The 144,179-nt window shown below is 44.3% G+C and overlaps 1 gene segment (V, D, J or C); it reads right to left on the bottom strand.

The window, feature by feature from the left end:
• Positions 1 to 49,924: 49,924 nt before the first annotated feature.
• Positions 49,925 to 125,968, bottom strand: LOC132808806 (Ig heavy chain C region-like). The segment is given in 8 exon segments: positions 49,925 to 49,969; positions 57,077 to 57,235; positions 77,144 to 77,302; positions 104,386 to 104,513; positions 107,343 to 107,672; positions 108,128 to 108,436; positions 110,407 to 110,718; positions 125,914 to 125,968. Coding segments are annotated over 8 exon segments (1,497 nt in total).
• Positions 125,969 to 144,179: the final 18,211 nt, after the last annotated feature.

Below are 144,179 nucleotides of genomic sequence, written 5' to 3'. Positions count from 1 at the left end.
GGGAGCTGCACTGATGTAGGCAAGTGGAGAATGTTCCAACACAATCCTGATGTGTACCTTATAGAGAGCAAACAGACATTGGGGAATCAGGGGTTTGGGGAAACTGAGATCATTCTCCTTGGAGCAGGGGAAATTGAGGAGAGCTGTGACAGAGCGGTTTACAAATGTTACACGTTATAATAATAAACCTTACACCCATCAGCTCATTATACAAGGGTTACAGGACACATTGAAGGTTTGGGGAGATCTATTGAGACAATGGGCTGATTCAAAGGAGAACTTTGATGCAGCAAATGGGATTGAGCTGGAATACAATACTCAGACACAATGTGAATATCCAGGTCCTGATGAGTTGAGTAATTCTGTCAGAGTTTGGCGTTACAATTACTGAGATTACCATTTGAATGTCCACCTGTAGTATCCTGTAATACAAGTTTATAAAATCCGTCACTGTCACTTCAGGTTAGAAACTCACACCATCCCCTCCTCCTGGCCCAGGATGATTGGACACATTCCCCCTTGTGGAGGGCAGTATCAATTCAGGGGGAAATCTATGTGGGTTTCTATGAGTTTCCACCTTGGGACTTCATGTGACTGAACAGGGCAGATCTTTGACTCATGGGACAGAATGTTCCAAGAGTCAGTGAGATATGGAGAGCAGGATTTGCTTTCCTTTCCTACCGTGCTACCGCTGTGCCTCATCAATAAGACATGGGGGGGTGAAAGGCTCACGCAGCTTGATGGGTAAGATGTCTCCACTCTGACCAATGGGCAGCAAGCACCCGGCCCATATCCCTCCAAACCCTTCCTATTCATTTATCCATCCAAATGCCTCTTAAATGTTGCAATTGTACCAGCCTCCACGACATCCCCTGGCAGCTCATTCCATACACGTACCACCCACTGCGTGAAAAAACTGCCGCTTAGGTCTCTTTTATATCTTTCCCCTCTCACCCTAAACCTATGTCCTCTAGTTCTGGACTCCCTGACCCCAGGGAAAAAAAAATGCCTATTTATCCTATCCATGCCCCTCATAATTTTGTAAACCTCTATAAGGTCACCCCTCAGCCTCTGACACTCCAGGGAAAACAGCCCTAGCCTGTTCAGCCTCTCCCTATAGCTCAGATCCTCCAACCCTGGCAACATCCTTGTAAATCTATTCTGAACCTTACAAGTTTCACAACATCTTTCCGATAGGAAGGACACCAGAAATGCATGCAATATTCCAACAGTGGTCTAATCAATGTCCTGTACAGCCGCAATATGACCTCCCAACTCCTGTACTCAATACTCTGACCAATAAAGGAAAATATACCAAACGCCTTCTTCACTATCCTATCTACCTGCGACTCCACTTTCAAGGAGCTATGAACCTGCACTCCAAGGTCTCTTTGTTCAGCAACACTCCCTAGGACCTTACCATTAAGTGTATAAGTCCTGCTAAGATTTGCTTTCCCAAAATGCAGCACCTCACATTTATCTGAATTAAACTCCATCTGCCACTTCTCAGCCTATTGGCCCATCTGGTCCAGATCCTGTTGTAATCTGAGGTGCCCTCTTCGCTGTCCAGGATACCTCCAATTTTGGTGTCATCTGCAAACTTACTGACTATACCTCTTATGCTCGCATCCAAATCATTTATGTAAATGACAAAAAGTAGAGGGCCCAGCACTGATTCTTGTGGCACTCCACTGGTCACAGGCCTCCAGTCTGAAAAACAACCCTCCACCACTGCCATCTGTCTTCTACCTTTGAGCTAGTTCTGTATCCAAATGGGTAGTTCTCCCTGTATTCCATGAGATCTAACCTTGCTAATCAGTCTCCCATGGGGAACCTTGTCGAACACCTTACTGAAGTCCATATAGATCACATCTACTGCTCTGCCCTCATCAATCTTCTTTGTTACTTCATCAAAAAACTCAATCAAGTTTGTGAGACATGATTTCCCACACACAAAACCATGTTGACTATCCCGAATCAAGCCTTGCCTTTCCAAATATATGTATATCCTGTCCCTCAGAATTCCCCCCAACAAATTGCCCACCACCGAGGTCAGGCTCACTGGTCTATCGTACCCTGGCTTGTCCTCACCACCCTTCTTAAACAGTGGCACCACGTTTGCTAACCTCCAGTCTTCTGGCACTTCACCTGTGACTATCGATGATACAAATATCTCAGCAAGAGGCCCAGCAATCACTTCTGTAGCTTCCCACAGAGTTCTCGGGTACACCCGATCAGGTCCTGGGGATTTATCCACCTTTAACCATTTCCAGACAACCAGTACTTCCTCCTCTGTAATCTGGACATTTTGCAGGATGTCACCATCTATTTCCCTACAGTCTATATCTTCCATATCCTTTTCCACAGTAAATACTGATGCAAAATATTCATGTAGTATCTCCCCCATTTTCTGTGGCTCCACACAAAGGCTGCCTTGCTGATCTTTGAGGGGCCCTATTCTCTCCCTAGTTACCATTTTGTCCTTAATATATTTGTAAAAATCCTTTGGATTCTCCTTAATTCTATTTGCCAAAGCTATCTCATGTCCCCGTTTTGCCCTCCTGATTTCCCTCTTAAGGATACTCCTACTTTCTTTATACTCTAAGGATTCACTCGATCTATCCTGTCTGTACCTGACATATGCTTCCTTCTTTTGCTTCACCAAACCCTCAATTTCTTTCGTCATTCAGCATTCCCGATACCTACCAGCCTTCCCTTTCACCATGACAGGAATATACTTTCTCTGGATCCTTGCTATCTCATTTCTGAAGGATGGTCACTAAGACTGTTTCTTTACCTCTGTTGAAATCGGCATAATGAAGAAGCAAAGGGTGGGCTGAAAATGGCAATGATCGGCTTTCGTAGGTTGGTGTTTATTAGAGTTTGAATCGACAGTATAAATGTTTGAGCACTTATTCAAGCTGCTGGAGGAAGTGATGGGGGCTGGTACAATTCCGACATTTAAAAGGCATCAGGAAGAGTATGTGAATAGGAAGGGTTTAGAGGGATATCAGCCATGTGCTAGCAAATGGAATGAAATGAGATGAGAATTTCTGGTTGGTATGGACGAGTTGGACTGTTTCCAAGCTGTGCATCTCTGTGACTCTGTGCCTCTGAATAGTCTATTGCAGAGAGTTTCAGACAGGGCCTGGTTTCTGTGTCTCTCTCATGCTTCCTCAGAATCTGCAAACCCGATGTCTCCAAATTTCCACAAGACTCTAAGAAATAGGAAAAAGAGGGTCAGTACTGAGGGAGTGCTGCACTGTCGGAGGATCAACAATGAGGGAGTGCTGCACTGTCAGAGGATCAACAATGAGGGAGTGCTGCACTGTCAGAGGGTCAGTACTGAGGGAGTGCTGCACTGTCAGAGGGTCAGTATTGAGGGAATGCTACACTGTCAGAGGGTCAGTACTGAGGGAGTGCTGCACTGTCAGAGGGTCAGTATTGAGGGAATGCTACACTGTCAGAGGGTCAGTACTGAGGGAGCATTGCACTGTCAGAGGGTCAGTACTGAGGGAGTGCTGCACTGTCAGAGGGTCAGTACTAAGGGATCACCGCACTGTCGGACTGTCAGTACTGAGGGAGTGCTGCATTACCAGAGGGCCATCTCTGACGAGAACTACACTGTCAAAGGGTCAGTACTAAGGGAACACCACACTGTCTGAGGTTCAGTCCAGAGGGAATGCCACACTGTCAGAGGCTCTGTACTCAGAGAACACTGCACCATCAGAGGGTCAGTACTGAGTAAGCACTACATTGTCAGAGGGTCAGCACTGGGGGAGCGAGCACTATCAAAAGGTCAGAATTGAGGGAGCGCTATACAGTGAGAGTGTCAGTTCTGCGTGAGTGCTACTTCAGAGGGTCAGTACAAAGACAGTGCTGCACTGTCAGAGGGTCAGTACTGAGGGAGTGCTGCACTGTCAGAGGGTCAGTACCGAGAGAGAGCTGCACTGTCAGAGGGTCAGTACTGAGGGAGTGCTGCACTGTCAGAGGGTCAGTACTGAGCAAGTGCTGCACTGTCAGAGGATCAGTACTGAGGGAGTGCAGCATTGTCTGAGGGTCAGGATGGAGAAAGCACTGCAATGTCAGAGGGTCTGTACTGAGGGAATATCGCACTGTCAGAGGGTCAGTACTGATGGAGTGTCACACTGTCAGAAGGTCAGTGCTGAGGGAGTGTTGCATTCTCAGAGGGTCAGTATTGAGGGAGTGCCGCATGTCCGAGAGTCGGTACAGAGGGAGTGCTGCACTGTCAGAGGATAAGTTTGCAGACTTGAGGGGCAACATGGCATCTTGCACACTGTAAGGATTCTATTCTGTAATTCTATGCCTCACAGCACTCTGAGAAATGGAGAAAAGTCTCTTCATCTCTGTAACCAATCAAAGTTGCCTTATGTCTGATACAACAAAGTGCCCTCTCGCTCTAGTCTCAATTTTAGTGTTTCTTGCAAAGAATCACCCATGAAGGAAACGTTGCTGCAGTTGTTCCCAGTTTTACTGAGATCACAGCTGGAGGACTGTATGAGGCTTTATTTTATCTCCTTCCCTCAGAAAGAATTTAATTATATGAGAAGGTGTATGGACACAGCTCACTCAGTTGATTCCTGGGATGACGAGTTCATCCCATCTGGAAATGTTGTGCAGTTTGGATGTATAACCTTTGAAGTTCACCAGAAATAGACATGATCATATTGAGGCATAACTGACCCTGAGAGGACTTGACAGGGTGGATGCTGAGAGGATGGCTCCCCACGTGCGGGTGTGGAGAACTGAAGCATTTTTGAAAATGTGGCCTCTTCCATTCCAGACTGAGATGAGGATGTATCTGATATTGTGTTGCCCAGAGAGCAGGGAAGGCTGAATTTGATAGATATTTGATCAACTAGAAAGCCAGTACTTATGTGGGTCAGGTTTGAGGGGGTTGAATGGTCTACTTCTGTTCTTATTTGTTGTGCATCATGTCACAAATAGGAGGCGATTTGGTGCAAGGACAATCACTTTAAATGTAAGGGTGCTTCCATTTTAGATTGAGATGAGGATGCTCCTTTGTCCTGAGGGATGTGCTAACTGTGGCATTCTCATCTGCAGGGAGCAGTGAAGATATTCAAGGCCTATTCAGTAGCTCCTTGATGGTCAAGGAAGCCCATGTTTATTGGGAACAGAGATGGACAGGGAGTTCAGCCACAGTCAGATCAGCTCTGATCTGTCTGAATGGTGTAGCAGGGACCGAATGGCCAACTGGTGCTCCTACATCCCATGTAATGTCACACAACACGTCTCTCACTGAATTCCTCAAGACTGTTACTGAAGCACAGGAATACACCATTCAGCCCCTCTAAAGAGTTGCATAGGAACTTGCATTCAGCACTTAGAGCGTACTGCACAGTGTATCAAGGAGGTGATGCAACTCTTTTAAACAGCTATAGAGGAAACAGAGAAGAAAGAATAAAGAACAGTACAGCACAGTAACAGGCCCTTCGGCCCACCAAGACTGTGCTCACGCTTGATGCCTTTCCAAATGAAAAACCTTTTATCTTTTCATGGTCCATATCCCTTGATTCCCTACCTGTTCAAGAAATTGCTATTGTATCCACATCCACCATTACGTTTCGGAAGCACATTCCAGGCACTTATCACCATCTGTGTAAAAAAGCTGTCTCACATCTCCTTTAAACTTTCCCTTCTTCCCTTAAAACTACGGCCCCTTGTAATTGAGATTAGTATCCTGGGAAAAAGGCTCAGACTATCCATTTTGTCCATGCCTCTTATGATTTTTTTCAGCTTCTTTCAAGTCGCCCCTCATCCATCAACGTTCAAGTGAAAACACAATAAGTTTGTCCAATCTCTCCTCATTGCTAATACCTTCGAAACCAGGCAGCATCTTGGGAAACCAAAGCCTCCACATCTTTCTGGTAGTGTGGTGATCAGAAATATACACAAAATTCCACATGTGACCTCACTGAAGTTCTAGAAATGACTTACCAATTTCTATCCTCCACGCCCTGGCCAAAGAATGCAAGCATGCCATTTGCCTTCTTGACAATCTTAACCATTTACATTGCTACTTTCAGGGAACTGTCGAACTGTAGCCTGGATCTCTCTGTTTGTAGATGCAACTAAGATTGAGCTGTGTAGGATTATCAGGAGCATGGACAGGATGGGTAGGACTAGATTGTTCACACTAATTGAAGGACCAAAAACAAGGCATACATTTCTAAAGTGAAAAGTAGGAGGCTTTGAAGGTTTCTGAGAGAGAAAATAAAATCACCTCGAAGGTGGTAGGATTCTGGGATGCACTGACTGGGATGGTAGTTGAGAGTTGGGACCTCACAACCTGCAAAAAGTAAACATCTGAAGTGTCATAAAATAGAAGGATACGTGCCTCATGTTGGAAAGTGAGACTTGTGTAGGTAGTTGAGTATTTGTGGCAGGATAGACTCGATCAGCCTCTTTGTATTGTTGATTCCATGATTCTAAGCCCTGAATTGAATGGTATGTTTGGTGATTCTATGGACAATGAAGAGGCAGAGAAGTTGTAAGTGTCTGGAATCATAAGATCAGATTCAGAAAGGATGGGAGCTATCCTTCCATAAAATGGCATGAATGACCCAGCATTTCTGCAACAATACGTTGTTGCTATTACTGAGTGTAGATTCGAATTCATTGAATTCAAAAATCACCAGCTGTTCTGGAGGGGATTTGAACCCACAGTAATAGCCTGGAGCTCTGATGGCAAATGCAGTGATATTATCTAAATCCCACTGGCTCCAAAAGTCAGCACCTCTGAGGGGGACACTTTATGTTTTTGGTCAAATTATTTGTGGCTGGAAGAGAATAGGAACAGTTGAATCTGGATGTAACAAAAGGGCAGATGATGGTTTATTCAGCAGCTAGACTGAGACAAAAGGAGAGACTTGAGATATTGTGGAGTTGGTAGTGAACAGGATTGGTGCTGGAGAGAATATGGAAATAGATATCAGCTTAGAGCAAAAGTGCTTGTTGGTGTTGTGAACAGTTTGATTCCGCTTCAGATATTGGCATTAAAATTGTTTGATGAAAAATGTGTTGCTGGAAAAGCGCAGCAGGTCAGGCAGCATCAAAGGAGCAGGAGAATCAACGTTTCGGGCATAAGCCCTTGTTTGGTAAGGAATGCAGTTTGTGGACAGAAATCATGGCAATGGCTTCCTTTTTTTCAGAATTTAATTAATGAGGACAGTAATTTAGTTCAACAAGGTTTATTGAATTCATAGTCAGCTAGAAAGGCTTACCAGGAATAATAGTGAGTATAGGATAGAAACCAGCTTGAATCAGCCAAAGTACACTCAAGATCCACTCAATCTTGAGAAAGATTGTAAAGACCCAAATATAAACTCCTGGTCATGATTGGAACTTTCCAGTCTATTGTTCTCATATTCTGGTCCATTATTGGAACATTCCAGTGCATCGTTCTCAGACTCTGATCTCTTCCCTTCCTCCCTCCCTCTTGAGCTGTTGATCCTGGTAAGTGCTGAAAGTGAAGTTCCTACTGATACTGTGTGAGAACATTGTCAGAGCCCCTTATTAATAGGAAGTAAACCTTTTAGTGAAACAATTTGATGCACGGAGACTGACATTAACTACAATCACTGAACGAACAGGTTCAGTTAACCCCATTCAATCCAATTTGTTTTATGCCATGTTAAATTATAGCATTTGTTCAATCTAGATGGGATGTCTGAGTGTTTCTAAGGGATGGACACAGCAGCAAAATGTTGTGGAATAGAATAGACATGGAAGGGTGGTCAGAGGACTGAAGAGTTTTTAATTACCATCTCTTTTCATAACAGAAGAGACAAACCCTGAAATAAAGAACAGCCAATACAATATAATCTAAATATTAGGGATACTTCCATAGTCTACATTTGGGTAGAGTAACTTGTTCCTCAAAAACATTGGATTTACAAGAAGCAACTAGAATAGAGATGCAAATGGAAAACACGTGTCTGGACAAGAAAGTTCCATTTATTAAGCTAGTATCAGAGCAGGTCAATGAACATGGTGTTGTAGATTTTCTCAACAGGACCAAAATACAATCAAGGGTCATTTAATAGACAGTATCTGAAAGCTGAGTTGGAAGAAGGGGAGAGTAAATATCCCACAACAATGGCTGACAAAGATAATTCCACGTGATATCCGATTTAAAGAAAAACCATGTTAAAATTATTACCTCACTGACTAAACTGCTCCACTTCCCCAAATGTCTATCCTCTTTAAGATGGTCCTCCAAATCTACTTGTTTAACATTCATAACCTGACAATTCCTTCCAAGTCTGAGTATCAACTATGTTTTATTTGCTATCATAAGATTGTTGGTGTGTATCTTGCTGTTTAGAGCCACTGCGATCCTGCGGCACTGAGAGATTGTGGTGTTGTGGATGAGATTAGTTACTCCAGACAATAGTGCTGTGTCAGGATAATTTGTTTCAGCAGCATGATGTCAAATGGTCAGGGTGTCTGCGACTTATTCTTAATGTTTATGTTAGTGCAATAATGAGGCATAAATACAGAGCTAGCTAAAGTGAATTCACAGATGTATTAGCGTACACTTAGAGATTATTTCGGAATACAGAACATAGATAAGACACACGGAAAGTCAATGAGCTATACAGCATGAAACAGACCCTTCAGTCCAACTCCTCCATGCTAACAAGGGATCCGAAACTGATATAGTCCCATTTGCTGGCATTAGGCTAATTTCTCTCTCAACTCTTCCTATTCATGTACTGATCCAGATGCCTGTTAAATGTTGTAACTGTCCCAGTCTCTCCCACCTCCCCTGCCAATTCATTCCATACACGCACCACCATCTGCATGAAAAAAGTTGCCCTTCAGGTTTTTTTTCAACTTTTTCTCTCTCAACTTAAACCTATTCCATCTATTTTTGGACTTCTCTCCCCTGGAGAAATGACCTTGGCTATTCACCCTATACATGCCCCTCATGATTTTATAAACCTCTATAAAGTCACCCCTCAGACTCCAATGCTCTGGGGAAGAATCCCCAGATTATTCAGCCTCTCCTTATAACTCAAACCCTTCAATCTTAGAAACATGTTTGTAAATACTTTCTGAACCTTTTCAAATTTGACAATATTGTTCCTATTGCAGGAAGACCAGGATTGAACACAGTATTACAAAAGTGGCCAAACCAATGTCCTGTACAGCTGCAATATGATGTCCTAACTTCTATATTCAATGCACTGATCAATAAAGGTAAACATACCAAAAGCCTTCTTCACCAGCCTGTCTACCCGCACCTCCACATACAAGGAGCTATGCACCGTACCCCTCGGACACTTTGTTTGGCAATACTTCCAATGCCCTCCCATTAAGTGTATAAGGCCCACCCTGGTTTGCCTTACCAATGTGTAAGGAATATTTCAAGGGATAGACTCACCATTCACGGGTTAATTTGAAATGTAAAGAAAAGAAAACATAATTGTGAATAGACAGACGTCAGGTCAGAGATTGAACAGCATATCAAAAAATGAAGGAAGTACAATAAAAAATGAGAGTATGATAGAAAGTTCCACCAAACTGTAAAAGTTGTCAGTATAGTCATAAATAAATAATGAAAAAAGACAAGGATGGACTGAAGGATGAACAAATGCTCGAAAAGAAGGAAGTAGGTGCAGCTCTTGTAACAAAAGAGTGGATTGCCATTAGCCCTAATCACATTGAATGGTAGAGCTGGCTCAAGGGGTTTGATGGCTTATTCCTGCTTTTATCATCTCTGTTTCTATGTAACAGCGATCTTACAACTTTACTGTCGATGAGAGGTGAGTGAGGATCCCAGTCTTTGTGTGTGTGTTTGTGTGTTGGACAGAGCAAGGGAGAGAAAGAAAGGGAGAGATAGACAGTGAGAGAGAGACAGACCCAGAGAGAGAGAGCGAGAAAGGCTGTGAGTCTATGAGTGTAAGTGTGTGTGAGGGTGCAAGCGGCTGTTTGTGTGTTTCTCTCTGCAAGTAATAGAGAGAGAGGGCCACCTGACAGTGTGATTGAAGAGTGAGCTTGTGAGAGTGTATGAGTGTGAAAGTACTTGTGTAAGTAAGGTGAGAGTGAGGGTTTTGAAGATGTTTGTCAACAGAGTGTGAGCATATGTGTAATCCTTGGAGACCAGTAAGTGATTGGGAGTGAACATGTGTATGTGAGAGTATGAGGGTCTCTCGCATTGTCACACTGAAATACACACAGAATCAAAAACACAGTTCTGATCAACACACACATATGCCCGTACACATGGGTATACACACACACATATGTACATATTTGTATAAGGCATGCTGGCTTTCACAGAGAAAGGATTTGAATATAGGAGGAGGGTAGTCTTGCTACAGTAACACAGGGCCTTGGTGAGGCCACACATTAAGTATTGTATGTAGCTTTGTTCTCCTAGTCTGAGGAAGGACTGTCTTGCTATTGAAAGAGTCCAGTGAAGGTTCACCAGACTGATTGCCGGAATGGTAGAACTGACAGATAAAATATGATTGGATTGACTGGGCTTGTACTCACTGGAATGTAGAAGAATGAGGAGGGATCTCATTAAAAAAAAACATGAAATCCTGATGGGACTGAATCGGCTAGGGCAGGAAGTATTTTCCCGAGGTTGGGAAGTCCAAAACCATGGGTCATAGTCTAAGATACTCACCCCTGGTCAATCGATGTGACAGAGGATAAAGGTCGACTGAGCCAGGTTTAAATACCCGCAGGTCTGTCAACCAAAGTCTATCTCCCCTAAATCCCAGTTGATCCATGATTTGGAGATGCTGGTATTGGACTGGGGTGTACAAAGTTAAAAATCACACAACACCAGGTTATAGTCCAACAGGTTTGATTGGACGCACTAGCTCTTGGAGTGCTGCTCCTTCATCAGGCAGTTGTGGAGTACAGTTGATCCAGTCAGCTCCCATCTCTCTCTACCTGGAACACATTTCCCCCAGCTATGGAACGTACCAACAATCATCCTTGTGGATTAGAGAAGGGTGTTGGAGAAAACAACAAGTCAATGGTTTAACCCAGGTCAGTCCCTGTCCCTCACCCACCCCCACAGGTCTCTTGATGTGGAATACACACAGACACAAAGCTGCAGTTTCACATCTAGAACAGCCAGAGCACATGGTTACAACATAAATCAGAATTTTGCACATGTTAGTGCAAGTTTGTTCCACAAATGATCACTGTCTGTGTGGAGTTTGCACATTCTCCCCATGCCCACGTGGGTTTCCTCACACAGTCCAAAGATATGAACCACAGTTCCTCATGGAACACTGGTTAGCAAGGTTAGGTTGCATAGAATACAGGGAGAACTAGCCATTTGGATACAGCATGGTTCAAAGGCAGAAGACAGAGGGTGGTGGTAGGAGGGTTGCTTTTCAGACTGGAGGCCTGTAACCAGTGGTGTGCCACAAGAATCTGTGCCGGGTCCATTAGTTTTCATCATTTATATTAATGATTTGAATGGGAACATGTGAAGTTTAGTTAGTAAGTTTGCAGATGACACCAAAATTTGAGGTGTAGTGGATATCGAAGAAGGTTATTTCAGATTACAATGGCATCTTGACCAGATGGGCCAATGGGCTGGGAATGGCAGATGAAGCTTAATGTAGATAAATGTGAGGTGCTGCATTTTGGAAAAGCAAATCAGAGCAGGACTTGTCCACTTAATAATAAGGTCTGAGGGAGTGTTGCTGAAAAAGAGACCTTGGAGTGCAGGTTCATAGTTCCTTCAAATTAGAGTCACAGGTACATAGGATAGTGAAGAAAGTGTTTGGTATGCTTTCCTTATTGATCAGAGCATTGACTACAGGAGTTGGGAGGTGATGTTGCAGCTGTACAGGACATTGGTTAGATCATTTTTGGAATATTGCATGCAGTTCTGGTCTTCCTATCAGAAGGATGTTGTGAAACTTGAAATAGTTCAGAAACAATTTACAACGATATTGCTAGCGTTGGAGGATTTGAGCTATAGGGAGAGGCTGAATAGGCTGGGGCTGTTTTCCCTGGAGTGTTGGTAGCTGAGGGATGACTTTATAAAGGTTTATAAAATCATGAGGGGCATGGATAGGATAAATTCCCTGGCATGGGGGAATCCGGAACTAGAGGGCACAGGTTTAGAGTGAGAGGGGAAAAATATAAAAGGGGCCTAAGGGGCAATGTTTTCATGCAGAAATGCATGTATGGAATGAGCTGCTAGGGGAAGTTGGAGGCTGGTACGATTACAGCATTTAAGAGGCATCTGGATGGGTATATGAATTGGAAGGATTTAGCAGGGTATGGGCCAAGTACTGGAAAATGGAACTAGGTTAGGTTAGGATATTTAGTCAGCATGGATGAGTTGGACCAAAGGATCTGTTTCCATGCTGTACATCTCTATGACCTTCATCAAATTGTCTCATCACTTCCTCAAAGAATTCAATAAGGCTTGTGAGACATGACCTGTCCCTCACAAAGCCACGCTGACAATATTTAATCAAACTATGTTTTTCCAAATAGTCATAAATCATTTCTCTCAGAATCCTTTCCAGTACCTTGCTTACTACAGTCATAAAACTGACTGACCTGTAATTCCCATAGATTTCCCTATTCCCTTTCTTGAAAAGAGGATCAACATTCACCTCTCTCCAATCAGCTGGTACTACTCCCATGGAGAGTGTGGGTGCAAAGATCATCACCAGACATGCAGCAATCTCATTCCTCACTTCCTGTAGTAACCTTGGATATGTCTGGTTCAGCCCTGGACTATCTTGTCGCTTCCCTGAGGTTTCAGCAATTCACTTTCTTAATGTCAATCTGTTTAACCCTATTAACCTGAATCATGGTGTTCTCAGTATCAACAAGGTCCCTCTCTCTCATGAATACTGAAGTAAAAAACTCATTTAGGACCTCCCCTACCTCTTCAGAATCCAGGCTCTTCTTCTCTTGTCATCCAATGCTCCTTCGCCTTCCCATTCCTTGCCTGTCTCAGTGGGACAAAGCTATCCAACATTTCTGTTGTGCATTTCCTGTGGATCAAGTGCTTCATTAGATTAGGTTAGATTAGATTCTGTACAGTGTGGAAACAAGCCCTTCGGCCCAACATGTCCACAACGACCCTCCGAAGAATAACCCACCCAGACCCATTTCCGTCTGACTAATGCACCCAACACTATGGGCAATTTAGTATAGCCAATTCACCTGACCTGTACACCTTTGGACTGTGGGAGGAAACCAGAGCACCCAGAGGAAACCCAAGCAGACACGGGGACAATGTGCAAACTCTACACAGAAAGTTGCCTGAGGCTGGAATCGAACATGGGACCCTGGTGCTGTGAGGCAGCAATGCTAACCTCTGAGCAACTGTGCCGTCCAATTGTTCCCAATGTATACTCCATGATTCCTGCCTAATTGCAGTATAATTTCTCCTCCACCAATTAAATGCATTCCCATTCTATCTATTTCTATCCCTCTCCATGGCTGTGGTAAAGGTGAGGCAGTTGTGGTCACCGTCACCGAAATGCTCTCCCATCAAGAGATCTAACACCTGGCCTGGCTTGTTGCCCACTACCAAACCCAATATGGCCTCCTGCTAGTTGGACTAGGGGAATCCTTCCTGGACACACCTCACAAAATTGACTCCATCCAGACCATCTACAGTAAGATGGTTCCAAACAATATTGGGGAAATTGAAGCCATCCATAACTACAACTGGAGGGCCGGGAGGGGGCACCTGGTACTGACCTCTTTCCTGTTACTGACTGCCACCCATACTGCCTCAGTAGACAAACGCTCCTCAACAACCTTCTTTCCTGCCGCTGTGATGCACTATCTAATTTACAATGCAATTCCCCCTCATCTATTATCCTCCTCCTTGTTCCTTTTAAATGATCTAATCCCTGGAACAGCCAGCAACCATTCCTGCCCCTGTGAAATCTATGTCTCCATTATGGCCACATCAGTTCATCACTCTTATTCCTGACACTCCTTGCATTGAAATGATACAATGTAACCCATCCGATTGCTCTTTCAACTGTGTATCCTTCCTGAGAGACTCTCTGCATTCTATTTCTACCTGTTCAACACCTACCCTCTCCTCTGATCTGTAGCTCTGTTCCCATCCCACTGCCAAACTAGTTTAAACCCTCCTGAAGTACTCTAGCAAATCTCCCATAGTAATTGACAGTAACAAGCCATCCAAATGAGTTTCCTCCCAAAGTCCAAAGATGTGCAGGTTAGGGTGGATTGGCCATGCTAAATTGCCCATATTGCCCAGGGATATGCAGGCTGGTGGGTTAGCCTTGGGAAATTCAGCGTTACAGATTGGGGTCAGCTGTGGGTGGTGGGGGGGCTTTGGTTTGGATGGGAATCTCTTTGGAGGGTCATTGTGGACTCAAAGCGCCGAATGCCCTGCTCTGTAGGACTTCTATGATTCATTTCTATAATATCACTTATCAGATGTACGATGGTAGGTTTGACCAATGTACACAATGGCTTTCACACAAACAGCTGGCTATTCTGGGATCAAGCATAACCAGTTTTTACAATTCGGTTTATAGTCCATTCACATACGCTTCGTTCTGTTCAAAAGGGGAGGATTTCAAGGGGAAGTGGAGACTGTAGCAGCCTACTGGCTGGTAAAACGTACATCGATGGCAAACGTACCCAAAGAGGAAGGGATTCTGCGTATATTGGTCAAGTAAAACTTCCAAGTCACAAAACCCACTCTCCAGACACAGTGCAAACACAGCAGCCAAGTGGTAATGCCATCAGCATAATGTAAAAGGTAACAGTTATCCTGGAGATGGTGATATCTTCCCCAACAACACATCAACCAACAGAGAAGGGCCCAGACAGGAAGGCACCCCTGCCCTGCTACACAAAGAAACTAACAGTACCAAGCCATCCAAATGGTTGGCAATGCTTCAAACTATTAACTGACCCTCCTGATTGGCCAGAATGATAGAACATTTTGGAAAAATATCCAAAACCAGGGTTCACCTGCAGACTCGTTTCTTGAATCTTCTGGAGGCCTTCTGAGGAGACCAGCATGGCAACAGAGAGAGAGAGAGAGAGAGAGAGAGACTGTGTAAATCTACAAGAAATTCAGGAAGTATTGAAAGCTTAAGGGGCCAAATAAGATCAGAGACAGTATGTCTATAATTAAAGTGTATTGTAACATGTTTGCTCAGGAAAGGACTGTTTATATTGGTATCGACTTGAGTTCAGACTGATTTGGCCGTTTTCAGTATTGTGAGGTACCTGGTTACATTCATTCAGAACATTCTGGCTGGAGCTGTGAACTTGTTTTAAGGAGGAACTAGACAACACCTTCATTTCTGAAATGATCTCATCAACTTCCTCTGAACTGTCTCTAAAGTAATTATCTCCCTTCTCAAGTAAGGGATTGCAATACTCCAGCTGAGGTTGCACAATGCCTTCTACACTTCTCAACTTTTATATTTTAATTTTTTCATAATACATGTCAAAATTCAATTTGCCTTCCTTGTCAGCCATTGTAGATGCAATGCTAAAGTAAGGTCAGTGATGTATCTGGATGGACAATGACAATACTAGTGATGTCAGTCATGTTTCCATTGATGGAAATCCATCTTGTTCATGAAGTCCCCTTCCCTCAGGAAAGGCAGGATGTTCTCCTCACTTGGTCCTTCATGTGACTCCGGATCCTGACCAAATTGGGGTGGGGAATAATGCTGACCTCAGCAGCAATGCACACATTCAGTGTGTGAGAAGCATCACATTTCAATCAGTGCATCAAATGCTCTTGTTTAAAGAGGGCAGCTCCCACCCTAGAGAACAGAAAGACAGCTCTGAGACATATTTTCACACATGGAATAAACTGTCTCGATGCAGCATTGGTTGAAATCATTTGTGAATTCAGGACGGGGCTCATGGTATTTGGGTGGACAGCATCATCGCTGGCAAACTTCAGCTTCTGTTTATTGTTATTTCATTATGACATACTGAACAGCAAAGCTCCTTCATCATTGGGATTAAACTTGCTGTCAGTTGTTATAAATTAGTTGTTCATTTACAGGAGATGAAAACAGCAACAAAGCTAAACAATGCTGTAATCTTGATCTCCCCACAATATAAGGAAATGTTTCTGGGAATGCTTCAGCTCAGAGTTTCAAACAAGGAGCTTGTCAGCTGCCTGAAAGGACAGATCACCTCACATGGAAAAATGCATCGTCCAATTCAGCTACACCATCCTTGACATCCCTGGTGTGGCATAATGACATTTGAACTTAGTTTAATCTGCTGCTGATCTGCTCTCTCGTTTTATCTTTTGAACAATAATGTCTCCAGCTCACTGACTGGTCAGCCTTATCCAGACATCAGAACAGTGATACCGATCCGTTGAGCAGCATTCTTGGTGCAATTCTCCACGACAGAGATTCCCAACATTCACCCAATAACATTATATGTTTGTGTGTGTGCGTGAAAGAGACAGTATATGAATATGTGCATATGAGAGTGTGCATGAGAGAGATTCTGTTTGTGTATGTGCCTGTTTGGTAGAGTGTGTGTGTGTGTAAGTGTGATAGAGTATAAGCCTGTCAGAGGGGGTGTGCATGGGTGTGAGTGTGGGGGATATATGTGTGTGTGTATGAGAGAGAATGTGTGTATGAGAGGGTCCGCATGAGTAGGTGAATATGTAAGCTGCATGTGTATATCTCTCATACACACAGAATACACCCTTCACACTCACACCTATACGTGCACCCTCTCCCAGGCTCTCCTCCATCACACTCACACACACACTCTACCAATCATGCACACACGCGAACATACTCTCTCTCGTGCTCAATCATACTATCTCTCTCTCTCTGTAAAAACACACACATATAAATCTATGGGGTGTATTTGCATTTGCAGAATTGTGTTTGCAGATACATTCTGCTTTGAAAATAGAAGGGTTACTTCCTGATGAAGGTCTTATGCCCGAAATGTTGATTCTCTTGCTCCTTGGATGCTGCCTGACCTGCTGTGCTTTTCCAGCACCACACTCTCGACTCTGATCTCCATGTCCTCATTTTCTTCTTGGAAATAGAAGCAGTCTGACTCAAGATTGGGATACAAACAGACTCGAACCTCACAGCTTTACATTGCCACTTTTGACCTGACAAAGACCTTTGACACTCTCAACCAGGGAAGTGTTATGGAGTGTCCATCTCCACTTTGGCCACACCATGAAGTTTTCCACCGTCCTTCGCCTGCTCCACTATGACAAGGAATTCATGGTAATAACAAATTGTTTCACTACCGACCAATTCCCCGTTTGGGACAGTGTCAAGCAGGGCTGTGTCATTGCCCCAATACTGATCTATCTCGCTGCAATGCTTCACTTCACCATTGGAGTGGGGCTAACCTACAGAACCAGCAGGAAACTATTTAACCTCCACTGTCTTCAAACCAAAACCAAAGTCACCCCAACCAGTGTAATCGAGCTGCAGGACATTCATGATGTTTGCATATGTGCAATCTGAGGATTTCTGCAGACCATTGTCAGCACCTTTACAGTGACTATGACAGCATGGGTCACACTCTGAACATCCTCAAGTTGAAGGTCCTCCACCAACCTGGCCTGGTATTGCAGAGTAAGCCCCAATTGTCAAAAGTAAATGTTGGTCTAGCCAATGGTGCCCATGAATGAATGTTAAAAAATATAAAAAGGAACCTGGGAATCACTGGCTCAAGACCATCCAAAGTGGAGGAGGAGCATCGGGAAGGCACCGAGCACCTCGGGGTAAAAGCAGAAGCCAGGTGCAAACAATGTAAAGACCAGGCTGTTGCACCAGCACCTCTCCCACCCCCTTCCCTTATTCACCTTTTGCCCCAAGTGTGGTAGAGTCTGTGAAACCACATCGGTTTGTACAGTGACCTACAGACTCACCCTGAGAGTGGAAGAGAGTCATCCTAATCTTCAACCGTCAATGAAATGATGAGATATGAAGATTGTATTCTCTCACAATTATCAGTGCTTTTGTTACAAATTTCAATAATTCCCAGTTTAATACAGTGTCTAACAATGTAATGTTGTTAGGGGGCCTTAACACTGCCCTTCCACTTCTGTTGTCTGACACTTATTACTCAGAATTAGCATTCAGACATATTCATAATCGGAGGCTAAATATTGTCTTGGTAATCCCATTGGTATCACTAACTAGTGTGGGTTTAATTGCTGCCTCTGTCTGCATCTCTCTTTCCCTCTTGCAGCTACTCCAGATCATGAGCCAAGACTATTCTCCACTTCAGAGAGATAAGGCAGCACAGGTCAGGGATGGAGACTGCGATTTTCAAGATGCCTGTGGCACTCAGTACCATTCTACATGTGTAGTCCTCAATGCATCAGTCTAATTCCTGGATCTGTCTATTTCTCTGTCACCTGTAGGTACTCAGGATGTTCCTGACTCAGCAGAATTCCCAACTCCTGTGTTGCCCATCACTTCACTGAAGACAATCAATCAGCCAGAAGACAGAGAGTGACATCTGGAGCCTTCAATAAATACTGAAGTGAGGTAAGATCACTCAGTGAATGGAGCAGGGGGTGGGGGGAGTTAGTAGACTTCTAAATGCAGACCCAGAAGACAACACATAGATATCGTGCTGGACAAGGAACAGAACAGAAGGATCCGAAGGCTTCATTCCCACCATCATGTTAAGGTCCTGCTTTCACCTGTGCTGTACTGGTCCTCAGTGAGATAGCATGGGTAATCATGTCTGTGTATTCATCTTTAATCCCTATATCCGTCCCTATCTGTGTAATCCTCTCCAGCCCCTACAACCCTCCTTATCTGTGAAAAATTGTTCAGTCTCTTGAGCCATCCCTGTAAGTGTAATCTCTTCCAGACCAGAAAACCTTCCCGATTTGGGCTTGTTGGGCCGAAGGGCCTGTTTCCACGCAGTAGGGACTCTAATTCTTTTTTTGTTACTACGTCAAGCTCCTCCTCTTCTCATCATCTTTGTCACTTTGCCCTATCACTACAAAAAGCTGCCTACCTTAGTGACCTCCTCAGCCTATTAGAAGCCTCCTTGTCCAGAGCTCCTCTCCCGATCACATATTTTAGTCTCTACAATCCCACGAAGTCTATAAGCTCCTTCTATCTCTAAAACACACAATCTCTGTAAACTCTGCCAGCCCCTAATACTCTCCCAATGCATGTCATCTCCTTCAGTCACTACCAGCCTTTATATCTTCAACCTCCTCCAAACATGACAATACTTTTTATTTCCATAACCTACTTGAGCTCCTATCATCGTCCCTATGACTGTCACAATGTCCCATCCTACGTACTTCCGTTTCTCTGTAAAATCCTCCCATTCTTAAAGCTTTCAGTATCTCCGCAGCTCCTTTGTGAACACAAATAAGAAGTATTCATTTCAGACCGCACCTTCTTCTTCTGGCTCCATGTACAGATTGCCCCATTCTTCCTCTGGGAATCCTCTTGTTCTATCTATACTTATAAAATATGATGTGGCTTTTCCTTAAAGTATTTGTCAAAGACATTTTGTGACTGTTGTTTGTCCTTAGTTTATAAGAACCCCCTTGCACTATTTATACTTTTGAAGCATTTCACCTGATTATATTGCACTGTAGTTTCATTATCAAACTTATGATATTGCTTGATCAGAATTCACTGGATTTGCTGCCTTTGTCATTCACTTCTCACAGAACACATTGGCCCTGAATTCTCACTGTATCACTTCAAAACACTCCCACATTTTGAATATAGACTCAACTGCAAGTAGTTTCTCTCCCAGTCCATTTGCCAGATCCTGCCTAATAATAGTGATAATGTCGAGTGACAGTGGCAATCTAATAATAAGTGGTTTTTGCCAAATTTAGACACTTAACTTCTGCAATATCCTTATTCCTTTCCATAATGCCTTTGAAACTTTGAGTGATAATCACTATCCCCCAAAAAAACTGCAGGAAGCCTTATATCTGTCATATTGTCTAGCAGCTACAGCCCACCCTGTTTGTCACATCCTCCAGCCCTGACCATCTTCCCCAACTGTGCACCTTCCTCCAACCTCTACAGCAAATGATATCACTGTAACCTTCTCCAGTCCCGACAGCACCTCACTCCTTCTAACCTTCTACCATCCCTACACACCTCTCCATCCATGTGTGTGACGTTCTGAAGTGACTTGATCCCTCTCTGTCTGTAACCTCATCCACTTTCTGTGATCCTCTCTATCTCTGTGACTTACGCCATCATGACAACACTCGCTATCTCTAGCCTCCTCCAGTCACTACTAGCCTTTGTAACTCTGTAAACTGCTGTAGCCATCCATGTTAAAACCATCCATGTATCTGTGACATTATCTTGATTGCTGTAACCACTTGCAGTCCCTACAAGTGTAATCTATGCCAGTCTGAATAATCCTTGGTAATTCTAATAACCTCATCCAGTACCTGCAACTCTCAGTATTATGAACTTCATCCATTCTCAATAACTGTCCCTACCTCTGTAATCATCCCAAACCTCCACAGCCCTCTTATTTGCTGTAATCTTCTCCAATCCCCCTAAAGTACACTATTTATGTGACCTTCTGCTGTTCCTTTTCCACACCCTGACTGTACCTACCTCCTGTTCCTCTAATCCCTGTTGAACATTGTGACCTCATTCAATCTCAGCAATGTTCTGTATAATCAGGTCTTCCGACAGTCCCGTCAACCATCCCTGTCTCTTGAACATTACTTAGTCCCCTCAACTTTCCTTTTCTCTGTAAACTCCTATAGCTGCTAAACCTATGGGGGCTCAGTGGTTAGCACTGCTACTTCACAGTGCTAGGGACCTGGGTTCAATTCCACCCTTGGGCAACTGTCTGTGTGGAGTTTCCACATTCTCCCCATGTCTGTGCGGGTTCCTCCCACATTCCAAAGGTGTTCAGGTTAAGTGGATTGGCTGTGCTAATTTGCCTGGAGTGTTCAGGGGTGTGTAGGTTAGGTGCAGTAGTCATGGGCAAATGTAGAGTGATAGGATAGGGAATGGATCTAAGAGGGTTACTCTATGGAGGGTTGGTGCAGATTTGTTGGGCCAAATGGCCTGTTTCTACACTGTAGGGATTCTATGAAAACACTCATTGCCTAAAGTTAAAAATCACACATTACCAGGTTATAGTCCAACAGGTTTAATTGGAAGCCCACTAGCTTTCGGAGCGACACTCCTTCATCAGGTGAATATAGACTCAACTGCAAGTAGTTTCTCTCCCAGTCCGTTTGCCAAAAGTGTCGCTCAGAAACCTAGTGTGCTAGGTGTTGTGTGATTTTTATCTTTGTACATCCCAGTCCAACACCGGCATCTCCAAATCATGACTCATTGCCTACGTAGCCTTCTCTTGTCCTTACATATGACTGTGACCTCTTCCTGCCTTTAGCATTTTCCCTACAACTGTAACTTTGGAGTTAATGAATGAATGAATTAACTTTATTGTCACATACTCAAATTAGTATAGTTAATACATTGGGGCAGCACCATGGCTCAGTGGTTAGCACTGCTGCCTCACAAAGCCAGAGACCCGGGTTCAATTCCTACCTCAGGCAACTGTTTGTGTGAAGTTCGCACATTCTCCCTGTGTCTGCGTGAGTTTCCTCCCACAGTCCAAAGCTGTGGGTCAGGCGAATTGGCCATGCTGAATTGCTCGTAGTGTTAGGTCCATTAGTCAGGGTAAATGTAGGAGAATGGGTCTGGGTGGGTTGCTCTTCGGAGCGTCGGCGTGGACTTGTTGGGCCGAAGGGCCTGTTTCCACACTGTATGGAATCTAATCTAAGAAAAGTTTGTGAGTCGCCATTTACAGTGCTATCTAGGGTACAAAGGTACCTAGGTATAGACTCTTCAGTTACAAGATTGAATACATTGCAACAATGTCACCAACATACTGCCACCTTAGGTACAGGGTATCGAGGTACAAGCATTACTGACAGAATACAGAAATTGAGAAAAATAAGTTACATTGTCATTCTTTATCTCATTCCCTGTCACAGTTCCCTTTTGCAAATCCAAGAACCAATTATCTCTCTGTAAACTGATCCGGACGATATAAACTTTCCTTTGACGCTACCTCCTCAGTTTCCCGCGATATCAATAATTAAGTCTTGACAACCCTGATGATGAGTAAACATTCTTTCCATTCCGAGAGCAAGCACAATCTTCCCAACCCTACACATCTCCCCATGTCTATAATCTTCTCCAGTCCCTACAGTCCTTCCACTGCTGTGACATCCTCTAGTCCATTAAATACTCCTTACCTCTGTTAGCTTCTCCACTCCCTAGTAGTGTGGATCAGTGTAAACCTCTCCAGCTGATACAACCATTCCAATCTATGTAAACATCGACAGCAGTCAGCATCCTTGGAAGCAAAAATAGAAGTTGCTGGAAAAGCTCAGCAGGTCTGGCAACATCTGTGGACAGAAATCTTGAAATGAACTGATCTATGAAAAATGTCCCTGTCTCTTCATCCGTCCCTATCGGTGTAATCTCTTCCAGGCCCAAAAGTTCTTTCTTTAAGGTGACGGGTGGAAGGTATAGGGGATATGTCAAGGGCAGGTTCTTTACCCAGAGAGTGGTGGGGGCATGGAATGCGGTGCCTGTGGGAGTGACAGAGTCAGAATCATTGGTGACCTTTAAACAGCAATTCGATAGGTACATGGATAGGTGCTTAAGCTAGGACAAATGTCCGGCACAACATCGTGGGCCGAAGGGCCTGTTCTGTGCTGTATTGTTCTATGTTTAACTTTCTTAAGGGACACAACCCTCATTATCTATAACCTGCTACTATCTTAAAAATGCCCCTCTCTCTGTAAACTGCTGGAAGCCATCCAAAACAAGTCTTAGAACCTATACACTTCTCTGCTGAGTCATCAGTGAGCCAGTAGTAACCAGAGATAGTCAGGGAAGGCTTCACATGTCAGCGCCAGAACTCACTGGGGATTATTCTGTGGGAAGGCTTCAAATGGCAGTAGCTATATTTCCACTTCCTGAATGGCTACTTCCTGCTGACATGACTATTTGTAAAGATGACCCTTTCTGAATACCTAATCTAACCTGCCAATTGGAGGCCAGATTATGACACAATTTTCTGTAATAATTTACTGACCCAAGGAAACACCCAAGCTCAGAAACCGACGTGGGAGCTGAGGTTGCCCACAGTTGGTCTCTAAATGTGTCTAACCTGCTCTTGTCCAATGCTGTAGTTCAAGGACGTCACTTGGGGTGCCTTGGAATATAATTTTATTTCCTTCCTCAGACCTTGGAGAAACATTAAATGCACTTTATTAATCTTCCTGGTTATTAGCACATCAATCAGATGAATAGTGAACTAGGACAGACCTTGTAAAATGTTCTCCCTTGTTCACTGGAAAGGTTCACTGGCAGATGATACCTGAAAAGAAAGTCAGTTCAACCCCTTATTGCCACTCCTCACAATCTATGTTTTCATCTAAATCATTTACATAAATGACAAATGACATTGGACCCAGTACAGATTCCCATGTTCATCACAGACCTCCAGCCTGGAAAACAACTCTCACTGCCTGCATCAGATACTCCCAGAACATGCACCACACTGGGACATACACTCTGCTCTTTCAAAACAGAAACTAAAGATGCTTTCACTTTTTAAAACAAAAACAGACGCCATTGTTCCAGGGAAAGACAGAAAGAAATAAACAATCAAAAAATAGCATTCCCCAGACTCAGTCCCCTCCAACTATTAGTGGGCAGAGGCCTCGGGGGGGCAAGATAAAAATAAAATCAAGCAAATCAAAGAAAACAACCAATAAATGAACAGCTTTAATGAAGAGACATCTAGACTCAAAATCCTAGCTTGCTCTACCTCATGGATGCTGTCTGACCCACTGTGATCTCCAGCATTTGTTCTTTTCAACTAAATAAATAAATCCTCTCTACGTTGCCACTATTGAACACTCCTGGGAAAGGGACAACAATCATTTAAAATCCAGAGGAAGTACAGCTGTTGATTTCAGATAAAAATATCTTTTTCCTCACACTGACCCCCATCAAGAGCTGCTGCGGCAGCTACAGTGCTGGATTAAAATCAAAGCCTCGAGGAGAAAGTGAGGACTGCAGATGCTGGAGATCAGAGCTGAAAATGTGTTGCTGGAAAAGCGCAGCAGGTCAGGCAGCATCCAAGGAGCAGAAGAGTCGACATTTCGGGCATGAGCCCTTCTTCAGGAATGAGGAAAGTGTGTCCAGCAGGCTAAGATAAAAGGTAGGGAGGAAGGACTTGGGGCAGGTTGTTGGAAATGCAATAGGTGGAAGGAGGTCAAGGTGAGGGTGATAGGCCGGAGTGGGGGTGGGAGCGAAGAGGTCAGGAAGAAGATTGCAGGTTAGGTTGCAGATTACATCGATGACTGTCTCGGCACTGCCTCGTGCTCCCACGAGGAGGTTGAACAGTTCATCCACTTTACCAACACCTTCCAACCCAACCTCAAATTTACCTGAACCGTCTCAGACTCCTCCCTCCCCTTCCTAGACCTTTCCATTTCTATCCCGGGCGACCGAATCAACACGAACATTTACTACAAACCGACTGACTCCCACAGCTACCTAGACAACACCTCCTCCCACCCTGCCTCCTGTAAAAACGCCATCCCATATTCCCAATTCCTTTGTCTCCGCCGCATCTGCTCCCAGGAGGAGCACTTCCAATACCGTACATCTCAAATGGCCTCCTTCATCAAAGACCGCAATATCCCCCCAGACGTGATCGACGATGCCCTCCATCACATCTCCTCCACTTTCTGCTCCTCCGCCCTTGAGCCCAGCCCCTCCAATCGCCACCAGGACAGAACCCCACTGGTCCTCACCTACCACCCCACCAACCTCCATATACAGCATATCATCTGTCATCATTTCTGCCACCTCCAAATGGACCCCACCACCAGGGATATATTTCCTTCCCCTCCCCTATCAGCGTTCCAAACAGACCACTCCCTACGTGACTCCCTCGTCAGGTCCACACCCCCCACCGACCCAACCTCCACTCCCAGCATCATCCCCTGCAAGCGCAAGAAATGCAAAACTTGTGCCCACACCTCTCCCCTTACTTCCCTCCAAGACCCTAAGGGATCCTTCCATATCCGCCACAACTTCACCTGCACCTCCACACATATCACTTACTGCACCCGCTGCACCCAATGTGGCCTCCTCTATATTGGGGAGACAGAACACCTCTTGGACACCCGGACCAACCAACCCAACCACTCAGTGGCTCAACACTTCAACTCCCCCTCCCACTCCACCAAGGACATGCAGGTCCTTGGACTCCTCCATCGCCAGACCATAGCAACACGACGGCTGGAGGAACAGCGCCTCATCTTCCGCCTAGGAACCCTCCAACCACAAGGGATGAACTCAGATTTCTCCAGTTTCCTCATTTCCCCTCACCCCACCTTGTCTCAGACAAATCACTCGAACTCAGCACCGCCTTCCTAATCTGCAATCTTCTTCCTGACCTCTCCGCCCTCACCCCCACTCTGGCCTATCACCCTCACCTTGACCTCCTTCCACCTATCGCATTTCCAATGTCCCTCCCCCAAGTCCCTCCTCCCTACCTTTTATCTTAGCCTGCTGGACATACTTTCCTTATTCCTGAAGAAAGGCTCATGCCCGAAATGTCGATTCTCCAGCTCTTTGGATGCTGCCTGACCTGCTGCGCTTTTCCAGCAACACATTTTCAGCTCCCTGGACACTGCCCACAACCACTTGTGGGCAGGGGCTACAGGGGGCCAAAATAAAAATATACTCAAGCAAATTAAACAACACATGAACTGCTCTGACGAGGAGTCATTTGGTCTTGAAATACTAGCTTGTCCTCTCTCATGGATGCTGTCTGACCTGCTGTGATCGCCAGCATTTGATCTTGTCAGCCAAATAAAAAAAACTAAACAATGAAATGTTCTTTTCAATGAAATAAATCTCTGCTCTGTCACAACTGAAAACTCCTGGGAAATGAACATTAAGGGTTAAAAATTCAGAGGAAGTACGCCTGCACATTTGAACTAAAAATAACTTATCACTCACAGTGATCCCCATCAACAGCATTTGGGACAGCAACGTTTCAGGTCTACAATTAAAGCCACCTTGGATCAAAAGTGGGCAGCTTGTCGGCGGTGAGGTCCTGCAGTGAAATAGATTCAGAAGTGTTGCAGTGATGACAAAAAGACGGGTGCTCGAGTGAGCAGACCCCCGACACACCTGCCATTCAGGACTCCCTGACTGGACCAGGTTACCAGGCACAACTTGAGAAATTATATTCAATCAGGTTCACTGGCTGACTGCATTCCAATCATTACCTCCATCCCACTTTACTTCTTGGGATATAAGGCCATTCTGTTTCCCATTGCATCTCCTGAGACGTTTTCCCATGAAGTCTACTTCCTTGGACACTGGCTTGGCTCATGCAACCTTGTGCTTGGACTGTAGCCCACCTCTGGCATCTCAGAAAACATTGATCTTTTTACTCAGGTGACAATGGCATCAAAGCAACAACATCTGCTGAGTCCATCTCACCCTCAGAGGTTACTTCCACACTGGGTGGATGGGCAGAACTCACAGGTTCAGATAGCCTTGCCAGATGATCTCAGGGACTGGGTATGTTTTGCTCCTAGCCACTTGTGAGATTACACCGATCGTGTGATTTTCAGATTTGTTTAGGACAGCCTCTCCAACCCAAACATTGCACATCTGCGACCTGTCCTCATTTTGACCATGCCCCTTACCCATGCAGGACTATTCTCATGGTTTCAATGCAGATTTTGTCCCAGGACATGAGCAGCATCTTGCACAAAGAGGAGTTTTGTGGCTGGCATTGGTGTTCCTGATGTCATTACACCGCCTCCAACAATGTTTGGGAAGATCAGATTTAACCTGGTGTGGAATCCTCTCCACATTAGCAACTGTGGTGGAGCTGGCCCTGCAGTTGCATGAGTGCTGTTTCTATCATCACCAAGGAACTGGGACAGTAAGTTAGAGTCATAGAGATGTACAGGATGGAAAGAGACCCTTCCGTCCAACCCGTCCATGCCGACCAGATGTCCCAACCCAACCTAGTCCCACCTGCCTGCCCCCGGCCCATTTCCCTCCAAACCCACCCTGTTCATATACCCAGAGCTGAAACATTTGTTGCTGAAAAAGCGCAGCAGGTCAGGCAGCATCCAAGGAGCAGGAGAATTGACGTTTTGGCCATAAGCCCTTCTTCAGGCTCTGATCTCCAGCATCTGCAGTCCTCAGTTTCTCCTAATCATATACACATCCAAATGCCTCTTAAATGTTGCAATTGTACCAGCCTCCACCACTTCCTCTGGCAGCTCATTCCATACCCGCACCACCCTCTGTGTGAAAAAGCTGCCTCTTAGAGCTCTTTTGTGTCTTTCACCTCTCACTCTAAACCTATGCCCTCTAGTTCTGGACTCCCTGACCCCAGGGAAAAGACTTTGCCTAATTACCCTTTCCAAGTCCCTTGTAGGCTGTTTTCTTAACCTTGACTTCAATGATTGAACTGTGTTTTATGACAGACTATCAGACAATGGATGCAGCTGTCATTGCATGCTGAATGCCAGTCGACTTTAGGAAATACTCAATACTTCCTGCTGGCAAGTGAATGCCCATTATTTGTGACCAACACATCCAAACACTAGATGCTCACAACTTTTCAATAATTGTCCCCACATTTGAAAATAAGCTTAACGCATCTACAACAACACTGAATGGGCGTGCTCAATGATTAAATGTATCAATCTCACATTCGACATGTAACTGAGTCCAGGCCATACCAGGCCAGTCCCATGAATATCGTGCACTGCTAGCGACAATCTTTGTCCTTGTTGGCACTCTGGTTACTGACCCAACAACATGCTTGTGTCGGTCTTCCATCCTGGCCACCAGACATAACTTTTCATCCACATCTTCATTTTGGAAATCACAGGATGACCCGAGTGGAATTCAACCAGAATCTGACAGTGACCTTTCCTTGGGCCAAACACACTGCTCCCCATATTAGTATGTTGTCTTCAATGGTCATCTGATCTCGAGGCCACTTTCATTACCAACACCACCAGTTGTTTTTTTCACCAGCAATGGATCTTTTTGTATACACAGTCTGATATTGTCAGAGATTACCAGAAAGGTGCCCAGAAAGTTTAAATCCAGAACAGACTCTTCCAGTGGTGACACCTGTCATGGTGTAGCTACCATTGGGAATTGGCTTTACGCATTCATTACTTGGCCGGCCGGATGGTGTTCCAACTTGTAACTGCATGCACTCAGAATAAGGGCTCATCATGCAATTTCACCTGAAGCTAAAAGTGGGATGGCGCTGTCCTCTTTAGGTAGCCCTAGCAGGGTTTTGTGGTTTATTACTATTTCATATTTATGTGCAGAAAGGCATTGGTTGAACTTTCTCACATAAAAGATTACCGCCAATTGCTCCTTCCGTATCTGGACATATCTTCATTCAGCATCAGCTAAAGTCTGGCAAGCACATACTATTGGGCATTCCTCTTTGCTGAGCTGTCAGTGAGTGAACAGGAACTTGATACTATATGTGGAGGCTTTGCATGGCAGCACCACACCTCACTGGGGATTATTCTGTGCTGAAACATGAAATGACGAAAGCTGCTGTTTCACTTCCTAAAATGCTACTTCTTAGCACTGTGACTATTTGCAAGGCTGACTCATTCAGCATCAGCCAACCTCTGGGAAGCACATACTATCAGGCAGTCCTCTCTGTTGGTGAGCCAGCAGTAATTGGATATCATATGGTGATGCTTTGCATGTCAGCGCCACATCTCACTGGAGATCATTCTGTGCCAAGACATTAAACGATTTCAATTCCCGTGAGGGTTCTTCCTGGCGATGCGAGTATTTGCAAAGTTGGCCCTTTCTGAATACCAAAACTCAGCTGCCAAAATAGAGGCCAGGTGATGACACAATTTCCCATAATTATTCACCAACCCAAGGAAAGACTGAAGCTCCGATGCAGACATGGGAGCCGATCAAACCTTGGTTGCCCTTACTTTACCTTTCAATGTGTGTTGCCCACTTGCCCATGCTGTAGCTCAATTACACCACTTGGGGTGCGTTGGAACACATTTTCTTCCTCCCTAAAGTCTTGGACAAACATTAAGTGATCTTTATTGACCTTCTAGTGATTAGGAAATCTTCAGATAAATAGGGACCATGGGTAAACCTTGTAAACTGTTTTCTGCTATTCACTCGAATGATTTACCGGCAGATGATATCCCAAAACAAAATCAGTCAAGTACAGTGGTTACACCCCTTATGGGTATTAACTGTAGCATATTTTTGGGAATCCTCACTGAAGCACAATGCTTCATATGGCTCATATTCAGCTTGATAAAGAACAAGGCATCTGCGGTTTTCCAGGCAAGTCGTCATTGTGATGGATCGGTATATTCCTGGCTTCAAAAATTCGCTCATCGATTCTTTGAAATCTCAGCATAGACAGATTGGGTTAGAATAGCGCTGCACATAGGGCACACTGTAGTGGTTTGATGATCGTTTGGCTTTCCAGGCTCTTGATTTGTGCCTCGACTTTTGCACGTAAGGGAAATAGGACTGATAGTGTGGGCCTGTTGTGCCAAATGGTCTACTTCTGCAGTGTAGAGGTTCTGTCAGCCCCTAGGACTCTACGCTCGACAACACTCCACGAACCATTCCAAAAGTGGTCTTGCCTTGTTCCTCTTACCAAAATGCAACATTTTGTAGTATTAAAGTTATACGCCACCTTCCACTCCTCACAAACCATGCAGCCTACAATCTCATCCAAATCCTTTACATCAATGACAAATGGCACTGGATACATCACCGATTCCTATATTCATCACAAGTGTCCAGTGTGAAAACCAACACCCCTGTGTGCAACAGACTCTGTCCCAAAAGGCAGAGTACCAGGACATACACTCTGCTCTTCCAAAGCAGAAACAAAAGCTACCTTCACTTTGTAAAATAAAAAAAGACGCTGTTCCTCAAGGGAAAGACAGCAGAAAATAAACAATCAAACTTTCGCTCTCCCTGTGCCCCCCAACCACTCATGGGCATGGGTCATACGGCGTCAAAATAAAATTAAAGTCAAGGTAGTCAAATAAAACAAACAACCAATGAACAGCTCGGATGCGGGGTCATCTCGACACAAAATCTTAGCTTGCTCTCTCTCATGGATTATATCTGACACACTGTGATCTCCAGCATTTGTGCATTTCAAGGAAAAATCTTCTTTAAGTCACATCTGCTCTGTCGCTATTGAACACTCCTGAGAAAGCAATCTGGGAATGGATAAAAATACACAGGAAGAACACCTCCTCATTGCAACTAAAAACAACCTACCACTCACACTCACCCCCATCAAGAGTTACTGGGATAGCAACATTGCAGGACTTCAAAACGAGCCCTCTTGGCCTAAAAGTGGGCAGCTTATCTGTGGTGAGGTTCTGCAGTGAGGGAGATTCAGAGCGGTTTTGTGGTGATGAAATAGCCCGGCTCAACACTGGTTCAGAGGCAGAATGGTTCAGTATTGAAGCCATTTGTCATTAAGATGGGTCACACATTGTTCTGGATCAAGTGAGGCAGGGTGACAAATTTCATGATGCAACTGAAGCTGAGAAGAACGCTCCACATACGCTTCCTGTTTGATGGTGTCAAAGGCCTTTGTAAGTCTAAGTGCGCCGTATAGAACAGTAAAAATCATGTCCTTTTTACCTGTCCGGGACTGAAATACACACCGAAATATCGGGATGGGTTCCTGAGGCACATGCAGGAGACAGCTGACAAGGACCTTGGCGATACACTTTGCAATGGTCGACATCAGGGAGATTTTGCTGTAATTAGCACAGTCTGACACGTTCTCTTTTTTTGAAAGCATTCACAACTGTGGCATCAGTGAGCTCTCCAGGGACGCTCTCCTCCTTCCAGATAAGGCAGACAAGAGCATGCAAGCTGCATTGGGAGCTCAGTGCCTATCCACTTCAATGCCTCAGGGAGAATACCAATTGTACCTGCAGACTCATTCTTCAGTTGGAGGACAGCTTTCCCTGTTCCATCAAAGATTGGGGATTGCTGAGCTCCCTGCATGCAATATGCTGTGGGATACAGTTCAACATTTTACACGTGCACAGTATTTTACACTGACCTAAGCCTTCTTAGAGACAGCTCCTCAAGTTAACAAAAGCTATGACACACCTAACAGTAAGGACACTCTGCCTGGACCAGATTAACAGCGACAATGTAGGATATTACGTTAATGCGATTTCCTGGCTGACTCTGTACCAATCATGACCGGCATTCTGCTCTAAGTCCTGAGCTGTAGGCCCTTTCTTTTTCCTGCAGCATTTCCTGAGGCAATTACAGACTCAGTCCACTAACTCCGTCTCTGGCTTGGCTAATGTCGGCACGTGCTGGGCTGCTGTCCACCTCTTGCATCTTAGAAAATGTTTACCTTCTTCCACACATGGTAACGGTGAGAATGCTGCACACCTGCAGTCTCCATCTCACCCTCAGAGATTTCTTCCACACTCGGTGGACCAAGAGAACACACACGTTCAGACAGCCTTGTTGGATGTTCTGAAGCATTGGGTGTGTATTGCTCCTGGCAATCATGTGGTCCTCACGTTTGTTCAGTACTGACTGTCAGACCCAAGTATTCTACATCATGGGATCTGTCCTCCCCCCGACCATGCCTCTTACCCATGCAGGGCTATTCCCATGGTTTCAACAGCAGATTTTGTCCCATGACGTAAACTCTCTCTCGCACAAAGAGCATTTTTGTGGACAGCATTTGCATTCTAGATGTTGTTCTCCACTTCCCACAAGATCTGCGAAGATGCTATTTAACGTGGTATAGGATCCTGTGAAGTTGTCAGCTGTTTTCTTAACTTTTCCTCCAATGTTTGGACTGTTATTTCCACCAGACTATCGGACAACAGATGCAGCTGTCGTTACATGCCAAATCCCAATCGACTTTCGGAAATACTCAAAACTCCCTGCTGGCAAATGAATGCGCTTTATCTGTGATCAACATCATTACAAGTATACATCCCGTAAATGGACAGGCACAATCAATGTGTGCCTAATCCATGGTAATACCTGGCTATTCCAAAGAATATAGTGCCCTGCTGGTGACAATTTCTGTCCTTGTTAGCACTGTGGGTAATGCCTCACAAAAATGGCTGTGTCGGCATCCAATTCTGGTCACAAGACATAACTTCTCGTCAACATCTTCATTTTGGAAATCACAGGATGACCCTGATGGAGTTGACCTGGTATCCGACAGTGACCATTGCTTGTGACAAACACACTTGTTCCCCACATTAATATGCAGTCTTCAAGTGCCGTTTGGTCTCGCCAGGTTCAGAAAGGATTCCATTCTGGTAGTGATCACCCTTTTGTTTTGAACACATCAGTTGTACCCGCAGTGTGATATTGTCAGAGATGACTAGATGGGTATACAGGAATTTTAAAACCAGAACGGATTCTTCCTTTGGTTGAACTCACCATGGTGTACCCACCGTAGGGAGTTGGCTGCAGGCATTAACCACTTGATTGCACGTATGCTGTTCCAACTTGTAATCCCATGCACTCAGAATAAAAGCTCACGTCTGAATTCGAACATGAAGCAAAAAGTGGGATGGTCCTGTCTTCATCGGGTAGCCTTAGTAGAGGTTTGTGGTGCATTACTACATCAAACGTATGTAAATGAATGTATTGGCTGGATGTATTTTCTCACACAGAAGATTATCACCAAACTTTCCTTCTCACTCTGGATGAATTTTCATTTGGCATCAGCCAAAGCCTGGTCAGCATATACTACTGGGCAGTTCTCTCTGCTGACTGTCGGTGAGCCAGCAGTAACTGGATACTGTGTGGGGAGACTTCACATGTCAGCACCACATCTCACTGGGGAGTAGTCTGTGCAAAAAGTTTAAATGCCGATAGCTGCTTTTTCAATTCCTGAAAGGCTACTTCTTGGTGACTCGGCTACTTGCAAAGTTGGCTCTTTCTGAAGAGCAAATCTAAGCTGCCAGAATGAATGCTAGCTCATTACAGAATTTTCCTTAATAATTCACTAAGCCAAGGAAAGTCCAAAGCACTGATACAGATGTGGGAACTGAGGAACCCTTGGATACCCTCATGTTATTGTTGGATGTGCATAGCCCACTGTTGTTGATGCTGACACTCAATGAGTTGAGTTGGGATGCCTTGGAACCCACCTGCTTTTTTACCTTTCTAAGGATTTGGAGAAACATTAAACACATTTTTATTGATCATCACTGTATTTAGCACATCATTCAGATAAATATCGACCTGCAGTAGACCTTGTAAAATGTTCTCCTCATTCCCTGGAACTGTTCACCGCCTGATGATACCCTAAAAGACAGGCAGTCAAGTATATTGTTTCCATCTCTCGTGGGTATTAATTGGTGCATGTTTATGGGAATCATCACTGAATCACAATGGCACATTCACACAGCTCATTTCCAGTGTCATGACAAACATAAGACCATAAGACCATAAGACATCGGAGTGGAAGTAAGGCCATTCGGCCCATCGAGTCCACTCCGCCATTCAATCATGGCTGATGGGCATTTCAACTCCACTTACCAGCGTTCTCCCCGTAGCCCTTCATTCCTCGAGACAACAAGAATCTATCAATCTCAGCCTTGAAGACATTTAGCGTCCCGGCCTCCACTGCACTCCTTGGCAATGAATTCCACAGGCCCACCACCCTCTGGCTGAAGAAATGTCTCCGCATTTCCGTTCTGAATTGACCCCCTCTAATTCTAAGTCTGTGTCCACAGGTCCTAGTCTCCTCGCCTAATGGAAACAATTTCCTAGCGTCCACCCTTTCCAAGCCATATATTATCTTGTACGTCTCTATTAAGTCTCCCCTTAATCTTCTAAACTCCAATGAATACAATCCCAGGATCCTCAGCCGTTCCTCATATGTTAGACCTGCCATTCCAGGGATCATTCGTGTGAATCTCCGCTGGACACGTTCCAGTGCCAGTATGTCCTTTCTGAGTTGTGGGGACCAAAACTGGACACAGTACTCCAAATGGGGCCTAACCAGAGCTTTATAAAGACTCAGTAGCACATCGCTGCTTTTATATTCCAACCCTCTTGAGATAAGAGACAAAATTGCATTCGCTTTCTTAATCACGGACTCAACCTGCATGTTTACCTTTAGAGAATCCTCGACTAGCACTCCCAGATCCCTTTGTACTTTGGCTTTACTAATTTTCTCATCATGTTGAAAGTAGTCTATGCTTTTATTCTTTTTGCCAAAGTGCAAGACTTCGCACTTGCTCACGTTAAATTCCATCAGCCATTTCCTGGACCACTCTCCCAACCTGTCTAGATCCTTCTGTAGCCTCCCCACTTCCTCAGTACTACCTGCCTGTCCACCTAACTTCGTATCATCGGCAAACTTTGCTAGAATGCCCCCAGTCCCCTCATCCAAATCATTAATATATCATGCGAATAGCTGTGGCCCCAACACTGAACCCTCCGGGACACCGCTAGTCACCGGCTGTCATTCTGAAAAAGAACCTTTTATCTCAACTCTCTGCCTTCTGTTAGACAGCCAATCCTCAATCCATCCCAGCAGCTCACCTTGAATACCATGGGCCCTCACCTTGTGGCACCTTATCAAAGGCCTTTTGAAAGTCTAGATAGACCACATCCACTGGGTTTCCCTGGTCCAACCTACTTGTCACCTCTTCAAAGAATTCCAACAGGTTTGTCAGGCATAACCTCCCCTTACTAAATCCATGTTGACTTGTTCTAATCAGACTCTGCTCTTCCAAGAATTTAGAAACCTCATCCTTAATGATGGATTCTAGAATTTTACCAACAACCGAGGTTAAGCTAATTGGCCTATAATTTTCCATCTTTTGTCTTGATCCTTTCTTGAACAAGGGGGTTACAACAGCCATCTTCCAATCATCCAGGACCTTATCTGACTCCAGTGACTCTTGAAAGATCTCAACCAATGCCTCCGCTATTTCCTCAGCCACCTCTCTCAGAGGGTGTATCCCAACGGGGCCAGGAGATTTATCAATTTTAAGACTTTTTAACTTTTCTAGCACTCTCTCTTTCGTAACGGCAACCATACTCAACTCAGCCCCGTGACTCCCTTTAATTGTTGGGATATTACTCATGTCTTCCACTGTGAAAACTGACGCAAAGTACTTGTTAAGTTCTCCTGCTATTTCCTTATCTCCCATCACTAGGCTTCCTGCATCAGTTTGAAGTGGCCCAATGTCTACTTTTGCCTGTCGTTTGTTTCTTATGTACTGAAAGAAACTTTTACTATCATTTCTAATATTACTGGCTAGCCTACCTTCATATTTGATCCTCTCATTTCTTATTACACTCTTTGTTATCCTCTGTTTGTTTTTGTATCCTTCCTAATCTTCTGATTTCCCACTGTTCTTAGCCACTTTATAGGATCTCTCTTTTACTTTAATATATTTCCTGACTTCCTTTGTCAGCCATAGTTGTCTAATCCCTCCCCGGATAATCTTTCTTTTCTTGGGGGTGAACCTCTGTACAGTGTCCTCAATTACACCCACAAACTCCTGCCATTTTTGCTGTACTGTCTTCCCGGTTTGCCTCTGCATCCAGTCTATTTTTGTCAGTTCCTCTCTCATGCCCTCATAATTACCTTTATTTAACTGTAACATCATTACATCCGATTTTGCCTTCTCTCTTTCAAACTCCAGACTGAACTCTACCATATTATGATCGCTACTTCCTAAGGGTTCCCTTACTTTAAGATCTTTTATAGAGTCTGGTTCATTGCAAAGCACTAGGTCCAGAATAGCCTGCTCCCTTGTGGGCTCCATGACAAGCTGTTCCAAAAAGCCATCCTGTAAGCATTCCATGAATTCCCTTTCTTTGGATCCACTTGCAACATTATTTACCCAGTCCACCTGCATATTGAAGTCTCCCATGATCAATGTGGCCTTGCCTTTCTGACATGCCTTCTGTATTTCCCGGTACATGTTGCGTCCCTGGTCCTGACCACTGTTAGGAGGTCTATACACAACTCCAATTATGTTTTTTTTGCCTTTGTGGTTCCTCAATTCCACCCACACAGACTCCACATCATCCAACGCTATGTCATTCAATACCATTGATTTAATTTTGTTCTTAACTAACAAGGCAACCCCACCGCCTTTCCCAACTCTGTCTTTTCGATAAGTTGAAAAACCATGGAGGTTTAACTGCCAGTCCTGACCCCCTGTAACCAAGTCTCTGTGATGCCTACCACATCATAATCATTCACTATTATCTGTGCCATTAGTTCATCGGCTTTGTTATGAATGCTACGAGCATTCAGGTAAAGTGCCTTAATGCTAACTTTCTTATCATTAGAGATGTTGGAAGCCATATGATGTACTTGCTTTTTTCTGCATTCTCAGTCTGCCTCAATTTTAAATCCGCCTGGACACATGCTATCCTGCTGCTTATCTTTCCATTTAACGCCATACTCCCTGTCGCTTTCACTTTCCCTTCCCCAGAACTCAGAAGTTTAAAGTTCTACTGACCACCCGATTTATTCTCTTTGCTAGAACATTGGTACCTGATCGGTTCAAGTGGAGACCGTCCCAACGTTACAGATTCCCCCGTTCCAAAACTGAAGCCAATGCCCCATGAAGTGGAATCCCTCTTTCCCACACCAATCCCTTAGCCACGTGTTTACTTGCCTAATTTTCTTGTCCCTATGCCAATTGGCACATGGCTCAGGCAGTAATCCGGAGTTTACTGAGGACCTGTGCTTCAATTTCCTGCCTAGTGCTTCGTAATCCCCAACAGGTTCTCCACCCTAGTCTTGCCTATGTTGTTAGTACCAACATGGACCACAACAACTGGATCCTCCCCCTCCCGCTCAAATATTCTTTCAAGCCGGTCGCAGATGTCCCGCACCTTGGCACCGGGCAGGCAACACACCATGCGAGACTCACGATCCGGCTTGCAAAGGATACTATCCGCCTCCCTAATTATAGAATCCCCTATAACCACTACTTGTCTATTAGCTCCCCCGTCTTGAATGGCCTTCTGCACTATGGTGCCTTGGTCAGTTGGCTCATCCTGTCCAGAGCCCTTTTCCTCATCCGAACAGGGAGCAAGAATCTCGTACCTGTTGGACAAGGTCAAGGGCTGAGGCTCCTCCACTCCTAAACTCAGGTTCCCCCTACCTGCCTCACTTACAGTCACACTCTGTTGTGCCTGATCACTAGCTGAATGTGAATTACTTAATCTCCCAGGTGTGACTGCCTCCTGAAACAAAGCGTCCAGGTAACTCTCCCCCTCCCGGATGTGCCGCCGTGTTTGAAGCAGACATTCCAGATCATCAACTCTGATCCGGAGTTCTTCCAGCAACCAACACTTGCTGCAGATGTGGTCACTGCCGTTCACAATGGGATCAGCCAGCTCCCACATCATACAGGTCCCGTGCACTTTTCCGTAAAACTCCTCAATGCAATTTACTGATTATTTATCTGGCTTCAAAAACGGACTCAACATTTCTTTCAAATTGCCACAAATGCGACTGGACCAATAATGGGTATCAATAGTACTGTCTTATGGTAAACTACGGTGGTTTGATGATCCCTCAGCTCTCCAGGCTCATGACTCTACTTTTGCACACAAAGCGAATGGCACTGGTGGTGTGGACTTATTGTGTCAAATGGCCTGCCTCCACACTGTAGAAGTTCTGTCAACCCCTGGGACTGTCGGTTCAACAACAATCCACAGGCCCTACCACTACCTGTGTAGGTCTTGCACTGCAACACTTACCAATATGCAATTTGTATTTATCAAAATTAAACTCCAGCTGCCAATCCTCACCAACCATGCATCCCATATTCTCACCCAAATCCTTTACATAAATGACCAACGGCATTCAACCCAGCACCGATTCCTGCATTCATCACAGGCTTCCAATCTGATGAACAACCATCACTGTCTGCATCAGAGACTCCCAGAACAGGCACAAGACCGTGACATATGCTCTGCTCTTTCAAAAAGAACCTAAAGCGACTAGTTGAACAAAAAAGACACTATTATTCTGTAGAAAGACAAAATCAAAACCTGGCTCTGCTGGACTCTGTTCCCACCAATCACTCAGGGGCAGGGTCTACAGGGGGTAACATAAAAACAAACTCAAACATATCATAGAAAACAAACAATAAATAAACAGCTCTGATGAGAAGTCATCAAGATTCAAAATCTTAGCTTGCTCTCTCTCATGGATGTTGTGAGGTCGATTCAGAGCAGTTTTGTGGTGAAGACACAGCAGTGCTCGACACCGAGTTAAAGGGGGAATAGACGGGTGTTGAGGCCGCTTGTTATTACATGAATTTGCACATTGTTGTGGATCAGGTGACATATGGTTACAAACTTCATGCTGCATCGAAAGTGGAGAGGAATGCTGTACAAGTGCTTTCTGATTGATGGTGTCAAAGGCCTTTGTAAGGTTGAAGAAGGCCCTACACAGTCATGCTTAATGTGCCCGTCTGAGGCCGAAAGTCACACTGAAACTGCAGAGGGAGTTCATCAGCCATAAGGAAGAGACAGTTGAAAAGTACCTTGGCAATGAATTGTCCAGTGGTCAACATCACAGACATTGCCCTGAACGTACCACAGTCTGACATGTTCCATTATTTGAAAATACTCCTGACTTTGGCATCTGGCAGCTCTCCTGGGATGCTCTCCTCCTTCCAGAGAAGGCAGACAAGGATATTCAGTTGCACTGGAAGCTTGGTGCCTCCTCAGTTCTAGGCTGGAGGGGGAATACCATTTGCAACTGCAGCCCTGTTCCCGACCTGGAGGACCATTTTCTCTATTTGATCCAAGGCTTAGATATTGCTGAACTCCATGCATGTAACATGCTGTGGCATGCACTCCAAAATTCGCCATGGGCAAAGTACATGACACTGACCTAGCCTTCATAGAGACAGCTCCTCAAGTGAGCAGATCGCCGACACATCTGCCAGTCAGGTCTCCCTGATTAGACCAGGTGAACAGCCCCAACCTGGAAATATATATTCAATGAGGTTCACTCATTGACTGCGTCCCAGTCATTACTTCCGTCCCCATCTAATTCCTGGGACAAAGGCCCATTCTCTTTCTTGCAACATATCATGAGTCATTTTCCCACGAGATCCACGTCTTCGGACTCGGGGCTGCATTCCGCCGCCTTGGGCTGGACTCTGGCCCACTTCTTGCATCTCAGAAGAAATGTATCTTCTTCTACAGATGGTAATGGTGTCAATGCTGCAACATCTGCCACGTCCATCTCACTCTCAGAGGATTCTTCCACACTGAGTGGAGGAGGGGGAGAACCCACAGGTTCAGACATCCTTGCTGAATGTTGTGAGGGGCTGGGTATGTTGTGCTCCTGACCAAGTCTTGAGGTTGCAGCAATCATGTGATCCTCAAAAGTGTTCAGGACTTCTAGTGTGACATAAGCATTGTACATCTTGTGACCTGACTTCACTTTGAACACATTCAGGGCCATTCCCACCGATTCAACAGCACATTTTGTGCCATGAAATAAACTGCCTCCCACAAAGAGGGGTTTTGTGACTGGCATTGGCCTTCCTGATGCCGTGTCACTCTCCCCACAACATCCGAGAAGATCCGATTTAACTTGGAGGCTTCTTCATATTAGCAATTCTGGTGGTGATGTCACTGCAGTTGTGTGAGCGGTGTTTCTATAATCAAAGAGAAAGTGGGACAGTTTGACATCCAGTGAAGTTGTCGGCTGTTTACTTAACTTTGCCCTCAATGTTTGGACTGTACTTTCCACCATACAATCAGACAACGCATGCAGTTGTCACTACATGTGAATGCCATTCGATTTTAGGTAATACACTAAACTACCTGCTGGCAAATGAATACCCTTTATCTGTGACCGACATCCTTAAAGTACAGATCCCACAAAATGGACTGGCACACTCGACGTGTAACTGAGCTAAGGTTCTACCTGGTCAGTGCCATGAAAATGAGGCACTGCTGGTGACAATTTCTGTTCTTCTTGGCATTGTGGATACTGTCCCACCAACATGGCTGCATCGGCATCCAATTCTGGCTATCAGACATAACCTCTCACCAACATCTTCATTTTGGAAATCATAGGATGCGTCTGGTGGAGTTTAACTGGTATCTGACAATGACCTTTGTCTGTAACAAACACGCTTGCTCCCCACATAAGCGTGCCATCTTCAACAGTCATCTGGTCTTGCCAGCTCCAGAAAGAATTCCATCCAGGTTATGATGATTGTCATCAGTTTCGAACACCACCAGTGGTTCTTGTTTCGCCAGGACAGGAAATTCTTGTATCTACAGTGTGATATTGTCAGAGATGAGCAGAAAGGATGCAGAATGGTTAAAACTAAAATGAACTCTTCCTTTGGTGGCACGCGCCATGGTGACTTCCGCCATTAACCAGTTGACTGCAGATATGGGGTTCCTAGTTGTAAATCCATGCACTCAGAATAAGAGCTCACTTCTGAATTTAACCTCAAGCTGGAAGTGGGATAGCCCTGCCTTCTTCAAGTAGCTCTACCAGGGTTTTGTGCTGCATTACTACATCAAAGATATGTGCAGGAACCTATTGGTTGAACGTTCTCACACAAAAGGTTACTGCCAAACACTCCATCTCCATCAGGATGCATTTTCATTCAGCATCAGCCAAACTCTGGGAAGCAAGTACGACCAGGCAATCCCTTCTGTCGGTGAGGTAGCAGTAACTGGATACCAGATGGTGATGCTTTGTACTTCAGTGCCACATCTGACTGGAGATCATTCTCTGCCAAGGCATTAAATGATGATAGCTGCTTTTTCAATTCCCATAAGGGTTCTTCTTGGCGATGTGAATATTTGCAAAGCAGGCCCTTCTCAATAGAAAATCTCAGCTGCCAAAATGGAGGCCAGGTGATTACACAATTTTCTCCGTAATAATTCACCAACCCAAGGAAAGACTGAAGCTCCAATGCAGACGTAGGAGCCGATGAACCCTTAGTTGTCCTTGCTTTATCTTTCAATCTGTCTTACCCACTTGTCCATGCAGTAGCTCAATTATGTCACTTGGGGTGTCTTGGAACACATTTTCTTCCTTCCTAAGGTCTTGGACAAACATTAAATGATCTTTATTGATCTTCTAGTGATTAGAAAATCTTCATAGAAATAGGGACCATGGGTAGACCTTGTAAACAGTTCTCGGCCATTCACTGGAACGATTCATTGGCTGATGATATCCCAAAACAAAGGCAGTCAAATGCAGTGGTTACACCCTTTATGGGTATTAACTGTAGCATATTTATGGGAATCCTCATTGAAGCATAATGCTACATTCATATGACACATATCCAGCTTTGTAAAGGACAAGGCATCTGCGGTTTTCCAGACAAGTCTTCAATGTGATGAATCAGTTATATACCTGGCTTCAAAAATTCCCTCATCGATTCTTTAAAATCTCCACATTGGCAAATTGACACATAATGGGTTCGAACAGCACTGCACATAGGGCACGCTGCAGTGGTTTGGTCATAATGGGTTCTCTGTTCGACAACACTCTACAGGCCATTCCAAATGTGGTCTTGGCTTGTTCCTCGTACCAAATGCACTATTTTGCGTGTATCAAAATTATACTCTGTCTAACACTCCTTACAAACCATGCACCCTATTTTCTCAACCAAATCCTTTACATAAATGACAAATGGCAATGGACACATCACCAATTCATATATTCATCACAAGCCTCCAGTCTGATAACCAACACCCTGTCTGTGCAACACACTCATCCAAATAGGCATAGTACTCTACTCTTCCAAAACAGAAACACAAGCTGCTTTCACTTTATAAAACAAAATAAACACACTTTTCCTTGAGGGAAAAACAGAAGGAAATAAACAATTAAAACTTGGCTCTCCCTGTGTCCACCAACCACTCCTGGGCATGGGTCACACAGTGTCAAAATAAAATAAAGTCAAGGTTGTCAAATAAAACAAACAACAAATGAGCAGCTCAAATTAGCGGTCACCTTAACACAAAATCTTAGCTTGCTCTCTCTCATGGATTTTGTCTGATCCACTGTAATCTCCAGCATTTGTTCATTTCAACAAAAATTATGTTAAAAAATCACCTCTCTCTGCTCTGTCAATATTGAACATTCCTCAGGAGTGTATCTGGGAATGGTTAAAAATCCAGAGGAAGAACACCTGCTCATTTCAACTAAAAACAATGTACTGCTTACACTGACTACCATCAAGGGTTTCTGGTTAGCGACATTGCAGGACTTCAATACAAGCCACCTTGGTCTAAAAGTGGGCAACTTATCTGAGGTGAGGTCCTGCAGTGAAGTAGATTCAGAGCTGTTTTGTGGTGATGACATTGCCCTACTCGACACTGGTTCAGAGGCAGAATGGGTCAGTGTTGAAACCATTTGTCTTTAAAATGACTCACACATTGTTCTGGACCAGGTGAGGGATGGTGACAAGGTTCATGATGCAACTAAAGCAGAGAAGAATGCTCCACAGATGCTTCCTGTTTGACGGTGTCAAAGGACTTTGAAAGTTCTAAGAGCATCGTATAGAACAGTAAAAATCATGTCCTTTGTTCCCGTCTGGGGCTGAAGAACACAGACATTCCTAAGGTACAGGCAGGAGAGAGTTGACAAGGACCTTGGTGATACGTTTTCCAATGGTCGACATCAGGGAGATTTTGCTGTAGTCAGCACAGTCTCAAGCGTTTTCTTGTGAAAACACTCACAACTGTGGCATTTGGGAGCTCTCCAGGGATGCTCTCCTCCTTCCAGATAAGGCAGACAAGGGCATGCAGCTGCATTGGGAGCTCAGTGCCCATCCACCTCAATGCCTCGGGGGGAACACCTATTGCACCTGTAGCCTCATAAAAAGAAACTCAAGTCAATCAAAGAAAACAAACAATAAATGAACAGCTCTGCTGAGGAGTCATCTCAACTCTATATCCTAGCTTGCTCTCTCTCTCATGGATGCTGTCTGACCTGCAGTAATTTCCAGCATTTGGTTTTTTCAAAGAATAAACCCTCTCTGTTATGTCGCTATTGAACACTCCTGGGAAAAGAACAACAATGGGTTGCAATCCAGAGGAAGTACACCTGCTCATTTCAACTGAAAATAATTTATCACTCACACTGAACCCCATCAAGTGTTTTTGGGACAACAACAGTGCAGGACTAAAACAAAAGCCCCCTTGAAGTAAATGTGGGCAGCTTCTCGGTGGAGTGGTCCTGCAGCAACTTAGGTTCAGGAGTGTTGTGGTGATGACACAGCCCTGCTCGCCACCAGTTCAAAGGGGCAAAGGGCAGGTGTTGAAGCCATGTCATGATGATGACATCTGTCATTGTGGACCAGGAGAAGGGTGGTGACAAATTTCATGCTGTAACTAAAATGGTGAAGAACACTTCAAAAATGCTTCCTGATTGATGGTGTCAAACGCCTTTGTAAGGTCGAAGAATGCGATATGCAGCAGTGAAAATCATGTCCATTGTGCTCCTCTGTGACAGAAAGCGATCCTGAGTCTCCGGGAGGAGTTCCTCAGGCACTGGGATGAGAGAGTTGAACAGGAGAGTTATATTTACTGAGGTTCACTGGGTGACTACGTTCCAATCACTACCTCCATCCTCCTCTAAGCCCTGGGACATGGGCCCATTCTCTTTCCTGTCACTTTCCTGAGTCATCTTCCCACTCGGTCCACTTCCTCAGACTCTGGCTTGACCAATGGTGCACTGTGGCCCACTTCTTGCGTCTCAGAAAAGATTTATCTTCTTCTGCTGTTGGGTGAAGGTGTCAAGGCCGAGACATCTGCCATCTGTCCATCTCGCCCTCAGAAGTTTCTTCCACACTGGGCAGACTGGGAGAACCCACAGGTTCGGACAGCCCGTGCCAGATGTTCTGAGGGGCTGGGTATGTTTTGAGACTGGCTCCTTGAGAATTTGCAGCTGTCATGTTATCTGCATGTTTTTCAGGACATAGAACAGAGACCATTAGAGCGCAGCACAGGTCCTTCAACCCTCGATGTTGCGATGACTTGTGGAACCAATCTGAAGCCCATCTATCCTGCACAATTTCATTTTCATCCATAGATTATCCAATGAACATTTAAATTCCCATAAATTTGGTGAGTCTACAACAGTTGCAGGCAGGGCATTCCACACCTGAACAACTCTCTGAGTAAAGAAACTACCTCTGACAACTGTCCTGTATCAATCACTCCTCGATTTAAAGTTGTGTCTCCTCATGCGAGCCATCACCATCCGTTGAAAAAGACTCTCACTCTCCACCCTGAATCCTCTGATTACCTCAGATATTTCAATTAAGTCACCTCTCAACCTTCTTCTCTCTAATGAAAACAGCCTCAAGTCCCTCAGCCTTTCTTCAAAAGAACTTCTCTTCATTACCAGACAACATCCTAATAAATCGCCTCTGAACCCTTTCCAAACAATCTGCATCCTTCCTATAATGCAGTGACCAGAAAAGCACACAAGACTCGAAGTGTGGCCAAACCAGAGTTTTCTACAGCTGCAACATGACCTCATGGCTCAGAAACTCAATACCTCTACCAAGAAAAGCTAACATCGTAAGCTTTCTTGACAGGTTTACCAACCTGGATGGGAAATTTCAGGGATCAATGTTCATGGTCACCAAGATATTCTGCCAACCCCTAGGTCTCTCTGTTTGACAACACTCCACACGCCCTACTATGAACTGTGTAAGTCTTGTCCTGTCCCTTGAACCAAAGTGCAACATATTGCATTTATTAAAATTAAACTTGACCTGCCATTCCTCACAAACCATGCATCCTATATTCTCATTGAAATCTTTTACATAAATGAAAAATGGCATTGGACCCAGCATCCATTCCTGTATTCACCACAGGCCTCCAGCCTGAAAAACATCCCTCACTGCCTGCAACAGACGTTCCCAGATCAGGCACCACACTGCGGCATACACTCTGCTCTTAAAACTGAAACTAAACCTGCTTTCAATTTCTAAAATAAAACAAAACATACTATTCCTCTGGGCAAAGTCAGAAGGAAATAAACAATCGCAAACTGGCTCTCCCTGGCCTCAGTCCCCACCAAGCACTCGTGGGCAGGGGCCACAAGGGGCCAATATAAAACTAACCTCAAGCAAATCACAGAAAGCAAACAATAAATGAACAGCTCTGATGAGGAGATATCTCAACACTAAAACTTAGCTTGCTCTCTCTCATGGATGCTGTCTGACCCACTGTGATCTCCAGCATTTGCTCTTTTCAATGAAATAAAAAATGCTCTCTGCTTTGTTGCTATGGAACACTCCTGGGAAAGGAACAATACTTGTTAAAACCCAGAGGTCCTACAACTGCTCACAGACTAGATTACTTACAGTGTAGAAACAGGCACTTCGGCCCAACAAGCCCACACCGACCCTCCAAAGAGCAACCCACCCAGACCCATTCCTCGACATTTACCCCCTCAACAAATACGACTGGCAATTTAGAATGGCCACTTCACCTAACCTGCACATTTTTGGTCTGTGGGAGGAAACTGGAACACACAGAGGAAACCCATGCAGGGAGAATGTGCAAACTCCACACAGACAGTTGCCTGAGGCAGGAATAGAACCCAGGTCTCTGGCGCTGTGAGGCAGCATTGCTAACCACTGTGCCACTGTGCCGCCCACTTCAAAGAAAAGTATCTAAACCCTCATACTGAAGTCCAACAAGAGCTTCTGGGACAGCGAAAATGCAGGACTACAATAAAAACCATCTGGGCTCAAACTGGGCAGATTGTCGGCAATGACACCCTGCAGCGAGGTCGATTCAGAACAGTGTTGAGTTGATGACACGGCCCTGCTCAACTGGGTAGGTGTTGGAGCCGTTTGTCATTACGATTACATGCATCCATTTGCGGAAGTGTCGAAGGATGGTTACAAACTTCAAGCTGCAACTAAGTGGAGAAGAATGTTCCACAAATGCTTCCCAACTGATGGTGTCAAAGGCCTTTATTAGGTTCAAGAGGGACATATACAGCAGTGAAAACCATGTCCATTGTGCTCGATTATGGTTGACTGACGCTGAGACTCTGGGAGGAGTTCCTCAGCCACAGGGAAGAGACAGTTGGTGATGAGTTTCCAGTGGTCAGCATCAGGGATGTTCCCCTGTGGTTACAACAGTCTGACATGTTGCCATTTTTGAAAGCACTAATGACATTGTCATCTGGGAGCTCTCCTGGGGTGCCCTCCTCCTTCCAGACCATTCAGGCAAGGGAATTCAACTGCACTGGGAGCTCAATACCTCACACATCAATGCCTCACGGGAAGGGCCATTTGCAGCTGTCGTCTTCTTCATCTGGTGGATGGCCATCTCTGTTCCATCCAAGACATGGTAAAGCTGAGCTCCTTGCGTGTAATATGCTGGGCGAAGCAAGTCAACAATGTTCACATGCACACTGCATGATACTGCAGCAAGACTTTACAGAGCAGGAAACTCGAGTGAGCAGAACTCCTAACACATCTGTCTGCCTGGACTGCCTGATTGGGGCAGTTAACCTGTTCCAGTCTGGGAAAGCATATTCAGTGAGGTCCACCTCACTGACCTCATTTCAATCACTACCTTTCTCCCCATCACAGTCCTGAGAAAAAGGCCCATTCTGTTTGATGTTGCCTCTCCTGGGGCATGCTTACACCAGATTTGGTTCCACGGAGTCTGGCGCAGATACTGCTGGCATGTACTGGACTGCGGCCTACCTCTTACCCATTGAGCATCTCAGCAGGAATTCATCTTTTTTTGCTGGTGGTAATGGCATCAAGGCTGCGACATCTGCCATGTCCATCTTGCCCTCAGAGGTTTCTTGGACACAGGGAGGACAGGGAGAACCCACAGTTTCTGGCAGCCTGTTGGATGTTTCGAGTGGCTGGGTATGTTTTCTTCCTGCCCCACTTTTGATGTTATAGCTATCAGTTGACACAAATACTGATTCAGGATTACCTCTCTGCCTTGAGAAGTGTACAGCATTCGATCATGCCTCTTACGCATACATGGTAATTCCAATTGTTGTAACAGCAAATTGTGTCTCCTGGACTAAACTGCCTCTCTCGTATAGAAATGTCTTCCGGCCAGCATTGGTGTTCATGACACCTTTTCACACACTCCACAAGGTGGAAGAACATCAGATTTAATCTGGAGTGGAGTCTTCTCTGCAATACCAATGCTTCTGTTCCTGTATTTGTGAGAGTGCTGGTTCTATAATCAATCACAAATTGGGACACTTGTGTATTGACTAAAGTTGCAGGCTGTACCTTTAAACTTTCTTTCAATGTTTGGACTGCTCTTTCCCCCAGACTATCAGACAACAGATGCAGCTGTCCTTACATGCTGAATATCATTCCACTTTAGGAAAGACACAAGACTCCCTCCTGCTAAATGATGGCCTGCTAGCTGGGACCAGCATGTCCAGTTTCTGTGTATTGTAAAAGATCCTCACAACTTTTCAATTGTCATCTCCACATTTGACAAATGCACGACATGCACATCCAACCACATTGTGTGTACACAATGATTAAATGGATAACCACCATGAAAGCACTGGCACAGTTGACGTGCAAATGAGTCCAGGTGTTACCTGACCAGTTCTATGGATGTGGTGCAGCTGCTGGTGGCAATCTTTGTCTTTGTTGGTACTCTAGCCATTGACCCACAAACATGGCTGCGTCGGCATCTGATCCCGGCCACCAGACAAAACATCTTGTCAACACCTTCATTTTGGAAATCACAGGATGACCCTGGTAGAGTTCAGCCAGTATCTGACAGTGACCTTTGCTTGGGACAAACACACTTGCTCTCCGTATTACTATGCCATTCTCAATGGACATCTAGTCTCACCAAGTCCAGAAAGGATTTAATTCTGGTTGTGATGCCCCTTTCATTTCCAACACCACCAGCTGTTTGTGATTCACCAGGAAGGGATCTTTTTGTACCTATAGTCTGATATGGTCAGAGATGATGGGAAGCATGCCCGCAATGTTTAAAAACAGAACAGACTTTTTCACTGCTGGCACCCACCATCGTGTATCCACCAGAGGGAGTAGGCTTCACGCAATTGCATTTAACACATGATTGCTCACTCAGGTTTCTGAGGGTTTATGCACTCAGCATGACAGCCCACTGAATCTGACCTGAAGCTTGAGGTGTGACGGCCCTGACATCATCAGGTCTCCCTGGCAGTAGTTTGTGGTCCATTTATGTTTCAAATTGATGTACTCAAAGGTATTGGTGGAACTTTCTCACACAAAGGATTACCACCAAACCTTCCTTCTCTATCTGGACATGTCTTCATTTGACATTAGTCAAAGTTTGAGAAACATATACCATGTCTGCCAAGACATCAGTGAGCCAGCAGTCACCTCAAACTGTATTGGGAGGTATCACATGACAGCACTACAGCTCACTGGGGACTATTGTGTGCCAACACCATCTACAATACCTGCTTTTTCACTTCTCTAAAGATTACTTCTGGGCGATGATATCATTTGCAATGCTGATCATTTCTGAATAGCAAATCCAAGCTGCCAAGATGGAAGCCAGGCCATTACAGAAGCATCTACAATATTTCACCAAACCAAGGTAAGATCGAAGCTCTGCTGGATGCCAGGGCACCCTTGATTGACCTCACTTAATTTTCCAATGTGTTTAACCTGGTCTTGATAATGCTATAGCTCAAGGAGGTCACTTGGGATGTCTTGGAATACACATCTTTCCTCCTAAGACCCTGGTGAACCTTTTAATTGCTGTGCACAATCTCTCAAAATCCTCTTCCCGATTATTCGTACATCATTGATGACGACCGTATCCTGGAATACACTTTGTGAAATGTTCTCCATTGTTCACTGGACAATTTCACAGGCTGATGATATCCCAACACAAAAAGCAGCATCGGATGTTGGTAATTGTAGCATATTTATGGGAATCTTCATCAAATCACAATGGCAGTTTCACATGGTTCACATCCAGCTTCATGAAGTACAAAGCCAATAAAGTTTTGCATTTAAGTCCTCAATGTGATGGATCGGTTATTTATCTGGCTGCAAAATACAGATCACTGTATCATCACTGTTTCATCAAAATCTCCACAAAGGCAAACTGACCCACAATGGCGATGACCATGACAGTGGATACAGTTAAATATAGTGGTTTTATTATTGTTTCACTTTCCAGCCTCATGAATGCTGCCTCTACATTTGCACGCACATCAAGTGGTACTGGTTGTGTGGACTCAACAGGCCAAATGGCCGGCTTCCGCATTTTCGAGGTTCTATCAAACCTTAGGTTGCTCTTCGGCAATTCTCCAGATGCCTTACCATTAACTGTGAAAGTCTTGCCTTGTCCAGCTAAGCAAAATGGAACATCTCACATTTATTAAAACTAAACTCCATCTGGCCCACTTGATCAGGATACATTTGGAATCTTTGATCACCTACTTCACTGTCCACTATACAGCAAACTTGGTGACATCTGCAAAATCACTAAACACAGATTTACAGAGATGTATAACATGGAAACAGGCTCTTCAGCCCAACTCAATATGCCAACCACATATTCTAAATGTATCCAGTCCCACTTGCCAGCACTTGGCTCATATCCATCAAAACTCTTGCTGTTCGTATTTCCATCCTGATGCCTTTTAAATATTGCAGTTGTACCAGCCTCCACCACATCCTCTGGCAGCTTGTTTCATACGTGCAACCATGTTTCCTATATTCTCAATGCTAATCCATTTACAAAAATGACAAATGGCAATGGACCCAGTGCCAGTTCTCTTATTCGTCACAGGTCTCCAGTTTGATCAACAATCCTCCACTCTTCTAAAACCAAAGATGTAAAAGGAAAGAAACCAAGAACACCTGATATTTCCTGCATCAGATAATCCCAAGACAGGCACAGCACCGGGTGAAACACTCTGCTCTTTCAAGACTAGGTGGGGCCCAGTGTTGGAGTGGGTTCAACAAAGCTAAAAATCGCTCAACACATTATCATCCACCATGTTCATTTGGAAGAACTACCAGCAGCGTTCCAAAAAAATAGAATTTCCAAACAAACATTTGGATGAAGCTGGTGATTTTTTTTAACTCTGCTACTTCAAAACAAGAATTAAAGCAACTATCAGTGTGTCAACCAAAAATGAAGACACAATGACTCTAGGGAACGGCAAAAACAAACACACACACAAAAATTGGCTCACTGTTGACAATGTCTGCAACAACCAGTTTTCGGCAGTGGCCAAAGGGGGTCAAAATAAAAATAAACTCAAGCAAATATAAGAAAACAAACGATAAATGAACAGCTCTGATGAGGAGTCAGCCAGACTCAAAGTCTTAGCTTGCTCTCTCTCTCATGGATGCTGTCTGACCTGTTGCAACCTCCAGCATTTATTCTTTTCAACTGAATAAATGAATCCTCTCTGCGCTGTCATGATTGAACACTCCATGGAAAGGAACAATGATGCATAAAATCGAGAGGAAGTACAGCTGTACATAACTTACAGCTCACACTGATCCCCATCAAGAGCTTCTGGGACAGCGACAATGTAGGACTACAATTAAAGTCCCCTTGGGTCAACAGTTGTCAGCTTGTCGGCATTGAGATCCTGCAGCAATAGTTTCAGAACAGTGTTCAGGTGATGACTTGGCCCTGTTTGACACTGGTTCAGAGGGGGAAATGGGCAGGTGTTGACCCTGTTTGCCATTATAATGATTTACACTTTGTTGTGGATCAGACCAAAGACCGCAACTAAATTGGAGAAGAACATTTCACAAATGCTTCTCAATTAATTGTGTCAAAGGGCTTTGTAAGCTCCATGAGGGTCCAAGACAGCACTGAAAAACATGTCCATTGTAACTTTCTGGGGCCAAAGCCACACTGAGACTCCAGAGAGGAGTTCCTCAAACGCAGGGAGGAGCCACTTGAAAAGGACCTTGGCGATGAGTTTTTCCAATGGTCGACATCAGGGATTTTACCTTGCAGTTACCACAATTTGACATGTTCACTTTGTTGACAAAGCTAATAACTTTGGCATTTGCGACCGACCCCCCTCCCCCACCCCCCACCCCCACCCACCCCCGATGAAGGGCTTATGCCCAAAACGTTGAATTTCCTGTTCCTTGGACGCTGCCTGACCTGCTGCGCTTTTCCACTAACACATTTTCAGCTCTGATCTCCAGCATCTGCAGACCTCATTTTTTCCTCAGACTCTAGCTTGGTTACTGTCGACCACCATTTGCATCTCAGCAGAAATGTGTCTTCTTCTGCAGTTGGTAATGACATCAAGGCTGCCACATTTGCCCTCAAATCTTCTACACTGGCAGGATGAGGAGAACCCACAGGTGAGAACATCCTTGCCACATGTTCTGAGGAGCTGGTTATGCCGTGCTCTTGGCCACTTGCGGGTTACAGCTATCATGAGATCCTCACATTTGTTCAGGACCGCCTCTCCAACATCATGGGACCTGCCCTTAACTTCGACCATGAGCTGAAAAATGTGTTGCTGGAAAAGTGCAGCAGGTCAGGCAGCATCCAAGAAGCAGGAGAATCGACATTTCGGGCATAAGCCCTTCTTCATTACTGATTCCTGAAGAAGGATTATGTCCGAAACGTCAATTCTCCTGCTCCTTGGATGCTGCCTGACCTGCTGCGCTTTTCCAGCAACACATTTTTCAGCTCTGATCTCCAGCATCTGCAGTCCTCACTTTCTCCTTTTACTTCGACCATGCCCCTTCCCCATGCATGCCATTCCAATGGTTTAAACAGCACATTTTGTCCAATGTAGTAAACTGCCTCACGCGCAAAGAGGGGTCTTGTGGCCGGCATTGAATTTCCTGATGCAGTTTAACATTCACATTCATATTCACAATCCAATCCATTACCGAAATGAAAAATGGCATTACACCCAGCACCAATCCCTGCATTTGTCACAGGCCTCCAGTCTGCAAAACAACCCTCCATTCTTTTCAAACCAAAGATGCAAATGAAAAATAAAACCAAGATCCCCTGATACTGCCTGCATCAGACATTCCTGGAACAGACACATCACCAGGAAAAATGGTGTGCTCATTCAAAACAGAAATTAAACTGCTTTCGCTTTGTTTATTTCTTTCTGGCTTTCCACAGAGCAATAGTGCCTTTTTTGCTTAACAAGCAAATATTGGCTTCCCCTGCCCCACCAACCACTTGTGGGCAGGGGCTACAGGCGGCCAAAATAAAAGTATACTCAAGCAAATTAAACAACACATGAACAGCTCTAATGAGGAGTCATTTGGTCTTGAAATACTAGCTGCCCTCTCTCGTGGATGTTCTCTGACCTGCTGTGATCTCCAGCATTTGTTCTTTTCAACCAAATAAAAAACTAAACAATTAAACGTTCTTTTCAATTAAATAAATCTCTGCTCTGTCGTAAATTGAAAACTCCTGGGAAATGAAGAATAACGGTTTAAAATTCAGAGAAAGTACACCTGCACATTTCAACTAAAAATAAGATATCACTCACACTGATCCCCACTAAGAGCATCTGGGACAGCAATGGTTCAGAACCACAACTAAAGCCCCCTTGGATCAAACATGGGCAGCTTGTCGGAAGTGAAGTTGTGCAGCGAGGTAGATTCAGAAGTGTTGCGGTGATGACATACCCTGCTCGACATCGGTTCAGAGGGCGAGTGGGTAGGTGTTGAAGCTGTTTGTCATTTTGATGAATTATACGTCATTGTGGAGCAGGTGAAGGATGGTGACAAACATCATGGTGCAACGAAAGCAACGAAGAACGCTCCAGAAATGCTTCCCGATTGATGATGTTAAAGGCCTTTTTAAAGATCCCAGAGGGCCATATACTGCAGTGAAAATCATATTCAATGGATCACTCTCTGGCCGAAAACCGCATTGGGATCCTGGGGGGGGCTCAGCCGAGGGGAGGGGAGGTGAGGGGCGATGCGATACGTGACGTGACGTGACGCGATGTGCAGAGACGCGAGGCGAGGCGATGCAATGGCATAGTCAAAATATAACTGAATCCAGGTTATATCTGGCCAGTCAATTCTTGTCCCTATTGGCACTCAGGAGACTGCCCCACCAACATGGCTATCACAGCATCCAATCCTGGCCAAACATAAATTTTTATCAACATCCTAATTTTGGAAATCACAGGACGACCCTGCTGGAGCTGAAGAAGGGCTTATGCCCGAAACGTCGATTCTCCTGCTCCTTTGATGCTGTCTGACCTGCTGCGCTTTTCCAGCAACACATTTTTCAGCCTTGCTCCCCATATTAGTATGCAGTTTTCAGTGGCCATCTGATCTCACCAGATCCACAAACGATTCAATCCTGCTTATGATGACCTTTTCGTTTCTAACACTGCAGTTGTTTCTTTTTTCTCACCAGTACGGGACCTTGTTCTAATCGGAGATTGTCAGAGATGACTGGAAGGGTGTGCAGAAAGTTTAAAACCAGAACAGACTTTTCCAGTGTATCCATCATTGGGAGTTGGCTTCAGGCATTAACCACTTGACCGCCTGCTTGGTGTTCCAACTTGTAGTTGTATGCACTTAATAACAACTCACGGCTGAATTTGACCAGAACCTAGAAGTGGGATGGCCCTGTCCTCTTCAGCTCATCTTAACAAGGGTTTGGGTCCATTACTCTTTCAAATGTATGCATAGAAAGGTATTGACTGAACTTTCTCACACAAAGATTCCTGCCAAACTTTGTTTCTCTATGCGATGCATCTTCATTTGGCATCAGCTGAAGTCTGGGAAACGTACACTAATCGGACAGTCCTCCCTGTTGAGCCATCGGTGAGCCAGACACTGGTACAGTATCGGAACGCTGCACATGTCAGCGACACATCTCACTGGGGATTATTCTTTGCCAAGACTTTAAACAATGAAATCCGTGTTTTCACTTGCCAAAAGGCTACTTCTTTGCAACGTCACTATTTGTAAGGCTATCCCTTTCTGAATAGCATACCTAAGCTGCCAAAATGGAGGCTAGGTCATTTTCCGTAACAATTCACTAACCCAAGGAAAGATCAAAGCTCAGATGCTGACATGGGAACAGAGGAACCACAGGGAGGAGACAGTTGAGAAGGATTTTGGCAATGATTGACGTAAGGGATATTCCCCAGTAGTTACCACAGTCAGACATGTTCCATTTCTTTGAAAATATTCATGGTTGTGGCATCTGGGAGCTCCCCGAGGATATTCTACTTTTTCCAGACAGTCTTGTCAATTTCGTCCAAGGCTTGGGTATTGCTTATAAGTTTTGGTCTGCAGACTGCTATGTGGACAGTAGATGATAATGACCTAGTTTTCACAGAGTCAGCTGCTTGAATGAGCAGTCAGGACTCCCTGATTGGACCAGATTCATAGCCCCAACTTGGGAAATTCTGTTCAATGATGTTCAGCTGGCTGACCTCGCTCCAATAATTACTTTCCTCCACCTCGAAGTCCTAAGATTTATGCCTATTCTTCTTCCTGTGGCATCTCCTGGGATGTTTTCCCAACAGGTCGGGTTCCTCAAACTCTGGCTTGGATAGTGCTGGCGCATACCAGACTGTGACTGCCTCTTGCCCCTGGAGCATCTGACCAGACATTCATCATCGTCTGCCAGCAAAATTGTGACAGCTGCTGTGTCCATCTTTCCCCTCAGAGGTTTCTTCGACACTGGGAGGATGGGGAGAATTAACAGGTTTTGACAGCCTTGCCAGATATTCGGAGTGACTGGGTACAGTTTGCTCTTGGCCATTTGGAGAGGATGTGGTACTCTCTACATTGGTGGGACCAAACAAAGTAAAATAAGGGTCAGCCTGGCCCCTACTCACCATCCATTTCAATTCCGCCTCCCACTCCCTCCCTTACACGTTAATTCTCGACCTCCATTGTCGCAGTGAATCAGGAGGAACACCGCATCTTCCACCTGGGCAGCCTACAGCCTAGAGAACTCAACACAGTTCTCCAATTTCAAATAACCTGCCCACCCATGCCCCAAATCCCCTTTCACATTTATCCCATATGGTTGCAGGGTCCCAAGGCAGAATATGAGGCGTTTCGCCATCGGGTTTCGGCTGGTAATGGTTTGGCAGTGGAGAAGGCCCAGGACCTGCATGCCCTTGATGGAGTGGGAGAGGGAGTTGAAGTGTACAGCCGCGGGACGATGAGGTTGGTGCATGCAGGTGTCCCAGAGATGTTCTCTGAAACGATCCACAAGAAAACATCCTGTCTCCCTGATGTAGAGGAGACCACACCGGGTGCAACGGATGCAGTAGATGTTGCTGGTAGAGGTATAGTGAAATTTTTGACAGATGTGGAAGGACCCCTTGGAGCCTTGGATGGAGGTGAGGGGAGTGGTGCGGCCATAGGTTTTGCACTTCCTGTGGTGGCAGGAAACAGTGCCAGGAGTGGGGTGTAGGCTGGTAGGGGATGTGGACCTGACGAGGGAGTCACAGAAGGAATGGTCTTTTTGGAAAGCTGATAGGGGTGGGGTGGGAAATATATTTCTGGTTGTGGGGTCCATTTGGAGGTCCATTAGTTCAGTGGGACAAGCGCAGGTTGAGACAATGGGTCGACCAGTGCAGTCAGGTTTGAGTGTCTTAGGAAGGAGATGGAATCGGGCAGTGCAGGGTTCAAGGACAATGAGGTTAGAGTCTGTGGATGGGTGATCCCCAGAGATGATGAGATTGTGGATGGTCCGGGGGATAATGGCTTGGTGATGGAGAGTGAGATAGTGAGCAAGGGGGCGGTCGGAGGCGGAGTCTGCAAGCTGGTGCCTGGCTTCAGTAGTGTAGAGGTCAGTGCACCACACAACTACTATGAACCCCCCCCGCAGGTTTGATGGTGAGGTTGGGGTTGGAGTGGAGGACTGCATGTTGAGAGGGAAAGAGGTTGGAGTGAGTGAGGTGGTTGGACAAGTTGAGGCAGTCAATGTCATGGTAGCAGTTTGAAATGAAGAGGTCAAGCACAGGTAACAGGCCAGCATGGGGTGTCCATGGATGTGGTGTGTCGAAGGCGGGACAAAAGGGTCCCCAGTGGATGTGCAGGTGTCTCGGTTTTAAAAAAAGTCAATACAGAGGCAGAGGAAGAAACATTCAAGGTTGCAGCTTGTGTCGAACTCATTAAACTGGGACCGTCGAGGGATAAAGGTGAGGCCTTTACTGAGGACGACACATTCGTCCCTACTGAGGGGAAGGTCTGGAGGAATGGTGAAGACACTGCAAGGATGGGAGCTAGGACCCCAACTACCTCCCTCTCTATCTGTAGCACCCCTTACCCCCACCCAGGTCCTGAAGAAGGGTTATACCTGAAACATTGACTTCTCCACCTCCCGATGCTGCCTGGTTTGCTGTGTTCTTCCAGCCTCCTGTTTGTCTACTTCAGATTCCAACATCTACAGGTTTGTTTTATATAAGTCTCTCGCTAGTCACTGAAGCAGTAGAAATTATAATTGCACTGTGGGGTCTATGGAATTTTTGGAGATGTGGCTGAAGCCAAGGGAATTTCCTGAAAAATTGAAAATTCTGTCAGGGTAATCTCTGTGCAACTGGAAACTTTAACTTTCAGAGGATTCTAACTTACTCAAGCTTAATAATTACACAACAAAAAGTTCCGAGTTGAAAAACGTACTCCAACTGTTTGGTAATCGCGAAATCCACTTTATCTCTGGTCTCCAGAGCAACATTCCCATCCCACTCCCCCATTCCAACTCACACCCCCCACCCCATCCAGACTCCTTCACAACCCTCATCTGATCTGAACCCAACTCAACATCTTCCTCAGAGCCGTCACACCCCACCGACTACACAATATTGTGCTGGTTGGAGTGGAAACCAGCCTCCCCCTTGCCCCCTCCTCAGGAGCTCACCCTGACATCTCACTGACTGGAGCAGACACGTTTCCCTCGCGACCACACCCAGCCCTGATGACGTCACTCACCACGTTCCAGAACTTTCCGTTAAACCGTTTAACCTTCCCGCTCTTGGCCAGAGCATGCGCAGTAGGTGGTGGCCTGGGAGGGAACATGCGCAGTAAATGCCTTCCCCCGCCTGCCGTTCCTTGCCGAGAGCCGGCAATGGCAGCGGTTGTTGAGCGGCGCTGGGTTTAGGATTAAGTCGGTCAGTTATCAGGAGAACTCTGGTAATAAGGGAGGTAATGGATTTAAAGAGTGGAGATCCCCGGGATTTGCTCGTTACCATCCGAGTGTGTTAAAGGAAATTCCCTCATTATAATCATTGCAGAGTATTCTCGATCGGAAAATAACACCACTCCGAGGAAAACCAGGGACACACTGAGCAGTTAGTCTAAGTGTTGGAGTTTATCATCAGGGATGGGGTCACTGAATATCTTATACATTTTTAAGTTAATCAATGAGCGTCATGACACGTAGGTCATGCCTGACAAACTTCTGAATTGTTTGACGAGATGACTGAGGTCGGACATGGCAATGTCAACAGAGGCAGTGCTTACATGGACTACCAGGAGGCATTTGATGAATCCCACATAATAGTCTTAGTCAGAAACCTATGAAATTGAAGGCAAATTACTGACATGGATGGATAATGGATAGGAACTCAGATTTGGCAGGATGTGACCAGTGGTGTCCTGTTGGGATCTGTGTTTGGCTTCAGTTATTCACATTATTTATTGATTAATCGGACAGTGACACAATGGCCATATATCCAAATTTGCTGATGACACAATGTTAGGTATTCAAGGTTTGTGTAAAGATTTGTAGCTCAGGTGCCTGTTGCCATGGTTGTGGGTATGATCGCTGAGCTGGCAAGTTGATTTGCAGTCATTTTTGTCTCCTATCTAGGTGACCGCTTCAATGCATATTAGACGGCAATATAGACATGTACATCAGTGTTTCTCAACCTTTCCCTATTCAAAGCCCCCTTCTTATCCTTGAAATCATGCAACGCCTCCCAAAAGTAAAGCTTGAGTTCACATATAGTACTTTCATCAATCAGTTTCTTTCAATATCAAAACGGAACATAATTTATCCTCAAGATTTGAGGCCATTTCATCGATGCACCTTCTCACGGAAGCTGCAAGAAGAATATGCTTGATAGTCACTGATAGTTCCTGATGTAGCACAGTTGATAATATTTTGGCAATAGCTGGAAGCACCAACAATTCACCCACGGAATGAGGTTTACCACATTTTGCAATTAGCTTGGCTATGTTGTATGATGCCACAAGGCCATCCACATTTGTGGCTCCTATATTTGAAAAAGCAATGGAAATCGTTGGTTGTTGATTGAATTTATTCTTAATGCTTGAAAATATGCCAAATCTTCGTCCTTTTTGTCACTATTTCTTTTCCAAATGTTTAATAAGATAGGAAGGCTTCATGGCCTCGTAGGAAAAACTTTGTTCACAGACAGAGCAAGCACAGTGGTAATTGCTTATTAGATAGAGATTGAATAAAGCCATATCACAAATAGTCCATACTATACTGCATGCTATACTCCACTTTTTCTTACTCAATGAGGCCATTTTTACACTGTTGCTCGAATACCCTAATGGAATCATGGGTATTACCTTATCACAATTATTTTAAGACGCTCAGACAAGTGGCAAAATTTGATTGGCTAATTAGCTGTAATGTGCATTCATTCTGCCACCCGAGCAGAATGCCATCTTAGAAGCGACACGAGTTAGGTGATATTGATCTCAGCTGTAGAATCAGTGCCAACTGCGAACGAGTTCAAATGGTTTGCTATTCATGGAAAAGACTATCAATAATAGCTCAGGAACCAATCAGAGCGCACTCCTCCATGGGTGCAGGGAAAATAACAGACTCGTGTTATGCGACTGTCCATCTGCACACAGCAATGTCCTTCAAGGACATGGCAGTCTTCCAAGTGATTGGTAAGCTCTCTACAAAGTCGTTCAGTGACCCCTTGCCGTCCTCTTTGACTTCAACGCCGACCGAAGGAAGGGAAACGCCCCTCAGGAGGCACTTCCACCCCCGTTGAGAAACACTGGTGTACATGATGGCATAAAATTACAAGGGGATATTCATAGACTAGGTGGATGGGCAAAACTGTGATAGAGAGAGTTCAGTGTGAGTGTGAGGTATCAATTTTGGACTGACGGAGGATAGAACATGATGTTTTCAAGATGGTATGAAGTTAAGTATAGTGGAAGTCCAAAGAGACTTTGGTTTTAGGTGAATAGATCTTTAAAATGCCATGAATAGCTGTGAGTGTTCAAAACTGTTCGAACCTTACCTGGAGTACTGAGAACAGATTTGGGCATCAGCTCTTAGGAAAGATACATTGGCTTGTAGTGAGTACAAAATATGTTTACAAGAATGAGACTTGTAGTTTATTCACTCATGGGATGTAAGCTTTGTTGACTGGTGAGCACTTATTATCCCACCCGAGATGCCTTTGTGAAGACGGTGGTAGTATGCCTTCTTGAATTGCTGCAGTTGATGTTACTGGTTCATCCATCATAAGGTCAGAAGTGGGGATGGTCACTGATGATTGTAGAGTGTTTGGAATTGGCGACTCCTCAGGTACTGAATAGTCCACGTTCAAATGCAACAAGATCTGGACAATTTCCAGAATCAGGCTGACAAGTGACAAGTAATATTTACACTAAACAAATGCAGGGCTATAACCATTACCAATAAAGACAATCTGACCATCATCCCCTGGTATTCAATTGTATTATCATCACCAAATCCCCAACTATCAACATCCTAGGCGTTACCATTGACCAGGAACTCAACTGGACTTGTCACACAAACACAGTGGCTATCGGAGCAGATCAGAGATTAGGAATCGTGTGGCAAGTAACTCAGGTTGTGACTCCCAAAGCCTGATTATTATCAATATGGCACAAGTCCAGAGTCGGTTGGAGGGCAACTTGCCTGGATGAGTGCAGCTCCCACAATGCTGAAAAAGCTTGACATCATCCATGACGAACAGCCTGCTTCATTGGCTTTACATCCACTCCCTCTGCCACTTATGCTCAATAGCAGTAGTGTGTACTGTCAACAAGATGCACTGCAGAAATTCACCAGAGATCCTCAGACATCACCTTCTAAAATCATGACCACTTCTATCTCAAAGGAGAAGAGCAGCACCATCACCTTCAAGTTCCCTTCTTAACGTCCACTTAACAGTCTGACTTGGAAATACATTGCCTTTTCTTCATTGTCAGTGGGTTAAAATCATGGAATTCCCTTCCTCATGTCAGTGTAGGTCAACCTACAACAGGTGAACTACAGCAGTTCAAGAAGGCAACTCACCACCACCTCCTCAACGACAACTAGGGACAGGCATAAAATGCTGGCCAGCCAGAGATGCCCACATACTACAAATGAATAAAAGGTCCATAAGCTGTTGGTGAATCCACATGCACTTAGGGAAGAAATTCCAGGGTTTTGATCCAGTGACTGAACAAATAGTAATATTTTTCCAATCCTGGATGGCGAGTCGTTTGGAGGGGAACTTGCTGGTGTTGGTGTTCCCATGAATCTGCTGCCCTTGTCATTCTGGATGGAAGTGGTTTTACATGATGAATCATGTTAGGCACATATGAATTTGATTGTGATTGTTGGAGGCCAGTCACCTCAGCTCCAGGACGTGTCTTCAGGAGTTCCTCAGTGCAGTGTCTGAAGCCCAACCATCTTCAGCTGCACCATTAATGATGTTCCCTCGATTATAAGTGCAGACTAAGGATCTTTGGTGAATTTGTGCAGTTCATGTTGTTGCAGTGTATCCTGGGTGCCTGGTATGACTTTACCCAGCAGAGAATTTGCCACCCACCCCTCGTATTCCAGTTTTCCTACAGCTCCTTGATGCCACACACAATTGAACATGGTCTTGATGTCAAGGGCTATCACTTTGGCTTCACCTCCATGTTTGAACCAGGGTTGTAATGAGGTCAGGGACCTATGTGGCCCTAGTGAAACCCAAACTGCGCTTCATTGAGTGGATTATTACTTGAAATTTTCTTGAGAATTTAGAAGGTTAAAGGATGATCTGATTAAGGTCTTTATGATATTACCAGGTGTTAGGGCTACCGTCCCGTGTTCGTTTGAAGGAGAGAGACACTGGATCTGATTCAAAATATAAGCTGGTTTAATGAGAGAGACGTACACAGAACATACAGTGAGATATTTACTCTTCACTGGAGAAGGCGCGTTCTGATCTATTGTTCTCTTTGTCTAGCTTTTAGCCCCTCACATCCCAGTGCTACATCCTTATTTGGTAAGAAGCGGTATTCTCTAATAGTATTGGTTCCAGAAGAGATAAGATTCAGTTACCTCAGTATGAGCTACGTGCAATCTAACACGGTTTCAATGTCCTGTTATCTGTTCACCCTCCCTGTGGCCCCATTATGCCATCAGTGTTTCAGTCTGTTCTTAGTGTAACATAATGGCTTACTGTTGTCTAGTGAAGCTAACAGTTTCCAGACTTGCTAGTACTACCTTACGTGAGCACTACCTAACAATAAAGTTTCTGAACACAACCTACCCTTAATAATGCTTCCTAACACTCCCTCCCTTGGCCTCGAAAGAGGCCACACAAAATACAGCAGTTCGCGCGCAGCAGTCAGGACCCGGACGGTCGGTGAGCGTCCCTCTGTCGCTCCTTTGCAAGACCGACCATTTAGCTAAACCTGGCTTGTCTGACTCTAGGGAGACATAGTTATAGGGGATAGGAATCCCTAAGCAGCATACAATTACACAAAGCATTCCGCGCCGCAAAATCTCTACTCTATGCGCCTCTCCAGTTCGCATACAATCGTTAAGGCACAAGAAGCAGTGAAATAATACATAACAGATGTAAGCACTTAAAAGTTGTAAACATATACAAAAAGCCACCTCAAAACCAACAAAACGATTGCTGAGTATGATAACAAAAGCGAAGAGAACCAGACGAAAACACAAAGTGGATGAGTTAGGACGCCTGCAGAATGAAGCTCTGCTGTTCAAAGAACACCCAATTGTACAACCTCCCAGTAAAGTCAGTCGTATTATACCATGACACCTTAAAATAAAATTTCAAACTACTGACATAGTGTCAAATCTTTTTGCAATAGGATTCAATGAGCTCTCCTTCCTTCCTAAAGGGTTGTTGTTAAGTCGGTTCTGGAAAATGACACAAAACTGGCATTTTCCTTCGTCAAAAATACAGTGAATACAATGTCAAACTGTTGGGTCCACGATTTTCCTTATATCAAGCTGCTTTGCAAGCCAGAAACTTGACCAGATTCCCGACACGGATACAAAAGCCAGGCATCTGCTAAAACCACATGACCACAGGCCATTATTCTGAAGGTCAATGCACGACTGTGCCTGTCTTAGGTTGTCCCTCACTCGAGGAATCTTACCCGTCATTGGCTAACCAGTCACCTTCACTTGACCAATAAAAACCCACATCCATTTTACAGCTGTCAAGTACGGACACGGGCAGTGGTAACTGGCTTATTATTGTGAACAGTGGCCGTCGAGACCAATCGAAGCCATTTAGGAATACCAGATGATGGCTAGGAAATCTCTTGAGTGAACAATAGTCTCTTGAGTCTCGAGGCATATAGCACTTCACAATCTCTAACTGCAGCATAAAAGCACAAATTTACCTGTTGTCAATTTGAACGGGAAAGAGAGAGAAAAAAAATACACAACTAGGGGGTCTCTGCACCTCAGCCCTCACATTCTGAGGCCCTAATATGGGAAGGATTAGAAATGAGAGATACAGTTATAAAGTAAAATCATAAGTTGTCCCACGCTTCCCTCTCAGGCATATTTCCTCCATTCCCTCTGATACCGATCTCGTAATCTTTCCATGGGGTGCCCCCATCACAGGCTCCTCCAGCCCCGCTGCCTGGTATGCGGGTGGGGGGTTATCCTTTCCTGTCAGGGCATGGTCGATCGTACGTGTCACAAGCGTCCTGATACATGGTATACAACAACAATCACAGGTAATAAAGATAGCAACAGAAATGCATAAACCAAGGGCCAGCTGTCCCAGCACAGTTCCCCATCTACCGAATGTGCTATTCAGCCAATCTATCACTGGGTTTTTTTTTACCCCCGGCTGTTGCTTCAGCTCAGTGGCTAAGGCTCGGAGTTTTATCAAGGTTTTAGTGAGCTTGCCATCCGGGCCAGTGTTGTTTGATACTGTCCCTCTTTCCCAGCCTCCCATTCAGTAAATAACCCTGTTTCTTCCTAATCTTTCCACTTGCCAACCAATTTTATATCCACCTCAATAAACTACATCTATTCCCACATCCTTTAATTTTACGCACTAATCCCTTAATGAGACTTTGTTAAAAGTCCTCAGAAATTCCCAATAAACACCTCCACTGGCTCCCTTTCGGTAACCTCATTATTTACATCCTCAAAACATTCCAGTAAATTTGTCAAGCTTGACTTCCCTTTCATAAATCTATGCTGACTGTCTCCAATCCTGATAATGGTTCCCAAATGCTCAGCTATTCAGGCGATGGAGGATCCATTTACTGTGTAATCCCACGTATCTTAGGACCCAAATAGAAAAGTACAGCACAGAAGATTTCCCTCCCTGCTGATCCAGAATCTATATTTAACACCACATTTTGCAGAACAGTTCCAAAAGTTCCCCATTTTCCATAAGGACGAAAAAATGTTCAAATCTGTGGCCTTTGAAACAGTGACCTCCAATCCTCATCTCATTTTTAAATGGACTAACTCCTGAACATAACTTTCCTTTCAAATACAGTTTTTCCATGGATTATTCCACAAGTGTTCTCATCACTATCCTTTTTAAGAGCTTTAACAGATCATAATTACACTTTCCTCTGCAACAGCACAATGAAAATATTTAATGATAATAAAAGTACTGGCGATGTTTAAGTAAAAAAAATGACCACTTTCACCTTAAGATTACCTCATCTGTTTTGACTATGCTTTTATACTACATTATATTCTTGATTTTATCATTCCAAATGCCACTTTCTCATTCCTTTATTTTCCTTCTGTTGCTTTTGCTTTAGTCAATTTATTCTTGAAAGCTCAAATCTAAATGTATTTTCGTCAGTCAGACTATATTACCTTGCTCTCTGTTCAACTGGTTGTAAAACATTCTCCACGGTTATCTCACTATTCAAACTGTTTCTTTTAAATGTTGTCACTAAAATAAACATCCCGATGACTTTATCTTTCAGACTCCATTTTTTTTTGATCTGAACCTAATCTGGTCATTATTACCATGTGCTAAGAGTTGAACCTTCAACCTTCAAGTCATTCACTTTTCTGTTTAACCACCTAGAACCAAAACTGGAAACGTTCCTGGTCAGACATGCAAACTGCTGATTAACAACTAGTCCAGGATGCGCCCCAAAACCTTTTCTCATTTGTCGTCTATACAATTAGCGTGTGCATTATCATGATTCTGTTCCTACTTCAAACATCTCTGAATATTAGAACATAGAACATCGAAAAATACAGTGCAGTACAGGTCCTTAGACATCCTCAATTATTTCATTATAGTACCTAGTTCCAACACATCAAAACTGGCTGCACACCCAACTGAACTGGTCAAACAAGCTAACAACTTTCTTCTTTCAGATACAAAACCACCTTTCTGTGATGACCCAGCAGAATTTATCAGAATGCAAACAAGCTTAAGGCTGTTGTCTCAAAGTCAATTCCAACTTATCCTGCTCAATGTCTAAGCCTATAAAGTTTCCCAAAACCTGACCTCCAATGTTAAAATTGACTTTAAACATAGCTATAATAATTGCTCAAATACCACAGAATCACTCATAGAAAATTATTGGCATTTATTGACATGAAACATATCTGAAAGTTTAACTGTGGCACTGATAGAACATTGCTAGATCTAATTTAGTAAGACAAATTTAAATTCAATCCATAAATGCATTTGTACGATTTCCACAGCTTCCATTTTATACTTCCCACCTCTTCTGTTGATTTCAAAACTCAGCTTGGTCTGGGGCCAGGCTGACAGCCGCTGCAATTCCTTCTTTGCCCGCTATGAGGTAGATTAGTTTAACCGATCCTCTCCTGTTCCTCTAAAATGCCCTATCTTTCCACAATAATGGCATCCTGCCTGTGGAGACCTTCGTCTCTGCCCCTGTCGCTCAAACTCTCTATCAAATGCTCCTCCATGTCTCTCCCTACTCCCTTTCTTCCCTGCCCTACATGCTATCACTCGCTGCTCCGGTTGCTCACTTTTGGCTGCATTCTTCCCCTAATTACCTCATCAACCGCAGCTACCATCATTTACGCGTTCTGCTCCTGTCACTCGCCCTTTCTCTCTTTACAAACACTTTCTGTGCCCCTCCTAACAATGCGTGATGACAAAATGTTCAAGAACAAACCTTTCAGCTCAGTGAGTAAACTTAGAAGCTGAGCTACATATCTTCTCAAAAAACTGCAAATACACTTCCTTTCTGAAAGATAGTCCTAATTTACTAAACTAGGCAAAATTCACCTGTGATCTGTTGTTGAATCTCAGAAGAGATTAGCGTCTGGTATTTGTACTGTAACCCATACCCATTATCCATTCACAAATTAATTACAGACCCATAAGCTCCTCCTTCAACAGGGGTACAGTCATCTTCCAGTTTTTTGAAATCTTGTACTGAATTCATATCCAGTACTTAATAGTGAACAAGGGGAATAAGTCTCTTACTCTTAACCACAACTAAAATTTAGTGAATGAAAAGGCTAAAGTTAATCATAGCTGTCTGTGTACAGCCTACTAGGTATGTGTCCAGATGTTCAATAACGAAGACCTGTTCAAAGTATTAAAAAGGTTTTAGCCACCATCAGATCTGCATAAATGAAAAAATGAAGAGAAAGTGCTTGACTTGAAGTCTGTAGGAATATAAATGCAACATTTTAGTACATAGTGTTATATTACCAATATGGAAAAATCTATCTGATTTCTTATCTCATCTTTCCTAGAACCGTCATAACCAGGTTTGGAATTGTGGAATTAAAATTAGGTGTTTGACCACAGTTGTATTAGGCATTGGCACAAAATCTGCGTGACCAGGACTGAATCCCTCCTGTTAGTGAATAGCTGTGAAAAGTACTATAAAACAACCAGAAATTTAAATCCAGACTTTATAATACAAAAATATAATATTACTCTATCATCCAAGCATCCTTAAGACTAAAAATTTATTCCTCTTCAGAAAATCCCATTTCCCTCTAGAACTAAATTTCGAATCAACCTTGTGCAAACAAACCATTTAGCAAAATTGATACCATAATGATTTCATTCACTGTAGAGTGCGAAGCTTGAATAGATAGAGTTTCAACACCCATTCCACGCAATAAGCTCAGCTCAGAATCTAAGCAAAACCGATGGCAGAATATTGGCATCTCAAAATCATTGATTACTGAGGCTAAAGCAGAAGCACGATGGATCATGTAGAAAATTCTTGCCTGCAGGTCTTAGAAAAGACAGACATAGAGACCTACTAAACTTCACCCACAAAACTAAATATTAAATTGAGAGAGAAAAAAAAATGCTGTTTGATTATTTTGATAAACTGCGAACAACTCCGGATGGTGCAAATGTCTTGTTAACACAAACAAAAGATCGAGAAAATAGAAAAAATAACAAAATGCATTGAAGTAGAAAACCATCTGGAGAGGCAGGGAGGAAAGAACAGCAGCAGGTTTCACTTTCCGTAACACCATGCCTTCAACAGACGAGCGCTCCAGTATCCCCATATAAGTTTCCTTTTTTCCTTAGTAAATAGTATATTTAAATTAGACATTAAACCAGCCCACATATACATACTGGGTTTTTATCATAGATTAATCTGTTCTGAAAATCCTATCAAATTCTCAACCAAGACCGTTATTTCCTCTTATATGTCCCCACTAGTGAGGGGAACACACACTCACCTTATCTCCTCGTTTTCTATCGGTACTTTCCAAAGGGGACAAATCATTACGTTCTTCCATTTTCCTTTCTTCTAAGAAATATTGCAATGTCCTTAGATTCCCATATCCTTAAACACCAATTTACCAATTCATGCTTGTCTTACTTTAATGCCTGTAACTAACTTGTAAGCATATTTATATTTACGTCCATTCATCCAGTATTCAATTTTCAAAATGTAAATGCATACAGTTACCAATGTTGAAGACCATTGTGATCACTCAGTTTTAGTTCCCCATTTTAGATCCAAAATTAGTTTTCTTAAGTACTGCTGGTCAATCATTACTCAATTAAAATACTTTAGGTCGTAAAAATAATCAGAGCTGTCTTACAACAATTTGTCAATTCAAGTTAAAAACTTCTAACGCATGCACAATGGGCGAATCCAAGGTCACAGATAATAACCATGGAAACATTCGTTTTTAACAATTACCCACTGTCGAACGAAACTTCGACTGTCCTTCATATATTGCTTTTATGTAAAAATAAAAGAGGTTAGTAAGAAAAGTAGTTAGGGAGTCATGACTCATAAAAGAACAGAAGTTATTAGCCTTAAAAAATCATGTTAAGCTCACATAAAAAGAAATCACTTTAAACAGCAGTCCTGGAACTCGAGCTCTAGAAACAAAAAACAAGAATTCAATCACCAAGCAAACAGATGCATCTAAATCATGTTAAGTTAACATAAAACGAAATCACTTTAAACAGCAGTCCTGGAATTCAAGCTCTAGAAACAAAACTTACTCATTCAATCACCAACAAACCAATGTGCATTCAAACCAAATCACAAAGGGTTAAATGTTTTGCTAGCTATACACGCGCTCTCTCTCTGTTTGCACAGTCCTTTGTGAATCCCCTTACCCCTAACCCTTATTCCTCGCAATCCTTCTATCTATCCTTCTCTCTTGGTTTCTCTTCCCTTTGTCTCCTTCACCTTCCCTTTTGCTTTATCTATCTCTGTTTGTTCTGAAGCTTCAGTTTGTTATTTTGGTTAAAAGAAAAATTAACTCTGTCTGCAACTTGACCATGAAGTCACTGTCAACATAATACTGGGTCCAGGGCACTACATATTTTGGCTCTATATTGTTTTAATTTTAAAAATATCTCAATGTCGCTTATACAACTGTGAATTAAACTCAATGGGAGTTCTCTAGCCAATCAGAGCCCTCCATTGCTGAATGGGAGTTCCTCGTCCAATAGAAAAAAAACACACACACAGACCTGGCTGCCGCCGTCCATTGAAAAAAAGATCACAGAAATTCACACCCACTTGAGAAAAGCAATCAAACCGCCAGCTGTGCAAACAGAAACCCCTTGAAAAAAATCATTATAAACCACAAGCAATTTCACCCCGGTGGCAATGGAAACCAGAGAGAAAAAAATTGGAAGTCAGTGACTGCCCAGACCATGCAGTATTTATACATTAAAACATATTCACAATTTATTTGGAAGTTGTACTTGCTATGAACTGACACAGGGAGGACATAAAAGGGAACTTTATAGGTTCAGGAATTATACCAAAGTTCAAAGGTTTTTTTTGTAACGTTTTAAAAACTTTACTCACGCAAAATAGAGTGTCTGAGCTATAGCCAAATCCCACAATACAAATACTATAATCTCTGGAATAGAAATTGCTTCGCTTATAATCCTTATCTACAGTGACTGCAGCTTTAATATTTTATTTTGAAAATGAATCAACAATTAGTAATTTAGAACATTAATTATTAAAATCAGTTTGCATTTCATCACAGATTACTAAATTCCATATTAATTTAGTTGCATTATTGTCTTTATTCCTACAACACAGATATTTCACGCTTTTTGGACCCTATCCAATAAGATGCACTCTAAACAAGATATTTCTTTTTAATATTAATTTGTTTTCCGACGTGTTACCTGGTGTGATAAATTTTGAGCACAATTACCTGCTGTCTCTTCTATATTTATAAGAACATTAGAAGAGTTGGATGGAAAAACTCTTTTTCTACTAGAACATATTCAAATTCACAAAAAAATTGCCAATACAAATAGTAATAAGTTTTACTTGGTATTTACATCATTTGTTATTCTAAATATGTACATTATGTATATCTGTATTTACAAGAAGGTTTATACAAAGTGCATAAACCGCATCTCATCAGGCTTTTTCAAAAAAATGCATAATCTTAGGGTCATGGAAATGAGAGATTCCTTGCAATCCCCACCTGTACTCCTCGGAGTACAATAAATCTAGTATTCCTTACATTTTTTTTTATATTCTTTGCCGAGATCCAAAAAACTCTTTTCTGCCTCTCCTGCCCTCTGGGGTCTTCTTTCATAACACCTCATTACTCTTTCACTTGCATAGTTGATTTGAAAGCCTGCCCCCCCCCCTTTGTTTCTGTTTCTATCTTTCTTTGTCACTATCTCCGTCGTTTCCCACTGTAAGCTGTTGTCAAAAATAAATTTTCCTGCTGTCCACCCTTTAATACTTTCATTTAAACATAAAAATTTCTCCCAAAAAAAAATGGGGATCAACCTTATCAGATACCACCTAATCTTTTCTTCCTCTCTCAATATCTATTAAAATTCTATCCTGAAAGAAAATCACGTTAAGCATTCATGAAATTATAATCAAAAATAGCACACTGAATCAAATGACAGACAACAAGTTTTAAACATAAAACTATTACCAAACAGATGAAGTCAAGCCAAAGCACAAAGTGTTAAACTGCTTGTTAGCTGACAATGCCTTCAGCCAGTCTCTCTCTTTCACACAAACACACTGCCGGCGCATGCAGCATTCACACTCTCTCTCTCTCTCTCTCTAGGGCAACAATGCAAACTTCTCTGACAGACTTCCACACACAAACTCTTCTTCTCCCACACACTTTTACTAACACCACAATACTTGTACACACATACACACACCACACAGTCGCTCTTGTCAATAAATCTGTGTCTGTCACTGTCCCCGGTCCGCTGTCTTTTGTCTCACGCTCCACCACGGAACTCCTGGGTGTCGGGCGCACGAATGCACCACCTCGACTCCCGACCAAAACCAGTCCCGATCAGCGCTCGTTCTCCGGTCAAGGGAAGTATATTTTTTACTCACCGGTCCTTAGTGCAAGGGGGAAGCCTACGCTTAACCTGACTTCGTTCTGCGCGAGGGGAAGCATACGCTTAACCCGACTTCGTACTGCGCGGGGGGGAAGCATACGCTTAACCCGACTTCATTCTGCGCGGGGTAAAGCCTAAGCTTTACCCATAACAATACTTTCAGCGCCCACAAAGAGGATTTTTCTCTTTAAAACACTAACCACCTCTAGGAATTTCAGTGCCCACCTAGAGGACTTTTTTTTTAAACACTACCCACCTCTAGGACTTGCAGTGCACACCTAGAGGACTTTTTTTTAAAACACTACCCACCTCTAGGACTTTCAGTGCCCACCTAGAGGACTTTTTTTTTTAAAACAATAATACTCACCACCCCTAGGACTTTCAGAAACCGCGCGGCCGGGATAACCCTTCACCTAGGGGACTTTTCTTCATAAATAAACGGTCTGACTCTCTCTCGGGCTGCCAAGCCCACAATTTTGGTTGACAAAGAGTTGTGAGACACCGAGCAAATAAGAATTTAGCGTATTCAAATCCCTACTGGAAATCTTTTTTGAAAAAGGCGCCTCCGAGCCTGATTAGAAGTGGCCGGCCATTCAGCGACCTCTCAATCCCTGCCAATAGGCGTGTCTCCACTCCCTTCACACGTTCGGGGTCACCAAAACTGTTAGGACGGAGCTACCGTCCCCGGTGATCGTTTGAAGGAGAGAAACACTGGATCTGATTCAAAATATAAGCTTTTACTGAGAGAGAGACGTACACAAAAATACAGTGAGATGTTTACTGCTCACTGGAGAAAGCGCCTTCTGAAATCTTTCCAAAAGCCCCTGCTTGATATATTGTTCGCTAAGCTAACGCTACGTAATCACTCACACACATGATCTCTCACAGACAAAGGCCTCCTGTGAACAGGCCTCGGCCTTGGCAGGTATCCACGAGATGGTCTGTCTTGTAAACAAGGTCTCCGAGTAAAGGCTGCCATTGTATTGGTCTGACCTTGGTAGTCCAGCTGCACAGGCAGTTTCGGTAAACAGTCCAAACAGCAGCTCCGCAGCGCCCCCCGATTTCCCAAGCAGCAACTACAGGTCTACCCTCCCGAGGCGTATTAGATATACATCCCAACACCAGGAAGGAATCTTTTTGTACCCACAGTCTGAGATGGTCAGAGATGATGGGAAGCATGCCCGCAATGTTTAAAAACAGAACAGACCTTTTCACTGCTGGCGCCCACCATCGTGTACCCACCAGAGGGAGTAGGCTTCACACAACTGCATTTAACACATGATTGCTCACTCAGGTTTCTGAGGGTTTATGCACTCAGCATGACAGCCCACTGAATCTGACCTGAAGCTTGAGGTGTGACGGCCCTGACATCATCAGGTCTCCCTGGCAGTAGTTTGTGGTCCATTTATATTTCAAATTGATGTACTCAAAGGTATTGGTGGAACTTTCTCACACAAAGGATTACCACCAAACCTTCCTTCTCTATCTGGACATGTCTTCATTTGACATTAGTCAAAGTTTGAGAAACATATACCATGTCTGCCAAGACATCAGTGAGCCAGCAGTCACCTCAAACTGTATTGGGAGGCATCACATGACAGCACTACAGCTCACTGGGGACTATTGTGTGCCAACACCATCTACAATACCTGCTTTTTCACTTCCCTAAAGATTACTTCTGGGCGATGAGATCATTTGCAATGCTGATCATTTCTGAATGCAGTCCTCACTTTCTCCTTTGATTTCGACCATGCCCCTTCCCCATGCATGCCATTCCAATGGTTTAAACAGCACATTTTGTCCAATGTAGTAAACTGCCTCACGCGCAAAGAGGGGTCTTGTGGCCGGCATTGAATTTCCTGATGCAGTTGAACATTCACATTCATATTCACATTCCAATCCATTACTGAAATGAAAAATGACATTACACCCAGCACCAATCCCTGCATTTGTCACAGGCCTCCAGTCTGCAAAACAACCCCCCACTCTTTTAAAACCAAAGATGCAAATGAAAAATAAAACCAAGATCCCCTGATACTGCCTGCATCAGACATTCCTGGAACAGACCCATCACCAGGGAAAATGGTGTACTCATTCAAAACAGAAATTAAACTGCTTTCACTTTGTTTATTTCTTTCTGGCTTTCCACAGAGCAATAGTGCCTTTTTTGTTTAACAAGCAAAAATTGGCTTCCCCTGCCCCATCAACCACTCGTGGGCAGGAGCTACAGGGGGCCAAAATAAAAATATACTCAAGCAAATTAAACAACACATGAACAGCTCTAATGAGGAGTCATTTGGTCTTGAAATACTAGCTACTCTCTCTCATGGATGTTCTCTGACCTGCTGTGATCTCCAGCATTTGTTCTTTTCAACCAAATAAAAAACTAAATAATTAAACGTTCTTTTCAATTAAATAAATCTCTGCTCTGTCGTAAATTGAAAACTCCTGGGAAATGAAGAATAACGGTTTAAAATTCAGAGAAAGTACACCTGCACATTTCAACTAAAAATAAGATATCACTCACACTGATCCCCACTAAGAGCATCTGGGACAGCAATGGTTCAGAACCACAACTAAAGCCCCCTTGGATCAAACATGGGCAGCTTGTCGGAAGTGAAGTTGTGCAGCGAGGTAGATTCAGAAGTGTTGCGGTGATGACATACCCTGCTCGACACCGGTTCAGAGGGCGAATGGGTAGGTGTTGAAGCTGTTTGTCATTTTGATGAATTATACGTCATTGTGGAGCAGGTGAAGGATGGTGACAAACATCATGGTGCAACGAAAGCGACGAAGAACGCTCCAGAAATGCTTCCCGATTGATGATGTTAAAGGCCTTTTTAAAGATCCCAGAAGGCCATATACTGCAGTGAAAATCATATTCAATGGATCACTCTCTGGCCGAAAACCGCATTGGGATCCTGGGGGGGCTCAGCCGAGGGTAGGGGAGGTGAGGGGCGATGCAATACGTGACGTGACGTGACGCGATGTGCAGAGACGCGAGGCGAGGCGATGCGATGGCATAGTCAAAATATAACTGAATCCAGGTTATATCTGGCCAGTCAATTCTTGTCCCTATTGGCACTCAGGAGACTGCCCCACCAACATGGCTATCACAGCCTCCAATCCTGGCCAAACATAAATTTTTATCAACATCCTAATTTTGGAAATCACAGGACGACCCTGCTGGAGCTGAAGAAGGGCTTATGCCCGAAACATCGATTCTCCTGCTCCTTTGATGCTGTCTGACCTGCTGCGCTTTTCAAGCAACACATTTTTCAGCCTTGCTCCCCATATTAGTATGCAGTTTACAGTGGCCATCTGATCTCACCAGATCCACAAACGATTCAATCCTGCTTATGATGATCTTTTCGTTTCTAACACTGCAGTAAGGGACCTTGTTCTAATCGGAGATTGTCAGAGATGACTGGAAGGGTGTGCAGAAAGTTTAAAACCAGAACAGACTTTTCCAGTGTATCCATCATTGGGAGTTGGCTTCAGGCATTAACCACTTGACCGCCTGCTTGGTGTTCCAACTTGTAGTTGTATGCAGTTAATAACAGCTCACGGCTGAATTTGACCAGAACCTAGAAGTGGGATGGCCCTGTCCTCTTCAGCTCATCTTAACAAGGGTTTGGGTCCATTACTGTTTCAAACGTATGCATAGAAAGGTATTGACTGAACGTTCTCACACAAAGATTCCTGCCAAACTTTGTTTCTCTATGCGATGCATCTTCATTTGGCATCAGCTGAAGTCTGGGAAACGTACACTAATCGGACAGTCGTCCCTGTTGAGCCATCGGTGAGCCAGACACTGGCACAGTATCGGAACACTGCACATGTCAGCGACACATCTCACTGGGGATTATTCTTTGCCAAGACTTTAAAAAATGAAATCTGTGTTTTCACTTGCCAAAAGGCTACTTCTTGGCAACGTCACTATTTGTAAGGCTATCCCTTTCTGAATAGCATACCTAAGCTGCCAAAATGGAGGCTCGGTCATTTTCCGTAACAATTCACTAACCCAAGGAAAGATCAAAGCTCAGATGCTGACATGGGAACAGAGGAACCACAGGGAGGAGACAGTTGAGAAGGATTTTGGCAATGATTGACGTAAGGGATATTCCCCAGTAGTTACCACAGTCAGACATGTTCCATTTCTTTGAAAATATTCATGGTTGTGGCATCTGGGAGCTCCCCTAGGATATTCTACTCTTTCCAGACAGTCTTGTCAATTTCATCCAAGGCTTGGGTATTGCTTAGCAGTATGCAGACCAAAACCTATATGTGGACAGTAGTTGATAATGACCTAGTTTTCACAGAGTCAGCTGCTTGAATGAGCAGTCAGGACTCCCTGATTGGACCAGATTCATAGCCCCAACTTGGGAAATTCTGTTCAATGATGTTCAGCTGGCTGACCTCGCTCCAATAATTACTTTCCTCCACCTCGAAGTCCTAGGATTTATGCCCATTCTTCTTCCTGTGGCATCTCCTGGGATATTTTCTCAACAGGTCGGGTTCCTCAAACTCTGGCTTGGATAGTGCTGGAGCATACCAGACTGTGACTGCCTCTTGCCCCTGGAGCATCTGACCAGACATTCATCATCGTCTGCCAGCAATGTTGTGACAGCTGCTGTGTCCATCTTTCCCCTCAGAGGTTTCTTCGACACTGGGAGGATGGGGAGAATTAACAGGTTTTGACAGCCTTGCCAGATATTCGGAGTGGCTGGGTACAGTTTGCTCTTGGCCATTTGGAGAGGATGTGGTACTCTCTACATTGGTGGGACCAAACAAAGTAAAATAAGGGTCAGCCTGGCCCCTACTCACCATCCATTTCAATTCCGCCTCCCACTCCCTCCCTTACACGTTAATTCTTGACTTCCATTGTCACAGTGAATCAGGAGGTACACCGCATCTTCCACCTGGGCAGCCTACAGCCTAGAGAACTCAACACAGTTCTCCAATTTCAAATAACCTGCCCACCCATGCCCCAAATCCCCTTTCACATTTATCCCATATGGTTGCAGGGTCCCAAGGCATAATATGAGGCGTTTCTCCACCAGGTTTCGGCTGGTCATGGTTTGGCAGTGGAGAAGGCCCAGGACCTGCATGCCCTTGATGGAGTGGGAGAGGGAGTTGAAGTGTACAGCCACGGGACGATGAGGTTGGTGCATGCAGGTGTCCCAGAGATGTTCTCTGAAACGATCCACAAGAAAACATCCTGTCTCCCTGATGTAGAGGAGACCACACCGGGTGCAACGGATGCAGGAGATGTTGCTGGTAGAGGTATAGCTAAATTTTTGACAGATGTGGAAGAATCCCTCGGGGCCTTGGATGGAGGTGAGGGGAGTGGTGCGGCCATAGGTTTTGCACTTCCTGTGGTGGCAAGAAACAGTGCCAGGAGTGGGGTGTAGGCTAGTAGGGGACGTGGACCTGACGAGGGAGTCACGGAAGGAATGGTCTTTTTGGAAAGCTGATGGGGTGGGGCGGGAAATATATTTCTGATTGTGAGGGCCATTTGGAGGTCCATTAGTTCAGTGGGACAAGTGCAGGTTGAGACAATGGGTCGACCAGTGCAGTCAGGTTTGAGTGTCTTAGGAAGGAGGTGGAATCAGGCAGTGCAGGGTTCATGGACAATGAGGTTAGAGTCTGTGGATGGGTGATCCCCAGAGATGATGAGATTGTGGATGGTCCGGGGGATAATGGCTTGGTGATGGAAAGTGAGGTCGTGAGCAAGGGGGCGGTCGGAGGCGGAGTCTGCAAGTTGTTGCCTGGCTTCAGTAGTGTAGAGGTCAGTGCACCACACGACTACCACGAACCCCACCACCCCCCCCACCCGCAGGTTTGATGGTGAGGTTGGGGTTGGAGTGGAGGGAGTGGAGGACTGCATGTTGAGAGGGAAAGAGGTTGGAGTGAGTGAGGTGGTTGGACAAGTTGAGGCAGTCAATGTCATGGTAGCAGCTTGAAATGAAGAGGTCAAGCACAGGTAACAGGCCAGCATGGGGTGTCCATGGATGTGGTGTGTTGAAGGCGGGACAAGGGGGTCCCCCGTGGATGTGCAGGTGTCTCGGTTAAAAAAAAGTCAATACAGAGGCAGAGGAAGAAACATTCAAGATTGCAGCTTGTGTCAAACTCATTAAACTGGGACCGTAGAGGGATAAAGGTGAGGCCTTTACTGAGGACGACACATTCGTCCCTAGTGAGGGGAAGGTCTGGAGGAATGGTGAAGACACCGCAAGGATGGGAGCTAGGACCCCAACTACCTCCCTCTCTATCTGTAGCACCCCTTACCCCCACCCAGGTCCTGAAGAAGGGTTATACCTGAAACATTGACTTCTCCACCTCCCGATGCTGCCTGGTTTGCTGTGTTCTTCCAGCCTCCTGTTTGTCTACTTCAGATTCCAACATCTACAGGTTTGTTTTATATAAGTCTCTTGCTAGTCACTGAAGCAGTATAAATTGTAATTGCACTGTGGGGTCTATGGAATTTTTGGAGATGTGGCTGAAGCCAAGGGAATTTCCTGAAAAATTGAAAATTCTGTCAGGGTAATCTCTGTGCAACTGGAAACTTTAACTTTCAGAGGATTCTAACTTACTCAAGCTTAATAATTACACAACAAAAAGTTCCGAGTTGAAAAACGTATCCAACTGTTTGGTAATCGCGAAATCCACTTTATCTCTGGGCTCCAGAGCAACATTCCCATCCCAATCCCCCATTCCAACTCACACCCCCCACCCCATCCAGACTCCTCCACAACCCTCATCTGATCTGAACCCAACTCAACATCTTCCTCAGAGCCCACACTGACCCTGACCTTCTCTCCCTCACACCCCACCGACTACACAATATTGTGCTGGTTGGAGTGGAAACCAGCCTCCCCCTTGCCCCCTCCTCAGGAGCTCACCCTGACATCTCACTGACTGGAGCAGACACGTTTCGATCGTGACCACACCCAGCCCTGATGACGTCACTCACCACGTTCCAGAACTTTCCGTTGAACCGTTTAACCTTCCCGCTCTTGGCCAGAGCATGCGCAGTAGGTGGTGGGCTGGGAGGGAACATGCGCAGTAAATGCCTTCCCCCGCCTGCCGTTCCTTGCCGAGAGCCGGCAGTGGCAGCGGTTGTTGAGCGGCGCTGGGTTTAGGATTAAGTCGGTCAGTTATCAAGAGAACTCTGGTAATAAGGGAGGTAATGGATTTAAAGAGTGGAGATCCCCGGGATTTGCTCGTTACCATCCGAGTGTATTAAAGGAAATTCCCTCATTATAATCATTGCAGAGTATTCTCGATCGGAAAATAACACCACTCCGAGGAAAACCAGGGACACACTGAGCAGTTAGTCTAAGTGTTGGAGTTTATCATCAGGGATGGGGTCACTGAATATCTTGTACATTTTTAAGTTAATCAATGAGCGTCATGACACGTAGGTCATGCCTGACAAACTTCTGAATTGTTTGACGAGATGACTGAGGTCGGACATGGCAATGTCAACAGAGGCAGTGCTCACATGGACTACCAGGAGGCATTTGATGAATCCCACATAATAGTCTTAGTCAGAAACCTATGAAATTGAAGGCAAATTACTGACATGGATGGATAATGGATAGGAGCTCAGATTTGGCAGGATGTGACCAGTGGTGTCCTGTTGGGATCTGTGTTTGGCTTCAGTTATTCACATTATTTATTGATTAATCGGACAATGACACAATGACCATATATCCAAATTTGCTGATGACACAATGTTAGGTATTCAAGGTTTGTGTAAAGATTTGTAGCTCAGGTGCCTGTTGCCATGGTTGTGGGTATGATCGCTGAGCTGGGAAGTTGATTTGCAGACATTTTTGTCTCCTATCTAGGTGACAGCTTCAATGCATATTAGATGGCATGATAGACATGTACATCAGTGTTTCTCAACCTTTCCCTATTCAAAGCCCCCTTCTTATCCTTGAAATCATGCAACGCCTCCCAAAAGTAAAGCTTGAGTTCACATATAGTACTTTCATCAATCAGTTTCTTTCGATTTCAAAAGGGAACATAATTTATCCTCAAGATTTGAGGCCATTTCATCGATGCACCTTCTCACGGAAGGTGCAAGAAGAATATGCTTGATAGTCATTGATAGTTCCTGATGTAGCACAGTTGATAATATTTTGGCAATAGCTGGAAGCACCAACAATTCACCCACGGAATGAGGTTTACCACATTTTGCAATTAGCTTTGCTATGTTGTATGATGCCACAAGGCCATCCACATTCGTGGCTCCTATCTTTGAAAAAGCAATGGAAATCGTTGGTTGTTGATTGAATTTATTCTTAATGCTTGAAAATATGCCAAATCTTCGTCCTTTTTGTCACTATTTCTTTTCCAAATGTTTAATAAGACAGGAAGGCTTCATGGCCTCATTGGAAAAACTTTGTTCACAGACAGAGCAAGCACAGTGGTAATTGCTTATTAGATAGAGATTGAATAAAGCCATATCACAAATAGTCCATACTATACTGCATGCTATACTCCACTTTTTCTTACTCAATGAGGCCATTTTTACACTGTCGCTCGAATACCCTAATGGAATCATGGATATTACCTTATCACAATTATTTTAAGACGCTCAGACAAGTGGCAAAATTTGATTGGCTAATTAGCTGTAATGTGCATTCATTCTGCCACCCGAGCAGAATGCCATCTTAGAAGCGACACGAGTTAGGTGATATTGATCTCAGCAGTAGAATCAGTGCCAACTGCGAACGAGTTCAAATGGTTTGCTATTCACGGAAAAGACTATCAATAATAGCTCAGGAACCAGTCAGAGCGCACTCCTCCATGGGTGCAGGGAAAATAACAGACTCGTGTTATGCGACTGTCCATCTGCACACAGCAATGTCCTTCAAGGACATGGCAGTCTTCCAAGTGATTGGTAAGCTCTCTACAAAGTCGTTCAGTGACCCCTTGCCGTCCTCTTTGACTTCAACGCCGACCGAAGGAAGGGAAACGCCCCTCAGGAGGCACTTCCGCCCCCGTTGAGAAACACTGGTGTACATGATGGCATAAAATTACAAGGGGATATTCATAGACTAGGTGGATAGGCAAAACTGTGATAGAGAGAGTTCAGTTTGAGTGTGAGGTATCAATTTTGGACTGACGGAGGATAGATCATGATGTTTTCCAAGATGGTATGAAGTTAAGTATAGTGGAAGTCCAAAGAGACTTTGGTTTTAGGTGAATAGATCTTTAAAATGCCATGAATAGATGCAGAAAAAAATTATAATCAAACAAATGCCAGCTTTTATAACGAGAGGAAGACAGTACAAGGATGCAGAAGTTACGCTGTGAGTATTCAAAACTGTTCGAACCTTACCTGGAGTACTGAGAACAGATTTGGGCATCAGGTCTTAGGAAGGATACATTGGCTTGTAGTGAGTACAAAATATGTTTACAAGAATGAGACTTGTAGTTTATTCACTCATGGGATGTAAGCTTTGTCGACTGGTGAGCGCTTATTATCCCACCCGAGATGCCTTTGTGAAGACGGTGGTAGTATGCCTTCTTGAATTGCTGCAGTTGATGTTGCTGGTTCATCCATCATAAGGTCAGAAGTGGGGATGTTCACTGATGATTGTAGAGTGTTTGGAATTGGCGACTCCTCAGATACTGAATAGTCCATGTTCAAATGCAACAAGATCTGGACAATTTCCAGAATCAGGCTGACAAGTGATAAGTAATATTTACACTAAACAAATGCAGGGCTATAACCATTACCAATAAAGACAATCTGACCATCATCCCCTGGTATTCAATTGTATTATCATCACCAAATCCCCAACTATCAACATCCTAGGCGTTACCATTGACCAGGAACTCAACTGGACTTGTCACACAAACACAGTGGCTATCGGAGCAGATCAGAGATTAGGAATCGTGTGGGAAGTAACTCAGGTTGTGACTCCCAAAGCCTGATCATTATCAATATGGCACAAGTCCAGAGTCGGTTGGAGGGCAACTTGCCTGGATGAGTGCAGCTCCCACAATGCTGAAAAAGCTTGACACCATCCAGGACGAACAGCCTGCTTCATTGGCTTTACATCCACTCCCTCTGCCACTTATGCTCAATAGCAGTAGTATCTACTGTCAACAAGATGCACTGCAGAAATTCACCAGAGATCCTCAGACATCACCTTCCAAAATCATGACCACTTCTATCTCAAAGGAGAAGAGCAGCACCATCACCTTCAAGTTCCCTTCTTAACGTCCACTTAATAGTCTGACTTGGAAATACATTGCCTTTTCTTCCTTGTCATTGGGTTAAAATCATGGAATTCCCTTCCTCATGTCAGTGTAGGTCAACCTACAACAGGTGAACTGCAGTGGTTCAAGAAGGCAACTCACCACCACCTCCTCAACGACAACTAGGGACAGGCATAAAATGCTGGCCAGCCAGTGATGCCCACATACTACAAATGAATAAAAGGTCCATAAGCTGTTGGTGAATCCACAATGCACTTAGGGAAGAAATTCCAGGGTTTTGATCCAGTGACTGAACAAATAGTAATATTTTTCCAATCCTGGATGGCGAGTCGTTTGGAGGGGAACTTGCTGGTGTTGGTGTTCCCATGAATCTGCTGCCCTTGTCATTCTCGAAGAAAGTGGTTTTACATGATGAATCATGTTAGGCACATATGTATTTGATTGTGATTGTTGGAGGCCAGTCACCTCAGCTCCAGGACGTGTCTTCAGGAGTTCCTCAGTGTAGTGTCTGAAGCCCAACCATCTTCAGCTGCACCATTAATGATGTTCCCTCGATTATAAGTGCAGACTAAGGATCTTTGGTGAATTTGTGCAGTTCATGTTGTTACATTGTATCTTGGGTGCCTGGTATGACTTTACCCAGCAAAGAATTTGCCACCCACCCCTCGTATTCCAGTTTTCCTACAGCTCCTTGATGCCACACACAATTGAACATGGTCTTGATGTCAAGGGCTATCACTTTGGCTTCACCTCCATGTTTGAACCAAGGTTGTAATGAGGTCAGGGACCTATGTGGCCCTAGTGAAATCCAAACTGGGCTTCATTGAGCGGATTATTACTTGAAACTTTCTTGAGAATTTAGAAGGTTAAAGGATGATCTGATTAAGGTCATTATGATATTACCAGGAAACAACAGAGTAAATTAAGATAAACTATTTCTACTGATTGGGGATTCTAGAATTAGGGTACATAGTCTGAGAATTAGGGCCTGACCACTCAGGAGAGATGTTCAAAAGCACTTCTACATACAAGGTGGGAGATATTTAGAACTTTTTTCACAAATGGCAGTGAATGTTAGATCAGTTGATTTTCATTCTGTGATAGGTAACATTTTGTTATGAAGGGATGTTGACCAAAGGCAGCTTTGGCACTTAGGTGTAGATAGGCTATGGCTTATCACAATTAATACGATATTAACAAAATGCAAACTAACAATTTACACTATAAATCTAATGAACTGTCTTGTGCTTTAGCTTAACTCTAATTAACCTTAGGATGCTGACGTCAGCGTGTACAAGGGGGCATAACTACAAATTGAGGGTGATAGATTTAAAACAAATGTCAGAGGCAGGTTCTTTACGCAGAGCGTGGTAAGGGTGTAGAATGTCCTACCTGCTAATGTAGTCAACTCAGCCACATTAGGGATTTAAACAATCCTTCGATAAGCACATGGATGATTTTGGGATAATGGAACGAGCTGAGAATAGTTCACAGGTCGGTGCAACATCGAGGGGCGAAAAGCCTCTTCTGCGCTGTATTGTTCTATGTTCTCTATGTTCTATAATCTACATGATGATGATCATCTAGTCATCTTCTCCTGCTGGTTTCAGGCGTGTCTTCACGTGGTTGGTCTCAGGTTACCGCTCCTGAGGATGGTCTTGCAATGATCCTTACACTTTGAGGATTCTCCCAAAAGGGTATAAAGACTTCAGCATCCACCAATACATTGATCAGGAAGCCATCTCTAAGTAAGGGCTAAGGCACCCCTGCGTATGGTAAACAGCTTAATTTTTCCAGTTGTCCTGGGGATGGTATTCAGGTAAATTCAACTCAATTGAAATTCAAGTGTATATTGTATTGTCTACAGCTGCTGAGTCAATTGTATACTGTCTGTCTGTAGCTGCAGTCTGCCTGGATTCTGCACTTTTGGTTAAAGCTTGTCTCAATTTCCCAGCATGCCTCACTTATTGTCCATTTCTCATAAGTCCACCATTTTGAGTGGCCTGCCTGGCCACAAGGCCCTTCAGCTCTCCAAGTCTGCGCCAACTCATTTCGCCCTTCTATACTAAAACCGTCCTCACAGAACATAGAACATAGAAAATACAGCACAGAACAGGCCTTTCGGCCCATGATGTTGTGCCGAACATCTATCCTAGATTAAGCACCCATGCATGTACCTATCCAATTGCCGCTTAAAGGTCGCCAATGATTCTGACTCTACCACTCCCACGGGCAGCGCATTCCATGCCCCCACCACTCTCTGGGTAAAGAACCCACCCCTGACATCTCCCCTATACCTTCCACCCTTCACCTTAAATTTATGTCCCCTTGTAACACTCTGTTGTACCTGGGGAAAAAGTTTCTGACTGTCTACTCTGTCTATTCCTCTGATCATCTTATAAACCTCTATCAAGTCACCCCTCATCCTTCGCCGTTCCAACGAGAAAAGGCCGAGAACTCTCAACCTATCCTCGTACGACCTATTCTCCATTCCAGGCAACATCCTGGTAAATCTTCTCTGCACCCTCTCCAAAGCTTCCACATCTTTCCTAAAGTGAGGCGACCAGAACTGCACACAGTACTCCAAATGTGGCCTAACCAAAGTCCTGTACAGCTGCAACATCACTTCACGACTCTTGAATTCAATCCCTCTGCTAATGAACGCTAATACACCATAGGCCTTCTTACAAGCTCTATCCACCTGAGTGGCAACTTTCAAAGATCTATGTACATAGACCCCAAGATCCCTCTGTTCCTCCACCTGACTAAGAACCCTACCGTTAACCCTGTATTCCGCATTCTTATTTGTTCTTCCAAAATGGACAACCTCACACTTGGCAGGGTTGAACTCCATCTGCCACTCCTCAGCCCAGCTCTGCATCATATCTAAGTCCCTTTGCAGCCGACAACAGCCCTCCTCACTGTCCACAACTCCACCAATGTTCGGATCATCTGCAAATTTACTGACCCACCCTTTGACTCCCTCATCCAAGTCATTAATAAAAATTACAAACAGCAGAGGACCCAGAACTGATCCCTGCGGAACTCCACTTGTAACTGGGCTCCAGGCTGAATATTTACCATCTACCACCATTCTCTGACTTCGACCAGGTTAGCCAGTTTTCTATCCAATTGGCCAAATTTCCCTCTATCCCATGCCTCCTGACTTTCCGCATAAGCCTACCATGGGGAACCTTATCAAATGCCTTACTAAAATCCATGTACACTACATCCACTGCTCTACCCTCATCCACATGCTTGGTCACCTCCTCAAGGAATTCAATAAGACTTGTAAGGCAAGACCTACCCTTCACAAATCCGTGCTGGTTGTCCCTAATCAAGCAGTGTCTTTCCAGATACTTTTTTGAACAGGGGCACAACACTCGCTACTCTCCAGTCCCCTGGTACCACCCCCGCTGACAATGAAGATCATTGCCAACGGTACTGCAATTTCCTCTCTTGCTTCCCACATAATCCTAGGATATATCCCGTCAGGCCCGGGTGACTTGTCTATCCTCAAGTTGTTCAAAATGTCCAACACATCTTCCTTCCTAACAAGTATCTCTTCTAGCTTACCAGTCCGTTTCACACTCTCCTCTTCAACAATACGGTCGCTTTCGTTCATAAATACTGAAGAAAAGTACTCATTCAAGACCTCTCCTATCTCTTCCGACTCAATACACAATCTCCCACTACTGTCCTTGATCGGACCTACCCTCATTCTCGTCATTCTCATGTTTCTCACATACGCATAAAATGCCTTGGGGTTATCCTTGATCCTATCCGCCAAGGATTTTTCATGCCCTCTCTTAGCTCTCCTAATCCCTTTCTTCAGGTCCCTTCTGGCTATCCTGTATCCATCCACTGCTCTGTCTGAACCCTGTTTCCTCAACCTTATGTAAGCCTCCTTCTTCCTCTTTACTAGACATTCAACCTCCCTCGTCAACCAAGGCTCCCTCACACGACCATTTCTTTCCTGCCTGATAGGTACATACATATCAAGGACACGTCGTATCTGCTCCTTGAAAAAGTTCCACATTTCCACCACATCCTTCCCTGACAGCCTATGCTCCCAACTTATGTTCCTCAAATCCTGTCTTACAGCATCGTAATTTCCCTTCCCCCAATTGCATTCCCCCACAGGATCCATATCCCTCTACAGTGGAACCTCGATTATCCAAAGTCCTTGGGCGAGCAGGTTTTCATTCAGGTAATTGATCATTCGGTAAATTGATTTGACGTTAAACAATTGAAGCTGCATCGCCCATAATTGCATTAAAAAGCATGCTAACAGTGTGTTTATTTCATTTGATCACTAAAATCTTCACAAACACTGCATATTGCTTAAAAATTCATGACATTTTACAACTCAGATCACTTTTTATGTACTTGTACAATTAAAAAAAATCATTGAGGTGGAGGTTATTTATTATTTCCGAAGAAATTATCCAGCGGCTGTTGTTTGAGGAAGTGCTGTCTCTTTTTTGTTTCCAAACAATAACATGTGACGAAGATGCATCAATTTAACAGCATCAACTTCATCTTGTGTTTCATACCACTCCATGAAAAGTCGCAAACTGTCAATAGCTTCATTAACTGGAGGTGGTGCCGGTATCAGAATTTCCTTACTATCCACACCATTCATACAGTCCTGCTGTTCCTCTGTGACTACGTTGACTATTTGATCATCGGAGAATGTCTCTGTTTCAATTTCATTGTCAGAGTTCACCCAAGCATCAATCTCTGTCTCTGCAAAGTCTCCTAAACCCAGGTGTCTGCAGTTTGCAGTGATTTCAGTGGTTATGCTTTGTTCTGAACGGGTGTCCACTTCACTGGCACAGCTCCCAATACACAAGCTATTGTACCAACAGTCTGCAATTGTTGATGGCTTGATGCGGTCCCATCAATACTCTCCTGATGTTCTCTCTCTCTGTCTCCTCTCTTCTGAACCTTGCTCTTTTGTCTTTTAGTTAGAGGAGGAAGGGGGCTGACCATTCCTTAACACCAGGTTGGTCCACGATGCTCTGCAAAGTCCACTCCCAAAATAGTTTTTTTAATTTCAAAAATAAATTTATTCATAAGAAATCTCATAATGTCTTTATAAATACATTGGCACAAGTGCGGTTCAGTTCTATACAGTTGCATATCAAATAAGCAAACAAAACATTGGACTTTGACCTGTCCAAATACCCAAAGACTTCTCTTATATATGCAATACTAATAGTTACATAAATGAGGCAGTTTCTCAAATATATCTACCTATTAGTATTTGCACACAAGAGTGGATTTTGCTTCCGTTTTTTGGCAGAATCCAAGTCCAATGTTTTGTTTGTTTATTTGATGTGACACCGTACAGTCCACTTCCAGAATGCAAATGAGAAATGTCTCAGCTCCTCCAGTTCGATGCACTTCCTCCTGCTGGTCACCTGGGGTGGTCTTCCACGATGCTCTCCACATCCATGCTGATTGTGAAGTCCACTCTCAGAATGCAAATAAGTGATGTCTCCACACCTTTAGATTGAACATAGAACATTATGGTGCAGTACAGGCCCTTCGGCCCTTGATGTTGCACTGACCTGTGGAACTAATCTGAAGTCCATCTATCCTGCACTATTCCATTTTCATCCAGATGGTTATCCAATGACCATTCTAACGCCCTAAAGGTTGGCAAGTCTACTCCTATTGTAAGCAGTGTGTTCTACGCCCCTACTCCTCTCTGAGTAAAGAAACTATCTCAGACATCTGTCCTATATCTATCACCCCCAATTTAAAGCTATTTCCCCTTGTGCCAGCCATCACGATCTGAGAAGAAAAACTCTCACTGTACACTCTATCTAACCCTCTGATTATCTTGTATGTCTCAATTAAGTCACCTCTCAACCTTCTCTCTAATGAAAACAGCTCAAGTACTTCAGCCTTTCCTCTTAAGACCTTCCCTCCATAACAAGCAACATCCTAGCAAAGTTTCTCTGCATCCTTTCCAAAATTTCCACGTCCTTCCTATAATGCGGTGACCAGAACTGTAAGTAATACTCGAAGTGCAGCCGCACTAGAGTTTTGTACCACTGCAGCACAACCTCATGACTCTGAAACTCCATCCCTCTACCAATTAAAGCTAACACACTGAGTGCCAACTTAACAACCCTATCAACCTGGGTGCCAACTTTCAGGGATCCATGTACATGGACACCGAGATCTATCTGCTCAGCTACACTACCAAGAATCTTACCATTAGCCCAGTACTCTGTTTTCCTGTTGTTCCTTCCAAAGTGAATCACCTCACGTTTTTGCATTAAGCTCAATATGCCACCTCAGCCCAGCTCTGCAGCTTACGTATGTCCCTCTGTAACCTGCAACATCCTTTGGCACTGTCCACAACCCCATTGACCTTAGTGTCATCCATAAATTTACTAACCTATCCTTCTACACCTTCATCTAGGTCATTTATAAAAGTGACAAACAGCAGTGGCGGCAAAACAGATCCTTGCGTTACACCACTGGTAATTGAACTCCAGGATGAACCTTTCCCATCAACCAACACTTTTCAGCTAGTCAATTTTCAGTCTTTCAGCTAGCCAACTTCTGATACAAACCATTAAATTTCCCTCGATTCCGTGCCTCGCTATTTTCTGCAATAGCATACCATGAGGATCTGTATCAAACGCCTTACTGAAAACCACATCAACCACCTTACCCTGATCCACCTGTTTGGTCACCATCTTAAAGCACTCAAGAAGATTTGTGAGGCACAATCTCCCCATCACAAAACCGTGTTGTCTACCCCTAATCAACTTATTCCTCTCTAGGTAATTATAAATCCTTTCTCTTATGACTTTTTCGGACACTTTACCCACAACTGAAGTAAGGCTCACTGATCTATAATTACTGGGGTTGACTCTATTCCCCTTCTTGAACAAGAGGGAGTTGTCCTCCAGTCTTCTGGCACTATTCCTGTAGACAATGACAACACAAAGATCAAAACCAAAGGCTCTGCAATCTCCACTCTGCCTTCCCAGAGAATCCTGGAATAAATCCCATCCGACCGAGGTGACTCATCTATTTTCACACTTTCCAAAATTGCTCACACCTCCTCTTTGTGAACTGAATTCCATCTAGTAGCCTGTTTCTCAGTATTCTCCTCGACAATATTGTCTTTTTCCAGTGTGAATACTGATGAAAGATATTCATTTAGCAATTCCCCTACCTCTTCAAACTCCACCCACAACTTCCAACTCCGGTTCTTGATTGGCCTTAATCTTTCTCCAGTCATTCTTTTATTCCTGATACACCCATAGAACGCTTTAGAGGACACTGGTGGTTCTTAGCCTTCTCTTTAGGTCTTTTCTGGCTGACTTGTAAATCTAAAGTGCCCTAAAGTGTCTCATCCTAATAGAAGCCTTTTTCTTCTTCTTGACACGAGATTCAAACTTTTTAGAAAACTATAGCTCTATCGCTCGACAATTTCCTCCCTGCCTGACAGGCACATGCTGATCAAGGACACACAGTAGCTGTTCCTTGAAAAAGCTTCACATTTCAACTGTGCCCAACCCCTGCAGTTTCCTTCCCTATCCTATGCATCCTAAATCTTGCCTAGTCGCATCATAATTGCCTGTCCTCCAGCAATAACTCTTACACTGCCGCATATACCTATCCCTTTCCATCACTAAAGTAAACATAACTCGAATTGTGGTCACTGTCACCAAAGTGCTCACCTACCTCCAAATCTAATACCTGGCTGGGTTCCTTACCCAGTACAAAATCCAATGTGGTCTCGCCCCTTGTTGGCTTGTCTACATACTGTGTCAGGAAACCATCCTGTATACATTGGACAAAAACTGACCCATCTAAAGTACTCGAGCTATTGTATTTCCAGTCAATATTTTTAAAGTTAAAATCCCCCGTAACAATAATCTTGTTACTCTTGCTGCTATCCAGAATTATCGTTGGGATCCTTTCCTCTACATCACTGGAACTATTCGGAGGCCGAGAGAAAACTCCCAGCAGAGTGCTTTCTCCTTTACTGTTGCTTACCTCAGCTCGTGCTACCTCAGTAGTTGAGTCCTCAAATGTCCTTTCTGCCACCATCCTTGACTAAGTGCACATCTCTCCCTCTTTTAGCATCTTCACAGTTGCATGTGAGTAGTTTTGGACCCAATATTTAAGGAAAGCTATTATTTCATTGGAGGCAGTTCCAGAACATTGATGTGGGTGATCCCTGATCAAGAGGTAAAGGCTAAACAGGCTGAGAATTTAGAAGAATGCGATATGATCTCATTGCAACATATAGGGTTCTTAAGGGACTTGACAGGGTAAATGCTGAGAGGATATTATCCCTCACGGGAGAGTCGAGGACCAGAGGGAATGGTCTCATAATGAAGGGTTGACAATTTAAGACTGAGATGAAGAGGAATTTGTTCCTAGGTTTGAGAGTCTTTGGAACTCCTCATTACATAGAGCTGTGGGAGTAACATCCCTGTCTATATTTAAGGCTGAGATAAATTCTTGAGCAGTAGGAGAATTGAGGTAATAGGAAAATACAGAAAAGTAAATAGTGTGGAATGTCGTATCAGCAATGATCCTAACGAACGATGGAGCAGGCTTAATGAGCCAAATGGTCTGTTCCTATTCCTATTTCTTATGGTTTAGGACCTTGAGCTATAATTAACCTATATCACGTTCTCCTTTCCCACAACATCACTCACATTTTCCATTGCTGTGACCTCAGGCACATTAGTCGAAAGTGGATGCAAGTAGAACATCTACAGAAGTCCGTGCCTGGCATTAGGAACCTATTGGAAGTAGATTATTCCTATTGGACACTGGCCTATGTTATATCTCAGCAGGTGTCAAGTAGCTGGTGTCATGGAAGTTAAATTGACTCGACTCAAATGCTAGCAAGAGCATAGACAAAGCTTTATTGTAACCTCTACAGGGGGCTAATAGATTTGGCAAAAATGTCTTATATAAGGGCCCTGAACAAGTTTCACATATTCTCTTTATACTATTTTTTGCTTATTCTTATCACAAGCTCAAGCACAAGGGTTGGGAACATTCAAGCCTCTTCCTGCCCACCCCCCATTCTTCACTCCCTCCAAAATCATTGCCATGGGTCTCCAGAGTCTGGTGACATTTGATGAAATATGCCTACATATTTGAAGAAATATGGCTATGGATTAGGATCGGCTCCTGGTCTCCTTGCCTTGGTCTATCTCCCATACAATGTCGCTATTGAATGCTTTGCACTTTTTATAATTTAAGTTGGCCAGAGGTCATGTGTATCCACGGAGTCAGGCACATTCCCTAGTAATAGGTATTTGTTTGAATCAAGCTTATAAAGTGTTTTCATGGCAAATTCAATACAGGCAGCATCACATCCACACCGTTTCACTGATGTCATCAATTAACAGAAGTCTAAATACTGAGGTGATTACACTGCTCTGGGTCAGAGACCTGTAATTATTCCTGGGTTTATTATGGTCAGATCTTTCAGTAAACTGCGAATGGATGAAGGAGCAGGAAAGGAAAAGGAATAAAATTCTCTTTTCAACAAAACAGCCAATACTGACTAATATGACATGAACCTTCAGTAAATTTGAATAATGAGAAATTACTATGTTCGGATTCTGAATCAAACATTGAGTTACAAATTGTGCTTGTAAGGGTTAAATTAGCAATCGTGTATAAAGACCTTGAGTTTCTTGTTCCGAGATAAGGAAGTTAAACTTGAATCCTTGCATTTGGGATATTTCCCCTCTGTCCCAGTGCAGACAAGTCTTTATTTGACCTATTTACTCCCCACCCACCAGCTCCTGCCCTCACAGCCAAAACTCTCGATGTTGATAAGAAGTGCCAAATATTAACTTTGTGATCATGCACATATTTAAAATGATTTAACTGATATTTTATAACCAGTTGCGGCTGTGAAAATGTTGACACCTCACACTGTGAATTAAGTGGAAATCTAAGTTTGTCAGAAACTAAAGGGAACACATTGGCAAGTAAGTTTGGTCTAATATCAGATTAAATCTGCTATATTAGGGATCCAATAATGAGAAAGGGAAGTGCTGGCAGTTGTTGTCAGATTATGTCAGGATTGCCTCACGAAGGCATCCCACAGCAGCGTGGTGAACACAAACACAGATGAGAACAATTACAGAAAACAACTGCTTGACTGGTTCAGAAATGCTTGGCTTATTTTGAGAGACCAATCTTAAATCAGCATAAAACATCCAAAGTTTTTCAATGGTCCGTTGAATTTTGCCTGTCTTTCAGTATAAAGGTCTTGCATAGCCCAGAAATGGCTTTAAACAAGGATGACGTACTCTGACATACTGAAGAAATGGTTTTCTCTTTCTTTCGCTCTGTGCTGTCTCTTCCACACCCCAACCCCTGCATTCCCTCATTGTGGTGTACTGTAGACATCCTGTGGAAGTCAAAAGAATCCCATACCAACACGACCAAGATGGTTCATGAGGCATCTTGAAAACAAATAAAATCCCAGCAGCATTTTTTAGATCATAGGACAGCATTGTCAACACACTCCAGGGGGATGGGTGGTGAAGACAGCAACAACTAGTTACATTAGCAAGATTACAAGACTGGGATACAAGGTATACTGCTTTGTCATTACCCCCTCATTAACTTCACCATTGCAAGGCTAAAATTGGGAGCATTGGAATCCTCACTGCTCACCTGGTGATTTGTTTAATTGCAACAATAGTCAAGAAGCTCAATATGATCAAAGAGAGAGCAGTTTGATTGACTGGCAAAAGAACTAACGTACCTAATTTCCACTCCCTTCACCATCACTGAGCTACGATGTTGGGCTACCTAGCACTTACACTGTACGGAATGAACTGCAGCAACTCATTAGACTTACACTGAAAGGACCTTTCCTGTCTATAATCTCTATTTCTGAACAGAACAATAATCAGCTAAAGGTCTGTTCCACCTGATTCTGACTTTGCATGGATATCTCTGTTCTTTTATTATCACTATGGCAAAATAATGCGATTTATTAAAATTGCAGTCATTGACTAACTTAGGAAAACTAGTCGACCAGGCTTGGAATATTGAATCTCAAGTCTGTGATTTCTTTTTTGTTAAATTGCTTTGGACTTAATTCTGAATAAGTTTACTGATGTTAAATGAGTTAATTTGTGCTCTTTGATGAATTGCAGTTCTGGAAACATTGTCAGTGCAAACAGTGAGGAAAATGGGAATGCAGATTCTCCTGGATCAAGTGAAGTAATTACAAAGTAAGCTTAGTTGCATGCATGACTAAGTTAGTCATTATATCAGGATATGACAAACCATTAGGAAATAACTGGTGAGCTGGTAGTTTATGCAATGTTATACAACGATCAATGGTAACAACTCGGAGGCAATGATTTGATCAGCTCTCAAAGAGGAACTTGCCTATGTTCACTCCCAAGTCCTTTTACTATGTGATACTGCAAAACCTCTCCTTATGAAAATTGTAGATTCCTTTTGAAGACCTCAGTTGAAGCTGCCTCCACCACTAAACTATCAGGCAGAACAGTAAAAAGTGAGGTCTGCAGATGCTGGAGATCACAGCTGCAAATGTGTTGCTGGTCAAAGCACAGCAGGCCAGGCAGCATCTCAGGAATAAAGAATTCGACGTTTCGAGCATAAGCCCTTCAAGGGCCTATGCTCGAAACGTCGAATTCTCTATTCCTGAGATGCTGCCTGGCCTGCTGTGCTTTGACCAGCAACACATTTGCAGCTATCAGGCAGAACATTCCAGTTTCCAAGCAATGCTTTTTAAAAACAGTTTTCCTTGTAACCGTTGTTTTCTTTTTTTTTGCTGATCAAGTTAAATCCACTGATCCTTTTCTTCTCAAGCCTTTTTTAAAATATAATCCGCACGGTATGGAAACAGGCCACTTGGCCCAACAAATCCACACCAACCCTCCAATCCAAATGCATTCTCCTACTCTTTTACGCTACTCTATCCAAATCCCTCATGATTTTGAACACTTTTAAAATGAATTCTTCATCTTCTGTTCTCAAACTATCCACATAGTTCTCCAGTTGCTCATCTCTGGTACCATTTTTGTGTACCTTTTGTGCACGTTCTCAAATCCCTTCCTGAAGCGTGCTGCATAAAGACCAGACATGAGGGAAAAGCATGTTTATAACTATTTGTCATAATTTCTTTATTTTGCATGCCACTGTCTTATTTATAATGTTCAGAATCCTCATGATATCTTCAATCTGCAATCAGAGGAAGTTGACAATTTAAGTTCACGAGTAAAGAAAGTGACAGTCAAAAAGGAAGTTTGATCCAATGTATGAACATGTTATGCTTCAACATGTGTTCAGTCTCTTTCTGAACCTGTGCCAACCTTCAAAGGTTAAATCTATAGGATGTTGCTTGATTGGAACAGCATTTCCTCAATCAATATTATGTGCAGTGAGATTAGTAATTCCCAGGTTATTCCCACATATCTCCCCATGTGATTATAGTAACTCTTTCAGGTCATTTCGATTTTCATCCGGAAGGTAACTCAGCAGTTTATCCCAGTTTTCCAGAACTTCCTAATTGTTCAATTTAATTTGAGGAATGTCCAATTCACAATCATCTGAAATTGTTTCATCACTCTGTGTTGTAGCCAGTCACACATTCTTTTTTGTTTTCCTATCAAAATAGCTTTTGAACAAAACACATCTCTTTAAGCCACAGAATGGTCACAGAAATAAGTGGAGCAGTAAGCCATTCAGCCCCTTAAGCATGCGCTGCTGTTCAAAATGACAATGGCTGATTATCCAACTCAGTACCCTGTTCCATTATTCTTTTGATAAGCTTTGATCTCTTTAGCCAGAAAAAAAACTATTATGTTTTGGACTCAATCAATTTCTATTCCTGTGAATTCTAAAGAGTCACCACTGTCAGGGTGAAGAAAGGTTTCCTCATCTCAGTCCAAAATGCCCGAGCCAGTATCTGTAGACCGTGACCCTGGTTCTGGACTCCCCAGCCGTGGAGAACATCCTTCCTGGTTATCTAATTCTGGATATAAACACTGACTTGTGCTGCATCTTGTGATCTTAGCCTGGGTCAATATGGGGAGGGTTATTCTCAGTATTGCCACACTTTGACAGTGCAAGTTAACCTCTTGCTGACAGCAGGCTGGAAGCAAGGTAGCCATTTGTTGCTAAGGAAGAGAGAGGGCTGAGTGCTCACTGCCCATATTCAAAAGGGAAGAATGACCCATTGAGGAGAGATTTTAGAGGACTTTTTGTAGCTGTAACGGTGGACACTGATAGAAATTACTGACTCCCGTATAACACACAGAGAATCAGCAAAGGTGACTCAAACTGCTGATTCCTAATTAGCACTTTCCAAATGACAACAGCCCATTGGTTGAAGAAGCTTTCCTTTTTCACATTAAAATGTTCAGCAATGTATGACATGCCTCTGGAATAGGCAGGACAGGAATTTAAACCTACTAGGTCTAATCTAGGAACTTAAGCCGACTGATCTAGGGGTAGGGAGACTATCATTCCACCATAAGAGGCCTGTTGTGCATCTCATACAGAATCAATGCAATTTCCCTTAATTGCTTCATTAATTTCTGGGGATGTAAATAATAAGCCGCCTGTCAGAGTATTGGGTGTTGCTCAGGTGTCACTGAGTAGTGTGCTGATCTTTGAGTTGGAGGGTTCAAGACCTACCATCGGGTTTAGAACAGACTAATTGATGCTGCCACAACAGTGCAGTCCTGAGATAATCCTACGCATCAGATGTATATGAGGCATTAAACCAAAGCCACTCTGCCCTCTAAAGGGACCCTTATTATTTTGAATTAAAGTGAGGAGATTATACCTGGTGTCCCAGCCAGTACTTATCGCTCAATCCCGATGAGCAGATGATCTGGTCATCATCTCCTTCCTGCTTTTCTCATGGTACACAAATTAGATATCACATTTCTGACATGTGACTACATGATCAAAAGTACTTCAGTTGTTGTAAAGAACATCTCTGATTGAAAATTGACTTTGTCAGAACCTGCATGTATTGTTACTCAACTTGGTTGTTCATGTTTCACTCTCTGCTGTAAGAAAACACTCCTTCCCAACTTCCATCAAATGAGAATGAGACAAAGCTCAGTGCTGTAATATTTAACTTTGTACTAACATCTGGGTCAAACTAATATACCATTCAATGCAAATATAAAATAAATTGAACCAGTTTTAAAGTATCAAAGCAAATTATATTTTCCACCAAAGGAGTGTATTGAAATATTTCAATAGTTCTCATTGTGTCAAGTACCAGCAAACAGTGGAGTCTGTTCCAATCTATTTTATCTTGTCTAAAGAATAGGCTGAGGAAAAGAACAGTGCATGAGGAGAGCAGTACAGTGTGGATCAGTGCTTAACAGCAGGAGAATTATTCTCCAGATTAGAATAGATATGTAGTGGAATATACTAAAATGATAGAATAAGAGAAGCTAAAGTGAGATGTTGTCAGCTGAAAGTTTTATAAGCTTGTTAAAATCTGGTTAGTCAGGATCTTATTGAATAGGGGAGCAGGCTCGAAGGGCCAAGTGACCTGTTCCCATTTATTGTTCATACCGCAAAACAATTTTGCGAGTTACTCGAGCGGAGGTATTAAACACACATTTTAAACTGTTACATGTGCACATGCTGACATTTCCATCTCTGATTCCCTGGGTTTGATAGCATGTAGTTGACAGTAGCCCCAGGGGTTCTGCACTTGTTTCAGAGATCTGGAAAGAGATGTTTAGGATACTGTGAGATTGCATTAAGATGTTATATAAATGCACAACTTTTCTACTTGCCTTCCTGCTGGGGTAGAGGGGATTTTGCTCTTCATCAAACCTGTGCATCATTTGACTTCAATTTGCTTTTCTTTGTTGCATTATTGTATGGAGTTTATTCTCTTAAGTCAATAGCCTGGATTTTGCCCAAAGTTTAAGAGGATTTTACTCACATTGGTGAGTTTCTGTATCCCATGAAGTAACTTCATTGCAGTCAGTAATGGGAAATAAAGCAGATCAAATATAATGTTGTTAATTGTTATTAGGTCAATTAATAGGGATAACTATATGCTGTTCTATGAGCCTCAGGATTTAAAAGCCTTTTCAGTAGGGCCACTGCTGATTTACCCAACGCGCTATATTGGTGAACTCACTGATACTGAAACCTCTATAATCTGGGACAATGATGAAATACAAACTGACTGGAACCGCAACTTATCAGAAAAACTAGGGAACAGAGAGAGATTGGGGCCGAAGCTCAGAACACAGAGGCACTGCAAACCCAAGCACCCATTGACACAGCTTCTCGAGATGAGTTATGGTGTGGTTCTGCACTATTCGGTTCTGATCTGTGATCGCAACCAATGCTTCTCTGTCAAGCCGATGTGGTTTATGGATAAAAATAATGTCTGCTAGAAGGCAACTACAAAGCTCTCTTGCGATAATGTGACACAGACTCAAGTGAAATGTGGAGTATCTCCTTTTGGGGCTTCTTGCATCCTTTCAAGTGGCAGCTGAATTTGATAATCAGGTATCAGTTACTATCGAATTGGATGAAATCTTGTTAATGGTTCATTTATTTACATTTCCCTATCTCTGAGGTTTGCTCCATTTCGTTATTAAAGAGCCAATGTGTGTGAGATCTCTTCAGTGCTGTCCATAGGATAGCCGTACTCCTGCCACTGTGCAACTGCATATTGATAGCTGCCTTTAAAAACAATCTGAATCTATGGTCACATACTGGTGTAGGAACTGAGCGGGGCCCAGAACAGAATGAGCAACTCTTCAACTGCTGCTAACCAATGTCATTATCACAAGGGTGCTTTTGGTGCCATCTTCACTATTCAGAATAACAATTAGTTTTCCTGCTGGTGCAGCATTTCTCTCTATTACTTTACATAATAGTGTGCTGTGTGCATGTGCATGTGGTTTGTTTCTATTTATTTCTGTTCCTCAATGACTTTGAAATTGTTGCTGTATAGGATCAAAGGTAAAGTAATGTCTCCACAAGGACATTGTTGCTGGTTTCCCTCTGAGACCAGTGCAGAACTTTACCAGTTCATTGTCGGCCTGATACATTATAGTGAAGTTTCACCTCTGCCAGCTGGGACAGCATGGACATTTGAGTATTGATGGAAATAAAGGTTTTTTTTATTTCGGTCTTTAGTATTGTACTTATCAGGACACTCTCAAGAATACCAATGGGAAGGGAGAAAGCATTTAATCTGTCTGGGTAATGAGTGCTGATTGGTAAAGGCATGGAGAATGGACCAGGTGATGATTGGCAGTTAACAGCCAATGCTTGTTGTGATTCGACTAAATTGGTGATGGCCATTCTCGGACTCATTTGGCAGGGCAATACCTTGACCACAAAGGCAACCTACCAATTGAAAACTTAACAATGTTTAGCTGTTAACTGTCTGTCACCATCTGACCAGTCCATTTCCATTGGGGACATCTCGGTCAATCATTGTGCATTTTCCAAAGCATCAGAACTCTTTTCTTGTTCAGTGTAAAATGTTGTTTCCCTTCATATCAAAATCCTTGCAGCTATCCTGATGTATGCAAGACAGAAAAAAGAGCATGTCCTATTTTATAGCAATATCCAATTTCTATATTTGCAAACAACCGTTTGAATATGGGAACCTTTTGTTAATGGAGTATCCAACATCCAGCTGATGTCATTAAAATGGAATCTAGTTTTCGAATTTGAAATGATTTAACCCCCTGACAAGCCCACTTTGTACATGCAGATCCTTTTTGAATATTGTATCAGTCTGGCTGTTGAAAGACAGCTTTGGAAAGTTGTTTATTTCTGTCAACTTCTATTTAATGAATTGCTGAAACGGTGGATAATGCATTCTATTGCATTTTCAAAACTGAGATATCGTGTGAAATCAGGAGATGTGCACAGTGCAAATAAAAATCCCATTTAATGCTGGCCTGGACAAGACTGGTAAACTTAAACTTGTGCTTATAGAGAAAGGACTGAGATCTTAACTGGCTCATTATCATGTAATGTATTGAGATTAAACTTACGTCTATCTCTAAATTCTTCAAGGCCTTGATCCTGGCTGTCTCTTGTACACCTTATATACACACTCTGTTCTTTGGTTCTCTGATTGCTTTTGTCCATGAGTCTGGTCAAGTCCCCTGAATTCGCTGTACTTTACTGATAAACTTCCTTACATGCCCTCCGGTACTCATTCTCACTTTGAAAGCTTGCTTAAAAGCCAGTTTCATGTCATTGGTCCTAACTCTTCTGATACATGCCAACAACCTTCTCCTGCTTGGCATTCGGTGCATCCTTTTCCAGTTTGGAAGGTCAAACTCGAATGCTGAATATAGGGTTAAAGGCAGGATTCTTGGCAGTGTAGAGGAACAGAGGGATCTGGGTGTGCAAGTACATAGATCCCTCAAAGTTGCCACCCAAGTGGATAGGGTTGTTAAGAAAGCAGATGGTGTTTAGGCTTTCATTTACAGGTGAATCAAGTTTGAGAGCAGCGAGGTTTTGCTACAGCTCTACAAGTCCCTGGTGAGACCACACCTGGAATATTGTGTCCAGTTCTGGTCGCCCTGCTATAAGAAATAGATAGAGGCTTTGGAGAGGGTGCAAAGAAGGTTTACCAGGATGCTGCCTGGACTGGAGGGCTTGCCTTATGAAGAAAGGTTGAATAAGCTCAGACTTTTCTCTCTGGAGAGAAGGAGGAAGAGAGGAGACCTGATCGAGGTGTACAAAATAATGAGAGGAATAGATAAAATCAAAAGCTAGAGAATTTTCCCCAGGGCAGGATTGACTGGTACGAGGGGGTCATAGTTTTAAGATATTAGGAGAAAGGTATAGAGGAGATGTTAGAGGTAGGTTCTTTATGCAGAGTGTTGTGAATGCATGGAATGCTTTCCCAGCAGTGGTGGTGGAAGCAGAGTCATTAGGGACATTTAAGTGACTGCTGGACATGCAAATGTTTAGCAGTGAGTTGAGAGGTGTGTGGGTTGTTATTATATTTTACATTAGGATTAGACCTCGGCACACTGTTGTGGGCCAAAGGGCCTGTTCTGTGCTGTATTTTTCTATGTTCTATGTTAAAGCATCTCATAAATGTGAGTATTAATATCCACTTTGGCAGATTTAATTGATTCTCATTGGAATGTATCTGCCAAACCTTTAGCAAAACCGAATCAGCAAACAGCTTCAGACTGTGCACACGTCCAACACAAAACATTGCTGCTCCTCATTCACTTTTCAAATGCACTGCTCCATTCCAAATAGCAGACCACCCGTTCCCATTCATAGACATTTGTTTCTGATGGATGGAAGTGGTTGTTTCTGTACTTCTGCCATTTTTATTGAACTCATCTCAAGTTACACTTTAGAATTTGACGGTCAGGCCAAGACTGTTTGTTTTAAGCTTTATCAATTTTGACCAGGTTGCCAGCTCTTCATGTTCTTGAATATTGGAATGGGACTGGGTTCTATCAGCCCTCTAGGGACAGGCTGCAAGGTCATTAGGTGGGTAATAGGGTGGAAGATGATAAGGGAAGGAAGGAGTTTCCACCTCCGTAGTATTTTATTGATCCCAAATTCGGGAAAGGATGACCACTCAGGTGGCCAATGCAGAGTCTGTTCCTGCCAATGCTGGCAGTTTATTAGCAGTAAGGTCTTCCATTGTGTGGGAGACCTCCCCCTGCATCCTAGTGACACCCCTGGAGGATGTCCCTCCTAATGTAGTACCTTATGGTCACAACAGGGTATCCCATCTGCACACTGGAACAGTCCCCTGTCCATGGTGGCAATCATTACGGGAACTGGAAATCAGAGTAAGTGAGTGAAAGAAGCCGTGAGTGCTAGAATGTTCACAACATTCCCAGGATCAGGTTGGCAGCTCCTACTGAGGCCATTAATAAGTCATTGAGATCCCCCAATTGGTGCATTTCAGTGCTATCAAGCAAATAGTGAAGTGTGGCCATGTGATAAAATCATTTACATTCAGTGCTGGATACTTGAGACTTTTTTGTGAGAAACTTTATAATTCTTCTAAATGTTCTTCGTGCACTTTTTGTTTCATACAATGGTGATTTTCTACATAGGATTACAGAGGAAAAACAGACCATTTGGCACAATCAGTTTATGCCAGTGCTTATGTTCTACTCAAGGTGTTTCACATCTTTCCTCATCTAAATCGCTCGTTGTAATTCTCTATTCCCATCCCTTCCAAGTGCTCGCCTAGTTTCGTTGAAATACATCTAAACTATTGATTTCAACTTTTCTGTCTGGTCACATATTCCCCATTCTCATCATTCTTTCAGTGAAGAGGTTTCTTCTGAATTCCCTTTTGGACTTCTTGAGGTATCGTCTTATATTGACAGCCTCGAGTTATATTCTATCCCACAGTGAAATGTTTTCTCTGTACCTTCTCTTTTCAAAACCTTTCTTAATTTTAGAACTGTCATCCTTCTTTTCAAGAGAGAAGTGAACAGCACAACAATTCTTCGTTGATATGCACAGCCAGAAACTTGTGTAGCATTCTCGTAAATCATCTCTTCACTATCTCTCATACATTCTGTAATATGTCAACTTGAACTGCAGGCAATACTCTTAATTATAGTCAACCAAATTTGAAACCCTACTTTCAAATCTATCCCTTTAGAGATAAAACTTAGAGCTTTGTTTGCATTTTTATGGCCTTTGGAACCTGTGGTGAAATTGTTAGTGACTGATGTAATTGTCTGAAATCCCTTTGTTTGTCTCCCTCACTTAGACGTGCATCTTTGTCGAAGTGACCTGCACATTATTCCTACCAAGATGTAACATCTTACGTTTATCTGTGTGGATCTTCATTTGCTAATTATTTGAATGTACGGTAAATTAATTAATGATCTCTTGCAACTTCTTGTAGTCCTCAGAATTGGCTACATTTCAACATTCCTTTCCAATTTGATGTCATTGAATTGCTAACTTTTTTGTCGTAATTAGACGCAACATTTAATTTGCAGTTTTACTTTATTTTGTTTTGAATATTTAGAGAGGTGCAGTAATCCACACATTAACTATAACAACTAAATGTAGAATGACAGATAGATGAAAATTATTACAAACACAGGACTAATTAATAGACTCTATTAACTTCACGGTCAAAACAGGGAATTATTTTTTACACGAATGATATGGTGAGATGATCCGTAGTGCAATAACTTTTTGTCCATTTTTTTGTTGCAGTTTATTTCCCCAGGTCTTTCTGTGCTACTGATATGAAATTGAAAAGGCACCCATCCTCCATTTTAAACTAAATGATAATAAAAAAAACCAATATTTATATTAAATGCAACATGATTTATGAAGCCAATCCTCTAGGCTTCTACATATTCACGGCCATGTAGAGTTATATAGGGAGAGGCTGAATAGGCTGGGGCTGATTTCTCTGGAGCGTTGGAGGCTGAGGCATGACTTTATAAAGATTTATAAAATCATCAGAGGCATGGATACGGTAAATAGACAAGGTCTTTTCCCTGAGGTGGGTGGAGTCTCATCTAAACCGTGAGTATAGGTTTAGAGTGAGAGGGGAAAAAGTTGAAAGTACCGAAAGAGTAACTTTTTCATGCTGAGGATGGTGTATATGGAATGAACTGCCAGAGGAAGCGGTGGAGGCTGGTGCATTTTCAACGTTTAAAAGGCATCTGAGTGTGTATAAGAATAGGAAAGGTTTAGAGGGATATGGACCAAGTACTGCCAAATGGGACTAGATTAGATTAGGATAACATGGGCAAGTGTGATTGAAAGATCTGTTTCCAAGTTGTACATCTCTATGACTCTATGATCTACCCCTTTGCTCTTAGTGTACTAGTCGAATCGCTTTGGATTATCTTTAACATTATCTCCCAAGGCTATCTCATTTTCCTTTCTTGTCCTCCTCATTCCCCTCTTTAGAATGTCCCTGCACCTCTTGTACTCTTCAAGATTCACTTGATCTCATTTATCTATATCTAATATATGATTCATTCTTAATCTGAACCAGAGCCTCAATATCTTTATTCCTCCAGTGTTCCCTCCTCTTACCAGCCTTACCTTCACACTAACTGGGACATCACGCCTCCGAACTCTCGTTATCTCACTTCTGAAAGCTTCATTCTTGCCGGCCGTCCCTTGAGCTGCAAACAGTCTACTCCAATCAACTCTTGAAAGATTTTGTCTCATACTATCAAAATTTGCCCTAGTTCAATTAAGAACTTTAACTTATATATAATGCCAATCCTTTCCATAGATATTTTAAACTAATCGAATTATGACCCCGGCCCCAAAAAGCTCCCCTACTAACCATTCAGTCACTTGCCCTGCCTTATATCACAAGAGTAGGTCAGGTTTGCTCCTTCTGTGATAGTTACATCTGTGTATTAATGAAGAAAATTGACTTTAGCACTTACCAAATTCCTCACCATCAAAGCTCTTAAGACCATGGCTGTCCCACTTTATGTTTGGAAGGTTAAAATTTGCGATTATTACAATCCTATTATTCTTACGTATAAATAAGATCTCTCCACATATTTTTTACTCAATTTCACTGTGACTACTGGGGGGACTATTACAATTGCATCAAAGTAATCATGCCCTTCTTATTAATGAGTTCCATCCACATAGCTTCACTGGACCATCCCTCAGAAATACCTTGTGGTAGAACAGCAGTAGTTTCACCACAAGAAAAATTGACTCCAATCTCCTTCTAGCTCTTCCTACTTCTGCCGTACCTTTGATGGTGGGAGGGGCTTTGAACATAAATGATTCAATTTACTGGTGATGGTTAGTAGCTGAAAATAAAGATACTCTGGGGGACTTGGGTGATGGGAAATAAAAGGTTGCATTGTGTGGAAGGAAAATTCTGGATTTAAACAAGAATTTTAAAAAACGAACTCCACTCTGTCTGCCCAGGTCTTCCCTACACCGCTGTACCTCCAGAGTACTTTCCTTTTATTTTGATGAGTTCAAGTTAATCCCACCCACTGTTTTGTACTTGTCAACCATTTGTTAACGGGTGTTTGCTGTTTCAGAATGTAGGTTACCTTATTGTGTACGTTCTCAGAGTTCAGTGTTTGGGTCCTTGTTGTTCCAACCTGTGCTTTGGTCTCTAATGCAAAATTACAGCAAAATATTAACAGTAATTTAAGGTAAAATGTTAGGATATTGGAAGAACAGCTAAGAGCATCAAGTTTGACAGAGGGGTTGTGGGAAAGGACGTGGAAAGCAGCAGGGTTTCCAGAACTTCTGATCTCTGCCTTCTCTGATCGAAATCAACCTGTGATTGATCATTTTTGAGGATTGTTATTCATTAATATCGGTGTGTCAGATAGATCTCCGTCTCAGGGAGGGGTGACGTGCTCCTTTGTTTTGTGATGAATTCAGAGAACATACAACAGTAAGGGGGTAAACCCAAAGGGGTGAAGGAGCAGAGGATCCTCCATGTGTATGTGCACAAGTCAGGGAATGTACCATGACACGTGGACAGAAGAGCAAATAAACCCTACTTCATCAATAACACCGCAGAGAACAAACACAAAGCTATTATGTTACACTGAAATCAAACAGTCTCTTGTCTCACCTGGAATATTGCATCTAGTTTCAGGTGCCACATTTTTGACAAAATGCGAAGTTATGAGATTGGGTGCGTGACTGATTCACAACACCATTCCCGGGATGATACACCTCACCAACTCTGAGAAATTGAGAATGTTCTCCTCTGCTGATAGTTCCCAGACTCTGTGAACAGTTGCTATGATTCCGTCTTGCGTCATATAGATCCCAATGGCTGAATATTTCAGGGACTCATGAGCTCTGACTTGCCTGATCAACATTGACCTCTGATTTATTATTTTTGAGGGTTGCTGTTTAGTAATATCCCTGTATCAGATAGATCCCAGTCTCATTCCCTGGGATTTGACAGGTGTGGTGTGTCAAATAGATCCCAGGAATTCTGCTCCATGAGATTTATGCGTGAGAACATCTCCAGTTCTGAGAATCCGCCCTTGGATTGTGCACATGTTGCTGTCTGACTACCTGACTGAGCGTTGACATTTTTGGCTGATGAATGTTTCGTTGGGCGTTGTAGGTGGTGATTTATGTATTACTAACCCAGGCTGTCCGGACATTGGGAGTACATGTAGTTTAGACGGTGTAGAGTAAACTTTCAAACTCCTTTGCCTGCCTTTTATAGGCTTCTGGTGGAGCAAAGCTCCTAATTTGTATCATTACGTGACCCGAGGCCGTGACCCTTGGTGCATAAGAGGAAATGTTCTCTAATCATTCTGCCTCTGGAGTGTTCCATCAGGCATATCGTGTGAAAGATGTATTTACATTAGTGGGCGGCATGGCAGCGCAACATTAAACTAAATGACTGGATGAAACACAACCAAACAGAACAAGTGAAAGTATTTGGCTGGGAAAGGAGTAGGATGTGGGAAAGTGTATGATTACTGACTGGCCTTGAAGAAAGAATGAAGCAAACTCAAGGTTACTGCATATTCATTTGAGATTTATTAACCATTTCAGAAAGCATTTCTATCCAAAAAGTTGATGTAAAAGCTAACAGAAGTGAATATAATGGCTGGGTGCCACATTGAGATGAGAACACATACGCTGTGAGGTGGGAATTTTATGTACATCAGTAACAGTCACAAGAAAGGGAATACAAAGGCTCATCAGAAAGGGTAGGCAACCATTCTGAGTAAGGAACAAATGAGTCAGCAACAGGACAGATTGTAGATTGGGAATTCAGAGACCTTGATAAGCAGATCAGGAAATCAAAGGGGTCCACAATTCATTCACGTAACCTGGAAAAGAGAGATAAAGCAATGACGCAGATATTTATGATCAGGGACTTTCAGATTTAATGTTTATTAAATGGCACACTTAGAGATTTCACAAAACATATTGGGCTGCTTGGCGTGAGAAAGATGTGATTATTCTCACCTTCACCAGAGTGACGGCAGCGCTGTAGAAAATACTCAGGGAGAACAAGGTGATGAACGTGGAAGCAGTTGTCCAGATGTTGCTGTTACCATCCTCATAGTCTTCAATCCAAGTGCTATCTATTGAATCTATGAATATAAAGCCGAGAGAATGCATTTAGATCGTTTATTGATCCAGATCGATCTATGTGTATCCAAGTCATGTAATTAGAGACCATTACATCTTCATAAAGCAGTCAGGTATTTCTCAAGTGTGACTCTTATCTGTATCCATCAGTGCATTATTGACTCTCAGCAAGAAATTACAAATACTAACTGCACATGTTCTTTCTTCATTGTCCATGTCAGAACGTTTTAAATTATTTTTCTTTTAATCTATTATTTAAGGATATTATTATTTGAGGAATGCTTATTACGAATGATTATTTTAATTATATCATTATAGTTTAAATATAGGCTGTGACAGCACTTTAGTTGAAAATTGTGGCCATCACTGAATAAAAGTTCAAATGTGATTCTCACCTTTATGTATTGGTGACCAATTGTTTGGCAAATCGTGAATATAAGTGACATCACAGTCAGGACATTGCTTCACATTTTTGTTTGTAGGATCTGTATATTTAGGAATAAGTTTTTGTACATGTGTCTCTTAATTTATTTGACCTACTGCTTGGTGTGTTTGGTTTCCCTTTAATGTTTGTGTATGTGGTTATGAGAGTCTCTTACTTCACTCTTGCCCATGTTGGAGTCTGTGCATGAATAAACATATTCCTGTTCCTTTACTGCTGGTGTGCTCATGTGGTTGTGCACCGAAATTTTGGTCTTTTCACATTGTGTAAGCATCATCATGCTAATATGCCATTTTGTTGCTGCCTATGCTTATCTTGTAATGTCTTTGTGAGTGTTCACTTTTCATTAGTGCTATCTAAAATGTGCGCTTATGTGTCTGTTTCAGGTCCTACCTAAACGAGGTTATGTTCATGTTGATGCTTAATAAATTTTAGCATGCAATGTTATGTTTTGATGGGTGTTTATATTTATATGACGATGTTTGCTTGTGTGGCAATCTTTCCCAAACCATCTCCTGATAAACTTGTGTTACTGTGTGTGGATGCTTGCTGATGCTTGTGCCCATTCTCCTTATTTAATAAACGCCCCTCTATTTGTTGATCTATGCACTTGTGTGTCTGCATGTGAGACTCTGAATTTGTGTGTACGTGTGACATTGTATACATGCTGATCAATGTGATTTAAAAATAACTAATTAAGCTGCCTCTGTCATCGTATGTTTGTGATTCTGAAAATGGGAAAATAATGATATTAATATTTATCTCTGTGCACTTACGTGCCTGTATGAGTTGACATGTGGGAGGACATTTTTCGGAATTTGTATCTGTGTGTTCATGCGTGTATGTCTGTACGCATTGTGCTGTATGAATGTATATGTATTCATGCCCATTTGTGTGTTACCGTGTGTCTATATTTCTCATGGTTATGTGTGAGTACCCCTGTTCATTTGTGCAAATAATTTTCTTTCGGTGAATGTGAGTTTTTCTATGAGCTTAGGTGAGTGTTCAAGTACCACTTGCATGTGTGGCTCTGTGCGAGTATGCGTGTGTGACCTCTTATCTATATGCACATTTGAGTGTGCACATCAATATGTGTCTTGAGGTGAGAGCCCATATATGTGTCATTACGTGTGTCTTTGCGATCATCTCTCTGTATCTGTTCTTATACCAGACTGCAATTTTTATTATTCTAATTTATTGTTCTAATTTTAATGGATTGCCCATAATTAGATTTGACCTTGGTGTTGTAGGAAACATTTCCCATCATCGTGGAGAGATAAGCGTTTTATGAGCAACTCTTCTGTTGCAGTGATAGAATTTCTGTCTCTGAGAGAAAAGGCGTGAGTTCAAATCCCCACTGCCCCAGAGATAACATTTCTGAATATGTTGATTAGAAAATGTCTACTTGTGTTCTGTGTGTGAAACAAAATGATATCAGGTATTCGAATACCAGAATTGATCCCATGTGCTCCAGAAAACTGAGACACAACGATGGAATTCAAACCGGGACGATGCAAACACCAGTTTTGGATTATGGGAATCAATGTTAATCATTTGTTAACAGAGCCAAGCGTGTCCAACATGTTTCAAAGGTATTATTTTGCATGGAAATATTCAATCTTTGGACAGGAAGCAAGAAGCTGACTGTTCCTGTTAGTAACGGGGTTACATTACAGAGGACATCGACCATGAAAACTCTGCACAGGGAGCAAGAGGACAGACCATTCATCGTTCCCCTCCCCTCTGCTCCACGACAACTTATCTGTCGATTCTCTTTGGTGTGAAAGTGAAGATACATTCTGTCAACTCATGCGCTGGCGCAAGATCCCTGGCAGTCCCCCAGAAACAAAGGTTACATTCAAACTGTTCTGCACTCTTTACGATTGGTATGTTCCAATCAAATTTAATTTTAAAGTGTCTTAAATTTACATTTCCAATTGGTGCAATGTGGCAGTTGAAAACTGACATGAATTTTGTAAGAATGTCCAATGGGGGAAATCAAGAACACCAAGTTCAAACCTCGTGCTCTACCCTCGACATAAAATGGACAGTGTCAGATTTTGTCACAGAGGGATATTGGATGCATAAGGTACTTGGTGGAATCCTGCAATGAGTGAGCTTTACTCTGTCTCTGACCCAGGGTGTATCTGAGCAGAGAACATGAACTGCACAAGACACTTGTCCTAGACCTGTTAATAATCCACTTTAACTACACAGATGCAGTGTAAGTCAGGGTGAGAAACAACTAATTCAGTATTTAACTCACAACTGGAGGGAAAAGAAACTTTATTACTTCTGTTGAATTATTAAATGCAACTTTGAGATTTTTATTGACATGAATTAACAGTGTCCATCAGTGCAAGTGAAATGTTTACGAAACTCGGTTTACCGCTGGATTTATCGACTGTTCTGTTGATGATCTTCAATGGAATCGCTTCATGTCCCACCACACAGGAGTAAGAAGCACCGCTGGCCCACTCCTCCGCTGTAATGGATAGCAGGCTGTAGATGAAGAAGGAAGTGTTGTCACTCTCCGCCATCACCTCGGTGTTCTTGTAGTTACTGAGATTCACCGGCTTGTCATTGTTTGTCCACTTGACGAAGATCTCTCGGGGGGAGAAACCTCTCACTAAACAGGTGAGGGAGAGAAACCTCTGAGCGGAGATTTCTTCTGTTGGTGGCAGGAGGACCGACACTGATGGCTCCAGCGGATTAATCACTGCAGAATATTTGAGACAAATATAAATCAACCAAAAACATCCTGAACCAATATCACAATTACACTAAATATTAAAATATGCCATTTTTAATTTGGGATTTATTCACTTTCCTTTTCTAAAGGAGCAGTATGGTACACATTCTGTTCAGTAAAAAAAGTAAAGTTTAATGTGAAAGTTGCCTCCATGTTTCCAGCCCACAACAAGGGCATTCTGTCCAACTGTCATTGCTGATGGTGACATCACAACCCAGGTTTCTTCCCACCTTATCTGACTTAATCAGAATACAATATCCTTTGGTCCATCTTTTTCTTAATCAGCTACTTAGTTATCCTGCCTTCAGATGCATCATTAATGCTCCCAACGGTGTTTGTTCATTACCAATCAAAGCCTGCCATTGATGTAACTGGATCTGGATTCCACATGGGATGCTTTGTGTTTTAATCTCACCGCTCACCTTTCTCCTTGTGGATGGAGTCTCTCAGCGGAGTCGGGAGATTCTGATGGTACACCACACATTCAAAAGTAACGCCACTCAGCCAGGCTTCAGTAGAAATGTCTAATTTGCTGATCACGCTGTCGGGATTCTGTCCAGGCTGGTCAGCAATCTCTGATTTCAGAGGCTTCTTTTCTTGTTTCCAGGTCACGTTGACTCCAGAAGGAAGATTGGACACAACGCAGGTTAACGTCACCGTCGCCTCCAATAAGACTTGTGCTACTGGCGGTGGGAGGATTTTAACCGTGTTAGGGTGGCACTCGGTATCTTCTATGAAACAAAAATCAAAGTCAATGAAAAATGTCCCTTTATGATACAAACACCCAATCTTCAGATTACTTCTTCACAGGGTGAAGACACCACCTTCAAAATGGCAACTCCAACCGTTGCTGAAACGATGCTTACTATTGTTGATATATTTTGATTTGTGAAAGCATTTGTGATTACCTATGACATAGCCTGTGTCATTATTCCTAAAGAACACTGGCGTTGTAACAAGTGACACCTGTGAAAAAAGTAAAATCATCGAAGATGCCATTATGTAACCCATGGAATTACCTTTCTTTCAGAGTTTGTCTCTCACTTAAGACCATCTATTGATACTTGTGACAAGAGTAATCTGAATATAATGAGTTCAATTCCATGTTCGTAACCCTTAGGTGCAAGTGCTGCTGGTCACGCTGACTGCCAAATCACATCCCAAATTTCGGACAAATTATAATAAATAATTATTATTCTCTTTGCAGAGTTCTAAAGTATTACAGGAGCGGTGAATATCCATGGAAATTCTGTTCATTATATTTAACGTGATCAAAAATACTTTGCGTTATTGGTGTGATGTCATTCTCTAATTTATGTCATTGTTCCTCGTGGGTTGAGTTTGGAGTAGATCTGAAAACAAGACACTGAGTACAGCATTGGATATCGAGAAGGACACCCATCTCCTTAAGTCGTTCCCTCCATTCAGTTCGTTCATGACTGGTCTGTGCTTTCACTTTATTTACCAAGCTGCATTTTTAAAATTTCTTCATAGAGCAGGGAAGAAAAAAAACAAACAAAAGCGTCTTAAATTAATCTACAAACGTGATGGAAATGTACACTAATTTTATAGACATCCACTACCCACTGTGTAAACATCACCACCCCAAACCAGGCTAAATCAGCCTGTCTCGAGTTCCTCGTTCATTCATCCCTATTGTAGCATTCTTACCAGAATTTATTCTCCTCCCTCATCCACTACTTACAGAGAGCATCTTAAAGAAGCTCAGTGAGACCACGTTTATCCCAGTTCATCAAATGTGATACCCACTTGGTCTGTGGTCTGATCCCATAAATGAAGTTAAAGAGCTCAGTACCAGATAAAAATCGATGTCGTACAATGTCCAAGGCCAACAGGTCATTCCTGAGCAGGGAATGAAGCATTGAACGCATTCTGATTTATTTTCAAGTAAGGGTCACTGCATATTTTAACCACATCATTTTGAGACCACATCATCATAAGATAGAGGATCAGAATAAGGCTGTTCGGCCAATCCAGAGTTTAGATCAGAATGATGCTGGAAAAGCACAGCAGGTCAGGCAGCATCCGACGAGCAGGAAAATTGATGTTTCGGGCTAAAGCCGTTCTACTGTCTTCTCCCCACACTAAACAAGAGCCGAACTATCTCTGGCTTGAATATACACAATGGCCTGGTCTCCACAGCCCTCTGCAGCAACAAGTTCCACAGATTCATCACCCTCTGGCTGAAGAAATTCCTCCCCATCTCAGTTCTAAACGGTGCCCCTTTGACCCTGAGACTGTGCCCTTGGGTCCTAGTCCCACCGACCAGTCAAAACATCTATTCCACGTTCACTCGACCTCAGTCTCTCAGTATTTTTTATGTTTCAATTAGATATCTCTCCAATATCCCCCCTCCACCCCCAAACTTATCCTTGAAGCCACTACCAGGCAAGGATTCAGCACTCTGAATGCCTCTCCCAGCATGGTCAGGCAACAAACTATTTAACAAAGCTCACTGTCTATATATCTATCTTCAACAGAGAGCAAACATGCTTTTCTGACTTGCCAAAATGTTGAATTATGAGCAATGCTAATGTAACACTCAAACTGAAATGAGATACGTGACATGTTGGGAAACGAGAAGCTGTACCTTGCTGTTTACTACGCCTGATAAATTAGTGTGTTTGATTCACATCAGAGTTCAGAGTGATTTGTAGCTCTCTCAGTATGTGTCTCTTACCCTGGAGTGCGGTGATGTTTTTACTTTGAACGTTGTCTTCATGAGTGACCTGGCAGGTATAGACTGCGCTGTTGTACCATTCACCATAAGGGACCATCAGCCGACTCGTCACCGAGAAGTTGCCGTTCGCCTCACACACGGGAGACGTGAAGAAGCCAGAATCCAAGAGTAGGCCATTTTTCAACCAACTCACGGAGATTGACTTTGGATGGAAATCGATGATTGAACAGACAATGGTTGCAAACTTGCTGCTTGCGATTTCTTCACTGGAGCTCACAGTTAGGAGAAGAGTTGGTGGGAGAGGACCTGGACCTTTAGGAAACACATCGCATAAATTATCTGATGAATTTCATAACAAATACAATCAGTTCTCATATATCAAGGTTTCTTGTGGTTAATGGATACAAGAATCATAATTGTGCAGAGTGCTGGAGAAGCTGGGATCCACACAGAAAGATCAGCAGGACAATGTGAAAGGCTAAAATTATAGGACACAGCAAGGGAGTTAAGGAGGCATAAAAACGATAGGCCGGTAACATCAGAAGGGAGATAGCAACGCTGGATGGTATTCGTTTTCATGACAGAGTCTGATGAACAAGGCAGATGAAATACTGCCATAAATGAGGAAATGATGCGGTTGCTATCACGGAGACATATTGAGAGCCGGGCAGGAGTGGCTATTCAATTTTCCAGGATTTAGTTCCTTCAGGCGAGACAGGGAAAGATGGAAAAGGATAGTGGCGGGGGTTTGCAACACAGAATGTTGCTTCTGTCGCAATTCTGACAAGAGTATTTTAGGCTGTAAAGAGAAATGAAATCATGGATATCTCCTCGAACAAAGGCAAATGGACAGTACTTCAAAACCAAAATACAACAAACATCACTACTGGGAGAGCACGATAGACCTTACTATAGGTCCAAAAGACCAAGGGCAAAGACATGGTCAAATTTCAGAGAGATGTTAATTAAATAGGGGAATGAGAAAAGAGGTTTTTAACTTCCTCAGCATAGGCTTGGATATTCATTGTGTCAAAAGTTGAGAGGTAGCACAATTCTGAAAATGCCCCCAGGAGAATATTTTAACAAAGTATGTGTTAATACAGAGAATTTTAATCCAGACCTTGCAAGAAAGGGGTGAACCTGGACTTAACTTTTGGAAATGAAGTCGACCCAGTGGGTTAAACATCAATGGTGGTGCACTTTGCAGACAGTGATTGTAAATCAGTTGGATTTCAGATTGTACTGCAAAGGAATAGACATTGGCCCAAAGTTCTGAAAAGGGGAAGGACAATTTTAGTAAGAACAGGTAATGACTTAACCAGAGTGGACTGGAAGCTGACACTTATTGGTAAATCTGAGTCAGAGCAGTGTGACACATTTAAGGAAGAGATAGGAAAATCACAGGGAGGACATTTCCCAGGAAGCCACTGAATGGGACCAAGAATGTAGCGGGCTCTGGACACCAAAGGGCATTGAGGGTGAGATAAAGAGAAACAAGGGAGGCTTCCGGTCTATACTGAAATCTCAGAACAATAGAAATTAGTATGGAGTACAGAACGTGCAAGGGGAAAGGAATTAGAAGAGCAAAAGGGACCATGAGAAAATAATAACAGTCAAAATAAAGGAAAATATTTTTAAAAGTTACAGGCTCATTCATAATAAAAGAATTATTCGGGAAACAGTAATGCCCATTAAGTGTTATTATTGGAGTGGAGTCGGAGGATTAGGTTGTGGTCAAAACGAATGTGTTGTGTCAGTGTTCACTAGTAAGACGGACAATGTGGGGACAGAAATCATGGAGGGGTGTTGTGATGTACTTTCAGAAATTAGGACACATGACGTGATGTTCTGTGTTGTCTTGCTGAATGAAAAGTGGTTATATTTCCAGGGCAGATGAAAAGTATACCAAGCGGTTGAGTGATGCAAAGGATGAAATAGTTGGGTCGCTGACAATAATTTAGAATTACTGTCTGGCCACAGCAGTTGTGCCAAGTGAGTGTAGATCAGCCAACGTTGCACTGTTACGCAGGACAAAGGAAGGGGTAAATAATGAAAACACAGATCTGTAAAGCTCGTAACAGTGGTAGGGAAACTATTGAAAAGTGAAATTAGTCTTCATTTGGAAGATAAACCAACAATTGTCAGCACGGTTTTATTGAGAGAAAGTCATGTGTAACAATTTGATAGTAGTTTTCAGAGAGATAACTCGATGTCCAGATGATAGCAATAATCAGAGCCAATGGGATCCGAGTTAATTTGACAGATTGGATCGCGAACTGGCTGAATAAGCACTCCCTCAGTACTGACCCTCTGACAGTGCAGCACTCCCTCATTGTTGATCCTCCGACAGTGCAGCATTCCCTCAGTACCGAGCCTCTTTTTCCTATTTCTTAGTCTTATGGAAATTTGGAGACATCGGGTTTGCAGATTCTGAGGAAGCATGAGAGAGACACACAAACCAAGCCCTGTCTGAAACTCTCTGCAATAGACTATTCAGAGGCACAGAGTCACAGAGATGCACAGCTTGGAAACAGTCCAACTCATCCATACCAACCAGAAATTCTCATCTCATTTCATTCCATTTGCTAGCACATGGCTGATATCCCTCTAAACCCTTCCTATTCACATACTCTTCCTGATGCCTTTTAAATGTCGGAATTGTACCAGCCCCCATCACTTCCTCTAGCAGCTTGAATAAGTGCTCAAATATTTATACTGTCGATTCAAACTCTAATAAACACCAACCTACGAAAGCCGATCATTGCCATTTTCAGCCCACCCTTTGCTTCTTCATTATGCCGATTTCAACAGAGGTAAAGAAACAGTCTTAGTGACCATCCTTCAGAAATGAGATAGCAAGGATCCAGAGAAAGTATATTCCTGTCATGGTGAAAGGGAAGGCTGGTAGGTATAGGGAATGCTGAATGACGAAAGAAATTGAGGCTTTGGTGAAGCAAAAGGAGGAAGCATATGTAAGGTACAGACAGGATAGATCGAGTGAATCCTTAGAGTATAAAGAAAGTAGGAGTATCCTTAAGAGGGAAATCAGGAGGGCAAAACGGGGACATGAGATAGCTTTGGCAAATAGAATTAAGGAGAATCCAAAGGATTTTTACAAATATATTAAGGACAAAATGGTAACTAGGGAGAGAATAGGGCCCCTCAAAGATCAGCAAGGCAGCCTTTGTGTGGAGCCACAGAAAATGGGAGAGATACTAAATGAATATTTTGCATCAGTATGTACTGTGGAAAAGGATATGGAAGATATAGGCTATAGGGAAATAGATGGTGACATCGTGCAAAATGTCCAGATTACAAAGGAGGAAGTACTGGTTGTCTGGAAATGGTTAAAGGTGGATAAATCCCCAGGACCTGATCGGGTGTACCCGAGAACTCTGTGGGAAGCTACAGAAGTGATTGCTGGGCCTCTTGCTGAGATATTTGTATCATCGATAGTCACAGGTGAAGTGCCGGAAGACTGGAGGTTAGCAAACGTGGTGCCACTGTTTAAGAAGGGTGGTGAGGACAAGCCAGGGTACTATAGACCAGTGAGCCTGACCTCGGTGGTGGACAATTTGTTGGGGGGAATTCTGAGGGACAGGATATACATATATTTGGAAAGGCAAGGCTTGATTCGGGATAGTCAACATGGCTTTGTGTGTGGGAAATCATGTCTCACAAACTTGATTGAGTTTTTTGATGAAGTAACAAAGAAGATTGATGAGGGCAGAGCAGTAGATGTGATCTATATGGACTTCAGTAAGGTGTTCGACAAGGTTCCCCATGGGAGATTGATTAGCAAGGTTAGATCTCATGGAATACAGGGAGAACTACCCATTTGGATACAGAACTAGCTCAAAGGTAGAAGACAGATGGCGGTGGTGGAGGGTTGTTTTTCAGTCTGGAGGCCTGTGACCAGTGGAGTGCCACAAGAATCGGTGCTGGGCCCTCTACTTTTTGTCATTTACATAAATGATTTGGATGCGAGCATAAGAGGTATAGTCAGTAAGTTTGCAGATGACACCAAAATTGGAGGTATCCTGGACAGCGAAGAGGGCACCTCAGATTACACCAGGATCTGGACCAGATGGGCCAATAGGCTGAGAAGTGGCAGATGGAGTTTAATTCAGATAAATGTGAGGTGCTGCATTTTGGGAAAGCAAATCTTAGCAGGACTTATACACTTAATGGTAAGGTCCTAGGGAGTGTTGCTGAACAAAGAGACCTTGGAGTGCAGGTTCATAGCTCCTTGAAAGTGGAGTCGCAGGTAGATAGGATAGTGAAGAAGGCGTTTGGTATACTTTCCTTTATTGGTCAGAGTATTGAGTACAGGAGTTGGGAGGTCATATTGCGGCTGTACAGGACATTGATTAGACCACTGTTGGAATATTGCATGCATTTCTGGTCTCCTTCCTATTGGAAAGATGTTGTGAAACTTGAAAGGGTTCAGAGTAGATTTACTAGGATGTTGGCAGGGTTGAAGGATCTGAGCTATAGGGAGAGGCTGAACAGGCTGGGGCTGTTTTCCCTGGAGTGTCGGAGGCTGAGGGGTGACCTTGGAGGTTTACAAAATTGTGAGGGGCATGGATAGGATAAATAGGCATTTTTTTTTCCCTGGGGTCAGGGAGTCCAGAACTAGAGGACACAGGTTTAGGGTGAGAGGGGAAAGATATAAAAGAGACCTAAGGGGCAACTTTTTCACGCAGTGAGTGGTACGTGTATGGAATGAGCTGCCAGGGGATATGGTGGAGGCTGGTACAATTGCAACATTTAAGAGATATTTGGATGGGTATATGAATAGGAAGGGTTTGGAGGGATATGGGCTGGGTGCTTGCTGCCCATTGGTCAGCGTGGAGACATCTTACCCATCAAGCTGCGTGAGCCTTTCACACTCCATGTCTTATTGGTGAGGCACAGCGGTAGCACGGAAGGAAAGGAAAGCAAATCCTGCTCTCCATATCTCACTGACTCTTGGAACATTCTGTCCCATGAGTCAAAGATCTGCCCTGTTCAGTCACATGAAGTCCCACGGTGGAAACTCATAGGAACCCACATAGATTTCCCCCTGAATTGATGCTGCCCTCCACAAGGGGGAATGTGTCCAATCATCCTGGGCCAGGAGGAGGGGATGGTGTGAATTTCTAACCTGAACTGACAGTGATGGATTTTATAGACTTGTATTACAGGTATTACAGGTGGACATTCAGATGGTAATCTCAGTCATTGTAATGACAAACTCTGACAGAATTACTCAATTCATCAGGACTTGGATATTCACATTGTGTCTGAGTATTGTATTCCAGCACAATCCCATTTGCTGCATTAAAGTTCTCCTTTGAATCAGCCCATTGTCTCAATAGATCTCCCCAAACCTTCAATGTGTCCTGTAACCTTGTATAATGAGCTGATGGGTGTAAGGTTTATTATTATAACGTGTAACATTTGTAAACCCCTCTGTCACAGCTCCCCTCAATTTCCCCTGCTCCAAGGAGAACGATCTCAGTTTCCCCAAAGCCCTGATTCCCCAATGTCTGTTTGCTCTCTATAAGGTACACATCAGGATTGTGTTGGAACATTCCCCACTTGCCTGCATCAGTGCAGCTCCCAACAATATTAAAGAAAGTGAACATCCTCCAGGACAAAGCACTGTGCCTGAGTGGTGTCCCATCCACCACCTTCAGCATTCCCTCTCCCCATCCCCGAGGCACAGTGATATCACTGTGTAAAAGGTAAAGTCAGCATTGTCCTCCCAGACCATAGGGCTGCTCTCTCATTAGGGAGAGATGGTTGGTGGTGGTTTAACCTGAAGGTTAGCACAACCCAGGCAAGGGGAGAGGTTGAGAAGGAGAGTCCATCTATCGTAGATCGATATTCTCCATGTATCTGGCAACAACAATATTATAAAATGAATAGTGTAAAAAAAATCCAGAACATGCTACTAAAATCTCCCATTCTTTGAACCATCCTGGTAAATCTCCTGTGCCCCCCTCTAAGGGACCCTGCCATCCTTCCCAATGTGTGGGCGATCTCTGGTTTGCACAGACCCAGCTGCTCTGTGTTCCTGTGGGTGATGTCATCATCGAGCAACAGTTGCACTAAACCTCACTGCCTGGAAGGGTGGGAGACACAGAAATCCCAACAACATTTCAGATATATTTAGGTGCACGCTTGCGATGCCAAGACAGATAACGCGATGGACCAAGTATTGGAAAATGGATTTGGATAGTTAGGTGGTAGTTTTCTTTCCTGTCACAGACTCAATGGCCCACAGAGTCTTTTTCTGTGCTGTAAACCTCAAGACACTTAATATAGGAATATGACAGGCCACCTTTGAAACCAGGTCAGAAAAGGTGATATTAGAATAGATGACACATGATTGGTCAATGTGTTCGGGAGGAAAGTGAGATGGAGAGGTTTAGGAGGAATTCTGGAGCTCGGCGCAGGAAACTGAAAGGGCCGTCATTCAGTGAGAAATAAAAATGGGGTATCCTCAAGGCTGGAATCAAAGAAAGGCAGATGTAGCAGAGCTTTGAGAGACTGGAGGGGATTAGAGTTAGGGAGGGTTCTGAGGCTGGAGAGGAATTATTAGAGATAAGGAAGAGTTGTGAGGCTGGATGAGGTGATAGTGATAGGCAGAGATGTGAAGAGGGAGGAATGTAGAGATAGCAAGAATTAGAGTTGTAGTGTTATATAGCACAGAAACAGACCCTGTGGTCCAATCAATCCATGTCAACCATAATTCCAAACTAAGTTCATCTCACCTGCCTCCCCTTGGTCTCTATGCATCCAAACATTTCCTATTATGTACCGGTCCAAATGACTTTCTCTTACAATCCCTATGGCATGGAAACTGACCATTTAGAGTCAGAGTCATAGAGATGTACAACATGGGAACAGACCCTTCAGTCCAACCCATCCATGCCGACCAGATTTCCCAATCCAATCTAGTCCACCTGCCAGCACCCAGTCCATATCCCTCCAAACCCTTCCTAATCATATATCCATCCAAATGCCTCTTAAATGTTGCAATTACCAGCCTCCACCACATCCTCTGGCAGCTCATTCCATACACGTACCACTCACTGCGTGAAAAAGTTGCCCCTTAGGTCTCTTTTATATCTTTCCCCTCTCACCCTAAACCTGTGCCCTCTAATTCTGGACTCCCTGACCCCAGAGGAAAAAAAAATGCCTATTTATCCTATTCATGTCCCTCATAATTTTGAAAACCTCTATAAGGTCACCCCTCAGCATCCAACGCTCCAGGGAAAACAGCCTCTCGACAATGGTTTCATGGCCATCATTAGAGTTTTCATTCCAGATTTTATTGAATTCAATTGCCACCATTTGCCATGGTGGGATTTAAGTCGAGGTCCCCAGACCATTACCTGGGTCTCCAGGTTGGTTACTACTCCAGTGACAATACCTCATCGGCGATTACCTCCCCTTCTAGTGATGTTAAAAAATGAAAGCTCTCCAAAGACTTCTTCAAAAGGCTAGAGAGCAGAAATCTGTTTGGAGGAAACAAATCATGCTTTTTTGAGATATTTTTTAAAAAATCTTGTACTACAGACATGTAATTTCTGAGGCGGGGGAGGAGGGGAAGGGGCGGGGTTACAGTGATAGCTTCGTCCGGAGGCTCACTGAAGATGTTACCTAGTATAGTCACGACATGTCTGATCATGAACCTTCCAGCTCAGCGAGCAAACCTACATCCAGAACCCCAACCTCAGCTACTAATCTTCTCAGAGCTCATTAGGGAGGGTGGTGAGACTGGAGGCAAATCCCAGTCAATAAAACCAAGCAGTGAACTCCCCCAGCTGACTGACTGTGAAGTTATAAACCTCCCTGGAAATCGAGCGGGCAGCAAAGAGAAACAAACAGTGACATTTCACAGCTGCCCTCAGAGAGACCTCACTCTCAAATGACTCAGAGCTGGGGATCAGCTCAGTGGGTTTCAGTCTCTTCAAAGATAAATCTTTGTTTTATTTTCATAAATCTACAATAGTGAGTAAGGTGAGGGCTTTATTTTAATATGTCTTATGGTGTCTTTATTAATTTTTGAAAATATAAAACACAGGTATTAAGTTATTCTAGGGCAGTATTTTGTAGAGCAGTAAGACTGTGCCTTTTCCTGTGTCTGTAAAATGTTAAGTTGCAGAGATAGCCATTCTTTGAGTGATGTGCCCTTCCTGTCAGATGTCTGAGATTAGGGAACATTTCAATGATCCTGATGATGATGTCTGCATGAAGAGTGGTTGCAAATCCTATCGATCGCATAGATCTGTTGGAGCGACAGTTAAAGGCAGTGAGGCACTCACAGGAGCTAGGAAGTGTGATCTGCGATTCAGGCAGAAAACCTGCAGATACAGTCAGGTAGATGGGTTACCTCCAGGAAAGGTAGGAGAGGGAGGCAGGTAGTGCAGGCGTCTCCTCTGTCTATCCCACTCTCAAACAAGTATACTGCTTTGGAAAATGTAGGGGGTCACAGACACTCAGGGGAATGTAGCAGTGGCAGCCAAGTTACTGGTACTGAGACTGGCTCTAACGTAACGTGAGGTATATCCAGTTCCACATGATCGATGGTGATAGGGGACTCTCTAGTCAGGGGCACAGACTGCTGTTTCTGCAGCTGACAGTGAGACTTCAGAATGGGGTGGTGCCTCCCTGGTGTCAGGGTCAAGGATGTCTCAGAGAGGGAGCAGAATATTCTCAAAGGGGAGAAAACCCAAAGTGAATGTGAGGAAAGAGCTAAGTCTGAGGCTGGTACGGTTCATACATCAACAGTCAAGGGCAAGGCAGAGAATGAGGTGGGACTGAGCACCTCCATTTACTTCAATGCAAGAGGCCCAACAGGTCAGGCAGATGGGCTCAGGATATGATTTGAAATAGCATTGGGATATTATCGCAATTACAGAGGCATCACTCAGGGATGGATAGACTAGCAGCTTAATGTTCCAGGGTATAGATGCTATAGCAAGGATAGAAAGGGGGCAACAGAGCAGGGGGAGAAGTGTTTTTGATGAGGGATAACATTACGGCTGGCCTTCAGGAGGGTATTCCTGGGAGTACATCAAGGGAATTGAGAAGTTAGAAATTAGTGACAACCTTATTGGGATTGTATGACCAACCCCACCCCCCCAACAATAATCAGTGGGGAATTAAGAAGCAAATTTCCCAGGAGATCACTGTTCTCTGTAAGAATAGGATGGTTGCATACAAGACTTGACCTTTTTTTACCTTTGTTCATTCACAGGATGAGGGTGTCACTGGCTGGGCCCAGAGGGCAGTCAACAGTCAACCACTTTGCTGTGGGTCTGGAGTCACCTGTAGGCCAGACCAGGTAAGGATGGCAGATTCCTTCCCTAAAGGACATGAGTGATCCAGGTGGGTTTTCCCAACAATTGACAGTGGATTCATTGTCGTCATTAGATTCTGAATTGCAGATTTATATTGAATTCACATTCCATTATCTGCCGTGTCTGGATTCAAACCCAGGTCCCCCGATGGTTATCTGGGTCTCTGGATTAACTGGCTAGCCATAATATTACGAGGCCATCACCGCCTCTTCTCTTGGGAAATGAGCCAGGGTGAGTGACTGAGGTATCAGTGGGGCAGCACATCAGCACTGAAGATCCCACAGTATTGTGGCTCAGTGGTTAGCACTGCTGCCCACGCACCAGGGACCTGGGTTTGATTCCAGCCTCAGGCGACTGTTTGTGTGGAATTTGCACATTCTCCCAGTGTCTGCATGGGTTTCCTCCCACAATCCAAAGAAAGTGAGAACTGCAGATGCTGGAGATCAGAGCTGAAAATGTGTTGCTGGAAAAGCGCAGCAGGTCAGGCAGCATCCAAGGAGTAGGAGATTCGACGTTTCGGGGACAGATAGGGCTGGGAGGGAAATATGACCCTAGTGGTGTGGTAGGTAGCAGAAATGGCAGAGATTAATGTGCTGTTTCTGGATTGCGTGGCAGGTGAGGACCAGGGGATTATATTCTTATTGTAGTTGGGAGAGGCGGTATAAAGGTAGAGGTGCGGGAAGTGGAGGATATGTGTTGGAGGGCATTGCTGATCAAGTGTGAGGGTAATTGCAGTCCTTGAAATAGGAAAACTTTCTGGGATGTCCTGGAGTGCAATTGCTTTGCCTGGGAGTAGGTAGGGCAGAGGCAGAGGAATTGGGAGTACAGGATCATGTTTTTACAGGAATATACTCTAGGGTAATCAGGAGGGCAAAAAGGAGACATGAAATAGCTTCAGGAAATGGTTTAAGGAGAATCCAAAGAAATTCTACAAATACATCAAGGATAAAAGAATAACCAGACAGAGAATAGGACCCCTTAATGATCAACAAGGCCATCTATGGTACAACAGGAGGTGGGAGAGGTACTATACTGTTCTTGTATTTCATGTCGTTTTTTTTACTAGAGAAGGATATGGAAACTAGAGAGTTTGGAGAAATAAACAGTGATAAACACTGTCCATGTTACAGTGGAGGTGGTACTGGATGGCTCATATCACATCAAGGTGGATAGATCCCTGGGTCTGATCAGGTGTATTCCAGCAATTTGTGGAAAGCTCGGGAAGTGATTGCAGTGCCCCTTCCTGAGGTATTTATATCATCGTGGTCAGGAAAGGCCAGAGAACAAGAGAACAGCCAGCCTGAAGTCAGTGGCAGGCAAGTTGTTGGAAGGGATTCTGAGGGACAGGATTTACATGTATTTGGAAAGGCAAGGAATGATCAGGGATCGTCAGCATGGCTTTGTGCGTGGGAAATTGTCTCTCTCTAACTGGATGGAATGAGCTGCAAGAGAAGTAATGGAGGCTGATACATTTACAACATTTAAAAGGCATCCGATTGGGTACATGAATAGGGAGGGATTTGAGGAATTCAGACCAATAGCTGGCAAGTGGGACTCTGTTAGTTTAGGATTCCTAGTTGGCATGGGCGAATTGGACCATTGTTTCTGTGCTGTACATCTCAGCACAGATAATTCTCCTTGGATCTGAGAAGGTTAAGCAGTGTTAATGACCAGGTGTAGATTTGTCTCCAAGTTATTTAATTTGAAGAGAGAGGGGAATTTTTAATAATGTCACAATTTTAGCAACTACTTTAAGTTAATTGGCAAATAATACAAGGTGAATATGTGACCTATACTTTACTCAGTACATTCTGAGCATCTGGAATGGTCTGAACAGCAGGTGGACACAGATTCAGCAGGTATTCTCAAACAGATTTGCAATTTTACTTTTTAAGGAAAGTCTTGGGAGGTTGTGGCCAAATGTGAGGGGAATTGGGACATATTTGCAGCATCTCCAGAGGGAGAGAGTACAGCTCCAATGGGTTGAATAGCCCCCAGCCTCTGTGCTATGTGATACTGCCCCATTCACTGTGAATGATGAAGCTCATCCCAGGGCAGAGAGAGGTAGGAGCCCTCCACTCTCATCACAATGGGGGCCTGGCTCACTGACCAATAGGAGGTGAGTTGGTGTGGTCCTTCCAGCCAATGGGAACGAATAAGAGGCGTGGCCAGCAAGATGCCACATGACCATGAGCTGTGCAGGGACAATGTCACTGTGAGTGGGAGAGCCAGCAGAGAGGCTGCTAGACCTGAATTACAAACTCCTGGTCAATTAAAACCAAAAGAACTGTGGATGCTGTAAATCAGAAACAACAACCAGGAGGCTCGTGAAAATGTCAGCGGGCCGAACAGCATCTGTGAAGAGAAACCAGAGTTAAAGTTTCCGATCCGGTGACCCTTCCTCAGAACTGACGTTACCGAGGGAAATAAGTCAGTTTATATGCAGAAGGTAGGGTGGGGGGAGGATGTAAGGAGTAAAGGGGAGGTGGGGATAGAGCGAGAAGAACAGTTGGATCAAGGATTTTTTTTATTTTAGAAATATACTTTATTCATAAATACTTTGATCTATACAACTGGACATGCCGTACATAGGTAAACATTCCATTTCTTTTCATACCAAAACAGAGTAATCATTCCTATTTACAGGTCGGTATGATTATATTTTGAGCTGAGGTGCCAGCAGAGCCCAAATGACTACGTGGGCCCCCTGTTCTTCTTAGGCAGGCAGATGTTACACGGTGGTCTTTCCCCACCGCGCCTTGGTGGCAGCTGCCCCAAGCTTCAGCACGTCCCTCAACACGTAGTCCTAGACCTTGGAATGTGCCAGTTTGCAACACTCAGTCGGGGTCAATTCCTTCAGCTGGAAGATCAACAGGTTTCGGACCGCCCAGTGAGCGTCCTTCACCGAGTTGATGATCCTCCAGGCGCAGTTGATGTTCGTCTCGGTGTGTGTCCCGGGGAACAGGCCGTAGAGCACGGAGTCCCGCGTCACGGTGCTGCTCGGGACGAACCTCGACAAACACCACTCCAGACTTCCTCTGCATAGGCACATTCCAGAAGGAGGTGTGTGACAGTCTCATCCACCCCGCAGCCGCTTCGAGGGCAGCGTGCGGTGCGGCAGAGAGTCCGGGTGTGCATAAAGGATCTCACAGGCAGAGCCCTTCTCACCACCAGCCAAGCCATGTCTTGGTGCTTGTTGGAAAGTTCTGGCGATGAGGCATTCTGCCAAATAGCTTTGACAGTCTGCTCAGGGAACCACTCGACAGGATCCGCCCTCTCCTTTTCCCGAAGGGTCTCAAGGACACTACGTACTGACCACTTCCTGATGGACTTGTGGTCAAAGGTGTTTTTCTTCATAAATTTCTCCACGAAGGACAGGTGATACGGAACGGTCCAACTACTTGGAGCGTTCCGCGGCAGCGAGGCCAGGCCCATCCTTCGCAACACCAGGGACAGGTAGAACCTCAGTACGTAGTGACACTTGGTGTTTGTGTACCGGGGATCCACGCACAGCTTGATGCAGCCACACACAAAGGTGGCCATCAGGGTGAGGGTGGCATTGGGCATGTTTTCTCCCCCATTGCACTGGTCTTTGTACATTGTGTCTCTTCGGAACCGGTCCATCTTTGATCTCCACATGAAGTGGAAGATGGCCCGGGTGACTGCGGCGGCACAGATTCTGGGGATAGGCCAGACCTGTGCCACATATAACAATACTGAGAGTACCTCACACCTGATGACCAGGTTTTTTCCCACGATGGAGAGCGACCGTTGCTCCCATCTGCCTAGTTTCTGTCTCATCTTCCTGATCCGCTCCTCCCAAGTCTTGGCGCACGCCCCAGCACCCCCGAACCAAATACCCAGCACCTTCAGGTGGTCAGTCCTGAGGGTGAAGGGTTTAGAGGATTGGTCGACCCGGTTCCCGTACAGCATGGCCTCGCTCTTGCCTCGGTTTACCTTGGCCCCCGAGACCCGTTCGAACTGGACACAGATGCACATGAGTCTGTGCACGGACAGCGGATCCGAGCAGAAAACAGCGACGTCATCCATGTACAGGGAGGCCTTAACATGTAGGCCTCCGCTGCCAGGAATAGTCACCCCTCTCAGGCTCGCATCCTTCCTGATGGATTCGGCAAATGGCTCTATGCAGCACTCAAACAAGGCGGGTGAGAGGGGGCAGCCCTGCCTGACTCCAGATCTTTCAGGGAAGCTATCTGATTCCCACCCATTGATTGAGACTGAACTGACAATGTAGGTGTAGAGCAGTCTGATCCAATTCCCTCCCCAAAGCCCATTTTGGAGAGGACATCCCTCATATATGTATACGATATCCTGCCAAAGGCTTTCTCCTGGTCCAGGCTGATGAGGCAGGTGTCCACCCCCCTGTCCTGCACGTAGGCGATCGTATCCCTGAGGAGTGTAAGACTCTCAGAGATCTTCCTGCCCGGTACAGCACAGGTTTGGTCAGGGTGGGTCACCAATCCCAGAGCAGACCTGACCCGGTTGGCGATGACCTTTGACAAGATTTTGTAGTCTGTGTTTAACAGTGAGATCGGTCTCCAGTTTCTAATTTCCTCCCTCTCCCGCTTCTGCTTGTAGATGAGGGTGATGATGCCTTTCCTCATGGATTCACTCATGGTACCTGCCTGAAACATACTGACATACACCTCCAGCAGGTCCCGGCCAATCAAGTCCCAAAGAGCGGAATAGATCTCGACAGGTAAGCCGGCGCTTCTGGGAGTTTCATTCTTTTCGAAGGACTCGAGGGCCTTGGTCTGCTCATCCAGAGATAGCGGCTGGTCCAGCCTCTCTCGTGTTCCGTCATCTAGGCCCTCCGTGATAGAGGACAGGAATGACTGGGAGGCCGCGCTGTCGGTTGGCTTCGAGTCATACAGACTGGCATAGAAGGATTTGCTGATCCTCATGATGTCAGCCTGAGATGACGTTACCGAGCCATCTTCTTCCTTCAGGCTGCTGAACACGGAGCTCTCTTTGTACACCTTCTGGAAAAAGAAACGTGAGCACGTCTCGTCCTGCTCCACGGAGCAGACTCTGGACCGGAAGATTATCTTGGAGGCCTCCGAGGCAAAGAGCGAGGCTTGCTGGCCCTTCACCTCTTGGAGGACCCCCGTGACATCGACCCCCAATGTCTGCAACAGGAGCATGTTCTGCATACTTTCCTGGAGTTGGGACAGTTTTCCCCACCTCTCCCTCGCCTCCTGAACACCTTTTGAGGATGAAGAACCTCTTGATGTTCCCTTTTACTTTTTTCCACCAGTCTGCTGGAGACTCAAAGAGGGGCTTCGCGGTTCTCCAACCTGCGTAATCCCTCTTGAGCTCCTCGATGTTTCCCGGGGTCAACAGCTTAGTGTTTAGTTTCCATGTTCCCTTACCAGCCCGCTGCTCGTCCTGTAGGTGACAGTCGGCCAGCAGGAGGCAGTGGTCAGAGAAGAACACCGGCTTGATGTCGGTGGATCTGACCGAGAGCGTTCGGGACACAAACAGATCACCTATCCTTGAGCGAATAGACCCGTCTGCCCGTGACCAGGTGTATCTACGCTGCGCTCCGTCTGCAGGGGTGATGAAGACGTCGTGCAGCTTGGCATCTTTGACCGTTTCCATCAGGGCTCTGGACGTGGCGTCCAGTTTACTGTCCCCCCACCCTCCGGATCGTCCATCTGCATCAATGATACAGTTGAAGTCTCCGGCCAGAATGACCGGCCTGGATGGAGCCAGCAACAGTGGAAGCTGCTGCAGGACGGCCAACCGTTCACTCTTACCCGCTGGGGCGTACACGGTGATTAGTCTCACGGGAGCGTTTCTGTATTTAACATCCGCGACGAGGAGGCGCCCGCCCACCACCTCCTTAACCTCGGAGATGGTGAAGTTGCCTCCCCGCAACAGGATACCCAGGCCTGAGGAGCGGTTATCGTTGCCTCCCGACCACTCTGACGGCCCATGGGCCCACAAGCTCGACCATCTCCTGTAACTGCTGAGGTGCGGTATCCCACACTCCTGCAGAAACAGGACATCAGCTTTGACGTTGGCCAGGAAGGCCAGCGTTGAAACACATCACACAGCAGATTTTATGCTGCCCACATTAATACTGGCAATTTAAATCCCCATTTCTTTTAACAAGTTGTGAGGTTACCCGTGTCCAATTGCCGCCGGTCCTGCCCCTCGGGGGTAGCTGTCTGCATCCCCATGCAGAACACGAACTGCTGGACCCTCGCAGGGCTGAGGTAGCTGTCCAGCTCCTCACTTGGTCCATTTTCCCGCTCCGGTGTCATCGGGCTGTGACCAGGGTCCACGCTGTCTGCTTCTATATCTGACAGTGGGGCTGTCAGAGGGTCGCTGCTCCCAGTGACCTGGAGCTGTGTGGGGGTGGGGCCCTCCTGGCTTTTACCTGGTGGGGGTGTGATAGCTTCCCATTGCCTCAGGAGGTCCGTCCCTTGGTTGGCAGTTGCTGCTCTCCTTTCTCCCCGCAGCACTCTGCCTCTTCTTTTGGTGGCGACCCTCCTTACGTCCGTCCTCACCCTCCGAAGAGCTGTCCGTGTCTTCCCCATGCAGCTGCCTTTTCCCCTGTTTCTGGGAGGTTTTGGCAGCTGGGTGGGTTTCCCTCCTCTTGTTTTGCACCAGGATCCATTCCTCTGCCTCCTCCTTTCCCTTCTCCTCCTCCTCCTCCTCCCGTCCTGTCGGAGCTTTGCTCAGCAGCTCTCCCTCTCCAGTAGCTGGCGTCTGCTCTGCTCCGGCCTGTCCTTCTTTTTGCGTGCCCCCAGACACCGTTCCCTTGCTGGTTTGTGGCCCACCCCCCGACCATCTGCGCGTAGGTGGCGGCCCCACGTCTTGGGCAGGCCTTGTACACGTGGCCCACCTCCCCGCACAGATTGCAGTTTTTTGCCTCCTTGCATTCTTTGGTCGGGTGGCCCTCCTTCTTGCAGTTCCGACATATCGTGACCTTGCAGTCCGCCGCCATGTGGCCTGACCTCCCGCAGGTTCGGCACACTTTCGGCTGCCCTGCGATAAGTCAGGTACTCTCTGCTCCCTCCGATAGCAAAGCTGGAGAGTGGGTGGAGGATGTTCCCACTGGCATCAACCCTCAGGGTTGCCTTGACCTGTCGTTTGCTAGTCCAGATCCCGAAAGGGTCAACCACGTCAGTGCTTTCTCCCTCAACCTGCACATATCTCCTCAGGAACGTCAGGACATCAGTTGCTGGAACATAGGGGTTGTACATGTGGATCGTGACAACCCGACTCCTCTGTGCAGGAAGCACACACAGCGGGACCCCCGACAAGATGGAGAACAGCGGCTCCCCGTCCTTTTCCTTGAAGACCTTCAGGAGCTGCTGGCATTGCTTCACGCTCCTGAAGGTGACATCGAAGTAGCCTGCCCCAGGGAAATGATAAAAGATTAGATAACTATCAGGCTGGGAGGGTGAATAGCTGTTAATTGGGACTGTTAGGGCTAACCATAGGTAATTTGTAATGACAGGCTGTGAGAACAAGGCCTGGTGTGTGGATAGGGCCTTAGGGCATGGGATTGTTAACCTATGTTTAGCCACTAACTGTCTCCATTGTAAGCTGTTCCCCACCTACATCAATCCACGATTGGAGCTGCCGAGGACACATTCCTCTGGAATATCCTCCCTAACCCTCTCTGTCCTCCTTTAATTTGTATCTGAAAATAGTCTGTTTAATCAATGTTTCCATCATTCGTGAAGCACTTTAGGGAGATTTGTCAATGTGAACAGCTCCATACAATGCAGGTAGTTGTTGTTAATGTCTGACATTGGGAGAAACAGGAATGAACCCTCTCTCTCGTACCTGATGAACAGCAGCAAAAGCAGAGAATGGTCTGTGCAGTGATTGATGTCAGTGCAGGCCAACAGGGGGCAGAGGGTGGGACTGGAGGACCAGGCAATGCCAGTTTGTCCTCCAACCAATCAGAGTGAATGAGGGTATCCTCAACACTGGCATTAAGGAAAGGCACATATAGCAGAGGTTTGAGAAACTGGAGGAGATGAGAGATAGGGAGCGTTCTGATGCTGCAGAGGAATTATAGAGAGAAGGAAGAGTTGTGAGGCTGAATGAGGTGACAGTGATTGGAAGAGTTGTGAGGATGGAGCCATTCACAGGGATAGTGAGGAAGCAGACCCTGTGGTCTAACCAATCCATGTCGGCCATAACTCCAAACTGAACTAATCGCACCTGCCTCTGCTTGGTCCACATTCATCCAAGTATTTCCTATTAATGTACTTATCCAAATGTCTTTTAAATATTATAATTGTATTCACAGCTACCACTTCCTCTGGAAGTTCATTCCACATGCATAAAAATTAAAACATCCCTAATGTCTTTTTTTCAAACCTTTCTCATCTCTTCTCAAAATGTATGCACCCGAGTCTTGAATTCCCTTCCCCCCGGCCATTCACCTTATCCATACTCTTCATGAATTTATAAACCTCTAATAAGGTCACCCCTGAACTTCCTACGCTGTAGTGAAAAATGTCTCAGCCTCTCCTTATTACACAATCCTTCCATTCCCATCACCGTCCTGGTAAATCTTTTCTGAATCTACTCCAATTTAATAATAGCCTTCCTATAACAGCACAACCAGAACTGGGCACAGTATTGCAGAAGAGGCCTCACTAACATCCTGTACAACCTCAACAAAGCGACTCCCTCTACTCAAAGGTCTGAACAATGAAGGTCAGTGTGCTAACCACCTTCTGAATCATCCTGTCTACACCTGACACAGGCTTCAAAAGACTGAACCCCTCGGTCTCTTTGTTCCATATCACTACACTAGGCCCTACTTTTAATTAGTGTAAGTCCTGCCCTCGTTTGTTTTATCAAGATGTAATATTTTGAATTTATTCCAATCCAAAAATCCAATAAAGTCTTTGAGGAGAAAGGCAGTAAGAGTATACTTAAGAGGGAACTCAGGAGGGCAAAAAGGGGACAGGAGATAGCTTTGGCAAGTAGGGTTAAGGATAAGCCAAAGGGCTTTTATAATTATGTTCAGAACAAAAGGCCATCCAGAGAGAGAGAATAAGGTAACTCAAAGATCAGCAAGGCAGCCTATGCATGGAACTGCAGACGATGGGGGAGATACTAAACGAGTATTTTGCAATAGTGTTTACTGTGGAGAAGGACATGGGCGATACAGAATGTGGGGAAATAGATGGTGACATCTTGAAAAATGTCCATATTACAGAGGAGGTGGTGCTGGGTGAGTGGCTAACGAGCCGGTGCAGGGGAGAAGGGTTCACATTTTTGGATCATTGTAATCTCCTCTGGGGTAGAGTTGACCTGCATAAGGATGGATTGTCCCTGAATTGGAAGATGTCTAATATCTAGGTAGGGAGACTTGCTAGTGATATTTGGGGAGCATTAAACCAGTGAGGGAGTCAGTGGTAAACCCAAATAGATAGTGAGAAAAGAGGAAAATCTGAGGCTGGTATAGTTCAGAAGTCAAGCAGTCAAGTACAAGGCACAGAACGTGGTGGGACTGAGCAGTGACACTGCATTGACGTCAATGGAAGAGGCCTGACAGGGAAGGCAGATGAGCTCAGGGTATGGTTTTGAACATGGGACTGGGATATTATGGGTATGACAGAAATGTGGCTCAGGGATGGATAGGACTGGCAGCTTAGTGTTCCAGGGTATAGATGATATATGAAGGATAGAACGAGGGACAAGAGAGGAGAAGGAGGAGTGGAGTTTTTGATTAGGGATAGCATTATGGTTGTGCTTCAGGAGGATATTCCTGGGAGTACGCCCAGTGAAGATATTTGGATGGAATGGAGATAAGAGAGGGATGATCACCTTATTGGGGTTGTCTGTGTGGGTTTCGTCCAGGTGCTCTGGTTTCCTCCCATTTTCCAAAGATGTGCAGGTTAGGTGGATTATCCAGGCTGAATTGTCCATAGTGTTCAGGGATGTGCAGGTTGGGTGGATTATCCAGGCTGAATTGTCCATTGTGTTCAGGGATGTGCAGATTGGGTGGATTTTCCAGGCTGAATTGCCCACAGTGTTCAGGGATGTGCAGATTGGGTGGATTATCCAGGCTGAATTGCCCATTGTGTTCAGGGGTGTGTAGGTTAGGTGGATTGGCCATGGGAAATGCATTGTTACAGGGGTAGGGTAGGAGGCTGTGAGGGTCAGTGTGGATGTGATGGGCCGATTGGATTATCTGATTATTCTACTAGTTTTAAACTGGTTTTAGAAAAGAATAGACCAGATGTAAAAGTTAATGTTCTAATTTGGACAAAAGCCAATGTTAATGGCATGAGGCAAGAACTTTCAAAATTTGTTTGCAGGAGGCTACTCCCAGGTAAAGGGACGGCTGGGAAGTGGGAACATAAGAACATAAGGAAGAGGAGCAGGAGTAGGCCATCTGGCCCCTCAAGCCTGCTCTGCCATTGAAAAAGGTCAGGGCTGATCTTTCCATGGTCTCAGCTGCACTTTCCTGCTGTCCCACCATCACCCTTAATTCCTTTCCTGTTCATAAATCTACCTTTTGCCTTAAAGATATTCAAGATGTCAGTCAGCTTCACTCAGCAGGGAATTCCACAGACTCACAACCCTTTAGCTGAAGAAGTTCCTCCTGAATTCAGTCCTAAATCTGCTTCCCCTTATTTTGACACTATGCCCTCTAGTTTCACCTGTCCCCAGTGCAAATAACCTCCCTGCTTCCATCTTATCTATTCATAATTTTATTTTTCCTATCCAACCTCCCATTCTTCTAAATTCTAAAGAATATAGTCCCAGTCTACTCAATCTCTCCACAAACACCAACCCTCTCAACTCCTGACTAAAAGTAGTGACCTTCCTCTGCACCCCCTCTTGTGTCAGTACATCCTTCCTGAAGTAAGGAGACCAAACCTGTACACAGTACTCCCGGTGTGGCCTCACCAGGGCCCTGTACAACTGCAGCATAACCATCCCTCTAGCAATGAAGGACAATATTCCCTTCACTGCCTTAATTACCTGCTGCACCTGCAAACCAGCTTCCTGTGATTCACGCACAAGGACACCCAGCTCCCTCTGCACAGCAGCATGCTGCAAGTTTTCAATATTTTAATCATCCAGTTTGCTGTTAGTCTGACCAAAATGAATAACCTCACGTTCCCCAACATTATACCCCATCTGCCAGACCCTTACCCACTCACTTAACCTTTCTGTATCTCTGTGCAGACTGATAGTGGTCTCTGCACACATTGCTCGACCTCATCTTAATGTCAAATGTGAACTCTGACACCGTACACTTGGTCCTCAACTCCCTAACATTTGTGTAAATGGTAAACAGTTGTAGTGCCAACACTAACCCAAACACTCATTTATCCCCATTCTTTATTTTTGTTCATTAACCAATCCTCTATCCATGCCAATGCATTACCCACAATGCTGTGCAACCTTTACCTTATACAGCAGCCTTTTGTGTGGTAAATTGTTGAATATTTTCTGGAAATCCAGATGCACCACATCCACTTGTTCCCCCTTGTTCAGCGCGCTTGTTGTGTTCCCCCCCAACCCTGACATCTCTTTTAGTCCCTGGGATGCATTCCATCAGGGCCAGGAGACCCATCTACCTTTAGGCTGTTACCTTTCACAACATTATGTCTGTAATGAGAATGATTGCTTCTCTGTCCTCATCTGCCATTGCCTCCATAGGCCTGCGACAATGAGAGTACATAGACAGTATGTTCCTGTTAAGGCCAAGGCTGGTCGGTGTAGAGAATGCTGCCTGTCGAGAGAAATTGAGGGCCTGGTCAAGAAAATGAAGGAGGCATATGACAGGTACAGACAGCTGGGTTTGTGTGACTCCCTAGAGGAGTATAAGGGCAGTAGGCGTATACTGGAGGTAAACCAGGAGGGCAAAAAGGGGGCATGAGATAGGTTTAGGAAATAGGTTTGAGGAGAATCCAAAGCAATTCTACAAATACACTAAGGACAAACGAGTAACCAGACAGAGAATAGGTACCCACAAAAATCATCAAGGCTGTCTGTGGAACCGCAGGAGGTGGGAGAGATTCTACATGAGATTCTTTTACTGAAAGATGATGTGGCAGCTTTTATGTTTGGAGAAATAAATAGTGATAACTTGACAAGTGTCCATATTAGAGCGGATGGAGTACTGGATGTCTTAAAATGCATAAAGGTGGATATATCACTGGGCCGTGCTCAGGTGTAACCCAGAACTTTGTGGGAATCTAGGGAAGTGTTTGATGGGCCCTTCGCTGAGATATTTGTGTCATTGATAGTCACAGGTGAGGTGCTGGAAGATGGGCGCCATTATTTGAGAAAGGTGGGAAGGAAAGGCCACTTCCCACTGATTAGGGAGAGGTAGCATGGCTTTGTGCATGGAAGTCACTAACTTGGACTTCAGTAAGACACAAACTTCTACATGACAGACTGGTTAGCAAGTTGGACACTGTAGAATACAGGGAGAACTAGTTATTTGGATACAGAATTGTTTAGAAGGTCATAGAGTCATAGAGATGCATAACATGGAAACAGACCCTTCAGTCCATTCCGTCCATGCCAACCACTTACCCCAACCCAATCTAGTCCAGCCTGCCAGCACCCAGCCCATATCCATCCAAACCTCCCTATTGACATACCCATCCAGATGGATTTTCAATGTTGCAATTGTACCAGTCTCCACCACATCTTCTGATAGTTCATTCCATACACGCAGCACACTCTGCATGAAAATGTTGCCCCTCAGGTCTCTTTCATATCTTTCCCCTCTCACCCTAAGCCTGTGCCGACTAGTTCTGGAATTCCCCCACCTGAGGGAAAAGATTAGATTAGATTACTTACAGTGTGGAAACAGGCCCTTCAGCCCAACAACTCCACCCCACCCCGCTACTTTTACCCCTTCACCTAACACTATGGGCAATTTAACATGGCCATTTCACCTAACCTGCATATTTTTGAACTGTGGGAGGAAACTGGAGCACCCGGAGGAAACCCACGCAGACAGAGGGAGAATGTGCAAACTCCACACGGATAATTGCCTGAGGCAGGAATTGAACCCGGATCACTGGCACTGTGATGGGGGGGGATCTCAGTGAGTGTGAAGGGACTGGGAGAGACAGCAGAGACTGGGAGAGGGGTGGCGTTAGTGTGGATTGGGAGGGTTGATAAACACTGTTTCAGTCTGCTAGACCTGAAATAGGAACTCCGGGTAAATTGAAACCAAAACAACTGCGGATGCTGTAAATCACACACAACAACCAGAAGGTGCTGGAAAAGCTCAGCAAATCTGACAGCATCTGTGAAGAGAAATCAGTTCGCATTTTGGATCCGGTGACCCTACCTCAGGTACTGATGATTTGGAGATGCCGGTGTTGAACTGGGGTTTACAAAGTTAAAAATCACACAACACCAGGTTATAGTCCAACAGGTTTAATTAGAAGCACACTAGCTTTCAGAGCGACGCTCCTTTATCAGGTGATTGTGTAGCATCGCTCTGAAAGCTAGTGTGTTTCCAAATAAACCTGTTGGACTATAACGTGGTGTTGTGAGATTTTTAACTCAGGTACTGATGTTACTGAGAAAAAAAATGTCGGTTTATATGTAGAAGGTAGGGGTTAGGGAGTAAATGATAGGTGGGGATAGAGTCTAAAAAGAGCGATAGGAGCAGTTGGACAAAGGAGTGGATAACGATCTGGCTGGGGGAGGGTGAATAGCTGTTTATGGGGACTGTTAGTGGCTAACCATAGGTACTGTGTAATGGCAGGCTATGTAATAATACCTTTGGGATACCCGGACCAACCAACCCAACCACCCCGTGGCTCAACACTTCAACTCCCCCTCCCACTCCACCAAGGACATGCAGGTCCTTGGACTCCTCCATCGCCAGACCATAGCAACACGACGGCTGGAGGAAGAAGCGCCTCATCTTCCGCTTAGGAACCCTCCAACCACAAGGGATGAACTCAGATTTCTCCAGTTTCCTCATTTCCCCTCCCCCCACCTTGTCTCAGTCCCAACTCTTGAACTCAACACCACTTTCCTAACCTGCAATCTTCTTCCTGACCTCTCCGCCCCCACCTCCACTCCGGCCTATCACCCTCACCTTTACCTCCTTCCACCTATCGCATTTCCAACATCCCTCCCCCAAGTCCCTCCTACCTACCTTTTATCTTAGCCTGCGTGACACATCTTCCTCATTCCTGAAGAAGGGCTCATGCCTGAAACGTCGATTCTCCTGCTCCTTGGATGCTGCCTGACCTGCTGCGCTTTTCCAGCAACACATTTTCAGCTCTGATCTCCAGCATCTGCAGTCCTCACTTTCTCCAATGTAATAACAAGGCCTGGTATGTGGGGTAGGGGGCAAAGAAACTAGGACGTGGGAGCATTCAGAACATAAAATTATTGAATTCGATGTTGAAGCCAGAGGATTGCAGGGTCCCCGAGTGGGAGATGAGGTGTTGTTTTTCTAGCTTGCTTTAAATTGTGGCGCTGGAAAAGCACAGCAGGTCAGGCAGCATCCAAAGAACAGGAGAATCGACGTATTGGGCATATAAGCACTTCACCAGAAATATGGGTGGCGGGGGAAGAGAGGGCTGAGAGATAAATAGGGAGGGGTGTGTGGGGTTGGGGGAAGGGAGTTAGGAAGGCAACAGGTAGATGTAGATGGAGGGGTAGTGGTGAGAGGATGTAGTGGATAATTGGAAAGGAAGATGGACAGGTGGGACAGTTCAAGAGGCCAGTGCCGAGTTGGAGGGTTGAATCTGGGATAAGGTGGGGGAGGGGAGACGAGGAAACATTGATGCCGTGTGGTTGAAAGGTCCCAAGGTGGAAGATGAGGTGTTGTTCCTCCAGGCCTCGGGTGGCTCAAATTTGGGGGTGGAGGACATCTGGGACTTGCATGTCCTTGGCAGCGTGTTGGCGGGGGTGGGTAGCTGATGTGGTCGGCCACAGGGCGGTGGGATTGGTTGGTGCATGTGTCCCAGAAATGCTCCCTGAAATATTCCACAAGTTGGCGTCCTAACTCCCCAGTGTAGAGGAGACCACATAGAGAGCAACGGACACAATAGGTGAGGTGTTTGGATGGGCAGGGAAATCTCTGTTGGATGTGGGAGGATCCTGTGGTGCCTTGGAAGGAGGTGAGGGGAAGGTGTGGGCACAGGTTTTACACTTCTTGCAGTGGCAAGCGAAGGTGCCGGGAGTGGAGGATGGGTTGGTGGGGAGCATGGATCTAATGAGGGAGTCTCAGAGAGAATGATCTCTGTGGAATGCTGAAAGGGGTGAGGAGGGAAATATATCTCTGGTGGGGTCTGATTGTAGGTGGTGGAAATGGTGGAGGATGATGTGTTGTATCTGGGTGGAAGGTGAGGACTAGAGGGATTCCATCCTTGTTGCGGTTGGAGGTGTTGGGGTTCAAGAGCAGAGATGCAGGAAGTGGAGGAGATACACTGGAGGGTATTGATGACCATATGGGAGGGGAAATTGCAGTCCTTGAAATTGGAGGCCATTTGGTATGTTCTGGAGTGTTCTGCCAGCTTGCATCAAGCTTCACTGGAACACTGCAGTAAGCCTGAGACAGAGATGTTGGCCAGGGAACAGGCTCGTGTGTTAAAGTGGCGAGCAACTGGAAGCTCATGGTCTTTTTTGCAGCAGAACGTAGATCATCAGCCACCATTTCCAGCACCTCCACTGAGATGCTGCCAGACACAGGTTCCTGTCTCCTCCATTAACAGCTATGCACCCTCCCAGCCGGATCATTATCCACTGCTTTGTCTTTCCAAATGTTCCTGTCTCTCTTTGGGCTCTGTCCCCAACTATTATTTACTCTTTAACCCCTATCTCCTGTAGTCCAAAGATGTGCAGGTTCGGTGAATTAGCCCAGCTAAATTTCCCAAAGTGTTCAGGGATGTGCATTAGTCCGGGGAAATGGGGCTGTGTGGGATAAACTTCAGAGGGTGGGTGTGGAATTGTTGGGCCGAAGGGCCAGTTTCCACACTGTCGGGATTCTAATTTCCCAGCTGTCATCGGTTCTGAGGAAGGGTCACTGGACCCTTGGTGTTTGCAGGAGGAGGAAACGGGAAAGGGGGGCGGGGCAGCAGAAACCGGATCAAATGTAGACTGGGAGGGTTTGGCTCCACTCTGGGAGTAACGAGATGAATCTAGGGAGAGGTTGTGACAGGAGCCCTCAGACTGTGCTGTGCTCCTCTTGTACAATGTGGGAAATAAGGGGCACTTCCAGTGTCCCTGACGGCTCTCTGTGCAGGAAGTGTTACTGGGAAACTGCTTTTCAGACCTGGAGCTGTGAGTGGACTCACTGGAGCATCTGCAATCCTGAGAATGTTTTGGACAGCATGTTTAGTGAGTTAGTCACACTGCAGGTGAGGGTTACACAGGCAGAAAGGGAATGGGTCACCATCAGATCAAGCAAAAGGCTCAGGAAGGGAGTGCAGGAGTCCTCAGTGGTCATCCCCTTCCCAAACAGATACCGTATCCCGCTTGGGATTCTGTTATGGGGGGTTACGGGTGGGGTGGCCTCTCAGGGGAAATCAGCAACAGCCAGGGTCATGACACCACAGAGAGCTGTGCTGCACAGAGTGGGAGGAAAGTGCCATGTGCTCGTGAGAGCAGGAATAAGAGGATAGATCAGCTGGATGTGTGGCTGGGCAAATGGTGTACCAGAGAAGGGTTTAGATTCTTCAGGCACTGGGACTGTTTCTGGGTTAGGTGGGACCTATACCAGCCTGACTGGTTACCCCTGGGCAGAGCTGGGAGAAATCTCCTCATGGGGGCTTTTGCCAGTTTCATCGGTGAGGTTGTAACTAACCTGGCAGGGGGATGGGAACTAAAGTGTAGGCTTCGATGGGTCAGCCTCAGGTCAGGGAATGGGAGGGAGAATATCAGTGATGTAGTCAGCGGCTCAGAAAGCCAAAGGAAAGGAGGATTAAACGAGTATTGAGTCCCTCTTCATCCATCAGTCCTGCCATCCCAGGAATCAGAGTCAACAAAATCTGGAGCTGTACAGCTCTCTGTCTCTAAGTGCTTCAGCAAAATGGTGGGAATCAGCAATGTTTCCTGCATCTGTCACCATTTCAGATGCTGCCCGACCTGCTGAGGATCTCCAGCACGTTGTGTTTTTATTGTAGATTTCCACCATTTTGCTGAAGCACTTTGAGTCAGAGAGTGATACAGCATGAAACACACCCTTCAGTCCAACCCGTCCATGTCTATCAGATATCCGAAAGTGATCCAGTCCCATTTGGGAGAGTTGGCCGATATCACTCTGAACACTTTCTATTCATGTATCCCTCCAGACGCCTTTTAATGTTGTAACCCTCCATGCATTCATTACTCCTCTGGCAGCTCATTCCATACACACAGCAACCTGCGAGGGAAACGTTTGTCCCTCAGGTCCCTTTTCACTCTTTCCCCTCTCACCTTAAACCCAATGCCCTCTAGTTTTGAACTCCCCGACACTGGGTGGAAACAAGTCCTTGACTATTCACCCTATCTGTGCTCCTCTAATAAGGTAGCCCCTCAGTCTCTGACGCTCCAGGGGAAAAGCCCCAGCCTATACAGCCTCACCCTTTAACTCCACAGCCCTAACAATAACCTTGTAGATATTTTCTGAAACCCTTCAACTTTAGCAAAACAGAGTCATAGAGATGTCTGGAATTCAAATTTTGTGAGAAGATTTGTAGCTCGGGTGCTCGTTGTTGTGGTTCTGATCGCCGAGCTGGGAATTTGTGTTGCAGACGTTTTGTCCCCTGTCTAGGTGACATCCTCAGTGCTTGGGAGCCTCCTGTGAAGCGCTTCTGTGATCTTTCCTTCAGCATTTGTAGTGGTTTGAATCTGCTGCTTCCAGTTGTCAGTTCCAGCTGTCCGTTGCAGTGGCCAGTATATTGGGTCCAGATCGATGTACTTATTGATTGAATCTGTGGATGAGTGCTATGCCTCTAGGAATTCCCTGGCTGTCCTCTGTTTGGCTTGTCCTATAATAGTAGTGTCTGGAATGAAAACAGGCACAGAATGGAAGCCCACGCAAACACACACAGGGAGAATGTGCAATCACCACACAGAGAGTGGAATCGAATCCGGGTCCTCTTGTTGATCAGTGCACTGACCAATACAGGTCAGCGTCCCAAATGCAACCTTCAGCACCTGATCTCCCTGAAACTCCACTTCCGAGGAACTATGCAATTGTTCTGAGCCCTTCAGAGGGATTGAAGGGGATGCGGAGAAAACAGGGTTGAGTTGTAGATCCATAAAATAACTGTCTTCCCCCCCTCTACTCTTTCCCCCCCCCTCCCCAACCCCAACATTGCTGGGAAAAGACCTTGTCTATTAACCCTATACCTGTCCCTCCTGATTTTATAAACCTCCTAAAAGGTCACCCCTCAGCCTCTGATGCTTCAGGGAAAACAGCCTATTCAACCTCTCCCTATATCTCAAATACTCCAATCCCGGTAACATCCATGTAATCGTTTTCTGACGCCTTTCAAGTTTCACAATATTGTTTTGATAGGACGGAGACCAGAATTGCACGGAATATTCCAAATGTGGTCTAACCAATGTCCTTTGCAACCTCAATATGAGCTCCCAACTCCTATACTCAATGCTCTGGCCTTTCAAGGAAAGCATACTAAAAGTCCTCTTCACTATCCTATCTACCTGTGATTCCACTTTCAAGGAGCTATGAACCTGCACTCCAAGGTCTCTTTGTGCAGAGACCTGTCTCACTGCTCCCGAGGACCTTACCATGAAGTGTATAAGACCTGCTAAGATTTGCGTTTCCAAAATGCAGCACCACACGTTTTTCTAAACTAAACTCCATCTGCCACTCCTCAGCCCATTCGCCCATCAGATTAATGTCCCATTGTATTCTGAGGTCAGCTTTTTCACTGTCCACTACACCTCCAATTTTGGTGTCATGTGCAAAATTACTAACACCTCCTATGTTCACATCCCAATCGCTTATATAAATGACGAGAAGAAGTGGACCCAGCACCGATCCTTGTGACACTCCACTGGTCACAGGCCTGCAGTCTGAAAAGCAACCCTCCACCACCACCCTCTGCTTTCTACGTTTGAGTCAGTTCTGTATCCAAATGGCTAGTTCTCCCTGTATTCCATGAGATCTAACCTTGCTAACCGTCTCCCATGGGAATCTTGCCGAACGCCTTACTGAAGTCCATGTAGATCATGTCCACCGCACTTCCCTCATCAATCCTCTTTGTTACTTCTTCCAAAAAAACATTCTAGCCACGGAAAACAACAGTACAGCACCTGAATAATTGGCCCACTGTGTGCGGATCATAGTGCTATTCCAAACTAATTCCATCTGCCTGTATATGATCCATATCCCTACCAACCCTTGCCTGCTTATGTGTCTGCCCAAATGCCTCTTGAACGTTGTGATTGTTTCTGCTTTCACCTTCTCCCAGGAGAGTATGTTGTAATCACTTACCACCTTCTGCACAAGAAACCTGCCTGACACAACTCCCTTTAAACTTGCACAGATGTTGTTGGAAATGCTCAGCAGGCCATGCAGCATCTGTCAAGAAAAGTCAGCTAATGTTTTGGGTCCGGTCACCCTTTCTCAGAAACGTTAACTCAAATTTCTCTTCACAGATGCTACATTTTTGTCAAGCTTTTCCAGAAACTTCTTTTTCTTATGGTTTACAGCATCTGCAGTTGTTTCGGTTTTGGTATGCTTTCCTTTATTGGTCAGAGAGTTGAGCGTAGGGATCGGGAGGTCATATTGCAGCTGCTCAGGACATTGGTTAGGCAACTTTTGGAATGTTCCATGCAACTCTGGTCTCCTTCCTAACAAAATGATATTCTCCAAATGGAAAGGGTTCAGAAAATAATTGTGAGGATGTTACCAGGGTTGGAGGATTTGAGCTCCAGGAAGAGGCTGAATAGGCTGTTTTCCCTGGAGCATCAGAGGCTGATGGGTGACCTTATAGAGATTTGTAAAATCAGGAGGGGTATGGATAGGGGAAATAGACAAGGTCTTTTCCTGTGGTGGGGAGTTCAGAACTAGGGGACAAGGAGTGTGGGGAATGGGGGGTGAGGGGGGAGATGGGAGTACAGTGGGGGGATGGACAGAGAGGCTGGACAGGGCAGACAGAGGGAGCAGGGGGACAGAGGGGGGCAGGTGGTCTGAGGAGGCAGACAGCGAGGGGGGCTATGGGGAACATGGTGGGGGGGAGCAGACAGGGGGCAACAGAGTGGGAGAGGCGGGATGGAGAGTTATTTTATAGATCTATACCTCAACACTGTTCCTGTTTTCTCCCCGTCCCTGAAATCCCTCTGAAGAGCTCAGAACAACTGCATAGTTTCGGGGAGATCAGATGTTGAACATGGTATTTGGGACACTGTTCAGTAAAGGGACTCTGGTTCGATTCCAGTCTCTGTGTGGTATTTGCACACTCGCCCTGTGTGTGTGTGCGTGGGCTTCCTCTGGGTGCTCTGGTTTCCTCCGACAATCCAAAGATGTGTGCGTTAGGTGGGTTAGCTGTGGGAAATGCACGGTTACATGGAAGCTGTTCAATGGTTGGTAAGGTCTCATGGACTGAATGGCCTCTTTCAACGCTGTAGGGATTCTGTCACTGAGTATAGGAGTTAGGAGGTCATGTTGTAGCTGTATAGGGCATTGGTGAGGCCAACCTTAGAATACTGCATTCAATTGTATTCTTCATGATTTCGGAAAGATGTTACCGGGATAGGACTCAACCTCATAATGGCAAGTTCCTGGGAAGTGTTGACAGACAAGTAGACCTTCGAGTGTGGATTGATAGTTCCTTGAAAGTATGGTTGAAGGTAGACAGGTCAGTGAAGGTGGTGTTTGGTATGCTAGCTGTTATTGAGCAGTGCACTGAGTATAGCAGTTGGGAGATCATGTTTTGGTTGTTCAGTTTATTGGCTCAGCCAATTTTGGAATACCATCAAGTAAAGGAAAGCAGAATAACTGCCTTCTTCACTAACCTGTCAAACTGCGACTCTACTTTCAATGAACTCCATCTGCCACACCTCAGCCCATTCACCCATCTGATCAAGATCCAGTTGTACTCTGAGGTGATCTTTTTCACTGCCCACTACACCTCCAATTTTGGTGTCATGTACAAACTTAATAACTTATGTTCACGTCCAAATCATTGATATCAATGAGGAAAAGTAGTGGATCCAGCACCAATCCACTACTTGCCATCTGAGGTAGTTTGGGCTGAGGTTAGAAATAGGAAAGGTGAGGTCACCCTGTTAGGTGTTTTCTACAGGCCTCCTAATAGTCCTAGAGAAGTAGAGGATAATATTGCGAGGATGATTCAGGAAAAGAGTGAAGGTAGCAGGGTGGTTGTTATGGGGGACTTTAACTTCCCAGATATTGACTGGGAGAGCTATAGCTCGAGTTCATTAGATGGGTCGGTGTTTGTACAATGTGTGCAGGAGGGTTTCCTGACACAATATGTCGACAGGCCAACAAGAGGGGAGGCTATATTGGATTTGGTTCTAGGTAATGAACCAGGCCAGGTGTTAGACTTGGAGGTAGGTGAGCACTTCGGGGACAGTGACCACAACTCGGTGACTTTTACTTTAGTGATGGAGAGGGATAATCGTGCGCAGCAGGGCAAGAGCTATAGCTGGGGGCAGGGAAATTATGATGCAGTGAGGCATGACTTAGGTTGTGTGGATTGGAAAAACAGGCTTCAGGAGAAGAACACTAATGAGATGTGGGGATTGTTCAAGGAGCAGCTACTGCGTGTCCTCGATAGGTATGTACCAGTCAGGCATGGTGTAAAGGGCCTTGTGAGGCAGCCGTGGTTTAGTAAGGAATTGGAGTCCCTTGTGAAAGGGAAGAAGGTGGCATATGTAAAGATGAGGCGTGAAGGTTCAGTAGGGGCGATTGAGAGTTATAAGGTAGCCAGGAAGGAGCTAAAGAGGGAGCTAAGAAAAGCGAGAAGGGGACATGAAAAGTCTTTAGCTGGTAGGATTAGGGAAAACCCAAAGGCTTTCTATAGGTATGTCAAGAATAAAAGGATGACTAGGGTAGGTATCGGTCCAGTCAAGGATAGTAGTGGGAAGTTGTGTGTGGAGGCGGAGGAGATTGGAGAGACATTAAATCAGTACTTTTCATCAGTATTCACTCAGGAACAGGACACTGTTGCTGATGTGAATATGGAATCACAAATAATTAGAATGGATGCCCTGGAAATATGCAGGGAAGAGGTTTTGGGAATATTGGAAAGGATGAATATAGATAAGTCTCCTGGGCCTGATGGCATTTACCCCAGGATCCTATGGGAAGCTAGGGAGGAGATAGCAGAGCCATTGGCCTGGATTTTTATGTCGTCATTGTCAACGGGAATAGTACCAGAGGACTGGAGGATAGCGAATGTGGTCCCATTGTTCAAGAAAGGGAGTAGGGATAGCCCTAGTAACTATAGGCCAGTGAGTCTGACTTCAGTGGTGGGCAAAGTCTTAGAGAGAATGGTAAGGGATAAGATTTATGAACATCTGGGTAGGAATAACGTGATCAGGGATAGCCAGCATGGTTTTGTGAAGGGCAGGTCGTGCCTCACAAACCTTATTGAGTTCTTTGAGAAGGTGACTATGGAAGTGGATGAGGGTAAAGCAGTAGATGTTGTGTATATGGATTTTAGTAAGGTGTTCGATAAGGTTCCCCATGGTAGGCTAATGCTAAAACTTCGGAGGTATGGCATTGAGGATACATTAGAGGTTTGGATTAGGAATTGGCTGGCTGGAAGGAGACAGAGGGTAGTAGTTGATGGATTATGTTCATCTTGGAGCGAAGTTACTAGCGGTGTACCACAAGGATCTGTTTTGGGACCATTGCTTTTTGTTATCTTTATAAATGATCTAGAGGAAGGACTTGAAAGCTGGGTAAGCAAGTTTGCGGATGACACGAAAGTCGGTGGAGTTGTGGATAGTGAGGAAGGAAGTGGTAGGTTACAGCGGGATATAGATAAGTTGCAGAGCTGGGCGGAAATGTGGCAAATGGAATTCAATGTAGCTAAGTGCGAAGTCGTTCACTTTAGTAGGAATAACAAGATGTTGGATTACTGGGCTAATGGTAGGCTACTTGGTAGTGTGGATGAGCAGAGGGATCTTGGTGTCCATGTACACAGATCTCTGAAAGTTGCCACCCAGGTAAATAGTGCTGTGAGGAAGGCATATGGTGTACTGGGCTTTATTGGCAGAGGAATTGAGTTCCGGAGTCCTGAGGTCATGTTGCAGTTGTATAAGACTCTGGTGAGGCCTCATCTGGAGTATTGTGTGCAGTTTTGGTCGCCATACTATAGGAAGGATGTGGAAGCTTTAGAACGAGTGCAGAGGAGGTTTACCAGGATGTTGCCTGGAATGGTAGGAAAATCTTATGAGGAAAGGCTGAGGCACTTGGGGCTGTTCTCATTGGAGAAGAGAAGGTTTAGGGGAGATCTGATAGAAGTGTATAAGATGATTAGGGGTTTAGATAGGGTAGATACTAAGAACCTTTTACCGCTAATGGAGTCAGGTGTTACTAGGGGACATAGCTTTAAATTAAGGGGTGGTAGGTATAGGACAGATGTTAGGGGTAGATTCTTCACACAGCGGGTTGTGAGTTCATGGAATGCCCTGCCCGTATCAGTGGTGAACTCTCCTTCTTTATGTTCATTTAAGCGGGCATTGGATAGGCATTTGGAAGTTATTGGGCTAGTATAGGTTAGGTAGGACTCGGTCGGCGCAACATCGAGGGCCGAAGGGCCTGTACTGCGCTGTATCCTTCTATGTTCTATGTTCTATGTTCTAATCCTTGTGGCACTGCACTGGTCACAGACCTCCAGCCTGAAAACCACACATCATTAGGTTATAATCCAACAGGCTTATTTGGAAGTACAAGCTTTCGGAGTGTGCTGTGATTTTTAGCTTTGTCAGGATTATCTCTATGGTAACAGTAAAGTGCTTCAACAATTAGAGGCCATATGTTCCCATACAATAATTTCCCCACTAGCAGTGTAAGCTGCTATTCCGGCCCTATGGATAGCTACTCATCACTTTCTCCCCCCAATCCCATCCATCCTTCTGTTGATCTTTTATGTTTTTCTAATCTCCTCGTTTCTCGCTGGTCTTTGCCAATTTGTATACCTTTTATTTCCTTAGACACACATGGCAGATTACTCCTTCTCCTACATTTCTTCTTTTTGACTGATATATACTTTTTCTAAACACTTTGAAAAATTCCTTTGATATTCCTCCACTGTCTGTCAACTGTCCCATCGGAAAGTCTTTGCTTCCAGTCTACATTCGCCAACTCCTCCCTCATCCTATTGTTGTCTCCTTTGTTTAAGCACAGGATCTTGGGATTGGATTTAATCTTCCCGCTTTCCATCTGTGTTCTAAATTCATCCAGACTTATCACAATCTATTGTCACATAA

This window comes from Hemiscyllium ocellatum, assembly GCF_020745735.1.
Source record: "Hemiscyllium ocellatum isolate sHemOce1 chromosome 40 unlocalized genomic scaffold, sHemOce1.pat.X.cur. SUPER_40_unloc_1, whole genome shotgun sequence".
NCBI lineage: Eukaryota > Metazoa > Chordata > Chondrichthyes > Orectolobiformes > Hemiscylliidae > Hemiscyllium > Hemiscyllium ocellatum.
Note: the sequence above shows the minus strand (reverse complement) of the source record. Positions and strands in the feature narration are given on the sequence as shown.